Source organism: Notolepis coatsorum, assembly GCF_963971535.1.
Source record: "Notolepis coatsorum genome assembly, chromosome: 6".
NCBI lineage: Eukaryota > Metazoa > Chordata > Actinopteri > Aulopiformes > Paralepididae > Notolepis > Notolepis coatsorum.
Window position 1 is genome coordinate 41,955,141 of NC_140170.1, and position 126,535 is coordinate 42,081,675.

At 45.5% G+C, this 126,535-nt stretch overlaps 1 protein-coding gene across 2 annotated transcripts; it reads right to left on the minus strand.

Annotated features, from left to right (window-relative positions):
- Positions 1-34,401: 34,401 nt before the first annotated feature.
- On the minus strand, positions 34,402-120,064 carry mbtps1 (membrane-bound transcription factor peptidase, site 1). Of its 2 annotated transcripts, none has more exons than XM_084316665.1 (23): positions 119,924-120,064; positions 86,843-87,418; positions 79,403-79,666; positions 72,573-72,788; positions 70,686-70,796; positions 69,838-69,947; positions 69,325-69,441; positions 65,168-65,235; positions 64,624-64,726; positions 64,182-64,333; positions 62,118-62,279; positions 61,789-61,933; positions 61,109-61,297; positions 60,545-60,717; positions 52,647-52,762; positions 51,319-51,475; positions 46,527-46,651; positions 44,240-44,317; positions 43,602-43,742; positions 40,755-40,886; positions 40,311-40,437; positions 37,751-37,881; positions 34,402-35,596 (listed from the first exon to the last, which is right to left on the minus strand). In XM_084316665.1, exons 2-23 carry the CDS (start codon positions 87,063-87,065, stop codon positions 35,391-35,393), a joined length of 3,246 nt encoding a protein of 1,081 aa, XP_084172791.1. In that variant the 5' UTR covers positions 87,066-87,418; positions 119,924-120,064; the 3' UTR covers positions 34,402-35,390. The 2 variants fall into 2 exon arrangements, with proteins under 2 accessions (XP_084172791.1, XP_084172792.1); XM_084316666.1 differs by lacking the exon at positions 119,924-120,064 and adding an exon at positions 88,293-88,401.
- Between the last annotated feature and the right edge of the window lie 6,471 nt (positions 120,065-126,535).

Below are 126,535 nucleotides of genomic sequence, written 5' to 3' on the forward strand. Positions count from 1 at the left end.
AGGCCCGGAGAGGGGGGCTGGAGACGGGGACAGAGGCCCGGAGAGGGGGGCTGGAGACGGGGACAGAGGCCCGGAGAGGGGGGCTGGAGACGGGGACAGAGGCCCGGAGAGGGGGGCTGGAGACGGGGACAGAGGCCCGGAGAGGGGGGCTGGAGACGGGGACAGAGGCCCGGAGAGGGGGGCTGGAGACGGGGACAGAGGACCGGTGAGGGGGGCTGGAGATGGGGACAGAGGCCCGGTAAGGGGGGCTGGAGACGGGGACAGAGGCCCGGTGAGGGGGGCTGGAGACGGGGACAGGGGCCCGGTGAGGGGGCCCGGAACAAAGGGGCGAGGGCGACAACCCCGGAGCAGGACCCCGGACGGGGGCCACTCCAGGTGCAGACCTCGGGACCGAACCAGGGGGCCCGGAGAAGAGGGGCGAAGGCGACGACCCTGGAGTAGGACCCCGGACGGGGGACACTCCAGGTGCAGATCTCGGGACCCTCCCGGCGTAGACCTCATGCAGACCTCGGCGTCGACCACGGCGCAGACCACGGCGTAGACCACGGCGTTGACCACGGCGCAGGGCTGGGCCAGACGAGGAGCCGGGACCAGACGAGGAGCCGGGATCAGATGAAGAGCCGGGGCCAGACGAGGAGCCGGGACCAGACGAGGAGCCGGGACCAGACGAGGAGCCGGGACCAGACAAGGAGGAAGGCCCGGGCGTGGAGGCCGGGACCAGACGAGGGGCCGGGACCAGACGAGGAGGAAGGCCCGGGCGTGGAGGCCGGGACCAGACGAGGGGCCGGGACCAGACGAGGAGGAAGGCCCGGGCGTGGAGGCCGGACCGGACGTAGAGACGAGTCCCGATGTGGGTGCCGGACCAGACGACAAGGAAGGGCCGGGCGCGGAGGCTGGGCCAGACGTTGAGACGGGACCAGGCGAGAAGCCGGAAGCAGGCGACTCCCCGGGGACAGGAGCAGGAGCACGACCCGGACTAGACGTCGGGGTCTCCCCGGGAGCCGGAGGAGGAACAGGGGCCATAGGGAACGAGCTAGCTGACGGGGCAGTCCTAGCTGTGGGAGCCTGGCAAACTGCAGGGGCTAAGCTAGCAGACGGGGCTGTACTAGCTGTTGAGGCCTGATTAGCTGCAGGGGCTAAGCTAGCAGACGGGGCTGGACTAGCTGTTGAGGCCTGATTAGCTGCAGGGGCTAAGCTAGCAGACGGGCGGTACTATCTGTGGAAGCCTGGTTAGCTGCAGGGGCTAAGCTAGCAGACGGGCGGTACTATCTGTGGAAGCCTGGTTAGCTGCAGGGGCTAAGCTAGCAGACGGGCGGTACTAGCTGTGGAAGCCTGGTTAGCTGCAGGGGCTAAGCTAGCAGACGGGGCTGTACTAGCTGTTGAGGCCTGATTAGCTGCAGGGGCTAAGCTAGCAGACGGGCGGTACTATCTGTGGAAGCCTGGTTAGCTGCAGGGGCTAAGCTAGCAGACAGGGCTGTACTAGCTGTTGAGACCATGGGGTTAGCCGACGGGGCGGCTCCAGGTAAACTGACCTTGCTAGCTGAAGGGGCAGTCCTAGCAGTGGGGAAACTGACCTTGCTAGCTAAAGGGGCTACACACACAGTGGGGCTAGCTGTAGGAACCATGGGGTTAGCCGACGGGGAGGCTCCAGGGAAACTGACCTTGCTAGCTGAAGGGGCAGTCCCAGCAGTGGGAGACAAGCTAGCTGAATGAGCTACACACACAGTGGGGCTAGCAAGCAGAGCTGAGGTGTTAGCAGTAGGTGCTCTGGCAGGTGAGGCTATGCTAGCCTTCCTAGACTTACTAGCTCTCAGAGACTTACTAGCAGTACGAGCTACGCTAGCAGATGGGTCTAAGGTGCTAGCAGTAGCTATGCTAACAACTGGGGCCATGCTGGCAGTAGAGGCTTCACCAGCAGAGGAGGCCATGCTAGCTGTGGAAACTATGCTAGCAGTAGGGACTGGACTAGTTACCTGGGTAGTGCTAGCTGCAGGACCTGTGCTAGCTGCAAGGGCTACACTAGCGGGGGCTAGGTTAGCTGCCTGGGCAGTGCTAGCTCCAGGGCCTGTGCTAGCTGCAAGGGCTAAACTAGCATGAGCTAGGCTGGCCGTGGAGACTGGGTTAGCTGCCCGGGCAGTGCTAGCTGCAGGGCCTGTGCTAGCTGTAGAGGGTACACTAGCCGAGAGGGTTCGGGTGCTAGCTGTAGGTGCTACACTAGCGGGGAAAACTGAGGTGCCAGCTGCAGTACCTACACTAGCAGGCAGGGCTACACTAGTAGGTGAAGTCAGGGGGGAAGCTGCAGAAGCTACAGTGGCTGAACCAGCTCTAGGGGCTATGCTAGCAGCAGACGCTAAGCTAGCAGTTGAGTCCTGGTTCGCTGTAGAGGCTAAGCTAGCTGTACGTGCTACGCTAGCAGACGGGGCTCTAGCGGACCGGACTGAGGGACTAGCAGCTGATGCTCTAGTGGACGGGACTGAGGCGGTAGCTACCGAGGCTACACTGGCGGCGGGGGCTAAGCTAGTAGTAGAGGCCTTGCTATCTGCAAAGGGCCTGACAGGGTTAGCAGCTTGGCAGTTGGCTGGGGAGTTGGGGTCCTGGAAGAGCACCCTAAACATGTTCCCAGACAGTAACCGGAGTTCGCATGCTCTTCCTGGACTCCACTTCATCATGGAGAACACCAGGCGATAAGCGCTCTTTCGCTCCTCCAGACTGCAGGCCGGAGAATAATTGCCCATGAATCCTTGTAAAAGGGAATGTGCCCTGAAACCTGTCCCAGAGGTGGGCTACGGGACCAGTAGGGGACGCTATACTAGCAGAGAGGGCTATGGTGCTAGCTGTAGATGCTACACTAGCAGAAAGGGCTAAGGTTCTAGCTGTAGATGCTACACTAGCAGGAAGGGCTAAGGTGCTAGCTGTAGAAGCTACACTAGCAGGAAGGGCTAAGGAGCTGTAGAGGCTACACTAGCGGGAGGGGCTAAGGTGCTAGCAGTAGGAGTTACTCTAGCAGGAGGGGCTAAGGTGCTAGCTGTAGATGCTACACTAGCAGGAAGGGCTAAGGTGCTAGCTGTAGGGGTTACACTAGCAGGAAGGACTCTGCTAGTCTTCTTAGGTTTGCTAGCCTTCTGAGACTTGCTAGCAGTGCGTGCTACGCTAGCAGGCGGGGCTCTAGCGGACTGGACTGAGGCGGTAGCTACCGAGGCTACACTAGTGGCAGGGGCTGTGCTAACCATGGAGGCCATGCCGGCCAAGGGGGCGGTCCCAGCATCTGAGGCTACGTTAGCTATAGGGCCTCTGCACGCGAGGGCAGCTAGGTAGGTAGACTGCAGAGGCTGCTCTATCACCAAAGGTTCTGCCAGTTGCAGAAGCCTCGCTAGCAGTAGCAGGAGGGAGTAAGCCAGTCGTAGAGAACGAGCCTACACTGAGTCTCCTAACAGAAGAAACCATAGTCTTAGCTGTGGGGACAGAGGTTCTGCTAGCTGCACTAGCTACGGGGACTAGGCTAGCGGCTGTGCTAGTAGCCTGGGCTGTGTTAGCAGAGAGGGGGCTAGCTGCACTAGCTACGGGAGCTAGGCTAGCGGCAGTGCTAGTAGCCTGGGCTGTGTTAGCAGAGAGGGAGCTAGCTGCACTAGCTATGGGAGCTAGGCTAGCGGCTGTCCTAGTAGCCTGGGCTGTGTAGCTTTCGGGCCTAAGCTAGCAGGAGGAGCTATGGGGGTAGCTGCCGAAGCTATATTTGCTACAGGGGCTAAACTAGCAGTTGCTGCGGTAGCATTAGGGGCCTTACTTGCGGGGGAGGACATGCTGGGAATGGGGTCATCCCTATGTTCCCCGGGTCCTATGTTCCCCGGGTCCTATGTTCCCCGATTGATTGATTGATTGATTGAAAATGTTATACATTTTTATTATTTTATTAATTATTAATGTCCGCCTTGTTTTGAACTGGTTAAGCTTAGGCCCTCTTTCGATGTTGGTTAAGGTTAGAGTTTGGAATCAGGGCTGGTGGTCTGACTATCTATCGCTACCGGGGAACATAGGACCCGGGGAACATAGACATGCTCCCCTGGTAGCAATGACTTCGCTGAGGGCAGGGGTCCAGAGCGCTCGAAGCAACCCTATGATCACACGGCCATGTGCCTCCAGCTGAAGCGTCTGCTCCGCGCTGCACTCACTCTCACTCACGAAGGTGAGTGTTATGAACCAGAGAGAGGAGGCAGAGTCAACGGCGAAAAGTATAATCGAAGACTTTACTTGAGCAGAAGTAAACAAAGGAACACGTTACATGGTACAACAAAAGCGAACTGTAAAACCGGGAAACAAAACCTCAGCAGTGCTGGAAAACGGTGCTAGGAAGCGGGAACGGACTCAAAGGGAAACAAGAGATAAAGGGCTATTCCGCGAACGGCAGGAATAGCAGGGATACGACAGGATACAGGGAAAACAGATCACAGCACGGAAAGGTACTGGAACAGGAAACAAAACAATGGCGCAACACTGGTAGACAGGGAGCGGCACGAATATATACAGACACTAATTATTGACAAGAAACAGGCTAGGACACAGGAAATCGATACAACACTGGGAATACAGGACTAGACAGGAACATATGAATATGAATACACACAGGGCTAGACTAGGACATATGAACATACTGGGGAGCACACAGAACCGATAACAGATACATAGGGAGTACATTAGAAATGACAGTCAACAGGCTCCAGACAATAGGTAACCACAGGGAGGTTGCCTGTAGTACCGCGAACAGACCGCCGGAGGGCGGCAGAGGATTGTCTGTGTCAAGATTATGACAAATTGTCTAATCGCGATTTCCAGTATTGGTGTCCATCTGGTCCCCGACATAATCCGGCACAACACATGCATCGAGGGGCCATGGACGCGTTCCAATGTGATCGGGTGAACCGCTAGACTTGCCTGGACCAAAATTCTCCGCCTGGACCATATACAATGTAACACACAGTGTGAAATAAGGTTTCAAAGGGTGGGTGATACTGCCACCTAGCAGGATGCGGCCGGTATTGCATTTTTGGGATGATTTCCGATGCTAACACCGAGGTCCGTGAACCTGTAATGAATAAAAAAAAATCGAATAAAAGAAGAAAAAAAAAAGAGAAATCTCGGGTCTGGCAGTTAACCCGAGAAATCTCGGGTCTGGCCGCCAATGTATTAATAATAAAAAAAAAATATATATATAAAATGTATATACTGTATATAAAACTGTTATATAAAACTTAACATGGGCGACAGTGGCTCAGGAGGTAGAGCTGTCATCTGGTAATCGTAAGGTTTCTGGTTCGATTCCTGCTCCTCCCGGGCAGTGTGTCGAAGCAAGACACCTATTTGCTCCCGATGAGCAGGTTGGCACCTTGCATGGTTGCATCCGCCGTCGGTGTGTGAATGTCTTGAGTGAATGGGTGAATGTGAGGAAGGATTTTGGGGGAAAAAAGCGCTATATAAAATTCACCACTTACAATTTGTTTATTTATTTATTTATTTATTTATTTATTTAACCTTTATTTGACCAGGTAGTCACTTGAGATCAATGATCTCTTTTTCGAGTAAGACCTGTCCAAAATGGCAGCAAAACAAAAACAAACATACAAGACACAAACACAGACAAAGACATAAAAGGCAAAGTGGGGCAAGGGGATACATTTGAGCTGCAGCAAACAAGATTGAATGGGATTGGGGGAGATTGTGTGTTGTATGTTTTTATCACTGGGCGAGAAATCAAATTGACCTATATCAAACTCTGTACTCTTTTCTTGATCCTCCAATCACAACTGTTGCTTTCCTCTGACAATAGTGTCATCTCAGTGCTGAATGTCTATGATCATAACGTTGGGGCTGCCATCCTCATCACACTAGTCCCCACTAGACTCTTTCAACCATAGATAGATATAACTAGATGGTGCAAGGCGGAGTCTCCAGCGTAGTTAACCGGCGGCCATCTTGTCACAGGCCCACTCGTAACATGAATCTATGGTGCATGTACTATTGAAATAACCATAGCTTGCAAAACTTTCAACCGATTTACAAACGGTTTGGTTTATTACAAACGTTATTAACGTGGCTATGATTGGACATGTTTTTTTTTTTATCCACTTTTTCTCCCATTTTCTATTTTTCTCCCATCCCAATTTCGTATCATCCAATTCAACCCTCCCCTGTCTCAAACGCTGTTTCTTGCCTCCCACAAGCCGGCTGCAATGTGGACTAAGTCATACATAGCACGAGGTAACAGCAGTCGCATCTTTCCACCTGCGCGGCGCGATCTTTCAGCGTCAGGGGTCTGCGCTTTGGAGGGGTGCCGCCCCCATCGCTTCCTGATTCTACTGCGCAGGCGCACCAACCGACCTGTAGGAGTCGCTGTCCACAACTTCCGATCCCCACCCATCAGTTTCCCACCCCCTAATACTGCCAATGTGTATTAGTACGGACGACCAGCTAAACTGAAAGCAATGTGGAGCGCTGGGCTCGAACAGGCGAACCCAGCGTCTCCAGTATTCGTGGTGAGCGCCTTGCCCACTGGACATGTTGAAATTATTTTCATATAAAAGTCCATTGTAAGTATGCAGTATGATAACTACATCTCTGACGTTTATAACAAACCAAACAGTTTGAAAATCTGTTGAAAATTTTGCAAGCTATGGTTATTTCAATAGTACATGCACCACCATAGACATTCATGTTATGAGTGGGCGTGCTGCCTGTGGCAAGATGGCCGCCATATGGCAACGTCGGTCTCCATAGGGAGGTGTAGTGGTTACGTCATTGCTGTTTCCGGCCGGTCCACCTCGCAAAATTGCAACGTATTTCCCCATTGCCAATTTCTAAATCGTCTCGTTTAAAACAAATAAAGCATGAACATTTGCATGGTGTACCTTTCTGTGCGTATTCATCCACAATCTATAGCTCAACATGAAAATATTCATATATATTATACAATTATCCACAGCCAACAAAATATAATACCTTTAATCAAGCACATTTGACATTATACCCAAAATGTGTCCTCTGCCTTTAAAGTGGTAATCCATAACATCCTCATCTTAGTTTATTTTGGCGACATCTATTGGTGATAAGTGGTCATTGCTGTTGCGTTTTTGCACTGTACTGACTTGCTTTCCATTGTGAAAATGCATTCTAACTACTGAGTTAGTCTTCTATTCTTTACAAACAAAACCGCTGTTGCTGCTGGTGACGTAAAACGTATCACTTCCTGTGTACTGGATGGCTTTCCTGGGAATGTCCTACCAGACACCAGTGTTTAGAACAGGAATGTCCTACCAGACACTAGTGTTTAGAACAGGAATGTCCTACCAGACACCAGTGTTTAGAACAGGAATGTCCTACCAGACACTAGTGTTTAGAACAGGAATGTCCTACCAGACACTAGTGTTTAGAACAGGAATGTCCTACCAGACACTAGTGTTTAGAACAGGAATGTCCTACCAGACACCAGTGTTTAGAACAGGAATGTCCTACCAGACACTAGTGTTTAGAACAGGAATGTCCTACCAGACACTAGTGTTTAGAACAGGAATGTTCTACCAGACACTAGTGTTTAGAACAGGAATGTCCTACCAGACACTAGTGTTTAGAACAGGAATGTCCTACCAGACACTAGTGTTTAGAACAGGAATGTCCTACCAGACACTAGTGTTTAGAACAGGAATGTCCTACCAGACACTAGTGTTTAGAACAGGAATGTCCTACCAGACACTAGTGTTTAGAACAGGAATGTCCTACCAGACACTAGTGTTTAGAACAGGAATGTCCTACCAGACACTAGTGTTTAGAACAGGAATGTCCTACCAGACACTAGTGTTTAGAACAGGAATGTCCTACCAGACACCAGTGTTTAGAACAGGAATGTCCTACCAGACACTAGTGTTTAGAACAGGAATGTCCTACCAGACACCAGTGTTTATAACAGGAATGTCCTACCAGACACTAGTGTTTAGAACAGGAATGTCCTACCAGACACTAGTGTTTAGAACAGGAATGTCCTACTGTTAACAGAATTCGGCTATAGGGCGACAATAATGTGGTCAAGAGGCATGGTTTCTATCTTGAGCCCTAACTGGCGTGGTTTATTTATTCACATGAAGAGTAGCATTTCTACAGGTCTCCTCTCACTGAGAGGCGTGGGAAAAGAGAAAGAGGTGGGAGGAGACATGTCTATTTATACTCGCCACCTGGTAGTACTCCTGAGTGTCTCCGCCTAGAGCGCCCTCTAGTGGAAACAGTTATACATGCAGATAGACAGTTACTAGTGTAAGCAGTTATATATGCAGTTAGACAGTTACTAACAATCCTACACAGAACCTCTGCCTTCACCACTCCCACTTAGGGTTTAGCATACTGGCTAACTTCTTGGAAAAACATTTTACAAAGGAAATAATATACTCCAAAAACATCAAAGAATATGGCAGTCAATATCTACACCCCAAACATGGCCTCTGCAAATCTCTTCAATTTCAATTTGGAAGCAGGCTTCGTCATGGCGTCTGCTACCATGGCGTCCGTTGGACAATACATCAGTGTCATCCTTTCTTCTCTGATGACAGATCTGATGAAATGGTATTTTATATCGACATGTTTACATCTCTGTCGGCACACAGGGTTTCTAGCAATCGCAATGGTTCCCTGGTTGTCCTCATAAACAACAGTCTTCTTATATACATAGGTATCAATCCCTTTGAGCAGTTGTTCCAGGTAAATACACTCCTGTATGGTCATAGCTAGAGCCATATATTCGGCTTCACAAGTTGATAAAGCCACGGTGGGCTGCTTCTTTGTTTTCCACGAAACCAGTGAGCTGTCTGCGTTCAAACTCACACAATATCCGGTGGTACTCCTTCTATCTGTGGTGTCAGCTGCCCAGTCTGCATCACTGTAGGCTTTAAGCCCTAGACCCTCGCTGCTCTTTCTGAAACACAGTTGTCTGTCTGCTGTACCTTTAAGATAACGAAAAACGTGTTTCTGTGATCCAATGCTCCTCTGTGGGGTCAGCGAAATGCTGTGACAGTTTACTCACTACAAAACATAGGTCAGGTACATGTTGTTAAATAAATGGGCTACCCACAGCCTCTCTGTAAATTTTTACATCTGTCAGTTTCTGAGCATCCTCCTGATAGTCTAGTTTTTTATCTACATTCTTGCACGTTTCAGGATCTTTTCCACATATCTCTTCTGGGATATTTTTACACAATTAGCAGACTGTTCAAAATCCATACCTATAAAATGCTTTAACCTCCCAAGGTCTTTCATCTTGAATCTGGTGGAGAGCATCTCTTTCACCTGTGCTAGGCTCCTGGTGTTGTCTGCTGCTATGATCAAATCGTCCACCCAAATGACGATGATCACTTTTCCTAACTCCTTTGACTCCCTCAAGTAAACACAGGGGTCTACTGGGTTCTGTAGGAAGTGATCTTTGATAAGGCATGTATGAAGCATCTCGTTCCAATTTCGCCCAGACTGTTTCAGGCCGTAAATGGATTTTTCCAGCGTACACACTAGCTCCTCTCCTTCCTTTTCGTAACCCTCAGGTTGTTCCATGTATATCTCCCTATCTATGGGGGCGTGCAGATAGGCTGTTTTCACATCCATCTGATGTAAAATTAGGTTGTCCTTAGCTGCTTTCTGCACCACTACCCTTATACTGGTCAGATTGGCTGTGGGGGAGAATGTTTCACTGTAGTCTATCCCCTCCCTCTGACTGTAACCCTTAGCTACAAACCTAGCTTTGTACTTATCGTGGCTTTCAATTCCCTCCTTGATTGAATAGACCCATTTTCCTCCCACTGTCTGTCTGCCATCTGGTAACTTGGTTAGAGTGAAGGTGTGGTTGTCCTCTAGTGACCTCATCTCCTTGTCCATCGCTCTCTCCCATTTACTTGATTCAGGGGACACTATGGCCTCTTTAAAGGTCTGAGGTACCCCACTAACTACCCTGTAGCAGTAATCAACGGTGATGGGTGTACTGTCCTCCTCGTCACTCCCTTTCCGAGCATAGTCTGTCAGATACTTTGGGGGTCTGTGTTCCCTCGAGGGATACCTCCCACTGCTAGTTGGGGCACTTGACGTCACCCTCGGGTGCTCCTCGTCACCGCCCTCTGGGGGTGGCTGACTGTCTGCCTGCATGACCGTGCTAAGTACACTGGGCTGATGTGTCTCTGTTTCTACACACCTTACTCTGGAGTCCAGCTCTGGCTCCTCTGTCTGTGTCTCGCCCTCACATGTTGTCTTTGTGACAAACTTGACTAGCCTGTGTTTCTGCACTACCCCTTTACCGGGATAATAAACCAGGAAAGCGGGGCTTCCCTTGTTGTGCCCTACAAAGAGTCCTTTTACACATCTGGACTCGAGCTTTCCTCTGTCCTGCAGGTACGCATAACACACTGATCCAAATCGGTGCATTCTGGCTAGATTACACTTCTTTCCTGTCAGTGCTGTATACGGGGTGGTGCCCGTGTGCTTATTGAAGCACCTGTTTCTGGTGTAAGCGGCTTCTTCCACCGCATAGTGCCATAGGCTCTTAGGTAAGTTACTACCTACTAGCTTACACCTAGCCATCTCGAAAAGGGTGCGCCATTCTCTCTCTGCCACTCCGTTCTGGTGTGGGGAATATGGACATGACGTCTCGTGTCTTATCCTGTTCTTCCTCAACAGTGATTGAAACTCTCTGTTTGTGAATTCGGTCCCGCTGTCAGACCTCAAGCATCCTACGTTACCATAAGGGGCTACGTCTGCCAGGAATTTTTCCGTGGCCTGGAGTGCGTCACTCTTTGCTTTAAGAAAGTAAACAAACACTGCCCCTGTGCACACGTCTGTAAAAGACTGTACATATCTAAAGCCTCCTATGGACTCGTTCCTTACTGGACCGGCAAGATCTGTGTTAACCAACGCAAGTGGTACTTTTACTTTTTCTGTGGGATTTCTGTTTCTCGATTGAGCAAACTTCCCCTTTATGCACACGACACATTCTTTATCAGGTCTACGCTTTTCGCCTTCAATGTGCATGCCCTCTGTCACTGCTTGTAGTTTCAGTAAATCCTCGTAATTACAATGACCCATAATCTCATGCCATGTCTGAATATCGTGGCTGACGGTTACTTTACACATATCATTGTCATTACACTCTGTTTTCAGGTAATACATTCTCTGATACACCTCTATGTCAAATCGCATACCGTTGGGCTCTACAAGAAAATGTTTACCTTCCATGAAGAACACTCTGGCACCGTTCGCAGTAGCAGCTATTACAGAGAATAGTCCTTGTGGGAACGATGGCACATAGAGAGGGTTCTTTAACGTCACTGTACGCCGGCGCCCCCCGCTGTCCGTGAGGCATACCTGTGCGGCCCCTCTCTCTTTCGCCAACCCGTAGGTGCGCTTTCCGTCTGCCAGCTCCATGCTGTGTCTCTCCGGGCGGAAAGTTCTGTCAAAGTTCTTGAACTGACTCCTGTCGTTGATGATGTGGGACGACGCACCTGTGTCCACGATCAGTCCCTTCCTTTGGGCCTGTTGCAGCTGCGTTGGCCTGGTGACGTACGCCGTCTGCGCCCTGGGGATGAAGCCCTCTCGTTCCGCCACTCTCCAGTCGTCGCCTCGATCCGTCTCACGCCGACCATCGCCGCCATCTTGTCCATGCGCGTGTCGCGCGCCCTGGTCGCGTTTCTTCATGCACGCTCTGCCTGCGTGCCGCGTGGATCTGCAGGGGCCACACCAGACGGTCCTCGTGCAGTTACTTCTCCGATGGCCTTTCTCTCCGCATCGCCAACACGCCAGTTCCGTCGTGGTCCTGGTCCTCTCCCTTGGCGTCGCTCGGGCCTTTAGCACCCTCTCTCCCGCCTCCGCGGCGGCTGGGTGGGTATCTTCTGAGGCCTCGAAGTTCCTTAACTTAGCCTTGAACTGTCCCAGCGTCAAGTCTGTTGAACCGTGTGTTACCAGGAGTGTGCACGGTTTGTACAGCTCCGGTAGTCCTCTCATCATCATCGCCATCATTAGCCCATCGCTTGGTGCTTCTCCGGCACTCCTCAATGGCGTCATGATCTGCTCCGCTCTGTTGACGTATACGGTCACAGTCTCGGTTTGCCCCTTCCTCAGGGTCGTCAGTGCTATGTAGAGGACCATGACTCGGGGTCTTCCTCGCCCTATGTAATGCTCTCTCAATACCTCCAGGCTTTCTCGGCCTCGGTCTTTAGTGTCACGGAATATCAGCCCCAGGCTGGTGTCGTCGAGCAGCGGCGCTAATTCACAGTACGCGTCTGCGTTACGCTGGTCGTCCAGGGTTTGCTCTTCCGCCGTCAGTTCTCCTGTGGGGGCTGCCAGGATCGTCTCCTTCAGTCCCGCACCGTGCATGTAGCATAGCATGCGCTCTTCCCAGAGCTCGTAGTTCTCTGCTTTTCCATTGAATGAGGGCCCTTTGTTCCTCCCTCTGGTCGCCACGCATTCTAAGATGGGGTTCTCCCCCTCGCCTCTGTTGTGTTCAGCTGGCGCCACGCGTTCTAAAGCGGGGTTCTCCCCCTCGCCTCCGTTGTGCTCAGCATGCTCCGTCTCCCCCGGTGCCGCCTCCTCGGGACTCCCGGCTGCTACCTTCTTGACTCTCCTGTGAGGCTTCTTGGCTTTCATGTTCTCCGTTGGTGGTAGGCGTAGCTTTAGCTCTTGTTGGCCTAGCGTCTAGCCGTGCGGTGCTCCCGGCGCTAACCTAGCCTATACTTCAGCTAAGCTTGCTACCCTTATTATTTCACCCCGGCGTTATCTGGGCCCATAACCTGTTAACAGAATTCGGCTATAGGGCGACAATAATGTGGTCAAGAGGCATGGTTTCTATCTTGAGCCTTAACTGGCGTGGTTTATTTATTCACATGAAGAGTAGCATTTCTACAGGTCTCCTCTCACTGAGAGGCTTGGGAAAAGAGAAAGAAGTGGGAGGAGACATGTCTATTTATACTCGCCACCTAGTAGTACTCCTGAGTGTCTCCGCCTAGAGTGCCCTCTAGTGGAAACAGTTATACATGCAGATAGACAGTTACTAGTGTAGGCAGTTATATGCAGTTAGACAGTTACTAACAATCCTACACAGAACCTCTGCCTTCAACACCTACCAGACACTAGTGTTTAGAACAGGAATGTTCTACCAGACACTAGTGTTTAGAACAGGAATGTCCTACCAGACACTAGTGTTTAGAACAGGAATGTCCTACCAGACACTAGTGTTTAGAACAGGAATGTTCTACCAGACACTAGTGTTTAGAACAGGAATGTCCTACCAGACACTAGTGTTTAGAACAGGAATGTCCTACCAGACACTAGTGTTTATAACAGGAATGTCCTACCAGACACTAGTGTTTAGAACAGGAATGTCCTGCCAGACACTAGTGTTTAGAAAAGCCAAGAACAGCTAATGTAAAATAATTCATGAACTGCTATAGGTAGAATCACTACTGTGTTTTATCAGTTGGTGATAGAGAGTGGCAAAATAGACATGTATCTATATGAAAATGTTTAAGATTATTACTTTAACCTATCCCAACTAGTTAGGAGCAGTGGTGTGTGTGTGTGTATGTGAGAGAGAGAGAGAGAGAGAGAGAGAGATAGAGAGATAGAGAGATAGAGAGAGAGAGAGAGAGAGAGAGAGAGAGAGAGAGAGAGAGAGAGATGCCTGAAACTCTGAACAGAAGTGACATCACCAGATTCATCATTGAGTAACAGGAAGGAGGAGGTAACGTAGGGTTGAGATGGGACGAATATGGATCAATCATCTATACAAATTACAACATATAGAAATAGTCTGTGACTATTTTAAGCCTTCACTGTTTTAGTTATTACATCATGGAACTTTTGGCATTTTTGTTGCTGTACAAAATTAACCCTTCATTTGGAAGTGAGCTTTTGTCTGGCAACAGCATCTTATCTATTAGGAAACTCAAGCGACTATTCCGTTTTTTTCAATTTTCCTTTTTAGTGTTCTCTTTCCCTGCCAACTATGAGTATACTCGTTATAGCCCGCCAATCGAATAACGGCAACAACAAGTATACTCGTTATTGGATCGTTATTTATTTTATTCGCTATTTCCATTCATAAATCATCCAGGTATGCTGTGGTACTGTGTGGCAATGTGTCTGAGATCGCAACGGTCCGATACCACCGCCTGGTGGTATGCGGCCGATGTTGCACTCCCTTTGTGTCTCTGTGTATGGGGGTGTGCGTCATTGAAAGTCATCCGGGTGGAGTTTTCTCGATCGCTTGAATTGTCAATCCGACGCCGGATTCATTATGCTGTGGGGGGTTATGGCGTGGGCCAAATGGACATACGATCTAGCAGATGGCAATCAAATAATTGGAATATTCTTTTTGGATTATCATCGGCCACAGGTAAGAGCAATTTAACGTCAATTTCAGCTTGGTTGTCCATTTTTTTCATAGCAATCAATTAATCATAAACAACCCCCCCCCCCACCCCCCCCTTTCATGCATGCATGATGGAACATAATATACCGATCATATGCATTTGCATTTTTTATTGTAGCGTGTATAGGGACGAAATGCTAATGTTTAAGTATAATATGCGTCGCGGGCTATTACTAGCCTCCCAGGAATGACCCCAGACCACTCTAAAACCATACTTATATTCACCACGGTATAAAACGAGAATGTATGGATGGAATAAATATTCCTTTTTCACATCTTGAACGATAGATACTCGATGTCAAATGGGCCATAGTATTGCATATATAGCTATAATATTTAAATAGTTATAGCCCTGCAAACAAGGTGAGCGACTCCCACCGTTTACAGCGATGGTGGTAGCTACTATAGGATGAGGCTAATGCATGGCGTCCAATGAGTTAATGCAATGTTCCCTCTGGGACAATAAATGTCTTATCTTAACCCTTTCACTGCCACACGACAGAAGGTTAACCCTTTACTATCACACAACCGACGGCGATGCTCCATCATTAGCATCATTAGCTCCACATCCGCGGAGCTAATATAGTCTGGAGATACAAGTTTACTCTAGACAGTCTGGATCTAGTCTGGAGATACAAGGTTACTCTAGACAGTCTGGATCTAGTCCGGAGATACAAGGTTACTCTAGACAGTCTGGATCTTGTCTGGAGATACAAGGTTACTCTACAGACCCGGCGCCATGGGCGGGCATTAGGGGGCCGGGCCCGCCCACTGAGTCAGCTGTGCCCACCCTGGTAATTTTTTTTGAATTTTTTGGTCAATCAAAGTCGACTATCCAAATCCTTAGTCGGGGACAGCCCTAGTGGGCACTGATGTCAACAACAACACTACTGAAGCTAGCACGGCACTCTGTGAGAATTCGTTTTCTACCCTCAAGAACGTCTTTACAGAACATCGCCTTAGTATGCTTCATCGATGCAAGGCCAATTTAATTCAGTTGGCATTTGAGAAGGACTTAACAAAAAAGTTCAGGAATGAGTGGAGGGGCAGTGTTTTAAGAAGATTTCACTCTGTCCCCAAACGCCGCTTGCCGCTCTACTAATGATGGTGAGTAGCCTGTGGAGGAATTTTGTTTGCTTTTTTATGCACCTTATTTTTGTCAGTTCAGTTCAGTTTGTCAGTGAATTCAGAAGTGTTGAATAAATGCAGACTTTTCAAAGATATAGAATAGAATAGAAATGTATTATCCTGAGGGAAATTTGACACTGCAAATCACTCTGTAACTGAGGGGTACAATTCCCTGACTGTATTGAATAAGTATGGTATCATTAAACCACTACTGAGTTATGTACATTACTACTGGCCATACAGTACACATGTATATGAGATGAACACCTCCACAATAACACGGCTTCACAACAAATACTGTTTAGAAGAATATTTATTAGCAGCACGAAGATTATCTTACATTACTTTACTTATCAAGATTGAGAGTTGCGCTTGTAAGGCGAAGAATGTGCATGAATAGGTCAAGAGCGTAAGTCCATGAGAATATTACGCAGGAGATAATTAATACCACCTGTATCATAAGAATTATATATGGTACACTAGTAGGGCAGCTGGAGATACTAAGAGGGTCCCTCCGGTTGTAGGCCAGCAGGGGAGAGGATGTCGGTAGCGAAAGTCTGGGTCAACGAGGAATAAGGAGACTCCAGGTACAGGAGACAGTGCAATAATCCCTTGATCCGCAGACGAACAACAGCTATTCTCCGGTATGCAGTGCCGCATGGAGGAAAGCTAGCCAGCCTCAGGGGTCCTAGAGGCGGGCTCGACGATGCTCCTCACAGGGTAAATCCCACACAGTTGTGGGTGTAGACGATTCTCCGCTCCATCAGCTACAGGACCAAAGCAAATATAATCCAGCCGAAAAGGGCTCTGTAGTCGTCGGTGTAGGTTATCCAGTGTACATATCCACACGGTTCTCGTCTAGGGCTCCTCGGATGACGGCACCAGGTTAGGCCGCCCAGCCTGGATAAGCACACTAGCTCGGTACGAGGAAGCGTTGGTAATGCTGGTCACTGTAGAACGGTAGCCGCACGATACACTATACATAATAGACTATTACTTAATAATAGAATAGGTCGAACTCGACGATACAGCGTTAAACTCTGACACTTCAGCTATCAATTCGCACGCGGTCTCAAGGCTCTATTTTGGGGCAAAACGGGCCCACTTCACAGCACGTTGTATCGTGGTGTGAGGCTTCAACTTATTGGGGTAACATACTGCTGTATTCACCTGCGCCGTATTTATACGTTAGGTGAACAAACTAGTACCAGCCTTATTTCTGTCTCATATTCTTGCGCAGAGCCGGTCATGTCCAGGCATGTCTTGGCGGTGACTTTGAACTAGACATTGGGGGTATGGCCGTGGCGCCTAGGGGATCGCTGTCCAATAGGAGAACGAAATATTATGGTCTGTACTAGGTAAAGGGATATTCCGTGTATATGTACAAAGAATATACAAGGGATATCAGACGATATACAAATACTATACAATATATCTCAAGTAATAAATATATATATTCGGTTTAATCTGACCCTTTGTAACAGCCGCCTCCTAATTAGTCTGCACCTAATTAGATAAGCAGAGACAGATTAACCGCACTGTCCACTACTCAATGTCCGTTGTGAGGGTAGGGCAGTTCACAAAGTCAGGGGGTCATGGTCGTCATCAAGAGAGTCGGGGAGCCTTGGCAACTCTATCAGCCTCGCCACGGGTCGGGTGTATGTCCGCCCTTGGGCGAGCACTTCTGCCGCTCTGACCTTTCCGTCGGCACCAGTGATAACTTTGCTTACGCGGCCGGCCGGCCACATAGCTCGGGGTAGTGACTGGTCGATAATCATGACGACTGTACCTTCCGTCAAATTGTCTCTTTCTTTTACCCATTTCTGGCGGGTCTGTAGAGACGGTAGATAGTGGAGGAGGAAACTGTTCCAAAACTTGTCAGCCAATACTTGACTGTACCTCCACATTCTTCGGCCGTTCGCTTCTTCAGGTCTGTACACTGTCTGTGGGAGCGCGGGGTCCAGCCGCCCCATCAAGAGAGTGTTGGGGGTGACTGGGTCGACATCTGCTACATCACTTGAGACGTAACCGAGGGGCTTTGAGTTCAATACTCCCTCGATCTCCGTGAGGACTGTCGTGAGGACTTCTTCCGCCACGGTCTGGGCCCCAAGCACGGCGTACAGGGCTGTCTTTATTGAACGTACTTCTCGTTCCCAAGTTCCACCGAAGTGAGGTGCATTCGGGGGGTTAAACTGGAAATCAATCTGGGAGGGAGCGAGGTGGGTCTTAAGTTCGGGGCCCATAGCTTGGAAGCTCTCTCTCAGCTCTCTTTCTCCGCCTTTGAAGTTTGTCCCGTGATCAGACAATAATATAGACGGTTGTCCTTTCCGCGATGTGAATCTCCGGAAGGCCATAAGGAATGAGTCCGTACTCATGGTTGGAAGGAGTTCTATGTGTATCGCTCGGGTGGTCATGCATTTGAATACAATACCCCACCGCTTCTCCGTCCCTCTTCCTTTCTTTACATACAGCGGGCCGAAACAGTCCATACCGGTGGAGTGAAAGGGCTTGTTGCCGAGTCGGAGGCGACAGGGGGGTAGGTCAGCCATCCGGGGTATACTGGGCTGTGCTCGCCACTTGCGACAGTCTAGACAGGTCCGCTGGAAGCGTCGTACCGCTTCTCTTCCGTGCAGTATCCAATAGCGACGTCTTATTTCCGCGAAGACTCTCTCTGCCTCGGCGTGGTGCACGTCCTCGTCGTATTTCTTTATGATGAGCTCTGTGACCTTGTGTCGGCTGTTTAAGACTATCGGGTACTTGACGTCATCCGTTAAGTCTGGGGCTCTCCTCAGACGACCACCCACTCTGATGAGATTATGGGCGTCGCTCTCGGGGGCCAAGTGGAGCAGTCTGCTGTCTGACGGGACTGGCTTTGATCCCTGCAGACAATCTAGCTCGTCGGGGAACGAGTCTCTTTGGGCTCGCTGTAGCAGAAGGAGTTCTGCTTCTTCGTAGTTAGCTGCAGTAATGTCGGTAGTGGACGGAACCTCTGGGTGGTGCCACAGGAATGTCTTTAACTGCGCACTCTCAAGGGTGGGGCAGTTGTCTATGTTGGGATCTGTGGGGACGAGTGTGTGTGTCAACCCACAGAACATAGATTTCTTCTTCTCTGCCTCCTCTTCACTCGCCTCCCGTGGGGTGGGTGTAGGCCACTCTTCTTCCGGGAGCTTGAGGAACTCGGGACCGTCACTATAGAGATTGTGACGGGTGAGGTCATCCAGGGACATTCCCCGTGTGATGACGTCGGCTGGGTTCTGCTTTGTGTCCACATACCTCCAGCATGCTGCTTCTGTTAAATCTTGGATCTCTGTGATTCTGACTCCCACGAAGACCTTGTATCTACACGAATCGGACTGGATCCATGTGAGTACGGTCATGGAGTCTGACCACAGGATTGTTCTTTGCACCGGGATGGTGAGTTCACGTTGGATTAACGTGGCGAGTTGCGCTCCTGCTAGGGCTGCGCAGAGCTCTAGACGCGGGATAGATTGTTGCTTGCGGGGGGCTATTCTTGAGCGAGCCAGGATGAAGGCAGTATGTATTTCTCCTCCCTCCTCTCGGGCCCGCAAGTAGGCCACCGAACCGTAGGCTACTTCGGAGGCGTCGCTGAAGACGTGCAGGTCCATCTGACACGTCTCCGGCCTCACTGTGGGTGGGAAGTAGCTGCGGCGTATGTTGACACCTGGGAGCGAGCTGAGTTCTGTCTCCCACTCTCTCCATGTGGAGGCAAGGTGTTCGGGTATGGGATCGTCCCAGCCCTGGTCCTTGTCCCATAGCGCTCGCACAATCATCTTTGCCCTGGTGGTGTAAGGTAGAATACATCCCAACGGGTCATATTGTCTGGCGAGTGTTCTGTATACACTTCGTCTTGTGGTCGGTAGTGAAGTCGACCTTCCCTGCTCCTTGGTCAGGGGTGTGTGTCTATAATGGAGCGAGTCTGTTTTGAAGCGCCAGACTAGTCCTAATGTCATTTCTTGGGCTTCTCCTGGGATGGTCGCCATCCAGGTCTTGCTGCTTGCTGCCTTGTCCTCTGGGGAGAGGCTGCGCAATACTTGAGGGTCGCTGCTGGCCCACTGCCGGAGATCAAAGCCGCCTTTGATCAGGGAGGCGCGGAGCTTGAGTAGGAGGGCCTCGGCTTCTTCTGGCGTCGAGACGCTTTGCAGACAGTTGTCCACGTAGAAACTATTTCCTACACTTTGTCGGACCTCTTCATCAGCTGCTGGGTCTTCTGCGACGTGTTTTTGCAGTGCGAACGTAGCACAGCATGGGCTGCATGTGGTTCCGAAAGGGAGGACTTCCCATTGATAGATGGATGGTTGCTCATCCCCGATCCTCTCTCTCCATAAGAACCGCAGCAGGGGCTTGTCCTCTTCCACTAGTCGCACCTGCAGGAACATCCCTTTGATGTCGCCGCTGATGGCCACCTTGTTCTGGCGGAAACGTAGCAACACGCCTAGTAGAGAGGGGCCGAGTGTTGGGCCGGGCAAGAGCTCTTTATTCAGATTTTGTGATCCGATCTGGTAGCTGCAGTTAAACACAATACGATCCTTGCCGTTGTGGTGGACTTTGTGGTGCGGCACGTACCATGATTCGGTCGTCTGATCGGCCTCTTTAATGTCAATTCTCTTTATGTGTCCCGCTGTGATTAGCTTGTCAATCTCAGCGAGGTACACAGTAGCTTGAGCGGGGTCTCTGGCTAGGCGCCGCTCTGTGTTCGATAGATACCGCTCCGTCGCTTCTTTTGCGGCGTGGAAGGTAGGCATACCCTCTCGCCTCAGGAGTGGAGTTGCGTATCTCATCACTCCGTTGACTTTGACTCTCTTTGTCCCCTGCTCGAGGAGGGCTATGGCATAAATGTCTTCCTTGGAACGAATGTGTTTCTTTTCGTTCTTAAAGGGCATTGTCTCTAGTGTCCATAGCCTCTCGACGTGCTGTAGGAGGGTGGTGTCTTCTTCTGTCACTCTGGAGTGGAGGCAGCGAGTGGCTGCTGTTCGGTTGGGAGACCTGGAGAGGGGGCCTTGTAGTGTCCATCCTAAGCGGGTCTCGACTGCTGCTGGACAGCCTCTGGGCCCAGTGTGGACCCGGTCCATCGGGACGATGAGGTGTGCATGGTCGGATCCTATCAGCAGGGTCGGGGTGGCACCGTCTATGAGCGGTATAGGTAGTTGACGCAGGTGCACGTATTTATCCATCAGCTTGGCGATGGGGTAGGTGTACTGCGACAGGCCTATGTCTTGGCTGGTGAAAGCGTTAGTGATCCTATACCGTCTCTCTGGCTGCCCGCTTGCTGCGATAGTGAAGGAGACGTTCTCACCCTTGATCGTCTTCAGGTCTCTTCTTATAGTCCGAATCGTCATCGTGTCTTCGCTCCCCCGCAGCCCCAGCTGGGCCGCAGCGGACGCGAGGAGAAGGGTCTTCTCTGACCCGTCGTCAAGGACGGCGTAGGTGTCCATGACCTTGTCCTCGTAACTCAATGTTACGCGGACCACCTTCAAGAGCACCCGGGCGCCCCCGCTGCTGGCGGGGTCAATGTACATAACACTTGCCTTTGTGCTGCTTGAGGGTGCAGGCTTTCTTCTGTTACTGTCATGTAAAATGTCCAAGTGGGCTCCGTCACACCGACTACACCTCTTCTTTAAGCGGCACTCGGCTGCCATGTGACTGCGCGCACATCGGTAACAGCGGCGGTTGGACTTTATCCATTGACTCACCTCGTCGGCGGTCATCTTCTTGAACGTGTCACAGTGTGACAGCCAGTGTTCCTTTTCGCAGTACTGGCATACAATCTTCCACTTCTCTTTCATCGAGGGGGTACTGTGGTTCTTGTTGCGCGGTACTGACTCGGCTTGGTGCATGACGGCCATCGTTTGATCTCCTAGGTCCCTCTCTGGAGCTTGGTGCGCTCCGCACGAACGTATCCAATCGTAGGCTGCTGACTTCTCTTGCCAGGAAGTCGGCCAGGTCTAGGAGGGATGGCTCGGGACCGTTAGGATCACGGTGGTCCTTTTGCCGCCTGAAGCGCTCTTGTCGGGCGGGCGGAAGCTTCTCTAATATTCTCTCAACATTAGAGTTCGCGTACAGTTCGTGCATACCCTTTTCCTTTTGTGCCCCCAGCATCCCTACCAGGGATTGTACCTTGATAGAGAGGTCATCTAGTGAGCGATTGTCTGTGGCTGGGGGTAGACGGTCAATATTCCTTATCTCTTGTATTACGTAGTCCCATATGCGTCCATAACGTTGGTCGAGGGCTACTAGAGCCGCGTTGTATGGGGTAGTAGAGTTGGAATATGCCAGCGCTATATTGTGCGCTCTGGGCACCTTCAGGTGCTTGAGTAGGATAGCATACTTGTACGTTTCATCTGGTACATCGGACATCATTGTCTCTAAGCACATTCGTAGCTCTGTGTACTGTGCTCTGTTCTCGTGTGTGAAGTCCGGGAACGTCGGTGTGCCAAGGTACGATGCCATGGATGGCTGGCACATCGGTGAGCGTTGGGGGAGAGGCCTCCTAGGCGAGTCTCCTCTTACGTGTCGTGGTGGGCTGGTACCGGTCGGGTACCAAGGCCTGTGTACCCAGGTGCTGTTCCTCGGGGCTGGTCGTGCGTCAAACTCACCCGTGAGTTGAGTCGGGGGTCTGTAGCGCAGAGCCGCGGGGGTAAAGTCTGGGCTGTACTGGACCTCCTGGTCCTGTGGAGTACGATGCTGCTGTTGGGCTTGACTTTCCTCCTCTCCCTCTTCTTCTTCCTCTGCCAGGTCTTCTAGATCCTGTAATCGTCTATTTAGTCTCTCAGCCGCGTAGGCCGGTTCTTCCCTGTTGCTGGGTCTCGCATGGACCGGTCGGGGAGGGGGTTCGGAGAGGTGTATAGGCTCTTTCTGTTGGCCGGGCTCCGGGTCGCTTGATCGGGTAGGGGAGGGTGCCCTAGACCCTTGTCTTGACGAGGCCCTGGAGCTCCGTGCGGAGGGAGGGGGGGTTGCCCTGGCAATCAGTTGCTCCATTATCTGCGCTTGTAATCGGTCGCGCTCGGCTTCGCGCTTGATGTGAGCGAGGTCGCGCTCTGCTTTGCGCTGGGCTTGGGCTGCGTCGCGCTGTGCATTGGCGGCTCTGCGCTGTGCATCGGCGGCGGCGCGCTGGGCTTCGGCGTGGTCTCTTTCCATATTCTCTTCCGTCTGGAGGCGTCTAGTCTCTAGGCGTATGCGGTCGGCGTCACTCCTTTGCTGCGCCTGGAAGCGCTCTCGCTCGATCGCAGAGTGTTCGCGTTCACTAAGGGCTTGCACTTGGAGTTGCGCGTGGAAGCGTTCTCTTTGGTCTGCAGATTGTTCGCGCTCACTTTGGTGTTGCGCGCGGAGGCGCTCTTGTTCCATGGAAGAATGTTCGCGCTCGCTAAGCGTCTGTGCTTGGAGTCGATCGCGTTCAGTGGAGGCTGCCAGGGTGGCGATAAAGGCCTGCGCCAGCATCTTGTCCGCCTCGCTGGGGGAAGACACTGATGGAGGTGATCGGCTTCTGGCAGTGCTCGTTGGAGATCCGTTCTCCTGTCGCGCTCCGAGGAGGTCCATCTCCTGGGTGCGCGTCTCTTCTGGTGGTGGGTCGGGTTCCGTCCCTGGATGGCTTTCTTTATCCTGGAGCTCTCCGGGGACTGTCTCGTCGACGTTGGCAGGGGGTAAAGTCATGTCAAGTCCCTCCTGGTCCCCCCCGTGAGCTTGGTCAGTTACGTTAGAACCCACTAGGGTCTCTACTGGCAGGGTCGCCTGTTCGGTAGGGTTTGACATACTTTTACTATCCGCTTTTTCCGCGTTTAACGTCTGTATAAAGCTAGGTAGTAGACTGGCAGCGTAGTCCAGTCTAGGTAACGAGGTGGCTGCCGTCTGCGCTCTGGGCGATCTAGCTTAGGAGAACCGTTTGTGGAGTGTTCATCATTGGCCATGTCAATATTAATATTATATTAATATTACGCTAATTACCATCCGGCTCGAAGGACCAATTGTAACTGAGGGGTACAATTCCCTGACTGTATTGAATAAGTATGGTATCATTAAACCACTACTGAGTTATGTACATTACTACTGGCCATACAGTACACATGTATATGAGATGAACACCTCCACAATAACACGGCTTCACAACAAATACTGTTTAGAAGAATATTTATTAGCAGCACGAAGATTATCTTACATTACTTTACTTATCAAGATTGAGAGTTGCGCTTGTAAGGCGAAGAATGTGCATGAATAGGTCAAGAGCGTAAGTCCATGAGAATATTACGCAGGAGATAATTAATACCACCTGTATCATAAGAATTATATATGGTACACTAGTAGGGCAGTTGGAGATACTAAGAGGGTCCCTCCGGTTGTAGGCCAGCAGGGGAGAGGATTTGTCGGTAGCGAAAGTCTGGGTCAACGAGGAATAAGGAGACTCCAGGTACAGGAGACAGTGCAATAATCCCTTGATCCGCAGACGAACAACAGCTATTCTCCGGTATGCAGTGCCGCATGGAGGAAAGCTAGCCAGCCTCAGGGGTCCTAGAGGCGGGCTCGACGATGCTCCTCACAGGGTAAATCCCACACAGTTGTGGGTGTAGACGATTCTCCGCTCCATCAGCTACAGGACCAAAGCAAATATAATCCAGCCGAAAAGGGCTCTGTAGTCGTCGGTGTAGGTTATCCAGTGTACATATCCACACGGTTCTCGTCTAGGGCTCCTCGGATGACGGCACCAGGTTAGGCCGCCCAGCCTGGATAAGCACACTAGCTCGGTACGAGGAAGCGTTGGTAATGCTGGTCACTGTAGAACGGTAGCCGCACGATACACTATACATAATAGACTATTACTTAATAATAGAATAGGTCGAACTCGACGATACAGCGTTAAACTCTGACACTTCAGCTATCAATTCACACACGGTCTCAAGGCTCTATTTTGGGGCAAAACGGGCCCACTTCACAACACGTTGTATCGTGGTGTGAGGCTTCAACTTATTGGGGTAACATACTGCTGTATTCACCTGCGCCGTATTTATACGTTAGGTGAACAAACTAGTACCAGCCTTATTTCTGTCTCATATTCTTGCGCAGAGCCGGTCATGTCCAGGCATGTCTTGGCGGTGACTTTGAACTAGACATTGGGGGTATGGCCGTGGCGCCTAGGGGATCGCTGTCCAATAGGAGAACGAAATATTATGGTCTGTACTAGGTAAAGGGATATTCCGTGTATATGTACAAATAATATACAAGGGATATCAGACGATATACAAATACTATACAATATATCTCAAGTAATAAATATATATATTCGGTTTAATCTGACCCTTTGTAACACACTCAACATTAAACATTTAGACAGAAAGTCACGAATAAGAATAACAAAACAAATGGCCTAAGAATAGAATAAAATGAAATAGAAAAAAAGATACAGTAAATAAATACAGTAAAAATATACTGAAGTCTACAGTAGGTGTAATATTGCACAGTGCTGTTTAAAAAGTAAGAGTCCAGGAAGATGGTAACTGTCACTCTGTGCTCAGTGATGCAGTGAGGCACAGTGATGCATTGTATAGTCTGATGGCTGTTGGAATGAAGGACTTCCTGTGCCGTTCAGTGCTGCATTTAGGTAGTGTGAGCCTGGCACTGAACATGCTCCTCCTGTCAGCCAAGTCTGTGTATAGTGGGTGGGAGGGGTTTTCCCTGATGGCCTGGAGCTTAGCAAGGTTCCTCCTCTCCGCCACCCTCGCTAGAGTCCAGCTCCACCCCAGCCACGCTACTGGCCTTCCTGACCATCTTATCCAGCCTGTTTGTGTACCCTGCTCTCAGTCCGCTGCCCCAGAAGGTCTGTTATATATATCCGTTCAGTCTGTTTTTGTATAAGTGAATGTTCTTATCTTGAGAGAGAGAAATTTGATTTTTCAATTGCCTCTCTGCTGTTTAGTTCAGCACCGTGGGTAGCGCCAAGCAAGCCACAGCGCCGCTGTCCCAGCTGAAACGTATAAAAGGGAACCTGTGTTGAAAAACAATTGTGCCCCCCCCGAGAACATTTTATGCCCCCCCACTAATTTGTTTCTGCAGCCTGGTCTGTTACTCTAGTCTGGAGATACAAGGTTACTCTAGTCTAGACCAGGGGTTCCCAAACGTTTTCAGCTCGAGACCCAAAAGATAAATTTGGTGTTTCCCCGGGACCCAAACTTACAAAAATGCATCATGAATTGCATTTATTTATTGCATACATTTATAAACTACTGATAAAGAACACAACAAACCATGAATTTCAAATGTATATGAAATGTATTTATTTAATTATAAAAGCAATAATCAGAGTGTAATGTTAAGTTTCTCACCACCTCATAACATAGTACATACAATTTTGTAACACTTTTAAATGAACAAACATGTTCTAATCTACTCCTTTCTATTTCTCACCCCTTTTCATTTCTTACCCCCTCCCTCCGTCCCTCAACCTTAAACCCCAACATTGAGCAACATTCTGATTAATTTGTACTGACTTATTTAAAAATTCTACTGACCTGACATCATGCTAGAAGGGGTATAATATTTCATCTATGGCACAATGAGAGGTATGTGGCTGGTTGAAGTTTTCAACCAGCAGATCTATTCTGGGCTTGGTTTTTGAAAGTGCTATTCTGAGGTCATGCTGAGCATTTAGTCTGTTTCTGTATTTGTTTTTCAGGTATGCTAGAGTAGAAAACCCAGATTCACATAAGTATGTGGTGCCAAACTGAATCAACACATCTACAGCTCAAAAAAAGAATTATATTTTTTTATATAATTTAATAGTCGTCATACTAACTCAATTGGCAGAGTTAGCGGGTGGAAGTCGATGGGTGGGGATTTGGACGTTGTGGACAGTGACTCCTACAGGTCGGTTGGGGACGCCTGCACAGCAGAGACAGGAAATGGCGGGGGTAGTGTGAGCCTCCCACATGTTACACCTCACCACTGAGAGTCCGTGCTGACAGGGGAAAAGATGTGACAGGCTGCCTCCTCGTGTACCGGAGGGGACGCGTGTATACTTTCGACAACAAATGTTTGTTTCCGCGTTCGAGTTTTGCGCTCTGATTGGCCAGGTCATGTGACATGTGCGCCAATCGTGGGACAGCAACTTCTGCGCCTATTTCCGGGTCTAACAGCCTGCAAACTACCTGGCGTTCTATCGCCATGCTCTAAGACAAACTCTAACCTTAACCAACTTCGAAAGAGCGCCTAAGCTTAACCAGTGTAGAAACTTGTGGTCCCACGATTGGCGCACATGTCACATGACCAGAAACGCGCGTGGCCAATCAGAAACGCTGAAACAAACATTTGTTGTCGAAAGTATTCAGGCGGAGGGGACACGTGATGCAAGGCTTCTATCCTCCCTACAACCGGCCTGTGGGGGGCATATGTGAGCAACGTTCAAGACAGGGGAGGGAAGAATTGGCACAGAGGGTAATTGGGATGGGAGAAAAATAGAAAAAGAGGAGAAAAAAATAATAAGTTACATAAGTTACATACACTCACAGGCCTCCAGGTGTTGCTGTTCATATCTCGGTCGTGGTAAGACCTGGACATACACACAAGGCTTGTTGGAAGCGTTATTTTTTTCCGCAGCCGCAGTTTGCGGAGACACTCTCCGATTGGCCACTGACGTTTCTGGTCATGTGACATGTGCGCCCAATCGTTCGACGCCTGTTTCTTTCACAGGTTACATTTACATTTAGTCATTTAGCTGACGCTTTTATCCAAAGCGACTTACAAGTTCTGTACGACAAGCCATCAGGAAGGGCACAACTCTATCAGCTGAGCAACAATGTTCATCAAAGTGTTGAGTGCTACAGTGTAGGTTAGTTTATTAGGACAAGTGCATGACAGTACGGTTAGTTAGGGTTAGATATTATTATTATTTATTTAAAAAAAATTCAGATAATGGTTGAAGAAGTGCGTCTTTAGTCGACGGCGAAAGATTGGACGTGTTTCGGCTGTCCTAACTGGGGTGGGTAGTTCATTCTTAGAGCAGGGCGATAGAAGACCTGCCCTGATTCCAAACTCTAACCTTAACCAATTTCGAAAGAGTCGCCTAAGCTTAACCAGTGATAAACTAGGCGTTAGGTAGTTTGCAGGCTGTTCGAGGCGGAAATGGGCAAAGACACAGCTCGTCACGCGATTGGGCGCACATGTCACATGACCAGAAACGTCAGTGGCCAATCAGAGAGCGTCTCCGCAAACTGCGGCTACGAAAAAAAATAACGCTTGTTGGAAACTGCCAAAATTAAGTTCTCCTCCATTATTGTTTGGTTTGTTTTGCTGTCGGTTTCTCTTCCGATACCTCCCCTCGGTTGATTTGATTGGTCTGTGGACAAGAAGGTGATATTGACGTTGGTGAGGTGAAGAGAGGGGGAGAGGTACAGGCTGGTGGGGGAGAGGTACAGGCTGGTGGGGGTGAGGGGGAGAGGTACAGGCTGGTGGGGGGGGGAGGTACAGGCTGGTGGGGGGAGAGGTACAGGCTGGTGGGGGAGAGGTACAGGCTGGTGGGGGAGAGGTACAGGCTGGTGGGGGTGAGGGGGAGAGGTACAGGCTGGTGGGGGAGAGGTACAGGCTGGTGGGGGAGAGGTACAGGCTGGTGGGGGTGAGGGGGAGAGGTACAGGCTGGTGGGGGAGAGGTACAGGCTGGTGGGGGAGAGGTACAGGCTGGTGGGGGGAGAGGTACAGGCTGGTGGGGGGAGAGGTACAGGCTGGTGGGGGGAGAGGTACAGGCTGGTGGGGGGAGAGGTACAGGCTGGTGGGGGGAGAGGTACAGGCTGGTGGGGGGGTGAGGGGGAGAGGTACAGGCTGGTGGGGGGAGAGGTACAGGCTGGTGGGGGGAGAGGTACAGGCTGGTGGGGGGAGAGGTACAGGCTGGAGGGGGTGAGGGGGAGAGGTACAGGCTGGTGGGGGGAGAGGTACAGGCTGGTGGGGGGAGAGGTACAGGCTGGTGGGGGGAGAGGTACAGGCTGGTGGGGGAGAGGTACAGGCTGGTGGGGGGAGAGGTACAGGCTGGTGGGGGGAGAGGTACAGGCTGGTGGGGGGAGAGGTACAGGCTGGTGGGGGGGTGAGGGGGAGAGGTACAGGCTGGTGGGGGGAGAGGTACAGGCTGGTGGGGGGAGAGGTACAGGCTGGTGGGGGGAGAGGTACAGGCTGGAGGGGGTGAGGGGGAGAGGTACAGGCTGGTGGGGGGAGAGGTACAGGCTGGTGGGGGGAGAGGTACAGGCTGTTGGGGGGAGAGGTACAGGCTGGTGGGGGGAGAGGTACAGGCTGGTGGGGGAGAGGTACAGGCTGGTGGGGGGAGAGGTACAGGCTGGTGGGGGGAGAGGTACAGGCTGGTGGGGGGAGAGGTACAGGCTGGTGGGGGGAGAGGTACAGGCTGGTGGGGGGAGAGGTACAGGCTGGTGGGGGGAGAGGTACAGGCTGGAGGGGGTGAGGTACAGGCTGGTGGGGGGAGAGGTACAGGCTGGTGGGGGGAGAGGTACAGGCTGGTGGGGGGAGAGGTACAGGCTGGTGGGGGGAGAGGTACAGGCTGGTGGGGGGAGAGGTACAGGCTGGTGGCGGAGAGGTACAGGCTGGTGGGGGGAGAGGTACAGGCTGGTGGGGGGAGAGGTACAGGCTGGTGGGGGGAGAGGTACAGGCTGGTGGGGGGAGAGGTACAGGCTGGTGGGGGGAGAGGTACAGGCTGGTGGCGGAGAGGTACAGGCTGGTGGGGGGAGAGGTACAGGCTGGTGGGGGGAGAGGTACAGGCTGGAGGGGGTGAGGGGGAGAGGTACAGGCTGGAGGGGGTGAGGTACAGGCTGGTGGGGGGAGAGGTACAGGCTGGTGGGGGGAGAGGTACAGGCTGGTGGGGGGAGAGGTACAGGCTGGTGGGGGAGAGGTACAGGCTGGTGGGGGGAGAGGTACAGGCTGGTGAGGGGGAGAGGTACAGGCTGGTGGGGGGAGAGGTACAGGCTGGTGGGGGGAGAGGTACAGGCTGGTGGGGGGGTGAGGGGGAGAGGTACAGGCTGGTGGGGGGAGAGGTACAGGCTGGTGGGGGGAGAGGTACAGGCTGGTGGGGGGAGAGGTACAGGCTGGTGGGGGGAGAGGTACAGGCTGGTGGGGGGAGAGGTACAGGCTGGTGGGGGGAGAGGTACAGGCTGGTGGGGGGAGAGGTACAGGCTGGTGGGGGGAGAGGTACAGGCTGGTGGGGGGAGAGGTACAGGCTGGTGGGGGGAGAGGTACAGGCTGGTGGGGGAGAGGTACAGGCTGGTGGGGGAGAGGTACAGGCTGGTGGGGGGAGAGGTACAGGCTGGTGGGGGGAGAGGTACAGGCTGTTGGGGGGAGAGGTACAGGCTGGTGGGGGGAGAGGTACAGGCTGGTGGGGGGAGAGGTACAGGCTGGTGGGGGAGAGGTACATGCTGGTGGGGGGAGAGGTACAGGCTGGTGGGGGGAGAGGTACAGGCTGGTGGGGGAGAGGTACAGGCTGGTGGGGGAGACAAGAAGGAGGGGAATGAGGGGAGATTTGGAGCCGACGGCTGAAGTGTCATATTCAGACACGTCAGGGGATGACAGCGAGGTATGAGGTGAGGCAGGGGGTTAGAGACGGGCGAGGTACAAAGGTGGTGTCGGGTGGGTGTGTGAGGGGGATTGGAGGTGGGTGTCGGAGTCGCCAGCATGTCTCCCTCGGGCCGAGTGTCGTATCCAGGATGCGAGCAGGCGACATGATCCGCCTGGCTGGGTGTCCTGGCATCTGGGAACCTGGGGAGGGAACGAGGGCATGTGACCTCCGCTCACTGCCGGCTTTCCCCTAAATCCCGTTAGCGCGGCTAGCTGGCTCCGGGGTCATTTCCCTCAGTTTCCCAAGGTTCCGAGGGGCGATTAGTTCTCCGGCGGGGCCGTCATCCGAGAGGACGGGTGACAGATTCACAGGCCGATCTGGCCCATTAGGCCTGGATAGAAATCCCAGGCTTAGGCCCCAGTGCCGACGCCCATCACCTCCAATGGAATCAGCCCGCATCAATGCACTTACTCTGCCGGAACGGAATTAAGTCCCCGTAATCGATAATAAACCCTCGAAAAGGAATGGATATCAGCAAATGTTATCAATAACCAACGTGTCGGTGGAATGAGCTGGAAGAAATCCAGATTGGTGACATGTATAAGGGAATAGAAATAGTTCACAATAATAGCCTGTTGTTGACATTGAATCAGTCCGAAAAACACTTACATTTAATTTCAATTTGTAGTCAATTTGAAATAGAATGAAGACATTTTGCAAGAAGAAAAACAACACAGTTTTATGCCTATGACTCCCGTCAGCTTTACATCTGCATCATTCCCACTGCCTCTTTCACAGCACAGGTCAGGTGATCAGGTGAGAGGGAAGGACACGAGGAGGTCACCTGTGCCTCCAAGCTGAGGCACATAGACAAAGCCTAGAGGGGACAAGAGGAGCCACGGAGGCGACGTTAAAGGTATACTCTGTAACGCTGTCAAACAGCCACCTCGAGGCAAAAGAGCCTTGCGCTTCGTTTACTTTGTTTTTGTTTTGGTCCCGACATGTGGGTTGGAGTTTAGTAACTTATTATACTATGAATTTCTCCAGAGGTCTCTTGGCCAGCAACAGCAACCCCCTCCCCTATACCCCCTGGAATCCAATCCACACATCAGACAAAAACTGTAAATAAAGTGCAGTACCATGTTGTCGTCATCTTTTGCCTAGAGGTCGCCGTTTGACAACAATTGTGTCAAGATTCTACCTTTAAGGCTTTTAATACAGGGATGGAATAGGTTAAAAGGATATTTTGAATTTTTGGACGTCGTCAAGTATGAAATACTTGCCGGTAGTGTCCGAAAGTCAATGTAAAGTCTGTGTACAGGTACAGTCAGGTACCATGTCTGCTCCTGGAGGGGAACGCCGTGGCCTGCTCTGCCTCCCACCCTGCCCTGCTCTGCTGAGTGTATCTGGCCTGTACACAGTGTCCTGCTCTGCTGAGTGTATCTGGCCTGTACACAGTGCCCTGCTCTGCTGAGTGTATCTGGCCTGTACACAGTGTCCTGCTCTGCTGAGTGTATCTGGCCTGTACACAGTGTCCTGCTCTGCTGAGTGTATCTGGCCTGTACACAGTGTCCTGCTCTGCTGAGTGTATCTGGCCTGTACACAGTGTCCTGCTCTGCTGAGTGTATCTGGCCTGTACACAGTGTCCTGCTCTGCTGAGTGTATCTGGCCTGTACACAGTGTCCTGCTCTGCTGAGTGTATCTGGCCTGTACACAGTGTCCTGCTCTGCTGAGTGTATCTGGCCTGTACACAGTGCCCTGCTCTGCTGAGTGTATCTGGCCTGTACACAGTGTCCTGCTCTGCTGAGTGTATCTGGCCTGTACACAGTGTCCTGCTCTGCTGAGTGTATCTGGCCTGTACACAGTGTCCTGCTCTGCTGAGTGTATCTGGCCTGTACAGTGCCCTGCTCTGCTGAGTGTATCTGGCCTGTACACAGTGTCCTGCTCTGCTGAGTGTATCTGGCCTGTACACAGTGTCCTGCTCTGCTGAGTGTATCTGGCCTGTACACAGTGTCCTGCTCTGCTGAGTGTATCTGGCCTGTACACAGTGTCCTGCTCTGCTGAGTGTATCTGGCCTGTACAGTGCCCTGCTCTGCTGAGTGTATCTGGCCTGTACACAGTGTCCTGCTCTGCTGAGTGTATCTGGCCTGTACACAGTGTCCTGCTCTGCTGAGTGTATCTGGCCTGTACACAGTGTCCTGCTCTGCTGAGTGTATCTGGCCTGTACACAGTGTCCTGCTCTGCCTCCCCCCCGGCCGTCTCTACTCTAAGTGTCTGACCTGTGCTGCTCGGTCTCATGAGCCGCGTGTTCATGGTGTTTCCTCGGATCACCCTGAATGGCAACCCGTCTGGACATTAATGACACCATCAACTATGGACATCGTCTATGCCCGTCCTTTACCGTCTCAAAGGCGTGCGTTTGTCGTGATGCCCAGTGATTGCCATGGGTGGTAACGCGTTGATGCCATCTCTATGGATGTTGTTATGCCCCGTTGTCTCCACTTAACTGCCTTTTTATGATTTTCCTATGATCGTTTATTATCACTATTATTTGTATGTTATTATTATTATTATTGTCGTTGTCGTAAAACGACATGGCGTAGGACTATAGAGAAGGAGCTCCAGCAACACCACCAGAGCTGGGGGACCATAGAGAAGATGGCCAAAGACAGATGCAAGTGGAGAAACTTTGTTGCTGCCCTATGCGCCAGCCGGCGTAATGAGGATAAGAAAGTAAGTAAATTATCATTGCATTTCGTCACCAGATTCAACAATATTTATTGCACGTTTGTCCATCTAAGGTTTCTTCCTTTTTTTCTGTGGGAGTTTTTCCTTGTCTTCTTTTGGGGGTTAAGCCAGGGGTGTTGTACCATTGTGGGCCTGAGTGTGAAGCCCATTGAAAGATGGAATGTGATTTTGGGCTACAAATAAATCTGACTTAAAGCTATTAGCTTACTTACAGAGTCCCGTGGTCCGAGTTCTGGCCCGGTTCCGAGCGAACCATGAAGCTTTAGGCGGGCAGCAGCAAACAGTGATTCTGGGGTCATACAATCAAAAAGAAAAAGTTTGAATCCACGCCACAACATGCAGGCAAAGTGTTCCCCGTTTCCAACACTAACCCACGGTATTTTGAAACGGCCGATGGGCCGCGTTACCCACAAAGCGGCTCCAGCCAGTAGAAACACACGGCCGTTTCTTCGGAAATGCTGGACCACCGTGGTTTTGTGTTGGAAACGGGGAACCCTTTGCCTGCATGTCGGTGTGGATTAATTAATCCCTTTTGGTTTCGTGCCAATTTGCGTTCCAGTTCACTCAAAATAAAAACACTTATTTTAACAAATAAATACCAAACCCTAGATATTATTACATAAACACATATTTGCTTAAAACTATTTTTTTTTTCAGACCATTTTAGCATTTTTTCTCTCCCGGTTGGATAAATTGGAGAATGGGATATTTTCCGTTGACTGCAGAGCGGAGGGAGATCCGGGTTACTGACCAACACATCAGTGATGGCTGTCAGAATGTAGAGCTATTATTTGAACATGTAGTCGACCACTTATTTGAACAAAAACACACCACTTACAGCACCATTAACATTGAAAGAAACAAACTATCCCTTTAACATGATTAACTCTAGGTGTGGGGTCTAGAGAGAAAAAGCAGGAGAGGATATCGCTGACGATCACAGGAAGCCAGAACTGCTCAGTGACATGTTTTACTTTTAGCCACATTGTCCAGGAGGTTTTAGGTTCTCTCTGTTCATGTGCTACCCCCAGTTGGGCATCTAGGGTTGGGCAATAATCGTGTATCGCAATCAAATGTTATCATTGTACACAATTATGTAATCTAACTGAACAATAACGACCATAATATTAACTCCAATTTCTCTCAAAATGAGATTTTCAATATTTGAGGGGATGTTACTTGAAAAGAAGTCATGGTTTGATACCACTTAACATTTTCATGCAACGCGATGAACAGCAATTGGATTATGTAAATTGTAAAACGCTTTGGATAAAAGCGCCATATAAATGCAGCCATTTACCATTTATATATATATAGATCCAAGGCACTCCCAACAGCCAACCAGTCGTGCTAATGTCTCAGCATTATTCAAACTTTAAAATAGTGCAAACAATGGGCACCATTTGAAACGTTCCATTACAATGAGCCATTCATCTTTTGAATGATAATCGATGCCGTTCCAAATTACACTCGACGGAAACTCGCTGATGCAACAAATAGTGACAAATTGCTTGAGCGATTAAGGACAACCGAACAACCAGGGTGCTGTGAAGAAGCTTTTTTTAATTGATGAGATAATATTTGTCAATGCTACCTTGTTGATCTCACGAATGCTACCTTATTGATCGTGAGATCAACATGTAGGATTTCAACTGAAAAGCCTGACCAGAATTCATTCAATATATATATAAAATATAAAAACAAAAAAAAAGAGACAATAAATGTAACATTACATCGTGGGGCAGGATGAGAGACGAAACATGATGTCGATGAAGAGGAGGGTCTGTAGAGGGTAAGAACTGGTCAAGTAGGGGCACTTGATCAGACAATGAATTTACACTGTGTGCGCGTGAGGTGTATTTGTTTGCAAGTGTGCGTTAGTATTTAAATTGTATGTGTGTGTGTGTGTGTGTGTGTGCGCGCGCGCACGCACGCACGCACAGGTGTGTGAGGGTATGTGTTTGTGTGTGCGCGCGAGAGTATGAACAAATTCAATAAATACAAAAGTCAACAGACACATTTCAGTCATAAAGAAACTCCATTTGGTCAGAGGAATGAAAGAAGCTCTTTAGAAGAGAAAATTAGGAGAAGATAAGAGAATAGGCAACTTCCTGGTGTGGAACGGGCTTTTAGGGCTGTGTGTGTGTGTGTGTTTTATATTAACAGTTCCTTAGTCCCTTAGTAGACACACACACACACACACACATGCACGCACACACACCACTAGCCTTCGACTAGAGGCACAGAAACCATTAGAACAGCCCAGTGAAAACTGGAGCTGTAGAGAACTCAGGTCTGGCAGGCTTCAGTTAAGATTCCAGAGTTCATAAAAGTCCTGGAACAAACGCCATTTTCCAAGTCCAACAAGGAGGCTTGCGACGTTCCAACAAGTCAGTTCATTCCATTTGTTCCGTAATTCCATGCCTGGTGTCCTAGAATTGATCTAGAACGGCTTCTCAGCCAGTCCCACGCCGCTTTGGGGGTAAACCTAGTGCCCAAACACCACCACCACCGCGGTCCGGTTCAGTCCAGTCAAACGGTTGGGTTTTTCCCCGCTGTCGTTGGCTGCTGCTGCTGGAGGTAGGTGGGCCGCTTGACGCGGGGCTTCCTGCGCTTCGGCTTGCTCTTGGCCTTGGTGAGCTGCACCACGAAGAAGGACAAGACGACCATGGCTCCCAGGAAGGCGAACACCGGGATGGTCTGGCCCACTTCCTGGTTGTACCGGCCCGGCATTATCCCTGAGGTGACGAGAGGGCAAAGTTCACAGAATGTCCAGTGTGTCTCATCATGACAGGGGAGACACTGGCAATGTTAATATACGGATTCTTCCTATCAAATCAAGCTCTGTGTTAATACCGGTATACAGATTCTTCAAATCAAGCTCTGTGTTAATATACAGATTCTTCATCTCAAGCTCTGTGTTAACACATCCAGCGCCGGAAACGGCTTACGACGTGTTTCAAGTTCATGCTAATTCTGCCATTCCACGGCGTACAACGTTATTGAGATCATATTTCATTTTTTCGCCATGTTATTCATAATTCCCTCACAGAGCCTGGTTTGATGCAGTGGGAGCTTGCACAACTCTGCAACGCTTCAATACTGCCGCCTGGTGGATGATCGGCGAGTTACCAAACCGGAAATGGACGAGTCGATCTCGGTGCGTCTGGGAAATGCGTCCGGCACTCACAGTGTCGCGGGACTCAAGCCACATTGTATATGGATCGCTGCCATAACTCAATAATCGACATGATTTGGGCTGTTATTATTATTATACAAACCGGAAATGGATCGACTCGATTGCCGTCAAATAAGTGGGATCTTTTTGCTCCAGTCTCATCTGCCAACGGTAAGAGGACGCTGACGTCATTTTCAAGGCGATTGTACATTTCTTTGTTTACAAACCAACTGATCAATAAATCAACCCATACTACATAAAGCATTTACTGATGATCACGGACTTATAAACCCCCCCCCCCCCCCCCCCCGTTCATCCGCGCATGATAAGGATCGTATTCAGTTGGATTTTTTTATATAGCGTGTATCACGAATAAACTGCAATCGATAATCTATATTATGCGTTTAGGCCTATAACTAGCGTTCTAGGAATTACTGCAGAAAACGATAAAAACATATTTATATTCTAGACGGTATTTTCGTATGAATCTATGAATGAAAAAGTATAACGTCCCCACATCCTGAACGATAGATAATCGATGTTGAATGGGCCATAGCAATGTCAATTTAGCAATACAATTTAAAAAGTTATAGCCCTGCAAAGAAGGTGAACATCTCCATAGACTTAGACTGGCGGCAGAGAGTGGTATAAGATGCTCAAATTGCGTGGCAGGGAATGTGTTAATATACTGATTCTTCATATCAAGCTCTGTGTTAATATACTGATTATTCATATCAAACTGTGTTAATATACGGATTCTTCATATCAAGCTCTGTGTTAATATACGGATTATTCATATCAAGCTCTGTGTTAATATACTGATTATTCATATCAAACTGTGTTAATATACGGATTCTTCATATCAAACTGTGTTAATATACGGATTCTTCATATCAAACTGTGTTAATATACGGATTCTTCATATCAAACTGTGTTAATATATGGATTCTTCATATCAAACTGTGTTAATATACTGATTCTTCATATCAAGCTCTAGCCGTTTGTCATCACATATTTAAAATCGGAAGAACTAAAAGAGAAATAAAATCACACCATTTCACAACCTTACAATACCGTCAGATTTACAAAAGCCCCCCTTTCGCCCGAAATTACCCTGAACCTTTACATTTCATGGCACTATATTGTTCCTTCAGTTGAGTAGTCGACCATTCAGAATGCTCAGTGCTACAAGCACCCCCCCCCCCCCCCCCCCAAGTTCCTGCACTTTGGAAGTGTCATACCCCCAGAGCAGGGACGTGTTGGGGGGTAAAATGGGACACAATAATGTCCCAGAACTTGCACAGACCCTGGTCCCCATGGCGGAGTGAGTCCCTCAAAATGTCCCTAGTCCCTGGGGAAAGTTATTGTGGTCAAAAAGGGGCTAATATGATTATAACTGGTGACAATATCAAAAAAATTATTAGAAACAATTTTATGTTTATAAACTAAATTACTGTTAGAGAAAGGGTTCAAAGACTTTTTTCCAAATCAAATTCCATGACTATTCCACAACATATAGTGTCATTTCTATGAACCAAAATGTGTTCATGTTCAAATGTTACATTTAGTCGGGCACGTTCTTGGAATGTCTCTTGTGTTATCTAGGTTGTTATATTTTGGTTATAATGTCAACACGTTTTTCAAATTACATGACTATTCCACATTTTTCACAAGCAAAATAACCCTGTAGAGAAGTGAGTGCAGGGCGTCTTACCACCAGGGATGTCCCAGGCTCCGCTCTCCCCAGGAGACAGCGGTCTGACCTGGGGACGGTAGGCCCTGACGTTGGGCAGAGGCACCTTGTCCAGGTCCACTGATAACAGCTTCTGGTGCTTCCACAGGTTACTGGAAGGACAGCATGCCCAGAGAGAGAAATAAGAGAGAAAGAGAAGGGGAAAGAAAGACAAGATGATTACTATTGGTATAAAAAAGGACATATAGGTCAAAGAAGGTCCTATATCCAGTCCTGTTTGAGAAGCAGCGATCGCCTGTCTTCATAAATGTACTCCCTCCCTAGTTAGAACATCTCTCCCAGAGGACAGGCTGGGGGGGGGGGGGGGGGGGGGGGGGTTCTTCCTAGTTAGAACATAATAGGTATAGAATAAGGCTAACCCTCTCTGCCTATTGGGACATCATAATTGGGCTACAAACTTGAAGACGTGGTATTATTTGGATTATCGAAGCTTTTGGACTGCAATAAGAAGATTTTGGATCTGTTTACCGCGCACAGGATCTACCAAAATGAACTGATAAGACACTTGGACTAATAATGCATTCAGTCATTTGGACGGAGTTGTTAAAACTCACTCCACTCAAATCAATAGAGTTATATTCCACTCTATTCAAATCAAATTTAAAGGGACGTGGCTGGGATAAATTGTGCCAGTCAGTCAGCCAAAACAAATTCTTGGACCAAGGTCGAACCGAGAGCTCTGGAGTCGAAGGCTCTCTGGGAGATAAGAGTGGCGAGCGGCGTCCCACAACCCCAATCCCTAGTCCCCCCCCCCCCCCCCCCCCCCCTTCCTCTGCATTGGCGCTGCACTGTCGGCTGCCTCGTGTGAGGGAGACCTCCCCCACCCAGGACTTGGCTTGTGCACTCCCCCCCACCCCCCCTTCCTCTGCATTGGCGCTGCACTGTCGGCTGCCTCGTGTGAGGGATCACTCCCCCCCCCCCCCCCCTACAGCCCTGTAACAACCCCAACCCACTCCCCCCTCCTTCCGTAAATGGCGCTGCCTATGACGGCTGCCAGTCTGTTTGCGGTGGTGAATATGCATATGTTTGTCTCAAGGCTCTGTACCATTATTACTATCTAAAATGTAATAATTGTGGAATATTACTGTAATGAGCTGTATGTGTATGATCCAAGCGTCCTATGATCCTCATAGGAGCATAACAGAAAAAAGCATTCCATGTGAAGGTATTCTGTATCTTTGCATGTCAACTAATAAAGAAACTTGAACTTGAAACTTGAGTACATTAACCTGTGTGTACTGGTATATGTCTGAGCAAGAGTACATTAACCTGTGTGTACTGGTATATGTCTGAGCAAGAGTACACGTTTTAACCTGCGTGTACTGGTATATGTCTGAACAAGAGTACATTAACCTGTGTGTATTGGTATATGTCTGAGCAAGAGTACATGTTTTAACCTGTGTGTACTGGTATATGTCTGAGCAAGAGTACATTAACCTGTGTGTACTGGTATATGTCTGAGCAAGAGTACACATTTTAACCTGCGTGTACTGGTATATGTCTGAGGAAGCATACATGTATTACAGCTATCGCTTTCTCAGTGAGTTTTGAAGGAAATAATTACCTGGAAAAACGTGTTCAAATGTATTCCAAACACCTGCACTTCACAAAGTCCGGCATCGACTGAAGTGTCATTTGCTTGATTCAGCGTCGCTGATGGGCTGCACACAGAGCAGCACCTGCTGCCTCAGCTCGTATAATGATATGATAATCCACCGTTTCGTCAGAGTATCACCATGTTGCCAACAACTCCAGAAAGTCATTTCGACAAAATATACTGCCCTAAATGCGGGGAGCAAGCTGCTTTCGCTTAATGCAGAGCTTTGAGTTTAAGTGAACGCAAATAAATGAACGCATTCCTCCCAAGTAATGTGCTCTCACTTACCAAAACTGCGTTGCGTACACGTGTACAAAAAGAAAGAAATTATTTGATAAAATAATAATAAACTAACGGGGAATGCCTGATGAAAAATAAGAGATGAAAGTGGGTCCGGGTGTGCGTCGATTGGCTGCTTGGCCAGATGTGAATCAGAAGTCAACACAGGTGTCAAGACCAGGCCATTCTTATAAGAGGACCTCATTTGTCTGCGCAATTTTTTTAAATGTTTTATTATTATATAAAACTCCATAATTTTGTCATTTATAATAGAGTACCTCAGACAAAGAAGAAAGAACCATTCCGTTTTTAAGTTTTCAGAGGAACAATGTCTTTAAACGTTATTATCTAAAGATGGCGTGTTGTGTCCACACGTAGACAGTCGAGGTTGAGAAGTTTCTAATATATATGACGTTCACAATTCAGGTGATTTATATTATCTTCACAAATGCAAATACATGGGCTGTCCAAAGAATTTCCAAACAGACTTATATGGTTCTTCAGTGCAAGGGTTAATTTCTTTATTTGTTGTCACTCTTACCGTTTGCTTTATAATGTGTAAAGAACTATGTAAAAAAATAAATAAAATCATATGGAGTTATTAAGTAATATACAATGAAGTTTATTATTGTTTGTAATAATCACCTGGGAGCGGTCTCATTGAGCGGCTGTGGCTTGGCCCACGACAGGTGAGGGCAAGCAGGTAGGGGGCGGGGCTTAGGGTCTCCCAGGTGCGGCTCCAGCACCTTGGAGTAACGGTACAGATGGTTGCCTGGAAAGAAACAGAAGAAATGAGATCAGGAGAGGATAACTGTTGTAACCACATGCGTGTGTGTGGCTCAGAGGGGATCGTCAGTCCCAGGTGGGGGTTTGGCTTGTCTTTGTTTGTGTGTGTGTATGTTTTTGTGTCTCTGTGTGTGTGTGTGTGGTTCAGCGGGGAATATCGGTAAAAGATAGGGGCTTGCATGTGGGTCTGCGTGTCTGTGTGTGTGTGTGTGTGTGTGTGTGTGAGAGAGGAGAGACCTTATGCAAAGTAAATGTGTGTGTGTGTGTGTGCATGAGTCTGTGCATACAGTGTTCCCTACTTACCCTCAAGCCTCTGTGGCAGTGGGCGATCAGTGCCTGTAGGTGGCGCTACTCTGCTGTGGGAGTGGCTGAGACTAGGAGGGGTCATACTATAGGAGGTATACTGCAGCAAAGCATCCAATAACCAGAAACAGTCTGCAAGAAGAATCATTAAAACACCATATTAAAATACATTATGACTAGTTACTGCTGTGGTAAATACTGCCAAGAGGTGTAAGGTTGCTTTCACATATAGTTTTGGTGGACTCGGTGCGGTTCTGGTGGTGAAGTTGCAACATTGTTGCATTCTTCATTTGGTTCGTCTGCATTCACACAGCAATTTGTCAGGCGCACCAAAAATGTCTGAACAATGTCACGCGGTCGAAAATGACGCTCGTCTATTGGACAATAGAGTGGAAATGCGTGTGTGTGGCTGCGAGCCCGTGTGTGCGTGCGCGCGCGTGTGTGTGTCTGTGTGTGTGGACTGCGAGCCCCATAGATATGGCGAGCCCTGTCTGACTCCAGATCAGCGGAGGCGGAGTTTTTTTATTTTGACATGGCATTGATCCATTGTTCTATTGAAGCCCATTACCACCATCCTCTCGCTAAACAACTTGTACACGCGTTGTGCCCACAAGTAGCTGTTTTATTTGGTCTTCTGCCCATATGTGTACAGTGTGCTTGTTTTGCAGTGAATGCCGCGCGCCTCGGTAATAATAATAATAATAATAATAATAATAAGCTGCGTTTTTTTCTTCCTTCTACCCAAGATGCACAGTTAGATATATAGATATATAGATAGATAGATAGATAGATAGATAGATAGATAGATAGATAGATAGATAGATAGATAGATAGATAGATAGATAGATGCAGTGTGCTTGTTTTGCAGTGAATGCCGCGCGCAGTGGTAATAATAATAAGCACTTCCTATATTTGGTCCGCGTTTGGTCCGATGAAGCAAACCGAGACCTATGTTTTCAGGCGGACCAGAGTTCGCGTGTTTGGTCCGCGGACCGAGTTCGACGGGCATTCATACAAACCCGAAAAACCGGACTATCGAATTCTGGTCCGATAGTCCGGACCAAACAGCCCCTGTGTGAAAGCGACCTAAGACAATAGAGCACTGAACAATCAAATCATTACAAACTGTATTCAACATCATTGCCTCAGTAACCTTGACGTAGGCTGAAAAGTGGCCGTTTTATAAAGTAAAGAATAAAATAAGAATTATATTGAAAGCTGGGAGAACATAATAAATACACTGACTTTTGGTCCATTTAGCGATACCTAGACTTAGCCTGGTCCTAACTATACCGTGTCAAATAAGAGACTGGAAAATGCTATTCTGATGTGGCCTACATGCAGTGAATCCACCACGAGGAGGATGATCTTGTTACGAGCGGAGAAACCGCCTCTGGATTTCAAGCCATTTCCTAATTTCCAACCAATTAGTCACATTGTTGCAGTGCTGGAGTGAATGATAGTGAAGGAAAGTATAGATGCATTGCTCTCTTTGTTAAGAATTCTGAAATCCCTCGTAAGTAGGGTTGGGCACCGAGAACCGGTTCTAATAGGAACCGGAAGTAACATATTTGCATTTCGATTGTTAATTTCGATTCTTAAAAAAAATAATATATATATATATATATTTTTTTTTTACTTTGTTAACACTTTGGCTGCCATGGGTTAAATTCATGATATACCATAGATTGCCAGCTCTATTTGTCTATGGAGAAAGTCCCCTTCTTTGCAGGGCTATAACTTTTTAAATTCTATTGCTAAATTGACATTATTATGGCCCATTCAAAGTCCTATATGTATTGTTCATTGTGTAGCAACGTTAAACTTTTTCATTCACATATTCATAGTAAAGTATGGTCTAATGTATAAGTATGTTTTCATCTCTTTCTGCAGCTTTCTCCAGAACGTGATCTATAGCCCCAAATGCATTATATTGATGATGAAATACAGTTTGATGGCAATCAGCGCGATATAAAAAATTCCAACTAGACGTACTTCTAGAAGTTACTACACGTCATCTGATGTTGACCGGATGGGCGAGGGGGCGTTTATAATTCCGTGGGCAGCGTTATACCAATCATCTAATGTGGGTCAAATGTTGATAATAGCAGTTAGTATCGAAGACGGTAACGTTACACGCTAAAACTCACCCCAGTCTCTGCGCGCCGTTGGGCGATCATCGTAGAGTAGACATTTTATCATTATGGGATGGCGATTTACCCGGTCCATCTCCAGCTTGTATAATGGTATATACGTCCAAATCATGTTGTTTATCAAGTTATTGGCAATCGATCGCCATGTAGTGTGACGAGCCAGAGTCCCGGGACATGTACCGAGTGCCCGGAAGTAATAGGGCCGTCCAGCAAAACCTCTACTGCGCTTCCTGTTAAGCGATTGCGCCGATCGGCCACCAGATGGCGCTCCTGAACCGCCAGAGAGCTCAGTGGGTCCTCCTGGTGGATCTCAGGCCAGCGGAGGGGAAATATTAATCCGATTCGAGATTTTTGAAATATTGATATTAAAGACGCTGTAAAGCGTCCTCGGCAACTTGAGCATGGCCGGGAATGACGCTTTAACACGGCTCCTGGCAGCCAAAGTGTTAATTAATACCCTAGTTACAGTACAGCAACCAAATTAAACTGTATCAAGTCAACTGACAATGTGAATAGTATGAAAAAAATTAAAGATAAAAAAAGAAAAAGAAAAATCTCCTGCGAAATAAGCTGTGACCTGTTTTGACCTGCACCTCAAAGAATCCAAACGATGCCCAACCCTACTCATAAGGGAAGATCAGAAATAACATTCAAAACCCAGATGAAGAGAATAAACCGATAACGAGGGTCCTACCTTTCTGTCTGTGGCTGTCGTCGATACAGTTGGAGTCTCCGTACAGGACGATGCGGCCACCCCCGTCGGAGGGCGTTTGGTACAGTCCAAGGATGGGAACCCCCTCCACCACCGCCGTCTCCTGCTTTAACACTTCCAGACCTGCACCGAGGACACAAGGGGGGGGGGGGGGGTTAGGTGTTGCTGCAGAGGGAGAATCAGGAGTGACTCAACTGACACAGCAGTAGGGGTGCAGAGACAGAGAGACAGAGAGAGAGAGAGAGAGAGAGAGAGAGAGAGAGAGAGAGAGAGAGGGGGAGAGAGGGAGAGGGAGCATGGGCATTGGGCATTATAGACAGCCAGCTGGTCATTTGTGTTTACATTTTGTACGTTAAGGTCGAGTTAAACCAGTGGATGCTGTCGGTCAGCAATATAGCAGTAGGCCAGAGGCCTGCATCACACCACAAAGTTAAATGATGCACAGCACAGAAGCATCTCCTATATTGGAGATACCGGAGATAAGCTGTGGTTTTCAGACGGGTTCTCGTATGACAAGAGCAAAGAGCCTGAGCCCATGGGGCTGTGAGATGAGGAGAAACCCCTGCCGGTCAATTGAAATCAGAGTTTACACACTTCAATGCACTCAGAGGAACAGATACCTTGGTCTTTTAAAGTCTTGGCGATCACTATTCCATCTTCTGGGAAGCGAGCGATGCTGCAGCCTGAGGCGTAGTACACTGTAGACAGAGACAGGGAGGTTAGTGGATCACAGAACACTGTAGAACACTGTAGACAGAGACAGGGAGGTTAGTGGATCACAGAACACAGAACACTGTAGACAGAGACAGGGAGGTTAGTGGATCACAGAACACTGTAGAACACTGTAGACAGAGACAGGGAGGTTAGTGGATCACAGAACACAGAACACTGTAGACAGAGACAGGGAGGTTAGTGGATCACAGAACACAGAACACTGTAGACAGAGACAGGGAGGTTAGTGGAGCACAGAACACTGTAGAACACTGTAGACAGAGACAGGGAGGTTAGTGGATCACAGAACACTGTAGACAGAGACAGGGAGGTTAGTGGATCACAGAACACTGTAGACAGAGACAGGGAGGTTAGTGGATCACAGAACACTGTAGACAGAGACAGGGAGGTTAGTGGATCACAGAACACTGTAGACAGGGAGGTTAGTGGATCACAGAACACTGTAGACAGGGAGGTTAGTGGAGCACAGAACACTGTAGACAGGGAGGTTAGTGGATCACAGAACACTGTAGACAGGGAGGTTAGTGGAGCACAGAACACTGTAGACAGGGAGGTTAGTGGATCACAGAACACTGTAGACAGGGAGGTTAGTGGATCACAGAACACTGTAGACAGGGAGGTTAGTGGATCACAGAACACTGTAGACAGGGAGGTTAGTGGATCACAGAACACTGTAGACAGAGACAGGGAGGTTAGTGGATCACAGAACACTGTAGACAGAGACAGGGAGGTTAGTGGATCACAGAGCACTGTAGACAGAGACAGGGAGGTTAGTGGAGCACAGAACACTGTAGACAGGGAGGTTAGTGGATCACAGAGCACTGTAGACAGAGACAGGGAGGTTAGTGGATCACAGAGCACTGTAGACAGAGACAGGGAGGTTAGTGGATCACAGAACACTGTAGACAGAGACAGGGAGGTTAGTGGAGCACAGAGCACTGTAGATAGGGAGGTTAGTGGATCACAGAACACTGTAGACAGAGACAGGGAGGTTAGTGGAGCACAGAGCACTGAGGGTCTCTGGACAATGTATTGAATTTATAGACACTGGGAGACGAAAAACACAATATCTTTATCACAGAGGCTGCATCGTGGCCGTTTCTTTAAAAATTTGTTTTTATATTACTAATCAATGAGTAGGAACGAGGCAGATGACAGTGGAAGGTAACGCTAGGGCTATTGAAGATGTTTCAAACCAAAACCAAAAGGTAATTCATTCCTTCTTTATTTAATCTTGACGGATCGTTATTTACAATGACCTTTCATCTTTGGCAATCAAAGATCTAACCTGGCCTTAAAACAAGTCATTATAGCAATAGACCTATCTCAAACCCTGCCCCTTTTCTTGATCCTCCAATCACAACTGTCGCTTACCTCGGACAAACCAAGTTTGTCCGAGGTAAGCGACAGTTGTGATTGGAGGATCAAGAAAAGGGGCAGGGTTTGAGACAGGTCCATTGCGTCACAACAACCAGGACACAGCGGTCAGCTCAGCGGCGTGTGCTGCAGACGTCTTGCTTTTAATGTTGCCACAGAGTCAACAAAAAAAACAAGCATGAAAAATTATAGAAGCAGCTGCATACTCGTGGCTCTCCCATGCAATGAGTAAAAAGCTGCCTTCATCAGGACTGAGGTAAGGTGGAGCCCATCCTCTCACATGAGACGGAAGGCACCCGAGCTCCAGTGCAAAGCTGCCTTTTATTGCGTCTCAGGAACTGACGGAAAGCACCCTTCCCATGTTATCCCCAAGACACAATGCTGCCTTCAGTACAGAGTGGAAGAAAGCACAGTAATGAAAAAGCATATTGTCCATGTTGTGTGCAGCCCTAGAAACATTTATTAATACAAATAAATGGATGATTCACAATATAATACTATATAATAAAACTCCTTTAAACAGACAGTGGGAATGAAAGGTCGGAGTGCAAACACAATCTCGAGAGAGAGAGATAGAGATAGAGATAGAGATAGAGATAGAGATAGAGAGATAGAGAGAGAGAGATAGAGAGAGAGAGAGAGAGAGAGAGAGAGAGAGAGAGAGAGAGAGAGAGCATATGTGCTGACTTGTACTTCTATCCGAGTGGGGACCAAACGTAGAAAGATGAGGAATATCCTCAGAAAGTGGGTCAAAATGGAGGCCAAGTAAAGTAAGCCCAACGTGTTTGTGTGACTTACTGTCATGGTCAGCCATGGTGAAGTCTCCCTCGTAGAGACCGTCACTGAAGGCCATGCCCCACACAGAGATCAGGTCATTCAGAGCAGGGACGTTGGCGCCCCCTGTGTCCGGCATCCACCACTGCCTGCGGGTTACATCCAGGAAGTATTAAAAAAAAATTGATTTTAAGACAAGCTGGTCTTATCAGCGCTTCTAATAGAGAATACTGGCCGAGAACCGAAGCGCAAAAAAGGCTGGAGATAAGGTCATGGTGAACGAGGGCGCGAGGAGACCGTGTATTAGAAAATAATATAAACTGCGTGTCTGACATAATGCAGCCAAAGCACATCCCTGATTTACAACAGGGATAACATTATGAGCTCCGAGCCTACCAAATCCTCTTATCACCACCCCCACACACACACTTGTTATCAAAGAAGTTGTCTTTAAAATTGATTAACTAAAAATAAGGGATTTGATATTTGATAAGGGATCTGGATTTGATAATCCAATTGATTCGCACCCCGATGCCGGGCTTAATCCATGTCTGTGAAACCAGCCGTGAGTCAACAGAAATACACCACGGCCTGAAGATCACAGCCACATAATTACAGGATGTCTGCAGGTTTCATAACTTTTAAGCCCTTTCTAGTGGAAGAATAAAGGTGAGGACCAGTTTCACCAAGGTGAAAGACCATAGGTCATCCTAACAGATACAGTAGGTCAGGATTAGGGCTGGATATTGAAATTTGATACTTTTGTGGTATCGATCGAATTGCTTCAGTGCTATAAAAAAAATAAAAATAGAGTAGCAAAATATTTCATTCACTGTGTCATTCAATACCAAATGTTGATACCTAAGTTAATCAATGTCTTTGTTCCAAGATATTACATTTCTTATGTTCAACCACAATCCAAAAATCATACAAAATGTAACAAAACCTCTGTTTGGCTCACAGAGAACACGCATAACAAAAAAAAAAGTTAAAAAAAAAGTATTGTTTTGGTATCGGCATCAAATCCCAGGTTATAGGTATTGGCACCGGTATCAACAGTTTTCAATCGATACCCAGCCCGTCAGGTTGTCAGTACAATAGTTGATTTCTTGCTAGAAAATCTGTGCAGTGATGGAACATTTTTAATTCAGTACAACTAATATGAACTGATGTTGGGTAATTATTTAATCAATTGTGCAACACACAACATTTAGAAACACTACAATTGAATAGTATTTAAAAGGTTTCCAAGAGCGAGCCGCCTACGCCCTGTGACAGCTTGAAGAGGGAATTAATGGTGCAGCAAGGAGTCGAAATTAGCCTACTGCATGAGAAATTAAGTTGTGAATGTGAAACGCAGTGATATATTACATCTACTTCAGGACAAGGAGCCTTGAATAGAGTCGAACACTGTGCAGGAGGCAGCGTTGTAGCACTCAAGTCCTGCACTGATTTTCAGGACTCCTGACTCGACTTGGACAGTTGGGCATTGACTGCATTCGGACTCGGGAGGTGCAGACGAGGACTCTTGACTTGTTAATTGATAAATACCGTACTTTTCGGACTATAAGCCGCGGCTTTTTCCCCCATTTTTCGACCCTGCGGCTTATATAACGGTGCGGCTTATATGTGACTCGACGTGACCAAACCCGAAAATGTTAAAATCTAAATATTGCTTTTTTGACTGCATTGAAATGTTATTTATCTGTTCCCTTATTTGCTAAACTTAATACAACTTGTAAATGAGTTAATTCTTGTTATTTGTCCGACAGTATTGTGTCCCAATGCTAATTACATATGGTAATTAAACATTAAAACACCTGCGGCTTATAGTCCAGTGCGGCTTATATATGTACACATCATTCAATTTAGCTGCTGCGGCTTATAGTCAGGTGCGGCTTATAGTGCGAAAAGTACGGTAGTTGTAATAGGCCCTAATCATTTGGCATAAGATATTGATGGCTAGTGCATTTGTTTGGCTATTGTGTCACAAGTAAGTAAACTCCCCTTTGAAATGGTGACCGCTGTGTCATTTATGTTTAATGTAGACCTTTTTTTTTTGTAGGTCAGCTCTTTGACTGGGAGAGTGGAGTGGACTCAACCTTGATGACTTGGACTCAGACTAGGGACTCAACCTCTTCTTTGGTGACTCGGACTTGGACTCGAACACTGGGGACTCGACCTTGAGATTTAGTGACTCGACTACAACACTGGCAGGACTCCTCTCTCATTAGAGGAGGTTACTGAACACAGCCTCTTTGAGAACTATAACATATAACACAACCTACCTACCAATAACCATAGTATAGGGAGGAAAAAGAAATGCAAGTGGAAAACGTCTGTGACTGTGTGTACATGTCCATGTGCGTTTGACATCTTTGGTCATTAGATAGAGGCGCACCCATACCACTCTTCCCACTACCGATACAGAGTCCGAAACGTTTTAGCTTTGTCCGATACCGAGTACCGATCTGATCCATCGCTTTGACTAAACAGTATAGATATAGACCATCGGTTCTCAAACTACGGGTCGCGACATCCTAAATAAAATGGGGTCGTGACTCGTGGTATAAAAAAGTTTGAGAACCCCTGATATAGACCATCGGTTTAGGGAAATTATTGAGAAATATAATCAATTCTCCATCCAACAAGATATCAAACATGCTCCTATGTAAAAGAAAAATGCAGTAAATCAAGTTACTTCGCTTTCATCTCTAGCATGTTACATACTTCTTGGTAACGGATTTTAGTATAAAGGAAATTCTCAGACACAGATATCCTATTTTAGCCTGGTATTGGTGCATCCCTAGTAATAGATCTTGGCGGTTTCTGTCTTGGGCCTAGTCCACACGTCCACATAAGTATCTTTAGTTTGAAATCAAGGTTATTCCTCCTTTGTTTAAAAACAAGTGTTTTATTAAATCTCTCTGTCCAACAACAACAACGCTCACATGAAATGACCTGGATGGGAGGCTGCAGGGAGCTCTCCATGGTCCTGATCGCAGAGAGATTTAAAAAAAATATCCATATCCATGTGTGGGCAGGGCGTTAGTCATGACGTTAGTGTTTTCCAACGAATACAGACAAGACTTTGTTTAAAAAAAATAAACATCCCCTGGCAGGAGTTTTCAAAGAGGACCGGTTTCAGTGACCTAAAACACAGTTTGCGTGTGGATGAGACGCCAAACCGCACAGAAAAAGCTATGGTTTCAAAAGTACCTGTGGCCTTAGGCCTTAGGGTTAGCACCACAAATAAACAAAGACTGACACAGAGCTTACAGAGATCAAAACATGCATCACCCACCACACCCTCGTTAAAGGGTTCAGTTCAGAACTTTACACCTCTTGACCCATTTCCTACTTACCAGTGATGATGTCGATCGGTAAGAGTCCTTTCTCAGCACAATCCATGCTGTTACTTCATACTAGTCACTGTATCTACAGCTCTGGCAAGTTAGCCACAACACCAATGCAAAGTCATTGGGACCACAAGGCATCCACAGTAGGTTGTACAGACTGAAGCGTGGCCCCATTGACTTTGCATTAGTCTTGTGGCTAACTAGCCGGTGCTGCGGGTATCCAGTATGAAGAAAGGAAAGGATTCCGATCAACAACATCAACCTGTGTCTTCAATATCGCAAAGGCAAGGACAAATATGAAGTGGATGCATATCTGTTAAAGGGGTCAAACTATGGAATAACTGTGACAAAGAAGTAAAAATGTGTGGTTCGATATACATTTAAGAAATTATTCAAATATAAGGCGATACATAAATATAAAACCTTATTATTATCCTAATTATATTTGATAAAAACATAACTATTAAAATCGTGACAAAAAATATATTAAAAACAAAAAACAAAATACCGTAATTCCTCTAATAGTAACCGGTATTCAATTAAAAACCGGGTCTCTATTAATGACCGGGTGCGCTGTTGAGCTAAGCAATTATAAGCCGGCCTCCTAATACAAGCCGGGTTTCATGTATATTAGAGGAATTACGGTATTTCCCTCAATGGATTTACCATAGGCAATATATTTTGTTATTGTTGTTATATGCTGGCCTGGCTGTGCAGTAAATACCATATAATGGTATGGTGTTAATGTTTACCAAGAGAGTAAGCCTACCTCAGAATTGTATAAAACGAAGTTATTATTATTATTATTATACCAGTATTGTGATTGCACTATTTTACTTTATTTTACTTTTTTTGACCACCTGTAATTGCACTGTTTACTACCGTATTTCATACAGTACTTGGTTTCAATAAATGAACCGGGTTCAAACTGACACAAAATATTGATTTATTCATTATGATCGGTTTGAAAATTAGAAATATAGGCCTCTCTCTTATACATGCCTCCTCCTAATACAAGCCTGGTATCCGCTACAGTTGAAACAAATACAAGCCGGGGTTACTATTAGAGGAATTACGGTACGTGTTGTATATAAAACTATGAAACTTTTGTCTTTGCCAAATTATGTACTGAATTGTGTTTTTTCGTTTAGTTAATAATGTAATGTAAAAAGGGTAGGCAATTATCGGCTTCAGCCTACACCTTTTCGGTAATTTTTCTTTTATACATTTTCTACTACTGTACATTGCTTTGTAAAAGAAGACAAAAATAAAATCATTCATTCATCATTAGTAAGTAGGAGATAGTATTTTAAATACCCTTTACATTTGAACATGTAAAGAATGTCCAGACCTCTTCCACCCCCCACTCCACCCCGGGCCAACTCTTCCTTCCATCTGAACCCCCCCCCCCCCCCCCCCACCAGTGAGAGATGACAGGTACGTTGTTATATCAGTACCTGGTGTTCTCATCGTAGAACTTGACCTTCCTCATGACGGAGGTGTTGTACCAGTCACTAAAGACGATGAGGGACAGGCCGTTGTCGATGTCTCTCCTCAGCTTGGTGATCTCCTCTGGGAAATACTCCTCCTCGCTATCCACCAGCAGCAACGTGCCTGGAGACGAAGGGTTAACATGCGGTATGACACCACTGCAACTCACTGAATGCTACAGACGGACATCTGTGGCCTAACAGTTAAAGAGGCATTTGTGTTGATTAATGTTAAGTTAATTACAGCTCAATTAAATGATAAGGTAGTAGTCGCTATAAGACAAGGCATTTCTATTTGATCCAACTATATCATTTCATGGAGCTGTAATTGACACAACACAAGGATTCAATGTCAATGAATCACTGGTATTATATTCCAACTAATTTATGCTCAATAACTGTCAAACTAAATAAATGTGTGCAAAAACGGTTTAGAGTTGTTTGATGTGTGTGAGGTTTTGTGCAAAATAACTCAGCATTATTTTCAGGTGAAGTGTCCCTTTAAAAGAAGTGGGCTTGTGACTGGAAGGTCACTGGTTCAAGCCCTGTTCAATCCCTCAACCCCCACCAAACAAGTGCTCTTGAGCAAGTGGAGCTCAGTGGCCAACAGTGTCAGACAGTACTGGGCGGCTCCCAGGTGGGAATGTGTGCAACTGTGGAGCAGGGCATTGCTGAAAATGAGCATAGCTGTTCAGCAAATCTACCCTGGATAAATACATTTAAAAGAATATATATTGTATATAAAAATAAATACAGAGAGAAAACTAGGTGATAAAGCCTCTCTGTAAACAGAATAAACAAACATAAGAACATACATCTGTAGAGGAGAGACAGATTTATTTCATGTACTGTTCCTATGTGAGGTATGAAGGCATGATCGCTCAATCAGCATACTGCAGAGAAGGCATAATTATGCATAATTAATAATATAGAAATAATTGCATTGCAAGGGAAAAGCTTGCCGTATTGGCTGACATCATCATCATCATTCGAAATTAGTCTCGTATTCTCTTACCGTATTGGCTGACATCATCATCAGTAGACATTAGTCTTGTGTTCTCTTACCGTATTGGCTGACATCATCATCATTAGACATTAGTCTTGTGTTCTCTTACCGTATTGGCTGACATCATCATCATTAGTCTTGTGTCCTCTTACCGTATTGGCTGACATCATCGTGTCCTCTTACCGTATTGGCTGGCATCATCATTAGACAGTCTCGTGTCCTCTCACCGTATTGGCTGGCATCATTGTGTCCCCTTACCGTATTGGCTGACATCATTGTGTCCCCTTACCGTATTGGCTGGCATCGAAGCAGGTGATCGGAGCTCCCAGCACCTCGATGAAGTAGCCCATACTGCGCAGGTGTTGGTACATGTCTCTGAAGTTAGTGTGGATGTGGTCCCCGTTCCTGGAACCATACACACAACATCAACCAGGGTTCCCAAGGACATTGCAAAATTAAATTCAAGGACTTTAAAGTACATTCCTAAGCACTATTTTTCACTTTAAAAGGGCATTTAAAAGGATACAATTCACTTTTAAATGCTGTTTTTAATAGATTTTCTTTTTATATTTATGGAATAAAACCAATTTCCGACAATTAGCTACACCAACTCAAGTTCAGACCTATGTTACGCTATTTCATTAGCACTAAAAGAGTTTTCTTTATTGTATCAGAAACAGAATGTAATCTTTCCAAAGAGACCAGGCTCATGCATGTGCTATAAGTATAAAGTCAAGTATTTTGGTTTGCAAAAAAAGTATGCAGTCCTCAAAAACTAAAATGGGCAATTTTGGGGGCGCCTGTTAAGAGGTTAAATAAAAAATATAAAATGTCTTGATTCAGAACAATTTTCTCATGGATGAACAAAACTTTCAATGCGAATGGTTGATTTGAATTTCAAGGGCTTTTTAAGCACCTTCTTAAAAAATTGGCTGTTTTCAAGGAATTCCAGGCCTCAACTTTTTTTGGTAAAAAAATCAAGCACTTTAATCACTTCAAGGACCTTGTGCGAACCCTGATCTCCTACAAAGACACATCGTCTGTCACTCTCGACCGAGGACGCAGAGCCATCGAGAGGTCAGTTGCTTGTCTTTCACTCTCGACCGAGGACGCAGAGCCATCGAGAGGTCAGTCGCTTGCACGTAATCGACCCTCTCTCAAACCCTGCCCTCTTTTCTTGATCCTCCAATTACAACTGTAGCGTCCCTCGGAAGCGACAGCTGTGATTGGAGGATCGGGAAAAGAGGACGGGGATTGAGACAGGGTCAAGTAACAGTTCTCCTTTCCTCCATTGAGTTTCTCCTTTAGTTTGATTAACCTTTCGGCCTTTAGGCAGAGGATTTGCATGTACTGAATAAGTAAGGGATAATGTATAGCTACGAGGTCATTGTCGCAAAATAATTTACCGACAGAGTTTAAAATACCGAGCCGCCTCGGCGAGGTGTTTTAAACGTCAGTGAAGGTCAATTATTTTGCGATGATGACCGAGTATAGCTATACATTATCCCGCTTATTACATGGCTAACTTACTAACAATATACCTAATTCATTTGACAAATCGCAGTTGTTCTGTGGCTCTGTCAGCCCAAATAAAGTGATTATTATTATCGCAGGCAGCCCGGCAGGTGTGTCTGATTGGCTGCACTGAAACAGTGTGTGTCAGTGGGGCTTGATTACTCCAGCTGCGAAAAACAATAATCACCGGTGGTTATCGAAAAATAATTCACCGCTGTGGGGGGCTATTGACCAATCACAAGCAAGCATTTCGGCGAATGTGAAAACGCCATGTAATAAGGATGGTTATTGGAATATTCTAAATGACGTAGGTATTCAGACTAGTGCCGATGGTTCTGTCCGCAGGGGACAGTCCTCTCTCCCTTCCTCTTCACCGTCTACAGTACACCAATGACTTCCACTACTGGTCAGAGTTTGATTTGATTTGATCTTTATTTATCTCAAACAACCATAAACACACAAACTTGAAATAACAAAAAAATAATCAAAAACGAAAGAATTTTCTTTTTTAAACTAATTAAAATACAAATTAAATTAAATAGATCTTCCTAGACATGGAAGCAATTGTCAACATAGCTCAAGACAAATGGTTTTGTTCGAGAAGGGACAGAAAGAAGCAAAGCTTATGTGGTCATGCCCCTTCCTTACAATATCATAATGTATTAAGTTGTCTATCAATATCAAAAAATATACCTATCCACTACAGCAAAAGATAAATAAATATAAATGAATAAATACTAAAAATACTAGAGTCCTGCCACCTTCAGAAGTTTTCTGATGACTCTGCGATAGTGGGATGTATAAAGGACGGTGACGAGAGGAATACCGGGAATTGGTAGTGGACTTCGTCACATGGTGTGATAAAAACCACCTGCAGCTAAATGTGGCGAAGACCAGGGAACTGGTTGTGGAGCTGGGGAGGAGGAGGAATGCACCTGTGACCCCCGTTTACATCAGGGGAGTCGATGTGGACATGGTTGAGGAGTACAAATACCTCGGTGTGCACATCGACAACAAACTGAACAGGTCAAAACACGCAGAGGCACTGTACAAGAAGGGCCAGAGTAGGGCTGGACGGTATGGTCTAACATTTATATCACGGTATAATTTGAAGCATAGACGGTAACGGTATATATCACAGTATATTAACTTATCCTGAGAGTCCAAAACGATCTAATTTTTGCTGCAGATTCTGGAAATCCCGCCATTCTCGTGCTTTTAGACCTTACAGCCGCCTTCGACACTATAGACCACACTGTCCTACTGTCGCGCCTGGAAAAACATGTTGGCATCACAGGCGTCGCCCTAAGCTGGTTCAAGTCCTACCTGACTGACCGGAGCTTCTCAGTCCAGCTTGGAGAATTCTTCTCCTCAGCGGCCCCACTTACCTGTGGGGTGCCCCAGGGGTCGATACTGGGCCCCATCCTCTTTTTATTATATATGTTGCCCTTAGGCTCAATCATTGCAAGGCACAACATGTCCTTCCATTGTTTTGCCGATGATGTGCAGATATATCTACCCTTACAAGCAAAAGGCAAGGTCACATTACAACCACTGCTAGATTGCCTGGCTGATATTAAATTATGGATGAGTTCAAACTTTCTCAACTTAAATGAGCGCAAAACAGAGATAATTTTATTTAGTAATGATTCACCTGACCCTACAGCCATTGCTCTAGGCCCCCTGGGCTCAAATATCCGCTCCTCTGTCAGAAACCTTGGAGTAATCTTCGACAGAAATTTTAAATTTGATAAGCAGGTTAGTTCAGTGGTCCAAACTAGCTTTTTCCACCTCAGACTCCTAGCCAAGACCAAACCATACCTCTCCCAGAAGGATCTGGAGAGGGTGATCCATGCCTTTATCTCGACCCGGCTGGATTACTGCAATGCGTTGTATATCGGCATTGACCAGTTGCTGCTTCGTCGCCTGCAACTGGTACAAAATGCGGCTGCCCGCCTGCTTTCCGGTACCAGGAAACGTGACCACATTACACCAGTTCTGGCTTCTCTCCACTGGCTCCCCGTCCGTTTCCGTATTGATTTTAAACTTTTACTGACTGTTTTTAAAGCACTACATGGGCTGGCTCCACCGTACCTAGCTGAGCTCCTACATCACCCCACCCCATCCAGAGCCTTAAGGTCTGCTGACCAGCTGCTGCTGGAGGTGCCTAGGACCAGGCTAAAAACCAGGGGAGATAGAGCCTTTGCTGCTGCTGCCCCCAGACTCTGGAACAGCCTCCCCCTCCACATAAGATCTGCCCAGAGCCTGGAGGTTTTTAAATCCTTGCTCAAAACACATCTCTTCTCCCTGGCCTTTGACCAGAGCTAGCCCAGCATCTATACATGACGTCAGCTGTCACTCTGCATTTTTATCAAATTTTCTTGTCTCTTTTATTGCACTTTGCACTTTGCACTGTACTGTACTCTACCTCTTTTCTAGTGTATTTTATTGCATTGTATGTGTTTTTTATCATGTTGTGAAGCACTTTGGTTTGGCTGTTAGTCATTTGTAAACGTGCTATACAAATAAAACTGACTTGACTTGACTTGACTTAAAATGTCTATATACATGCTTCTGAAGGGGTAAAACACTGGTATAGCAGCAGAGCCGACTACTTCCTCAGAAGGCTGAGATCCTTCAATGTCTGTACAAGGATGTTGAGGATGTTCTATGAGTCGGTGGTGGCGGGCCCCTTCTTGTACGCTGTAACCTGCTGGGGCAGCGGACTGAGAGCAGGGGACACAACCAGGCTGGATAAGCTGGTCAGGAAGGCCAGTAGCGTGGTTGCGGTGGAGCTGGACTCTCTAGTAAGGCTGGAGGAGAGGAGGAGCCTTGCTAAGCTCCAGACCATCAGGGAAAACCCCTCCAACCCATTATACACAGACTTGGCTGACAGGAGGAGCATGTTCAGTGCTAGGCTCACACTACCTAAATGCAGCACTGAACGGCACAGGAAGTCCTTCATTCCGACAGCCATCACACTATACAATGCATCACTGTGCCTCACTGCATCACTGAGCACAGAGTGACAGTTACCATCTTCATGAACTCTTACTTTTGAAACAACACTGTGCAATATTACACCTACTGTAGACTTCAGTATATTTTTACTGTATATTTTATTCTCTTATTAGGCAATTAGTTTTGTTATTCTTATTCGTGACTTGTTCTGTCTAAATGTTTAATGTGAGCGATTTGCAGTGTCAAATTTCTAGGGCTGACCCCTATTAGTCGATTAGTCGACTAATCGGTCGAAAGGGGCCGTAGTCGACTAACCAACCTCTTAGTCGAATAGTAAAAAAGTAAAAAAAAAAAAAAAAAAAATGTATCCGTCTTTCCAAAAGAAAAGAGGCCTAGAAGCGTGGCTAACGCTATTATGGCATTGGCACGCATACCAAAGGCTAACTGCCTACGAAAACAGGCACAGAGGCACTGAAAGAGGATTTCACCCGTCTAATGAACACACTAGACCAGTGTTTCTCAAAGTGGGGTCCGCGCCCCTCAGGGGGGGCGCAGAGGCATGACAGGGGGGGCCTTGAGATTTATAAAAAAAAAATAAAAAATGTATTACAGAAAATTATCACTAAAGTGCTATCTGTTGCAGCTGCACTGTTCTCCATGAAAATACCATTTCTCAAAATCTGAAAATCATTTAATAAAACACAGAAAAGGATCACCAAGTTACTCTGGATAAAAATAACTTTACAGACAACATTGAGACAAAGCTTCCTGACACATCTCCATCCAAACTCTTGGAAGAACTCTTTGAAATCTCATCCGATACCACCTAGAGAGCTAGTTTCAGAGTGTGGTGCTGAGTACCAAGTATCTCATCTCATGGCCCACCAAGTATCTCATGATGCAGCAGTTAAGGTGTTGATACCATTCAGCACCACATACAGTATCCGTGTGAAGCTGGCTTTTCATCCATGACAGCTCTGAAAACAAAATATAGGGCCAATTTGAAAGGTCACGATATTGGTGTTACCGTATTTCAATAAATTTAAACATGGCCCATTTCATGACTATTTTGTTGGGGCGAGGGGGGGGGGGCCCAAAATATTTTGGTCCGCCAAAGGGGGGCCTGACAGAAAAAGTTTGAGAAGCACTGCACTAGACTAGACCAATATCAAGATGTATCCATCAGTGGACCAATTGCATGCCTTTGCAGAGGACAAGAAGCCTTCAGTCGACTCCTTCAGACATTAAGCACCCCCCACAGCCCAAATGGAATGATACAAAAAAAACAAAAAAAACATTTAAAAAATATTATACTTTTTTTTTTCTTTTTTTTAGTCGACCAATAGTCGAATAACGGCAAATGTTGGCCAATCCTAGTCGACCATCCAAATCCTTAGTCGGGGACAGCCCTACAAATTTCCCTCGGGATAATAAAAGTAATTCTATTCTATTTGTGTCAACCTACTGCTTTTGAGGTTGTTGTTTTACCTTCTATGTTCAATAAATGTAACACATTTGGATTTGGTTTCCTTATTTATTTGACTAATAAATGGAAAATAACTCAATTATGGTCATTTGTTTAGTGAAGGCAAGGATGGCAGAAGCCCATGAGCAATGTTCCCCCTAAGGTGCGCCCGTACATGGCAAAACGCTCCCGCGCACATCTGAAATCTGTCGCGCACAGAAACGTTTGTGTAAAATATGCATGTAGTTAAATTGACTGGCGCGTTGCACCGAATACTACGCCGGTAACCTGTTGCATGTGACGTTACCAAGAGAAGCCTCGCTTTCAGTGCTTTGTGGGCGTCGCTACTGCGCGCTCACACAGACACACACAACAGAGCAGGAAGCGGACAGATCCGACCAGCATCGCTGGCTCCTCACAATGCCAACACGAAAAATGTACATTACAGATTAACTGCAGAGAAAATTCCCAATTTATCGTCCCGGTCGAGACTAATTGGAAGCGGAGTGCAACGCGTGCAAAGCTTGACCATATGTTTCTGTGTCTAATAAAAGTGGTGGCGATCTCAAAGCTCACATGGACACAGAAAAACATTACAAACAAAGCAGTGCGAGGCGAGAGTTTGATGGCAAAGTTGACCGAATTGATTGAAGTATGCAGCTATAAAGAGAGAGAAAGAAAATAATTGAAAACTATTTTGATGCCTCAAAATGATGTTTTGGTTTGATAAGATGGTTTTATGATACAATCATTCTAAGGATTATACAAATTAGTTTGAGATTTGTCAGATAGATTACTTTAGGCATAATACAGCATGTTGAGTAACTTTGGTTATAGAGAGATATTATTTTGTTATATAAAATAATATAAACAATAATTTTATATCCATACAGAGGAGGCATACTTTAAATATATTATAATGATAAGGCATCTTTGAGTAAACTTTGAGTATCATTAAGTATCTTGAGGCTGAAGGCTGTGTCCTATTTAAAAAAAAATCACAATATGGTCACCCTTGAAGTCACATTATAATTCACTTAAAGGAACACTCCAACATTTTGGGAAATTTGCTTATTTGCCATCTACCCTGGAGTTAGACAAGGAGACACATACCTTTTTCTTCTCTGTGCATGCAGTAGGAGTAGGAAGATGTTGGGAACTAGGCTAATGGAGGAACCTACTTCCAGTGACTGACGCTAAGCTAGGCTAACAGTGCGCTTCTTCCTACTCCTACTGCATGCACAGAGAAGAAAAAGGGTATGTGTCTTCTTGTCTAACTCCAGGGTAGATGGCAAATAAGCAAATTTACCAAAATGTTGGTGTTCCTTTAATAAAATAATGACGAGTCAGCCTCAAAAGTTAGTGACACGACTCACGCCGCCGCCGCCAAAGTAAGGACGTTGCTCTGTATCGTCAATCAATGGTCAAATACATATTTGATTAAGGAATATAATATGCCTTTTTGTATTATTTCTCGTATCAGCAAAATGTATATAACCGGTTAATCGGCAGGTGACGTATGTTGGTTGCTCAGTAGTTGCTGATGTCTGCTCAGGAGGTTTGAGTGTTTGCTCAGACCGGAAAAAAATTGAGGGAACATTGCCCATGAGTGCACTGCACATTTATTAATATTAAAAAAAGATTGGTTTGATTAATCGTTTCATAAATTTATTTTGAATCGAATAATCTAATAATGATATGCCTTTAAATGCTCATCCCTAGAGCTGAATTGGCTGAGGCTTGGTGTCATAATTTTTTTTGCTGACCAGTTGAATTCCTCACGAGAGATCTTCGTGACATTTCTATCCTCTTGGATATTGTGTATATGCTCACTGCTCCTTATGCTGCCTTTCTTATGACCAGGACACTAGGGGGTACCTTAGCATAGAGGGCCACATTCACTTCAGTGCACATGGTCACTCCTGATCCCAGATCAGTCCTCCTGAGAACTCCTATGTTCTCAACTAGAAGGGCTTTTTTGGCTGACAAATTTAGATTATTTGTGGAAAGCGCGAATGCACTTAATTTTGCTCGTAGAGGTCAGTTCTAAAGAACCCTCTATCCCTCTTTTGTTGCCCTTAACCGTGTCAATCTTTTACATTTCCTCCTGCTACTTGAAATGATAGGATTCGCAAAGGCCGATTTATTATTGTTCACCAGGTCAGGTCACCCTGGACGAAGCACCATGCAAGGCGACTACATCACAACTGTAAATGTAGAAGAAGGGAGTAGTCCGCTCCACCCACCAGTCCAGAGGGTCGTTCTTCATGCGGAGGTTGTCTCGAGGGAAGTAGCCCGGTGGGTAGCGCAGGTTGTGATACTGGTCCCACAGCACCCTCTTGCTGCGGGGAGGAGTCGGTACAATTTTCACCTTGATGGGCAGCTTCACCGTGGAGGTCATCTCCCCGCCCACCTCAGACTGCACGGGTCAAAGGTCAAGAGCAGGAGAGGAGAGGGGTTATGGTGGAAAGAGTGTGAGAATCGGGCGTTGCCACTTGGACAACTTGTGTCATGGAGAAAACGTAGACGTGAACAAACCAATGAATGAACAAAACAACCAACACAAAGTGCTCCTTATGAAAGTATAATCTCAAAGTAAACACTCCATGAGAGCGTACCATGTCTAAAGCACTATATGGCCTAAAAGCACTATACAATACTGGCTAAACACCATTTAAAGTATCCACTGGCTAAATACTTGAAAATAAATTAATAAATACAATAAACATTAAAAAAAAAAAATCTAATAACAAAATGCAATCCACAAAACAAAACCTCTTACAAAACTCACTATGGCAACGGCTACTCACGTCATTCCCAGCGGGGGACGCCACGGTAACCATCACGTGTCCCTGGGCGATGCCTTCCCATGACGCCGCTTTCTTGGCCACAGAGATGGAGATGGCCAGGTAGCCCGCCCACGGCCACAGCACCGCCGAATAGGAGACCGCCACGTCGATGTGGTCACCGTTCTGAGGCAGGTAGGGCTGCCAGATGGGCTGGACGGGGAGGGAGACAGAACACTGGTTAGAGGGCAGAGAAAGCTGACCAGAGCAAAACTGTCAGGCCACTTCTTCTTGTACTCTTCTAGACAGGCCCTTCACAGAATGTTTAGAATGCCCATTTGTCCGCCATGTTGGAAGAAACAATGACAAAAACAACAGCTCTGATATGAGAAATATATAAACAAAAATGTTATATTTTAAATATGACTGGATATTGTAAACAAGTCACAGTGGAACATGCTTTTCCACTGTTCTACCTACTACACAGAAATGTCAAAAGTGGTTACCAATGGCTACAGGCAGCCATGTTGGAAGAAAAATACATAAACATTCCTTGCAAGGCCTTTTTTTTTTTTTTTTTTAACAACAATAGCTGTGTGCCTGAGGCTTCACAGTTTTCTACGAATGACCAATTATAGCTCAGACATTATAAAATATTATTTTTATTAAAAAGATCTGACCAATGTTGAGGTGTCTGTCTGTACCTTGTCTACGATCCTGCCGGTGACGCCCATGCCGTTCAGTATGGTCACGTTGACAATGGTGGGCATGCCTCCATAGTAGATGGGCTGAGAGCAGTAAGGCCACATGTAGGGACACTCCGTCAGGTCGATGTAGCTGGGAGAGAGACTAGAGCGAGACACACATTGGTCAGTGTCGTTTTTGTGTGTGTGTGTATGTATGCGTGCATTGGTTTGATCTGTTCACACCCTTCTGCTGTGTGCCATGTGTGCATGTCTGCCTATGTGGAACTGCATTCATGTAGTCATGTCTGTGTTCAGGCCCATGTCTGTCAGGGTGTGCGTGGTCCTACCTGGCCTGGGGTCTGTAGCTGTTGAGTATCTGATAGGCTCTGATCAGGTCCAGTTTTCCATGACCCTGTTCAAACATGTTGACTCCAGGGAGCCGGCGGGCCGATGCGATCAGGGCCTGCTTCATAGACGCCGGGTTCACCAACTCACGATTCAGAACCGTGCTGGAGGAGGGAGGAGGGCTGGGTTAGTGTCTCTCTCTCTCTCTCTCTGAAAGCCTGCGTCACACATACTGGCTCCTCAACTCACAATTAAGGGGATAGTTCACCCAATTGAGTTAAGCACCATCATAACTATTTTCTTCTGCCATGAGGAAAAATATGTTGTTGTTCTTAAGCACCATACTGGAAGAGATAAAAGAGCTGGTTTAAAAAGTTGAAAGAAACGGACAGTTCGTTTTCCGCTCCCTAATCTGTGAAGTCATTTAGAGCTCTATAGAGAATTCATTAGAAAAGAAGGAGTACATTGGAGATTACAGTCTTGGTGCTTTTCAGCTGTGAGAGGGAGTTGTTCCTGTTCTTGAATACTGACTGGGACTGTTACTACACCATTAGAACAGACGTTCAACCATAAATTATATATGCGATGATGTTAATATTTGTTAAATTCTATAATTGGGTAAACCTAGTAACAGTAACATAACGCAACAACATGACATAACTTCCTCCAAAGCACCATACAGTGCCATGAGTGAACTGAGCCCCTGACTAGGGTCCGCTTTTTCACTGCCGATACCAACGCCGAGTACTAACCCTTCAGTATCGTCCGATAAGTAGTGAGCCGATCCATCTACTGAACAGTGTAGACTTGAGACCAAAAACGACACCCAACATGCTTCTATGTGTTACAAATGCAGGAAATAGTCACTTTGCTTTGATTTCTAGCACGTTACATGTTTCTTGGGATCAGATTTTATTATTGGGGACGTTTCTTGCATTGGACCGATATATCGGTAACAGCGTTTCCCTACGCTTAATCCTGGCAGCGTCAGTAAATGGCTGCTTTTTTATATATAGCGCTTTTATCCAAAGCGCTTTACAATTTGTTACTTACATATTACCCACTCACACACCGACGGCGGAGGAGACCATGCAAGGTGCCAACCTGCTCATCGGGAGCAATTAGGGGTTAAGTGTCTTGCTCAAGGACACATCGACACGCTGCCCAGGAGGAGCGGGAATCGAACCGGGAACCTCCGGATTGCCAGACGACTGCTCTACCTCCTGAGCCACTGTCGGTGCCACCCACACTCTACCCACTGAGCTACAGGACTGAAAGAGGGACGAGGACTGGGTTTGTGTGTACGTGTTTGAGTATGTGTCCGGAGGGGGGAAAGTGGGTGGTGGCTGTGCGGTCAGGAAGGGTGGCAGGGTGTTAAACCCAGTAGCAACATCACCAGCCTCATCAGTCAAACATCCGCTGCACTACAACAATATTACCAGAGAGCTGAACAGGAGAGGAAGATAGTGGTCAACCGAGAAAGAAAGGAGGCGAGACTATAGGACCCCTGATGTCACACTAAGGATAATAGAGCTGCTTAGCAACCAAGTGTGCATCGGACATTCACATAATGTTTTTTCTGGACTTTCAGACTGGTCTAGGTGGTAACAGTGCTATTTGGATGGGTTTCACACGGAGATGGAGGTATGAATATCGTTACACATGCAGCTCGAGATGTGGGTATTTGGAACCCAGTCGCAATGCCCTATGCAAGGAAAAGAGCATCGGAACTCATTCAGGACAAGGACATTTCTAAGATAAGCTGACATGGGCATTCGAGTGTAATGCACATGCTCAGGGACTATGCTGTTCTATTGTAACTACAATGCCCCTGTTTTTCACAATAATACATTACGATATATATATAACTGGAAATATATGTTTGTGAGCCGTTTCAGGATCGTGTGGTTTCCTGGTTCAGAGCTCCTAAGGACAGAGCGAGTAGGAAGTAGAGTAGAAGAAATGCATCGTGGGTTTTGATCTTTTTGTAGGCTGAAATGTTTGTATGTTAAAAAAAAATTGTATCCCTTTAAAACCGAAAAGATGTTATAAAACGGCGCCCTCACCTGGCCAGCAGTGTGACCGCGCCGGCGACCACAGGTGAAGCCACGCTGGTGCCGGACAAAGACCTGCATCCTTCCTTCATCCCCGACCCCCTGACCCCCGAGCCGTAGGTCACGATGTCTGGCTTCACCCTGCCATAGCCCCCTGGAAGCTCCTAGAGGGGGGGGGGGGGGGGGGGGGGGGGGGAGGGAGAGAGAGAGAGAGAGAGAGAGAGAGAGAGAGAATGAGAGAGAGAGAGAGAGAGAAGACCAGAAGATTGTGAGCGGAGTTGAGAATAAAAAAACAATGAGATCAAAAGAAAGTCAAATGTAGATTGAGAGCATCCGAGAGAGAAGGGATGAGAAGAGAAAGAAGAAGTGGGATTGCACGGCCATTCATGTGGTCCTACTACATGATTAAAGTGCGAGTGTGTGTGTCTGTGTGTGCATCCCGTATCCAACATACCCAGGTGGTCATGCCTCTGGAAGAGAACCTGGCGATGTTGTCCTCAAAGTCGATCCCTCCCACCCCGATCACGTCCATCTGGTCGGCTGGGTTGTTCAGGGTCCTGAGACACACGCTTGTATTACTACGAGGACATTCCATTGACCTTGCATTCATTTCCTAAGGCCTTAACCAAAAAACCTTTACGTTAACCTTAAAATAATGTAATCCCAAACCTTTACTTGAACCCTTTCACTGCCACACGACAGCCGGTTAACCCTTTTTCACTGTGACAATACAGAAGGTTAGCCCTTTACTATCACACAACCGACGGTGATGCTCCATCATTAGCATCATTAGCTCAGCGGTTAACCTTCTGTCGTGTGGCAGTGAAAGGGCGACCAAGGACCAAGAAAAACACTGGAAATGTTCCCCCCCAAATGTTCTATCCTTGTAAAGGGATAGACATGGATAGAACTACAAGAACACACATATACACAGATTTCAACCTAAACATTTTAAATAACGTGATTGGTTTGAAACACAAGCTGAGAAATTAGCTCACCCATATAGAGGCCCATCATTCCCAATTGCTGACACCATGATCACTTTGTTAGCAGTAAGCTCCCAGACCTGTTACACACACACACACAAATAGAAACAAACATTTATTTAGATGGAAAAAGTACACTAGCAACATCAAGTGAGTAACCTACATGCCATTACTGCTTTTTCGACTCATTATAGCTACTTTATTATCTTGAAATAATATAACACCAAACACCTGCCCGCTACTATGACATTGTTTATCATTACATACAATGTATCCATGCCTGTAGCTAAATGCTGAAAAACAGGGAACACAATTAACATTTTAGCTTTAGATTTAAAAAAAACTACCAGCCAGAGAGATTTTTTACGGGCCAAAAATTATAAATAGCTTTTTAGTATATCTCCATGAATTATTATATGTATTGTGTGTTATCTCCCGACTCCACGCTATGGTAGTGCTTGTGCCAGCACACAACTATATATATATATTAAGGCCGGGCTGTTAACGCCGTTACCGGGCTAAGTTAAGGGCGGACTCTTATCGCTCGCTAAAAATGTTTACCGCCGTTAATCTATTCTCAAAGTTGGACCCAACGTGTTGTTGTGATGCCGTATTCCAAACGCAGCTACAGTCACATAACGCTCCGGCTGCAGGGAGGGGCTGAGCAGTACCCACACTTTAGTTTAAGAAGCAGCTCTTCAGCCCTGCCTTCTACAGCCTGTGATAATAACTGACTCCTCTTGGGAGTCGCGCTGTTCTATGTAAACTTCGCGAGCAACGCGTCCAATAAATGCGTCTTTAACATGCTTTATATCCTTGCCATTACTATATGCCCGTCGCGGTTAAAAACCTTTTTAACCAACGTTAGCTGCTAACTAAGTTAAGCTATATACGTTACAAGCTGTGGAGAGGTACAAGGTAGCGCCAAGTGCCAGCTTGGATCAGTGTCCACTGAAGTGGTGGTCAGACCACACTGCTGTCTATGGTAAGCTGGCCCACATTGCCCTGAAGTACTTGGGGACCCCTGCCTCCACTGTCCCATGCGAGAGACTGTTCTCTTTATCAGGCCATATTGTGCAGAAGAAGAGAGCTAGTTTGTCACCAGCCAATGTGAACAAGCTGGTCTGCCTGAGTGACTGGTGGAAGAAGGAGAGATTGGACTGATTGAGTCAAGCCATGTCACATAGCTACTGAGTGACTGTACTGGTAACATTATTTGTATTCTGAATAAAACAATTTATTAAACACAAGTACATCTTATTGAACATTATTTTGATATTTCATTACCAATTATCATAGCAAAACAGCTTTTTCAAACAGTCTGTAATGCATTTTGGAAACGGGTGATGGGCTCGTGGTGTAATGGGCCACCTGGCCTGAGAAACGTAAGGAGGAAAGAAAAAGTAAGGACTTACTTCTGGTCATTATTTGGGTAGAACACACATATTTTGAATGCCTTCGGCAGACTTCAAATGAGCCATTTTAATCTAGATTAACTCCAGGATTGCAGATATATTAATCTAGATAAAAAAAAAAAAATCTATGCCCACCTCTAATATATATATATATATAGGCTATATACATATTTAAATCAATATCTTCCTTTTGAATAAAATAGGCTCAGGAATCAGGATTGTTAAAGCTAATTAGCCCAATCCATGTCAAAAAGAGTAGCCTATAGTAAATGTATACACACACACAGACGCACAAGAGAGAGGGAGAATAGCTTATAGCAGACTTAATGATTTTTGCTAATGAAGTGAAATATTTATTATCATCAACCACCCAGTTCGTTTTTATAGTGTAACTTTTGGCTACTTCATTGATCATCATCATTGAATGTACAGAGAGAAAGGGAGGGAGAGAGACAGACGGGCTCAGGTGGGGGGTATCGGGCTCAGCCCCTCATTTCCAGCTGGAGTTGATGTGAAACACGGAAGTGATCAAATGCGAGCGAAACGTGCACCGTCGAGTCCTGGCTCTAGGCAGAATCACGAATAGTGGTTTAAGAGAAGTTATTTACCGTAATTTTCTGACTATAAAGGCGCACCTGAATATAAGCCGCAGCAGCTAAATTGAATGATGTGTACATATATATATATAAGCCGCACTGGACTATAAGCCGCAGGTGTTTTAATGTTTAATTACCATATGTAAGGGTTCGTGCACAGAGGGGATTGTCGGGAAAGAGATGGCTGTTTGAGGAAGCTCCCATTTTATTAACATTTGACACTCCTCCACGCTGTCGGGATCCACTCGCAAACTTGAGCGAAAGTTGCTTTTCGCATGCGACCAGTTTTGGTGAATGATTTATCACCGCCAGTCATCCACACCTCCCACTGAACGCGTAGTGCCACTTTGAACGCACGATTGACACTGATGTCGAGTGGCTGCAGATGCTTCGTGGTGCCCCCAGGAATCACAGCTGGCATTGAGTTTGTGCTCTTGATGGCTGCTTTCACAGACTCTGTTATATGGGCCCTCATCCAAAACAAGCAACGCCTTTTTTTTTTTTGGTGAAAGAATCCTCCAGGGCGCTTGACGTAGCACTTGTTCAGCCATTGCATCGAGACAGTTCTTCCCGCTGGCGTCTCCAACGTCTCACCATTGACTCATTGATGCCAAGGGTACGTGCAGCAGCTCCATTTCCTTCTTTTACTGCCAGATTGACTGCCTTTAACTTAAAAGCTGCACCACATGCATTTCTACGTTTGTTTTCCATAATGAGTGTTTGTGCATGAAAACTTCCTTTGCACAAACTGTCTCGCTCTCGTAATGTCTGTCTGACCGGCCATAGAGCCCATAGAGTTAAAGGTGGTGGACTGTAACCTGTAAAATCCATAGATTTAGGAGGTCCCCTAGTGGCCGTTAGCTGTAAAAATCCATAGATTAGCCGCACCGTTATATAAGCCGCAGGGTCGAAAAATGGGGGGGAAAGGCGCGGCTTATAGTCCGAAAATTACGGTATATTTTGAATGTGATTCATTCATTGCGCACTAGTTAGATTACACTTTGCGCATTTTTTTTTTTTGTATTTTATTTTTTTTATTATTTTTTAAACAAACACATAAACATGACAACACAAGATAAGATATACAAGCATTAATTAACAGTGCACATCCAATGAAATCACCATTTAGTTAAATGTCTTATACAGGATATACCCCTAATACCTGCTATCTAATACCCTACACACATATGCTCTAGCTCGTACCCCCCCCTCCCGGACCCCCCATTGGATAATCCATCCATTATCACTCGCTCCTAACCAGACACTACCATTATATGCTAGCTTTTATTCTCTCCACCACTTCTAACCACATTGTCATTTTGGATTCATTGAGACCCAAAATTCTTGCTGTAGATATTTCTTGATAAATCACATCGAGATATGTAAGAATTCAGACCATCCGGCACGTTTTTTCCGGTTGAAACTATCGTGATGCTATCAGCTTTTTAGCCACTGTGATACCAGATAAAACCAATCTCTTTAGCTGTGGAGGTACTGCACACTCAAAAACATCATTCAGCAGTAATACAGAGGGGTGTACAGGTATATTCAGAGTTAAGAGATTTGATAATTGCTGGGTCACTTCTTTCCAGAATATCTTAACTGGTGGGCAGTCCCAGTACATGTGCATAAATGTCCCCTCGTCCCCATTTATACATAAGGAGCATTTGGAGTCTTGTTTAAGACCCATTCTGTTCAGTCTTATAGGAGTCAAGTATGTCCTGTGAATATAGTTAAGATTGATTTGTTGATGGTCCGGGTTCCTTGATGTAAGTCGAACATTTGCCCAGGCTTCTTGCCAATCAAAATCTATTTCCAGGTCTGGTATATCCCTCCTCCAGACTGAGTCTAGGTGGAGGGTTTCATACGAGGACGCATGTTATGACTTTGAGCGTCTGCCATTTCCACCGCAAAATGCACATACAATTAACAATACGATGCGTCGATCATGAATAAGCAAATCGACGAAATGTCATGGTTGACGTCGTCGACATGGTCAAACACTGGCAACATCAATCACCACCACACACAATCAAACACTAGCAACATCACGATCACAGCCGTACACAATCAGTGCTTTGTTCGGGGGTATGTTTATTAATAACTCCTTTTTTTAATGTCCCAATTGCTTAATGATGAAAACCAGGAAGTGTGTCACCTTGTCAACAAAGGGGTGGTCCATAAAGTCCGGCCCCCCGATGCTGAGGTTGAGAACGTCGATCTTCTTCAGGATGGCGTAGTTGAAGGCGTCCAGGAACCACGAGGTGTACGACACCTGAGCAGGACCAGCAGAGGAGAGAACTGAGGAATCACCTGACCTGGCAGCCATACATCAGACCAGGCAATCGTACTGAATTCTTATCGCCATGTCTCTATTTTGGTCGCGCCACACCTCTTTTGGGGGAAAACAACTCGGGAATGAACAGGAATTAGATGGCGTTTGTTCATAAACTACAACTTTAGGACAAGACACACTGATATAAATCATGCTGAAGACCTGATCATTGCCCATAAATATTACCCCTTGGTTTTAGGTCACTTGGAGATTCATAAGTGTAATATTAAATGCCCAGGTAGGGCATATAATTATTATTAGTGTCAATAAAATACACAAGACAGTATGGTCCATGTATTATGGGAAACACTGGAATACGTATGTATTTGTATGTACCTGGTTGTTGGTAAAGACCCTGAAGATGTGCAGCTCAGAGTCAGGGGCGAACCCCTGACACTCCCTCATACTGGCTATCACTCCTGCTACAAAGGTGCCGTGACCCAGGCCTGGAGAGAGACAGGACAGGAGATGGGTCATCAAATACATGAACGCATGCATGCACACACACACACACTAGGGAGATTGGAAAAAAATAGCAATAGAGATAGCAATAGGCCTTTTATTTTTATCTAAAGGTGTAATTAACACAACACAAGGATTCAGTGTCTTCCTACACTCTGCATCTTCTGGCCGCCTCAGACCTACTCCTATCCAAGCCCCGGGAGGGTCATCAAAGAGATGCCGCCTATTCTCAGTCCTTGCCCCACAATGGTGGAATGAACTACCAACCCCAGTTAGGACAGCCGAAACCCGTCCAATCTTCCGCCGTCGACTTAAGACGCACTTCTTCAACCATTATCTGAAATAATAATATATTAAAAAAAATAAAAATAAAAAACTCTAACTAACCTTACTGTCATGCACTTGTCCTAATAAACTAACCTACACTGTAACACGCAACACTTTGATGAACATTGTTACTCAGCTGATAAGAGTTGTACCCTTCTTGCTGTCTTGTCGTACAGAACTTGTAAGTCGCTTTGGATAAAAGCGTTCAGCTAAATGACTAAATGTAAATGTAAATGACGACATCACTGGAGGACATATTTACCTAAACAAATGAACTCTCAGTAACTGTCAAACTAAATGAATGTGTGCAAAACTGTATGGGGCTTTGGGATATGTGTGAAATGATGTCCAAAATAAATAATTTGGCCATAGCCAATCATAGCCATCATCCTCACCATCATCCAGTGTCTTCTCATTGGTCCAGTTGGTCCTCTCCTTCACGTTCTTAAAATGAGGGTGTTTCTCACTGAGACCAGTGTCGAACACTGCCACCTTCACCCCTGCACCTGAACACACACACACACAATGAAGGGGTTTGATCAGAGGTGGGCAACAATGTTTTCGATCTACCAGTCAATCTAGCCTCTGAGGCGATCACTGGACGAGCGGGAAAACCCAGACAAAGACATCTATCATTTTGTCAGTCATCCAATCACACTCAGACTAGCCGCTTTACACTTGAATCTCAGCGAATCCCTGTCCTCCTTTGTGGCTCTTTGACCCGCCTTCTTTTTTCACAGGCTTTCACTGGGTCCCCGGTTTTGCATTTGCATGCTTTACAATTCATCATGAATAGCCCTGGGACTCGAATGTATCAGCCAGGTGTGTACCCTCTTATATCTAATCTGACAATGCAGGGGAAAACACACACTTTTCCCCTTTTTTGAATGGGGTGTAGTTGTTTCTTTTGAATGGGGGGTAGTTGCTTATTTTGAATTGGGGCAGTTGCATGTGGGGGCATTTTGAAAACAGTCTCTACAAGTCATGAGGAATATCCGTGGCTTCACAGTAGGGCTGACCCCTATTAGTCGAATAGTCGACTAATCGGTCGAAAGGAGCCGTAGTCGACTGCCAACCTCTTAGTCAAAAACATTTATTTTTATTTTTTAATCATTCTTTCCAAAAGAAAAGAGGCCTAGAAGTGTGGCTAACGCTAATGGCATGCATACCAGAGGCTAACTGCCTAAGAAAACAGGCATAGAGGCACTGAAAGAGGATTTCACCCATCTAATGAACACACTAGACTAGACAAATATCAAGATGTATCCATCAGTGGACCAATTGCATGCTTTTGCAGAGGACAAGAAGCCTTCAGTCGACTCCTACAGAGATTAAGCACCCCCACAGCCCAAATGAAAAAAAATATTATACTTTTTTTTTGTTGACTAATAGTCGACTATCGGCACATTTTGTCCAATCATAGTTGAATTGCAAAGTGTGTAACAATAAAAGACACAACTCTGTTGTGGAGAAAGTCATGCTAGCACTCGCCCCCCTATCAGGCATCACCTGGATCCGACACGTCATGAGACAGAAGAATGTGCGTATGTCAGGTTTGCTCTTAGGCCCTGCTATTATTTTGACATTATTACTCAGATGTTCACTGGCTGAGCAGAGGGAACATTTTGGATAGATTCAAATGCTTGGACACATTTCTGCTTCTGAAATAAGATAAGATTTGGTGCAACATTTTCAATATTTTGTGTTGTACAATGCACGGCAACGTGTCAAATAAACATCTTGATCTCTGAAAATGCATTTGTATCGTTTCATAACATCTATGTGCATACGCTCGTCTCCCCAGATAGTATGAATTCACACATTATTATTAATATAAAAATATGGTCCAATTATGTGTTTGCATTATCACAATTAGCCATAACCATAATTAGACTTAAAAGTGGCGGTGATTTTCACCCTGTGTGCTTGGCTGGCGGTGGTAGATCTATCCAGCCTGGGAAAAGGGCAAAGATCTCGTATCCAAAAAGGTTTGATCAATTAAATTACCGGTAAATGTGTTGCCATTTCTGCCATTCTATTAATGTACTAAGTGTATGTGTTCTTCTTCTCCATCTATAGGAAAATGACACAGAAAGTGCCAAGTGAATTCTGGGAGACACCAGCTATTGTGGCCAGTGGATAAAAAGGTCTTCCTGTCCTACCCTCCAGGTACAAAAATGCAATTAAGAGGGACATGAGTTCAGAATGGGGCTTAAGGGTCCAGGCCAGAATTAAGAAGTAGGCCAAGGGGCGTAGAGGTCAAAGGCCAGGGTCTCTCTCACCAGTATGCCCCATCTGCCACAGGACGTCGGCCTGCAGGATCTGGGCTACGTGGCGGGGGATGGCTCGGAGCAGACGGCGGCTGGAGTGACGACCAGTAGCGTGCCAGAACCCTGAGCTCAGGGATAGGCTGGTTCGGCGAAGGGGGCGGGACGACTGCCATGATTGCCACTTCTGCGTCCAACGGGTGGCGTTGCAGGGTGGTGTGGGCTCGGGTGCTATGGAGGCAGGAAAACAACATCATCATCATTTAACAATGGCGTTCGAACGCAATGCAGATTGAGAGGTGGAAGATCTTTAACAATACTGTGTGTGTGTGTTTCTTTGTTGTGTGTGTGTCCCAGACAGGAAAACAACTGCCCACTATAGTAATGCAATTGTGATCATACTCGTTGAAAGAAAGAGAAACAGAAGGAAAGAAAAGACTAAAGGAAATAATTTATTTCAACACCACTCTCCAAACCTCATCCATCCTGATCTCTCTTTCTCGTTTCCTCTCCCTCGCTCAGCTCCATCCTGATTCCTCTCCCTCTCTCTCCTCCATCCTGATTCCGCTCCCTCTCTCTCTCAGCTCCATCCTGATTCCGCTCCCTCTCTCTCTCAGCTCCATCCTGATTCCTCTCCCTCACTCAGCTCCATCCTGATTCCTCTCCCTCTCACTCTCCTCCATCCTGATTCCCCTCCCTCTCTCACCTCCATCCTGATTCCGCTCCCTCTCTCTCTCTCTCTCTTCCATCCTGATTCCGCTCCCTCTCTCTCTTCCATCCTGATTCCGCTCCCTCCCTCTCTTCCATCCTGATACCGCTCCCTCCCTCTCTTCCATCCTGATTCCCCTCCCTCTCTCTCCTCCATCCTGATTCCCCTCCCTCTCTCTCCTCCATCCTGATTCCCCTCCCTCTCTCTCCTCCATCCTGATTTGCTCCCTCTCTCTCTCTCCTCCATCCTGGTTCCTCTCTCTCTCTCACCTCCATCCTGATTGCTCTCCCCTCTTTCTCCCTCTCCTCCATCCTGATTGCCCCACCCCCCATTGGCAAGTCAAGCTGTGACATGATGAGGCACATAATAAAAGGCTAATTTGCACCAATCTAGTGCCATCAAACCGACTAACAGAAGATAACCATTATCAGGTCATTAGCAAACAGCAGCACAGACCAACAGGCTAATCAACTGACTCGTGCCTTCCAATGCGTCTGGAGTAATTTATATAAAAGATCCCCATTGACATGCGTTTTTAACACATTCAAAATTTTGTATATTGAATAATAAATGAGTTTGGTATGGTTTTCCCACCAAAATGAATAAACTACTGAAAATGCATCCCTACACCTTTGCCCTCATTGAGAATGAAAGGATCTATGAAGCCCTGCCCCCTCACGTGTTCCCCCCCAAGCCGGTTAAGTTTATCTTTTTCCGCCAGAATTTTTTTTCACCTAAACACAACACTTCTTACGCAATCTTGTTATAACCAAGACATTTGCTGGGGGGAAAAATTACGTTTTCATGCATAGATCACTAGATGTATCAACTTATAATTTGAGTTTCATGCAAAGATATGGATTACCAGAGGTTGGTCAGCAAGGTTTCCATAAGAGTTGAGTGCCAGTGGCTTATGACTCACTATAATAAAGTGGCCACATCATCCAACCTGGCCAAACTCTGGTCATAAATGGCTCTTCTTCCCCCAGGCCATCAGAACACTGATCTCTCCACATACTCACACATGAACACACACACTCTTGCAGGGACGTGCAGAGGACTTTAGAGGGGCAGGTGCTCAAAGGCTGAAAAGGGCACTATACCTGTGTGTGTTTTAACCGAGCGCGCATAGCGCCCAAGCCCGATTTTTAAGGGCCCTTTTCGGGCGGGGGGGCCCCCTTAATGCTTTTTGGGGGGTTTTGGTGATCAAATATTGAATATTGAACTATAATAATCAGTGCAGGAGCTCACTTATCCTTGAAAGACACTTTTATCACTGACCTAAAAGGCCCATACATCTCCATAAATGTTCAGGGGGGAGGGAATAAGTGCTTACCCTACAGACCCCAAGAAGTGCTGTATATTCTGTATTGTTTAATATAAATGCATTTTTTTTATTCCAATCCCGATTTGTATTTGAGATTCCCAAATCCCATCGGACTTGACTTCTTCGTGTCGCTCAATGAGTGTAATACCAGCATTCAACTGTATGCGCCACAGCGGTTTCTATCATCATCATCATCATCATCAGGCACGGAGAGGCACGCTGAGGAGGCTGTGCAAACTGCAATGGAATATGGGGCATCTCTCTCTCTTTACCTAATATTTTGATTCTATCCTGACATTTTTCAGTTGGAAGGGCAGTCTATATGCGTAACGGTAAAAAAATAAAATATATATATATATTAAATAGTTTTCTTCCAAAAAGGGCACTTTTTTTATTAGGCTCAAAAGGGCAGGTGCTCAAGCACCCCCTGGGCTCTATGTGTGCACGTGCCTGCACTCTTGCACTCTCTCACACACAAACACACTACAGGTCACTTTAAAAAACATCAAGGCGGGCATGGTCACCTTCATTTCACTACATGTCTCATGTATGTATGTGACAAATAAATCTCTTGAATCTTGAATAATGAATCTTGGTGTCTGGTTTCACATTAGCGGTTAGCATTTCCTGGGCCAGCTGGGTAATAGTGATGATGACCATGATATGTTTGCAGGATTAGTTGCGTCACACAGGCGGCTCCGAGAGAGTCCCCCCCCCTGCCCAAGTGGAAGACCCCGCCCCCCTCCAGTGGAAGCATGTGAAAAGGATGCTCTGGTGACAAGTTCTGCAGAAATAATATTATTCAAAATTCCAAATGTCAAACATTCTGAACTTCCTCTTTAACTAGGTGTGTGTGTGGGGGGGGGGCACACAGAGGCCTTTCATCAATTGCCAGGTACTGTGGGGTGCCCTACTCCCCACCCAAGCCAACCACAACACACACACACTTCCAAAGCTGGTAAACACAGGGCTCTGTGTCCTCCACTACCATCCCCCTACACACACACACACTTTCCTGTAACAGCATAAACAGTACACCCACAGGCAAGTCCCCACCTGGGGTTGAGATACACAATCCTTCTAAATCACAAAGAGAGAGAGAGAGAGAGAGAGAGAGAGAGAGAGAGAGAGAGAGAGAGAGAGAGAGAGAGAGAGAGAGAATTACAAATAGAGAGAGGCTGAAGTTACACGAGGGGAAAAAAACAACAACGTTGCATTTTCAAATGATTTCGTTTGCACGTCCAAGTCGAATGGCAATGGCGTTTTAGCTGGCATTTTCGTTTCCCCAGCAGCAATGCTCAAAAGGTGTTTTCGTTGTCAAAGGTCCCTTGGAATGGTACTGTCATCTACCCTTGCACGATCCGTTGTCGTTGCCGTAGTCGGGCTAAACGGTGTATTCAAATAGCCTAACAAATAAAAGGTAATATGTCTCGGAACGCTTGCAGTTGCATTATTGCAAACTAAAGAAATGTCAATTCAAGAAGTTAAAACGAAGTTTAGCCTATTCAATTAGAAGCCTATAGCCAATGTTCCGAGGCATATTGCCTTTTACGCACTGTTTAGCCTATTAAATAGGCTAATTGTTTTTTCAGCCCGTTATTCGTTTTAACTTCTTTCATTCACATTTCTTTAGTTTGTAATAATAATTCAATCAGCTAATTGTTTTTTCAACCCGTTATTCATTTTAACGTTCAGCCTGTTAATAAATATGTCGTTATGGAAATCGTAATTTAATTCTCTGCTTATTTAATGCTTCAATTCATTCAGAAACGTTGCAGCAAACAATCCATATGTGCATTTGTTTACATAACGATAACGTACATAAATAACACAATATTATTAAAGGGAGAAAAAAAAGGAAACTGAAGCCTAATGTTTCACCCTGTTAGTCAAGTTGAACAAGTTGAAACACAGACTCCCAGTCGACATTTGAGGCTATATTGTTCGTGTTGTACTCCAATGTAACTTCGAGCAGCAGTATCACCTCATCGTCGGTCCAAGTAAATTGATCTTTTGTACTTTTTTTCCATAGCTACTTATCTTGTTGTCCTGTACAGTGACTAGCGGACACGCGTGCCTTGTGTTTTATAGCCCCTTGTGCCCACGCTCTGTGCTCGTGACGAGTCCCTGCCCACGCAACGTTGTGTTTTCCCCTACGTGTACCTTCAGCCAGAGACTCACTCAGAGAAAGAGAGAAATGGAGAGAGAAAAACAGAGAAGGAGAGATATGGCACCGCACCAGTTATTAAAACTAGAGTGTACTATAGGTTTGAAATGGGACTAAAGCCGGCCTAGTGATCCACAGACGGTGCGTTGCCATTAAGCCATTTGCCCGCGCGCATTAAATAAATGGAAGCCAGCGTGAATGTTAATCCTGAAAGCCAAGAGTGAGAATATGCCCACAGCCATTCATTCCTGCTCCAGCGTTTGGCATCAAGATCAGAAAAGTTGGCTTCAATTTCACTTGGCGGCCACTACTGCTTGTTTGGACGCTGACGTCACAAGCCAGTTAATCACTGTGCCTTGGACTCAAACAAAACGGAACACTCTTCTTTGATCTTTTAAGAGACTAAAGGCTGGTGCAGTTTAACAGTGGTAGGTAGATGCAGGTCTAATAGGAGGCAAGACCTCATGGTTTTCCAATTAGCTGGACAAAAGGAGAGACTTTCCTGGACGCAGATCAAGCCTGCTGAAGGATTAGGAGGCACTAAAAACACAACCAGGCCATATCTGGTACTGGATTCTGAATTGCATCAGTCGAGTGGCTGGTTGAATTAGCAGATTTACCACCACAGAAAAAAGTTATAACTGTGACAAATGACAACTAATTAAAAATGTGTAGTTCGATTCATACATTTAAGAAAATGTTCAAATATAAGGGGATACATAAATATAAAACTTTATTATAATCCTAATTATATTTTATTATAATATAACTATTACAACTGTGACAAAAATAAAAGTGTATATGTTTTGTATATTACTGTACACTATAACTATGAAATTTCTGTAAACTTTAGTTTTTTTGCAAAATGATGTACTGAATCATTCATTATAATCCTTAAGCTTTCAAATTTGGCTGGTAGGTACGGAAGTGCATTGCTGCCACACCAGAAACGGAAAAAAAGATTGTTATAACGTGAAATGGATATTTTCTTTCCGTTTCTGGTGTGGCAGCAATACGCTTCCGTAGGTAGGCACTATATTAATTACTTAAAGGTGTTATAGATAACATTTGTATGTAGAGTCTTCAAAAGAATAAGAATACATTTACAGAGCTTTTAGAAAAAAATATTGATGAATGAATTTATCAAAATGTTGCCGGGTCCAAAATAAATGTTGTCAAGTCAAGTCAAGTCAATTTAATTTATATAGCAAATTTCCAGGCAGCGGCAGCTGGCACCAAAGTGCTTCACAGGCAGGTTGATAAAAACAAAATAATGTGATGCAAGATATAAGATTAAAAACATAGTAAAGCCGAGCGGTTAGGTGGCGTAGCGGAGATTGCGTTCGTCACCAACCCCGGAGCTGTGAGCTGGATTCGCCTGTTCGAATCCAGCTCACAGCTCCGGGGTTGTCACCAGCTTGGCTGGCCGTTCACACTAATACAATTGGCTGTATTAGAGGGTGGGAGAAGCTGGCGGGGTGGGTCCGGGTCGTTGCAAACAGCGACTCCTACAGTTCGGTCGGGGCGCCTGCTAAGCGCGGATAGGACCTGAGTGGGATAGTGTGATCCTTCCACACGCTACGCCCTCTCAGGGAGGATCCGCGCTGCCAGGTGAAAAGAAGCGGTTGATTGGCTGGACGTGTGTCGGAGGAAGCACGTGATAGCCTCCACTCTCCCAGATGATCTGACTGTGGGGGGTAAGTGCGCAGCGACCAGGAAGGGGATTGGGAATTGGCATACGACTAACATTGGGATGAGAGAAAAATCGGAGGAAAATGGAGGGGGAAAAAGATTAAAAAAAAAAAAAAAAAAAACATAGTAAAGCAATGAAAGTAATAAAAACAAAATAATATGCAATATATAAGATTAAAAACATAGTAAAGCAATAAAAGTAATAAAAACAGGTAGGACACAGTAAAACAAAGAGGATAGAAGGGCCAGGGGTCTAGTGGTGATTAAGTGGGGGGGAAGGCCAAGGAGAACAGGTAGGTTTTTAAAAGTGATTTAAAAGCCTGCACGGTCTGGGCGGTCCGTACGCTGAGGGGGAGGCTGTTCCACAGTCTAGGCGCTGCGGTGGAGAAAGCTCTGTCTCCCCTAGTCTTGAGCCAAGGGGGAGAGAGATCTAAGGGCAGAGACTTTGCTGATGAAGAAGTGTTGGAAGCCTTCACATAGAGCTAATGAAGGTACGACAGAGGGAGTGGCACAGGGGTTGATGAGGGAGTTTAAGACTTTGAACAAGGCCTGGGGTTTATTTGAATTTGTTGTGACTAGGTTAGAAATGTAAGTTGTTTTTGCAATTTTGACAGTGGTTCACATGTTGCATGCATGCATCCCCTCCCTACTTCCCATTTCCCCAGGTGGAATACACCAGATTGTACAAATGACATGCTGGTGCAACATCTAGTGGCTGAATGTTATCTATACTATAGCACCTTTAATTGATCACTACATTTTTGGATAGTCTGTTATGATACTCATTTTAATAGTTTTGCATGAATGTATTTTTTACTTATTTTGTTTTTAACCATTGCACAAGTAGTAACACAATGTTATTAGGCGACGCCGAGATACTGTGCATCTCTTAATTAGACAGGAAAGTAGATGGGAGACATCATCCCAGGCAGCATCACCACAACACTTACAGGGGGTGTATTTGAGTGTGCGGAACACTTTGCGTTGCGGCGTCACCCTCTTGATGTACGGGTGGTCCTCTATGGTCAGCAGGTTGCTAGGCGACGCTTGGCGGATGTGGACCAGCTCGAAGTCGCTGGGGAAGTCAGAAGCCGGATTCTCCCTGGGGACGATGTGCCACTCCAGCGGTGCGCTGTCCGCGTTACGCAGGGCGCTGCTGATGTACAGTCTGCGGGCTTTGGCCGAGAAATAGCCTGTAAACGCTACGATGTACTCTGAGAAAAGACACAGGGAGAGAGAAGAGGACAGAGAAGAGGACAGTCTGAGAACAAGGACAAGTGTAGCAAAGTGCCATGCCTGTGAGCCGCCACTAGGGGCGAGGAGGCTAACTGTGAGCGAATGACTGTGTGAGCTAGTGACATTGCGACCCCCCCCCCCCCCAAAATAAACATTTACCAACCAATCAGTTGTAAAGCTCAAAGCTCTCTTTGAACAGAATGAAAGCAGGTAAAATTATTAATCTAACTCCTCCTTGTTAGACCTCACCACACGGGCTGCCCATCAATGCTACAATGTCATCTAACCAGAAGGGCTTAAGGAAATAAAGACATAATGGGATTGGACATGACGAATATTCTATAGTCAAATTAATAATCGAATTGTAAAAATAAACATACATTCAATAGTAAAAATTAAAAACGTAGGCCTATTCCTTGAGCTGAAGAATGTGCCAATAATTCCAACAACTGCATGGCATGATGGCAGAGAGTGAGTTGTACCCAGAGCTCAATCTAAAAAGCCCCATTGGGAAATACTTCCGATTTTGGTCACTAGAAGGCAAATTTAGAGAACCCCGAGACAGCTGGCCTTCCATTCGTTTTTGTTGAGATATATGTTCTCATATGTTGAAAATGGGATCATATGTTATGGTTGTTATTAGGGATGTCCGATATTATCGGCCGACCGATATTATCGGCCGATATCGGCAGTAAAATGTGATATCGGAAAATATCTGTATCGGTTTAAAAAAAATAAAAACAATAACAATATTTGTTATATATATATCCAGTGAAATGATTAGTTACCTGAAATTATTCAGTTTTTTGGGGGGGGGAAACCCTGCATATATCGGTATCGGTTGATATCGGTTGATATCGGTATCGGAAATTAAGAGTTGGACAATATCGGAATATCGGTATCTGTAAAAAAGCCAATATCGAGCATCCCTAGTTGTTATGTTTTGTGTTAAAGTGAGTAGCCTAGACGTTCATATACATGTGTTGTATTGGAAATGTGATGCAACTCTATTCTAAGTCTTGTGTTTTGTTCTTGTACTTGCAGTACGTAAAGACATGATGGTATGACGCAGTGGCGGGAAGCCGAGCACGTATACCTAGCCGTCAGCTGTCATCAGTCAGCGGTCAGTGCGCACAGGGGTGAAAATGGTGTGTCACAGCTGGGAGTGTTTGTGGTGTTTGTAATGTAGGAGAAGTTTGGTTCACTTATTGTAAATAAACTATTCACATAAAAGAAACAAAACGGATCAGGCGTTCTTTGTGTGGATAAATACATATGATAAGGTATGAGTCATGATGACAAAGAAACAGAACCCTCTACATTGAACAACACTGATGATGAAGAAACAGAACCCTCTACATTGAACATGGAGAGCGAAGGAACAGGAAACTCTACAGTTTTTATGCTAATGCTAGCATTTTTTGGAGTTCTAGTGTCAAGAATAAGTACCTTTCCCTTTTTTGAATAGCACTTTATTGTAAATCATCCCTCAGGGTAAAAGTTCTAGATATTGAATAATGAATAGAGACAGATCCCCAATGGTTTGATTACAATTTTCTGTTTCACGTCAAGGAAAATATATTGTTCCATGTTTATCATGCCGTGTATGAATGTCCGTTCTAATATGCAGCAAACTTTCCTTCAATAGATCTTTCTCCGAGTCAGAGACTGCCCTTTCTCAATCTAGCCTAATGCCCGTTCTCAATCTAGCCTAATGCCCTTTCTCAATCTAGCCTAATGCCCGTTCTCAATCTAGCCTAATGCCCGTTCTCAATCTAGCATAATGCCCGTTCTCAATCTAGCATAATGCCCGTTCTCAATCTAGCATAATGCCAGTTCTCAATCTAGCATAATGCCCCTTCTCAATCTAGCATAATGCCCGTTCTCAATCTAGCATAATGCCCGTTCTCAATCTAGCATAATGCCCGTTCTCAATCTAGCATAATGCCCGTTCTCAATAGTCATGATGATACGATAACATCATGATACTACAGTCACGATAAGATATCGGCGACAGTGACTCAGGAGGTAGAGCAGTTGTCTGGCAATCCGGAGGTTCCCGGTTCGATTCCCGCTCCTCCCGGGCAGTGTGTCGATGTGTCCTTGAGCAAGACACTTAACCCCTAATTGCTCCCGATGAGCAGGTTGGCACCTTGCATGGTTGCCTCCGCCGTCGGTGTGTGAGTGAATGTGTGAGTGAATGAATGGGTAAAAATGTGAGTAACAAATTGTAAAGCGCTTTGGATAAAAGCGCTATATAAAAAAGCAGCCATTTACCATTATCATATCGTGACTAGTATCATGATGTTATCGTATCGTGACTCTAGTATCATGTTATCGTATCGTGACTAGTATCAGGAGGTTATCGTATCGTGACTAGTATCATGAGGTTATCGTATTGTGACTCTAGTATCATGATGTTATCGTATCATGACTCTAGTATCATGATGTTATCGTATCGTGACTCTAGTATGTTATCGTATCATGACTCTAGTATCATGATGTTATCATATCGTGACTCTAGTATGTTATCGTATCGTGACTCTAGTATCATGATGTTATCGTATTGTGACTCTAGTATCATGATGTTATCGTATTGTGACTCTAGTATCATGATGTTATCGTATTGTGACTCTAGTATCATGATGTTATCGTATTGTGACTCTAGTATGTTATCGTATCGTGACTCTAGTATCATGATGTTATCGTATCATGACTCTAGTATCATGATGTTATCGTATCGTGACTCTAGTATCATGATGTTATCGTATCATGACTCTAGTATCATGACTCTAGTATCATGACTCTAGTATCATGATGTTATCGTATCATGACTCTAGTATCATGATGTTATCGTATCGTGACTCTAGTATCATGATGTTATCGTATCGTGACTCTAGTATCATGATGTTATCGTATCGTGACTCTAGTATCATGATGTTATCGTATTGTGACTCTAGTATCATGATGTTATCGTATTGTGACTCTAGTATCATGATGTTATCATATCGTGACTAGTATCATGATGTTATCATATCATGACTAGTATCATGACTCTAGTATTATCGTATCATGATGTTATCATATCATGACTCTAGTATCATGATGTTATCGTATCATGACTCTAGTATCATGATGTTATCGTATCATGACTCTAGTATCATGATGTTATCGTATCATGACTCTAGTATCATGACTCTAGTATCATGACTCTAGTATCATGATGTTATCGTATCATGACTCTAGTATCATGATGTTATCGTATCGTGACTCTAGTATCATGATGTTATCGTATCATGATGTTATCGTATCGTGACTCTAGTACCATGATGTTATCGTATCGTGACTCTAGTATCATGATGTTATCGTATCATGATGTTATCGTATCGTGACTCTAGTATCATGTTATCGTATCGTGACTCTAGTATCATGATGTTATCGTATCGTGACTCTAGTATCATGATGTTATCGTATCGTGACTCTAGTATCATGATGTTATCGTATCGTGACTCTAGTATCATGATGTTATCGTATCGTGACTCTAGTATCATGATGTTATCGTATCGTGACTCTAGTATCATGATGTTATCGTATCGTGACTCTAGTATCATGATGTTATCGTATCGTGACTCTAGTATCATGATGTTATCGTATTGTGACTCTAGTATCATGATATTATCGTATCATGATGTTATCGTATCGTGACTCTAGTATCATGATGTTATCGTATCGTGACTCTAGTATCATGATGTTATCGTATCATGATGTTATCGTATCGTGACTCTAGTATCATGATGTTATCGTATCGTGACTCTAGTATCATGATGTTATCGTATCGTGACTCTAGTATCATGATGTTATCGTATCGTGACTCTAGTATCATGATGTTATCGTATCGTGACTCTAGTATCATGATGTTATCGTAATCATGACTCTAGTATCATGATGTTATCGTAATCATGACTCTAGTATCATGACTCTAGTATCATGACTCTAGTATCATGACTCTAGTATCATGATGTTATCGTAATCATGATGTTATCGTAATCATGACTCTAGTATCATGATGTTATCGTATCATAGATGTTATCGTATCATGACTCTAGTATCATGATGTTATCGTATCATAGATGTTATCGTATCATAGATGTTATCGTATCATAGATGTTATCGTATCATGACTAGTATCATGATATTGTAGGGCGGGACCTCTGGTGAGCCCTACTAGACAACAGTATGTGGTCATGTGGTTAATCCCCCATTTGGGACTAATAAAACTGTACGCCCTTTAACATTTCACACAACTGTGTACAGAGGCGGTGAAATATGAATATCTTTTGTCATATTTAATCTTCCCTGTGGTGACATGAGGACAGGCCTGTATAGCGAGTTCTGTAAACCAGTCGGACCGGGTTGAGTGGCACCGGCACCCCGACACAATGCTGACATTATGACACCGAGGACACCGAGGTGTGCCTGAGGGAACGCTGCAGTGTTCAGACGTCCGCTGTACTGGATTCTGGCCCGGCAGTGGACGCCAGTGTTGTAGTACTCGAGTCAGAGTCCTGGACTGATTTTCAGGACCTGTGACTCGACTTGGACTTGAGCACTGATGACTCGGACTTGGACTCAAGCATTGACTGAAATTTGTTATAGGCCCTAATCATTTGGCATAAGATATTGATGGCTTTTTATTAGTGCTGTCAGGCGATTAAAAAAATTATCTAATTAATTACAGGATTTGTAATTAATGAATCGCATTTTAATCGCATAACCATTTTATGCCTGATATTCTATAATTAATCATATTTCAAATTGCATGTGTCCGGATGGCAGAATTCAGTACTGTATCTACAAAACCTTCTGTTTAATCATCTTCCATCTATTAATTTGCTTAGATTTTTCAGGTCTGGTCAATTTGAGCATAGTGTTATTCACAGTCAAAGATAAAAAAACATTTTTTATCGATATTCTCATTTGGTTCATTACAATTTACTCAAGCCTAGTAACAGACACAGTATTTCTGACACTGGGAATACATTCCCTGAGATCCATAGATGTCCCTTAGAATCAGATACCAAGAACATGCAAATGGACAATATAAAAAAAAATTCTGTAAATGTGTATTCTACGTTCTTATGGAATGAATGAGATTAAAAAAAAAATTATAAAATATTTTTCATTTTTTTTAGTATTGTTATTAATTTTGAGTTACTTTTCATAACGCGATAATTTGCTGTGTAATTCATTAATCTAATTAACGCAATAAACTGACAGCCCTACTTTTTATTTATACGTCAGCTCTTGACTGGCAGAGTGGAGTGGACTCAACCTTGATGACTCGGACTCGGGTAATGGGAACGCGACTCGGACTCGACTCTTCCCTGGTGACTCACTGGGGACTCGGACTCGAGATGTAGTGACTCGACCACAACACCGGTGGAAGCCATGTGCGACGCTGAGACGAGCGAAGAATGAGAGATGCGCGGCGGTTTCCATTATTTAAAAGCTGCTAGCACAAACCCGCCCTCTTTTCTCGATCCTCCAATCACAACCGTCGCTTCCCTTCAGACGGACGAGGAAAGCAACCATCGTGATTGGAGGATCGAGAAAGGTGGGCGGGGCTTCGGATAGACCCAACCGCTAAGTGACGCATTCTATGAAATTGTGAGTGTGGTCGAGTCTACTCTACACGGCCCTCACTTGGTTAGTGCACCTTTAACATTAATAATATAACAACAACATGGCTTTTTGTGTGTACATTTCTTTCACATTTCTTCAGCTTCTCACCCCCCCCCCCCCAATCAGTACGCCCGTCAACCCTAATACACAGAACATGCCTGATCTCCTCCAACCTCAGAATATCACCAGTGTCACTGTATGCCCTGGTATGTATGTGATGAATAAAACTCTTGAAACTCTTGTGTCTCGCAGATGCATCACAGCTCCAAAAGGTCAACGATTAATGACGATTAATTTTCACATCGACACTCGCACTCCGCACTAGGGATGGGTACCGTTCACATTTGAACCGATATGGTACCGGTACCTGTGAATCGATACCGGTACCCAACGGTACCTTTTTTCGGTACTTTAGTCTCTAAAAATGTAATCTAATCAGTTGTAAAAAAATATATATAATAATCCAAACTTCAAATAACCACAATTTCGACAGTTTTTGGCTTGCCATTGCCCCGACTGCTTTGTTGTTGAATCAAGTCAAATCCTAGGTAAGCGTATATTGTGCGTGTGAACGTTGACATGAAAAGAAAAAAAATAAAAAAAAAGAAGCGTCAATTATTTATATATTTTTTACCGGTATCTCACGTGAATCGATACTCGGTAGTACCGATGTGTTTCGGTAAGTACCTTTAAAAGTACCGAATTCGGTGCCCATCCCTAGTCCGCACGCAGTCCGCACGTATGCCATTTTACAATGCAGTATCAATGACGTGGCTCGGTCCGGAAACAATTTTAGAAGCAAAGCAGCGATATGAATTGCAATGGTCACTAACCCCTAGTGGTGGCTTAACAGGTACTGCAGGCTGTGTGAGAGCAGTTAGCATGGCATCTATGACGCGGTGTGTCCTTGTCTACAGCCGAGAGGGCTCTGGTGGACACAGACGTTATGTAAAGAAAAGACATATCCTCACTAGGGCTGTCTTAAATACTTCAAAGCTTCGTTCGATGGGCATGGGATTCGAATATGAAAAAAAGATTTGATTATAAAAAATATATATATATACGATATTCTTTTTAACTCTGCCTCTCTTTGTTAACTACAACAAGCAATGCCGTTTGTTATTTAAGATGAGTGCTGTTTGTTATTTAAGACGAGGTCGGACTCGGCACTGACAGATGTGTTCATTGTGCTGCTTTTATAAAGCCTCAAAGGACGGCTTACAATATTTCATGAAAGCAAAGTGTTTTGTTTGTCTAAGATTTAAAAAGGTTTCAACTTTACAGCACTGACAAAGTTGAACAAAGTGATGTACAAGTCCCACAACATTTAAAAAAAAAAAAAAAAAAAAAAAAAGTAATTATAATTTTTTTCCCTTTTCTTTTTAATCTCGAAGCTTCGAATTAAAATAGAATCTCGGCCCCGAAGCTTCGAATTCCAAAGAAAAAAATCGAAGGTCAGCCCTAATCCTCACCATGCGCTACCACCCTGGTGGAGAACTCCAGCTTGACAGTAAGATCGGAGCAGTTGGAGCCAGAAGAGGGAGAATCGGGGTTGGGGGCGTGGCTGGAGGACGGTTTAGCCCCTCCCCCTGGTTCTGTCCCCGTCGCCGGCAGGAAGCCAACCAGTAGGCCGAGCAGCATGGACACGCACACAGGAGTCAGATGCATTCTGTGTTCCTTAGCAGCACACAGCATTAAGACGCGGAGACACCTCCGGAACAACAGGGGGCGCTGCCGTTCTCGATGAATGAACGACTTAAAACAGGGGAGGGATACAGGTCAGAGGTCGGGACAGAGCAGTTCAGGTCCAGAGCCCGTAAAAGAGGAGAGTGGCCAGGGGCAGCTTGATTCATTTCTTTCTTCGTTTCCTCTCCATGTTTGTAGTCCAGGGTGGCGGTCAGTGGTGCAGCCGAACTACAAACTTGGTTGCCATGCCTGAGAACCTGAGATGGCAACCAGCGGAGGTGGAGAGCAGGAAGACGATAATGGCGCTGGCGATGATGTCATCAGTCTAGAGGCTTTGGCTGCAGACCCTTACATTCGTATGCCTATAGTGAGAAAATAAAGTAGAAAACAAGGTTAGTTAAATTACCCACAATATTGGGATATTGCACTAAGCCCTATTGCGACTTCGATAAATGTTTTGATAAATTGTTCAGCCCTAAGATGAACAATTTACAGCTAACCTCCACCTAAACAAATCCCTACACAGCAGTCAAAAGGTTTTATCGACTTCTCAAATAGCTGATTCAAATGTCTGAGAAAATTGCCTTCCCCACACGTTTGTCCCTCAACGCAATCACACGTTTACATTTTGTCATTTATCTGATGCTTTTATCCAAAGTGACTTACAAGTTCTGTACAACAGGTCAGCGGGAAGGGTACAACTCTTTCAACTGAGTAACAATGTTCATCAAACAGTGCTGAAACTTGGGTGTTACGGTCTTGTGCATAGTAGTAAAGACATATTAGCATAGTAGGTACTAGGTAGTAATATAGGCACGAAAGATTATTTAGTGGAAAAGTATGATAGTAAAAGACAGTAAGAAGGTTAGTATGTTTTTTTCTTTTTTTCTTCATTTCAGATATTGATTGAAGAAGTGTGTTTTAGTCGACAGCGGAAAATTGGTCGGGTTTGGCTGTTCTGACTGTGGTGGGAAGTTAATTCCACCGGTGCCCTTTAAAGTCCAAAGCATGCGTGTGATTGTGAATACTGTTGCAACGCCAGATAAGTGCTTCTTTTCTGATGAATGCAAAAAAACATGTTTTTGAAATAAAGATCAACTAAGACCCTTACAACTGAATAATCAACTCATGATATGTTGTGCATGTATATGCACCACCTGCACTCAATTGTGTCAAGTCTAAAATCATAATCACATTACTGATTGATTTGAGAACATCATATGACAATGACCTTACCTTTCTTCTCGACCAAAGGCTGCCTTTCTGTCATCTTCTACAAGTTACCAAAGATGTTTTAAAATAACTGGAGAAACGCGTCGTGTTTCCTTCTCCCTCTCAACACGAGACAAAATTGCAATTGAAATTTGATGAATCGCCCCGGCCCTAATAATACCAAGTCTTTAATATGTTTAGGAAAGCCAAGTATGACCCATCTCTAGTCTCCACCCCCATCTCCTCATGTTGTGTAACTTCATTTAAATCACTTCCTCCTCACTCAGAGAGGGGATTGAGGGCAGGCATGGGTAGAAAGTGGTTCAGGAATGCCGTATCAACCACTCCCTCGTCATTCAGTCAGAAAGGCCACTGCTGCCCTGAGGGTGTGATGCGTACCAGGCGGGGCAGATAGAGCGAGGTAGTGGGGCGATGTTTTCATCATGTCACCTGCCAGGCACAGAGAGTAGCTAAAGACTGAGCTGGATGGCACAGAGAGCAGCTAAAGACGAGGCTGGATGGCACAGAGAGTAGCTAAAGACTGAGCTGGATGGCACAGAGAGTAGCTAAAGACTGAGCTGGATGGCACAGAGAGCAGCTAAAGACTGAGCTGGATGGCACAGAGAGTAGCTAAAGACGAGGCTGGATGGCACAGAGAGCAGCTAAAGACTGAGCTGGATGGCACAGAGAGTAGCTAAAGACTAAGCTGGATGGCACAGAGAGTAGCTAAAGACGAGGCTGGATGGCATAGAGAGCAGCTAAAGACTGAGCTGGATGGCACAGAGAGTAGCTAAAGACTGAGCTGGATGGCACAGAGAGCAGCTAAAGACTGAGCTGGATGGCACAGAGAGCAGCTAAAGACTGAGCTGGATGGCACAGAGAGTAGCTAAAGACGAGGCTGGATGGCACAGAGAGTAGCTAAAGACTGAGCTGGATGGCACAGAGAGTAGCTAAAGACTGAGCTGGATGGCACAGAGAGTAGCTAAAGACGAGGCTGGATGGCACAGAGAGCAGCTAAAGACTGAGCTGGATGGCACAGAGAGTAGCTAAAGACGAGGCTGGATGGCACAGAGAGTAGCTAAAGACGAGGCTGGATGGCATAGAGAGCAGCTAAAGACTGAGCTGGATGGCACAGAGAGTAGCTAAAGACTGAGCTGGATGGCACAGAGAGCAGCTAAAGACGAGGCTGGATGGCACAGAGACTAGAGCAGCTAAAGACTGAGCTGGATGGCACAGAGAGTAGCTAAAGACTGAGCTGGATGGCACAGAGAGTAGCTAAAGACTGAGCTGGATGGCACAGAGAGCAGCTAAAGACGAGGCTGGATGGCACAGAGAGTAGCTAAAGACTGAGCTGGATGGCACAGAGAGCAGCTAAAGACGAGGCTGGATGGCACAGAGAGCAGCTAAAGACTGAGCTGGATGGCACAGAGAGCAGCTAAAGACGAGGCTGGATGGCACAGAGAGTAGCTAAAGACTGAGCTGGATGGCACAGAGAGCAGCTAAAGACTGAGCTGGATGGCACAGAGAGCAGCTAAAGACAAGGCTGGATGGCACAGAGAGTAGCTAAAGACTGAGCTGGATGGCACAGAGAGCAGCTAAAGACTGAGCTGGATGGCACAGAGAGCAGCTAAAGACTGAGCTGGATGGCACAGAGAGTAGCTAAAGACGAGGCTGGATGGCACAGAGAGTAGCTAAAGACTGAGCTGGATGGCACAGAGAGCAGCTAAAGACTGAGCTGGATGGCACAGAGAGTAGCTAAAGACGAGGCTGGATGGCACAGAGAGCAGCTAAAGACTGAGCTGGATGGCACAGAGAGCAGCTAAAGACGAGGCTGGATGGCACAGAGAGTAGCTAAAGACGAGGCTGGATGGCATAGAGAGCAGCTAAAGACTGAGCTGGATGGCACAGAGAGTAGCTAAAGACTGAGCTGGATGGCACAGAGAGTAGCTAAAGACTAAGCTGGATGGCACAGAGAGTAGCTAAAGACTAAGCTGGATGGCACAGAGAGTAGCTAAAGACGAGGCTGGATGGCACAGAGAGCAGCTAAAGACTGAGCTGGATGGCACAGAGAGCAGCTAAAGACTGAGCTGGATGGCACAGAGAGCAGCTAAAGACTGAGCTGGATGGCACAGAGAGTAGCTAAAGACGAGGCTGGATGGCACAGAGAGCAGCTAAAGACTGAGCTGGATGGCACAGAGAGTAGCTAAAGACTGAGCTGGATGGCACAGAGAGTAGCTAAAGACTGAGCTGGATGGCACAGAGAGCAGCTAAAGACTGAGCTGGATGGCACAGAGAGTAGCTAAAGACTGAGCTGGATGGCACAGAGAGCAGCTAAAGACTGAGCTGGATGGCACAGAGAGTAGCTAAAGACTGAGCTGGATGGCACAGAGAGTATCTAAAGACGAGGCTGTATGGCACAGAGAGTAGCTAAAGACTGAGCTGGATGGCACAGAGAGTAGCTAAAGACGAGGCTGGATGGCACAGAGAGTAGCTAAAGACGAGGCTGGATGGCACAGAGAGCAGCTAAAGACTGAGCTGGATGGCACAGAGAGCAGCTAAAGACTGAGCTGGATGGCACAGAGAGCAGCTAAAGACTGAGCTGGATGGCACAGAGAGCAGCTAAAGACGAGGCTGGATGGCACAGAGAGCAGCTAAAGACTGAGCTGGATGGCACAGAGAGCAGCTAAAGACGAGGCTGGATGGCACAGAGAGCAGCTAAAGACTGAGCTGGATGGCACAGAGAGTAGCTAAAGACGAGGCTGGATGGCACAGAGAGCAGCTAAAGACTGAGCTGGATGGCACAGAGAGCAGCTAAAGACTGAGCTGGATGGCACAGAGAGTAGCTAAAGACGAGGCTGGATGGCACAGAGAGCAGCTAAAGACTGAGCTGGATGGCACAGAGAGTAGCTAAAGACGAGGCTGGATGGCACAGAGAGCAGCTAAAGACTGAGCTGGATGGCACAGAGAGTAGCTAAAGACTGAGCTGGATGGCACAGAGAGCAGCTAAAGACTGAGCTGGATGGCACAGAGAGCAGCTAAAGACGAGGCTGGATGGCACAGAGAGCAGCTAAAGACTGAGCTGGATGGCACAGAGAGCAGCTAAAGACGAGGCTGGATGGCACAGAGAGTAGCTAAAGACGAGGCTGGATGGCACAGAGAGTAGCTAAAGACTGAGCTGGATGGCACAGAGAGTAGCTAAAGACGAGGCTGGATGGCACAGAGAGTAGCTAAAGACTGAGCTGGATGGCACAGAGAGTAGCTAAAGACTGAGCTGGATGGCACAGAGAGTAGCTAAAGACGAGGCTGGATGGCACAGAGAGCAGCTAAAGACTGAGCTGGATGGCACAGAGAGCAGCTAAAGACGAGGCTGGATGGCACAGAGAGCAGCTAAAGACTGAGCTGGATGGCACAGAGAGCAGCTAAAGACTGAGCTGGATGGCACAGAGAGCAGCTAAAGACGAGGCTGGATGGCACAGAGAGCAGCTAAAGACTGAGCTGGATGGCACAGAGAGCAGCTAAAGACTGAGCTGGATGGCACAGAGAGCAGCTAAAGACGAGGCTGGATGGCACAGAGAGCAGCTAAAGACTGAGCTGGATGGCACAGAGAGCAGCTAAAGACTGAGCTGGATGGCACAGAGAGCAGCTAAAGACTGAGCTGGATGGCACAGAGAGTAGCTAAAGACGAGGCTGGATGGCACAGAGAGTAGCTAAAGACTGAGCTGGATGGCACAGAGAGCAGCTAAAGACTGAGCTGGATGGCACAGAGAGTAGCTAAAGACGAGGCTGGATGGCACAGAGAGCAGCTAAAGACTGAGCTGGATGGCACAGAGAGTAGCTAAAGACGAGGCTGGATGGCATAGAGAGCAGCTAAAGACTGAGCTGGATGGCACAGAGAGTAGCTAAAGACTGAGCTGGATGGCACAGAGAGTAGCTAAAGACTAAGCTGGATGGCACAGAGAGTAGCTAAAGACTAAGCTGGATGGCACAGAGAGTAGCTAAAGACGAGGCTGGATGGCACAGAGAGCAGCTAAAGACTGAGCTGGATGGCACAGAGAGCAGCTAAAGACTGAGCTGGATGGCACAGAGAGCAGCTAAAGACTGAGCTGGATGGCACAGAGAGTAGCTAAAGACGAGGCTGGATGGCACAGAGAGCAGCTAAAGACTGAGCTGGATGGCACAGAGAGTAGCTAAAGACTGAGCTGGATGGCACAGAGAGTAGCTAAAGACTGAGCTGGATGGCACAGAGAGCAGCTAAAGACTGAGCTGGATGGCACAGAGAGTAGCTAAAGACTGAGCTGGATGGCACAGAGAGCAGCTAAAGACTGAGCTGGATGGCACAGAGAGTAGCTAAAGACTGAGCTGGATGGCACAGAGAGTATCTAAAGACGAGGCTGGATGGCACAGAGAGTAGCTAAAGACTGAGCTGGATGGCACAGAGAGTAGCTAAAGACGAGGCTGGATGGCACAGAGAGTAGCTAAAGACGAGGCTGGATGGCACAGAGAGCAGCTAAAGACTGAGCTGGATGGCACAGAGAGCAGCTAAAGACTGAGCTGGATGGCACAGAGAGCAGCTAAAGACTGAGCTGGATGGCACAGAGAGCAGCTAAAGACGAGGCTGGATGGCACAGAGAGCAGCTAAAGACTGAGCTGGATGGCACAGAGAGCAGCTAAAGACGAGGCTGGATGGCACAGAGAGCAGCTAAAGACTGAGCTGGATGGCACAGAGAGTAGCTAAAGACGAGGCTGGATGGCACAGAGAGCAGCTAAAGACTGAGCTGGATGGCACAGAGAGCAGCTAAAGACTGAGCTGGATGGCACAGAGAGTAGCTAAAGACGAGGCTGGATGGCACAGAGAGCAGCTAAAGACTGAGCTGGATGGCACAGAGAGTAGCTAAAGACTGAGCTGGATGGCACAGAGAGCAGCTAAAGACGAGGCTGGATGGCACAGAGAGCAGCTAAAGACTGAGCTGGATGGCACAGAGAGTAGCTAAAGACTGAGCTGGATGGCACAGAGAGCAGCTAAAGACTGAGCTGGATGGCACAGAGAGCAGCTAAAGACGAGGCTGGATGGCACAGAGAGCAGCTAAAGACTGAGCTGGATGGCACAGAGAGCAGCTAAAGACGAGGCTGGATGGCACAGAGAGTAGCTAAAGACGAGGCTGGATGGCACAGAGAGTAGCTAAAGACTGAGCTGGATGGCACAGAGAGTAGCTAAAGACGAGGCTGGATGGCACAGAGAGTAGCTAAAGACTGAGCTGGATGGCACAGAGAGTAGCTAAAGACTGAGCTGGATGGCACAGAGAGTAGCTAAAGACGAGGCTGGATGGCACAGAGAGCAGCTAAAGACTGAGCTGGATGGCACAGAGAGCAGCTAAAGACGAGGCTGGATGGCACAGAGAGCAGCTAAAGACTGAGCTGGATGGCACAGAGAGCAGCTAAAGACTGAGCTGGATGGCACAGAGAGCAGCTAAAGACGAGGCTGGATGGCACAGAGAGCAGCTAAAGACTGAGCTGGATGGCACAGAGAGCAGCTAAAGACTGAGCTGGATGGCACAGAGAGCAGCTAAAGACGAGGCTGGATGGCACAGAGAGCAGCTAAAGACTGAGCTGGATGGCACAGAGAGTAGCTAAAGACTGAGCTGGATGGCACAGAGAGCAGCTAAAGACTGAGCTGGATGGCACAGAGAGCAGCTAAAGACTGAGCTGGATGGCACAGAGAGTAGCTAAAGACTGAGCTGGATGGCACAGAGAGCAGCTAAAGACTGAGCTGGATGGCACAGAGAGCAGCTAAAGACGAGGCTGGATGGCACAGAGAGTAGCTAAAGACGAGGCTGGATGGCACAGAGAGCAGCTAAAGACTGAGCTGGATGGCACAGAGAGTAGCTAAAGACGAGGCAGGATGGCACAGAGAGCAGCTAAAGACGAGGCTGGATGGCACAGAGAGTAGCTAAAGACTGAGCTGGATGGCACAGAGAGCAGCTAAGGACGAGGCTGGATGGCACAGAGAGTAGCTAAAGACTGAGCTGGATGGCACAGAGAGTAGCTAAAGACTGAGCTGGATGGCACAGAGAGTAGCTAAAGACTGAGCTGGATGGCACAGAGAGTAGCTAAAGACTGAGCTGGATGGCACAGAGAGCAGCTAAAGACTGAGCTGGATGGCACAGAGAGTAGCTAAAGACGAGAATGGATGGCACAGAGAGCAGCTAAAGACGAGGCTGGATGGCACAGAGAGCAGCTAAAGACTGAGCTGGATGGCACAGAGAGCAGCTAAAGACTGAGCTGGATGGCACAGAGAGCAGCTAAAGACTGAGCTGGATGGCACAGAGAGTAGCTAAAGACTGAGCTGGATGGCACAGAGAGTAGCTAAAGACGAGGCTGGATGGCACAGAGAGTAGCTAAAGACTGAGCTGGATGGCACAGAGAGCAGCTAAAGACTGAGCTGGATGGCACAGAGAGTAGCTAAAGACTGAGCTGGATGGCACAGAGAGTAGCTAAAGACTGAGCTGGATGGCACAGAGAGTAGCTAAAGACTGAGCTGGATGGCACAGAGAGTAGCTAAAGACGAGGCTGGATGGCACAGAGAGCAGCTAAAGACTGAGCTGGATGGCACAGAGAGTAGCTAAAGACGAGGCTGGATGGCACAGAGAGTAGCTAAAGACTGAGCTGGATGGCACAGAGAGTAGCTAAAGACTGAGCTGGATGGCACAGAGAGTAGCTAAAGACGAGGCTGGATGGCATAGAGAGTAGCTAAAGACTGAGCTGGATGGCACAGAGAGCAGCTAAAGACTGAGCTGGATGGCACAGAGAGTAGCTAAAGACTGAGCTGGATGGCACAGAGAGCAGCTAAAGACTGAGCTGGATGGCACAGAGACTAGAGCAGCTAAAGACTGAGCTGGATGGCACAAAGAGCAGCTAAAGACTGAGCTGGATGGCACAGAGAGCAGCTAAAGACTGAGCTGGATGGCACAGAGACTAGAGCAGCTAAAGACTGAGCTGGATGGCACAGAGAGCAGCTAAAGACTGAGCTGGATGGCACAGAGAGCAGCTAAAGACTGAGCTGGATGGCACAGAGAGCAGCTAAAGACGAGGCTGGATGGCACAGAGAGCAGCTAAAGACTGAGCTGGATGGCACAGAGAGTAGCTAAAGACTGAGCTGGATGGCACAGAGAGCAGCTAAAGACTGAGCTGGATGGCACAGAGAGCAGCTAAAGACGAGGCTGGATGGCACAGAGAGTAGCTAAAGACTGAGCTGGATGGCACAGAGAGTAGCTAAAGACTGAGCTGGATGGCACAGAGAGTAGCTAAAGACGAGGCTGGATGGCACAGAGAGCAGCTAAAGACTGAGCTGGATGGCACAGAGAGTAGACAAGGCTGGATGGCACAGAGAGCAGCTAAAGACTGAGCTGGATGGCACAGAGAGTAGCTAAAGACTGAGCTGGATGGCACAGAGAGTAGCTAAAGACTGAGCTGGATGGCACAGAGAGTAGCTAAAGACTGAGCTGGATGGCACAGAGAGCAGCTAAAGACTGAGCTGGATGGCACAGAGAGCAGCTAAAGACGAGGCTGGATGGCACAGAGAGTAGCTAAAGACTGAGCTGGATGGCACAGAGAGTAGCTAAAGACTGAGCTGGATGGCACAGAGAGCAGCTAAAGACAAGGCTGGATGGCACAGAGAGTAGCTAAAGACTGAGCTGGATGGCACAGAGAGCAGCTAAAGACGAGGCTGGATGGCACAGAGAGTAGCTAAAGACGAGGCTGGATGGCACAGAGAGCAGCTAAAGACTGAGCTGGATGGCACAGAGAGTAGCTAAAGACGAGGCTGGATGGCACAGAGAGTAGCTAAAGACGAGGCTGGATGGCACAGAGAGTAGCTAAAGACTGAGCTGGATGGCACAGAGAGTATCTAAAGACGAGGCTGGATGGCACAGAGAGTAGCTAAAGACTGAGCTGGATGGCACAGAGAGCAGCTAAAGACGAGGCTGGATGGCACAGAGAGCAGCTAAAGACTGAGCTGGATGGCACAGAGAGCAGCTAAAGACTGAGCTGGATGGCACAGAGAGTAGCTAAAGACTGAGCTGGATGGCACAGAGAGCAGCTAAAGACGAGGCTGGATGGCACAGAGAGTAGCTAAAGACGAGGCTGGATGGCACAGAGAGTAGCTAAAGACGAGGCTGGATGGCACAGAGAGCAGCTAAAGACGAGGCTGGATGGCACAGAGAGCAGCTAAAGACTGAGCTGGATGGCACAGAGAGCAGCTAAAGACGAGGCTGGATGGCACAGAGAGCAGCTAAAGACTGAGCTGGATGGCACAGAGAGTAGCTAAAGACTGAGCTGGATGGCACAGAGAGTAGCTAAAGACTGAGCTGGATGGCACAGAGAGTAGCTAAAGACTGAGCTGGATGGCACAGAGAGTAGCTAAAGACTGAGCTGGATGGCACAGAGAGCAGCTAAAGACTGAGCTGGATGGCACAGAGAGCAGCTAAAGACTGAGCTGGATGGCACAGAGAGCAGCTAAAGACTGAGCTGGATGGCACAGAGAGTAGCTAAAGACTGAGCTGGGTGGCACAGAGAGCAGCTAAAGACTGAGCTGGATGGCACAGAGAGCAGCTAAAGACAAGGCTGGATGGCACAGAGAGCAGCTAAAGACTGAGCTGGATGGCACAGAGAGCAGCTAAAGACGAGGCTGGATGGCACAGAGAGCAGCTAAAGACTGAGCTGGATGGCACAGAGAGCAGCTAAAGACTGAGCTGGATGGCACAGAGAGTAGCTAAAGACGAGGCTGGATGGCACAGAGAGCAGCTAAAGACTGAGCTGGATGGCACAGAGAGTAGCTAAAGACTGAGCTGGATGGCACAGAGAGCAGCTAAAGACTGAGCTGGATGGCACAGAGAGTAGCTAAAGACGAGGCTGGATGGCACAGAGAGCAGCTAAAGACTGAGCTGGATGGCACAGAGAGTAGCTAAAGACTGAGCTGGATGGCACAGAGAGCAGCTAAAGACTGAGCTGTATGGCACAGAGAGTATCTAAAGACGAGGCTGGATGGCACAGAGAGTAGCTAAAGACTGAGCTGGATGGCACAGAGAGCAGCTAAAGACTGAGCTGGATGGCACAGAGAGTATCTAAAGACGAGGCTGGATGGCACAGAGAGCAGCTAAAGACTGAGCTGGATGGCACAGAGAGCAGCTAAAGACTGAGCTGGATGGCACAGAGAGTATCTAAAGACGAGGCTGGATGGCACAGAGAGTAGCTAAAGACTGAGCTGGATGGCACAGAGAGTATCTAAAGACGAGGCTGGATGGCACAGAGAGCAGCTAAAGACTGAGCTGGATGGCACAGAGAGTATCTAAAGACGAGGCTGGATGGCACAGAGAGCAGCTAAAGACTGAGCTGGATGGCACAGAGAGTAGCTAAAGACTGAGCTGGATGGCACAGAGAGTAGCTAAAGACTGAGCTGGATGGCACAGAGAGTAGCTAAAGACTGAGCTGGATGGCACAGAGAGTAGCTAAAGACGAGGCTGGATGGCACAGAGAGCAGCTAAAGACTGAGCTGGATGGCACAGAGAGTAGCTAAAGACGAGGCTGGATGGCACAGAGAGCAGCTAAAGACTGAGCTGGATGGCACAGAGAGCAGCTAAAGACGAGGCTGGATGGCACAGAGAGCAGCTAAAGACTGAGCTGGATGGCACAGAGAGCAGCTAAAGACGAGGCTGGATGGCACAGAGAACAGCTAAAGACGAGGCTGGATGGCACAGAGAGTAGCTAAAGACTGAGCTGGATGGCACAGAGAGTAGCTAAAGACTGAGCTGGATGGCACAGAGAGCAGCTAAAGACGAGGCTGGATGGCACAGAGAGCAGCTAAAGACGAGGCTGGATGGCACAGAGAGCAGCTAAAGACTGAGCTGGATGGCACAGAGAGTAGCTAAAGACTGAGCTGGATGGCACAGAGAGCAGCTAAAGACTGAGCTGGATGGCACAGAGAGCAGCTAAAGACTGAGCTGGATGGCACAGAGAGTAGCTAAAGACGAGGCTGGATGGCACAGAGAGTAGCTAAAGACTGAGCTGGATGGCACAGAGAGTAGCTAAAGACGAGGCTGGATGGCACAGAGAGCAGCTAAAGACTGAGCTGGATGGCACAGAGAGCAGCTAAAGACGAGGCTGGATGGCACAGAGAGCAGCTAAAGACTGAGCTGGATGGCACAGAGAGTAGCTAAAGACGAGGCTGGATGGCACAGAGAGCAGCTAAAGACGAGGCTGGATGGCACAGAGAGTAGCTAAAGACTGAGCTGGATGGCACAGAGAGTAGCTAAAGACTGAGCTGGATGGCACAGAGAGTAGCTAAAGACTGAGCTGGATGGCACAGAGAGCAGCTAAAGACGAGGCTGGATGGCACAGAGAGCAGCTAAAGACGAGGCTGGATGGCACAGAGAGCAGCTAAAGACTGAGCTGGATGGCACAGAGAGTAGCTAAAGACTGAGCTGGATGGCACAGAGAGCAGCTAAAGACTGAGCTGGATGGCACAGAGAGCAGCTAAAGACTGAGCTGGATGGCACAGAGAGTAGCTAAAGACGAGGCTGGATGGCACAGAGAGTAGCTAAAGACTGAGCTGGATGGCACAGAGAGTAGCTAAAGACTGAGCTGGATGGCGTTGACTCGACAAAGTCTCATTTCCCAACTGGGAAGAAGAGGACTTATGCCGCGTTCACGTTACGTGGGAAGAAGCGCAAGAACCAGAGGACATCTCGTTGCTACAACTAGGAAGCCTTCACGCATTGACTCGATGAAACGCCCACATCCATACTTCCGCAATTCGTGACGTGAAGTGGGAGATATCGGGGTCTATAAAAAAATCCCATATGTCCTAGTAGGAATTACCACTAGGAGGCTGACGTGAATGGTTTTTCCCAGTAGGAAGCTGGTTCTTCCGCTTCTTCCCACGTAACGTGAACGCGGCATAAGTATCATACAAAACTTCCATCAATCTAACAATCTTATCTATATAACAATACTCGTTGAGTCGTTGGTAAACATAGTAACTGTTTGACCGCGTATAGAGAGCATATAATGCATAGTAAAATGCACACTAGAGTCTAGAGCCATATGAAATCCGCGTTCACGGAATTGCGGACGGAATTACGGAATTGACCAATAAAAATGGAATAAATTGTAAAACGTGGAATATTGCAGAATTTGCCCTAATCTGGACGGAAATTCCGTGTTCGGGAGAATATGGAACGTTTGGTGCAACGCGAACATGATCAGGGACGCTACAGCGTGTTACACACAACACGGAGAAATATCCAAGCGTCTGGCTGCTTCGGTGCGTCGTTAACGTCAGAAGAAATTCCGCACTAAGCCCTAAATTCAGAGCAGAGCAGCATCCTAATGACTTTTATGCTTCAGTCGATAAGGTGTTTTGCAAATTCTGTCAACATACCGTGGGGACTGGACCCGCAAAAACACGTGCGAAGATCACTTCAAAAGCCATGTCAGGAACAAGGACTCTGCTTCCCAAAACACACCCAACTCTCTAACGATGATCTCTGGTGATCACAATAGATGCAGCTAGAGGGCGAGGCTAATCACTGACACTATTGTGATTTAAATAGCTACCGTAATTCCTCTAATAGTAACCCCGGCTTGTATTTGTTTCAACTGTAGCGGGTACCAGGCTTGTATTAGGAGGAGGCCTGTATAAGAGGGAGGCCTATATTTCAAATTTTCAAACGGATCATAATGAATAAATCAACATTTTGTGTCAGTTTGAACCCAGTAAAATGTACTGGGTTCATTTATTGAAACCAAGTACTGTATGAAATAGTAAACAGTGCAATTACAGGTGGTCACTGGTCATTTCAACGTTTTCAAAGTGAAATCAAGTAACTAGCTCAGTATGCAGCTCAGTATAGAGCTGCCGCGGTATTGATTATTTCCTTACCGCACAAATTTGCAAAATATTTCCTACCGCCGCGGTTTTTACCGCACGCACACAAAATTAAAAAAAAAAGTTTGAATGCATTTTTTTTTTTCTTTTTTAGTAGTAGTCTACTCTTTATAGCATATAGCCTGCCTCTAGTCTAAATGTCTATCTTTAGAGGATGACTTTGCAGCATGAATATTGTTTGGGATTCGGCAAGCACGCATTAGTTATTGAAAGTGAAACACGGATGCGCAGTTCACTCGGTGTCGCGAGCAGGGGTGGTAGCGGCGCGCCCGCCGGTTACCCCCCCGACCCTTTCTTCTTCTTATTATTATAACGTTACTACTTATGATTACAAAGGCATTCGATTTGTGGCATTAACGTTAGTATAGTTACACGTTCGTATTTACCGGACCATAGCAAGGCAAGCGTTACTCAATTAATATCTAAGTTCCTTTCTTTGCTCAGAGCGTGCCGAGTTGTACCCATTCTGCGTTCTGTTAATAAAGTTTTCAATCAGACAAGTGTATAGAACGAAGGGCTTTTATTATAACATTTCGTTGCAGTAAAATCATTATGCCTCGTTCCCTGAGGAGCGACGGCGTCGGTAATCCACTCCGGTCTCCGGTGGGAGCTAACGTACTATTAGCCGTGTTGTGACTAGGGGTGGGACGATACATCGATCCAGATCGATACATTGATGTAATTATCAACGATCGAATCGGATCGATGCAATGTAATAAGATCGATTCATATCGATACTCTTATTTTGAAAATCCTGTGGCGAGTCTCATATCCGCCCAAGAACAACAGCAGTAGCTCCAGCTCCGTGTGTGTAGACGTTACAGCATAGCATTCTCCCTTTCTGTGTGTGTGTGTGCGCGCGTCTTTGGAAAGACCAGATGAGGTCAGAGGAGTTTGATGTTTAAATGTTATTTAAACATAAACAATATAATACATAATAAATGTAGGCCTATACATGATCATGCAACATCAACAAATTGTTGTAGGAACGGTTTGGGAGAGGGAGGTGGGGAGGGGTTTTAGGTTGTGAGTTTTGAGTTCCAAAAAATGGAGCTTAAAGTTTAAAGCTCAATATATCAAAACGTGGCACTTTACAGTGAACAGGAGGTCTATTTGTATTAAAAACAATAGATTGATTTTCCTTTAAATGTCTGGAAGAGCTCAAAAATACAAATGTCAAATGATATTTTCGTTACCGTTTTTTAGTTGATCTAAATGTTACCGATTGTGTTAAATGGGCATATGATATCATCTCATATCGATTGCAGGCACCTGAATCTAATCTAATCGTATTGTATCGTGAGAGACTTTGTGATATCGGCAAATATCGTATCGTTGTCCAAAGAATCGATATCGTATCGTATCATGATGAAACTGGTGATTCCCACCCCTAGTTGTGACTGAGCTCTGATCAATGGCTCATGGCTGAGATTCAGGAAGTAAAAGCACTGCAAAATGCTTCAGCATGTGACGCGTATCTCTTCTGACCAATCAGTGGTCTGCAGTGTTTCATGTGACTTTTCTGGTACCCAATAGGGTCGCTTGGAATCTCGACAGAGATGTAGGGTATATCTGCAGAGCCGCAAGACCAACGAGAGCGTAATAATAATAATATAATAAAAAACAGCGGTGATGCCGGTATTCAGCCCAACGCTGCGGTGGGCATGATGTAACAGCGATACCGCGGTAATACCGATACCGCGGCAGCTCTAGCTCAGTATATTAGTAACCCGGCTTGTATTAGGAGGCCGGCTTATAATTGCTTAGCTCAAGAGCGCACCCGGCCATTAATAGAGACCCGGCTTGTATTTGAGACCCGGTTACTATTAGAGGAATTACGGTATGTAACGTTACAGTACATAGGACTATAGATGGAAATTATAGCTTCTTGCTAAATCTGGTGCACCCAACTATTTGCAAATGATTGTCAGTAGGCCTACACACTGTCCTTTATAAATGAAATAGGGCTGTCAGTTTATCGCGTTAATTAGATTAATTAATTACACAGCAAATTATCGCGTTATGAAAATTAACTCAAAATTAATTACAAAAAAAAATAAAAAATACATTTTTCTTTATTTTTTTATCTCATTCATTCCATAAGAACGTAGAATACACATTTACAGACATTTTTTTATATGGTCCATTTGCATGTTCTTGGTATCTGATTCTAGGGACATCTATAATGGATCTCAGGGAATGTATTCCCAGTGTCAGAAATACTGTGTCCGTTATTCATGCTTTTATCTCAAGCCGGCTTGACTATTGTAATGCACTGTTCACTGGTCTTCCCAAAGCAACCATTGGGAAGCTTCAGCTTATCCAAAACTCTGCAGCTCGATTACTAACTCGTACAAAGAGAAGAGAACATATCACTCCAGTCCTAGCCACTCTGCACTGGCTGCCAATAACTCATAGAATTGATTTCAAGGTCCTTTTCCTGACATATAAAGCTCTTAATGAGCAAGGCCCAAAATACATAGCAAATTCCAGTTATCTGCCCTCAAGAACGCTAAGGTCATCCACTACAGGTTTATTAGACACACCCAGAAACCAAAAGAGGATCGGAAGTACGGCATTTTAGATACAGTACTGAATTCTGCCATCCGGACACATGCTATTTGAAATATGATTATAGAATATAGAATATCAGGCATAAAATGGTTATGCGATTAAAATGTGATTAATTAGATTAATTCATTACAAATCCTGTAATTAATTAGATTACTTTTTTAATCGCCTGACAGCACTAAAATGAAATAAACTAAAGGTGCATAAATTATGCATTACTATATTCCATCACAATAGAATATATATAGCTAGGCTACTGACATTGTGATAAAAGTAGCTAGCTGTATCTTGTTTACACTTGAAATGTGTATTTTTATTTTGTCACAATATTATTGGAAAAATATTGTGTAAAATTGAACTGTATTTCTGAGTTGCAGCACTTAAAAACATTAAATGGACTGTTATATCTTATTAAATTGTGGACATTTATTCATTCCCACTTATTAGACACTATTTCTGATGGTAAAATGGGCGTAAAAAGGCAAAATACAGAATTCTGAAATATTAAAATGGAAAAAAAGGAATTTGGGAAAAGATTTTATGGAATTTGGAAAATAATCAAATGGATTTCATATGGCTCTGCTAGAGTCCCTAGAAGATACATCATATTGTAGCCAAGTGGAGCGGCCGTTGCGGTGACAGCTGGTCTGGCCGGACCAGTAATCCAGTGCGTGGACAGTTGATTGTAATAAGAAGCACCTGTTGTTGATCCGCAAGGGCTATTCTGGGCTTTGTCTCCTCCGTGCAGCGTGGTGATCACAGTCCGGCTGTATGCTGGTCCACACCATCGTCCACTTAGTGACAGGAACAGCAGGCTGAGGAGAGTTGCCTGGCTGACGGACCATGCACGTTCTTGCTTTTTTTGGGGGTCTGATAATGTTGAGGCATCCATGTCAGGCTTTACGGAAAGTAATAAATAAACGTCTTGATGCAGCAGTGTGTGTGCTGATGAACCGCCGACAAGATATGTACAAAGCTCCATAGTACACATACTCATAGTACAGCAGTACCTAGAGCCTAATCTGGACAATATAGAAGGATATCACATGACTAGAGCTGCAGGTACTAGAGGTACCTTCAGAGGTGCTTCCAAATAAATGCACTTATTTGGAAGCACCTCTGATAGACCCACATACACACACAACTGGTGAAAAGAGGAGACTGGCCAGAGAGAGCCTACACAATGTTGTGACCCTCAACGCTCATGAGACCACTTGATTATCTGAAGAGGTAGGCTAGTCTGAAAAGCCCACCTGTTTCATACATGCATTTGCACTGAAATTCTTGTTACAACAATCTGTATCGGACGATATCGGTGGGAGGATTGGATATTGGTATTTAGCTAATAAAATAAAATAATAACCATGAATAATATATATATATATATATATATATAAGGGATGTCCGATATTATCGGCCTACCGATCTTATCGGCCGATATCGGCATTAAAATGTGATATCGGAAAATATCTGTATCCGTTTTCAAAAAATAAAAAAAATGTATTGTCAAAAGTATGCATAATGTTGTGTTAATTCCACAACAAGAGATATGTAATGTTAATTACCTGCATATATCGGTATCGGTTGATATCGGTATCGGAAATTAAGAGTTGGACAATATCGGTATAGGTAAAAAAGCCAATATCGAGCATCCCTAATATATATATATATATATATATATATATATATATATATATATATATATATATATATAAGGTGATGGTGTATCCCTAGTAGGGGTGGTGGAACAGTTCGCATTCGAACCGTGCACCGTTCGATACGACCTCCCCGGTTCGGCGCATGTGTGTATTGTTCGGTTATAACGTTAGCCGCAAGCTAGGCTAACATTACGTTAGCCACAAGCTAACAAACGTTAGCCGCAAGCTAATCGGGGAAATGCTCACAGCGAAGTGACTCCACGACACAAGATCCATTAGTGGGGAAGGGGGGGTATATTGACATGGCTTGACAACAGAGGTTTAAAGATAACTTCACGTTTATTAGCTGTTCGTTTATATTATATCATCAGGGCTTCTCCAGGTTCCAATGCTGTGTGTTACTGTTGACTATTTACTTCCTGGTGTGATGTCACTTCAAATACGGCTAGCAAGACTCTCAAATAGCAAAAGCGAGTCAGGTTGATTAGGTACCATGCAGTGAAAAACGGCATAAGAGAATACTTCATAATGTTTCATGCAATTAAAAATATATTTAGTACACATGATTTATTTATTTTAAATAACAGTCTTTTCCTTTTTGATAAGAAAGTCTAGTGCTTGTTGAGCATATGCATACTCTGTGCATCCTCTGACCATCCCCTTAACAATTGTGTATTGAGCTGTACTGTATTGTACCCATTCTGCAATCTGTTAATACAATTTTCAATCAATCAATACTTTATGCTGATGGCCTTTGTCTATAATGTGGCCACAATTTTTTTTATTATTTTGTTTGTTTGCACTAAGTTAATACTTTTGACAAATGTTGCCTATATTTTCAGTTCGGTCAGTTCGGTCTTTGTGTGCCAGTTCGGTCTTTGTATTTAAGGCAAACCGCTGTAAACCTTATTTTTTACCAAATAAATTAGAAGCATGTTTAAATCAGCAATGCCCCTCTTGCTGTACCAACATCTCTCCTAGCTCTAACCGGTCACTGTCAAAATAATGTGCCTGATGTCAAACTGCCTCATTCTTTCAGTTTTTGCATGACTACGTCCTTGAGAATAACTGAAAAATTGGATTATGTTTAGGCTATATATCTTATGCTGATGTATGGTATTTTTGGAGTGTTACATATAAAAAAAAAAAAAAAAAAAACGTATATCGAACCGAACCGAAAACCGTTAAACCAAAACTGTGATACGAACCGAACCGTGAATTTTGTGAACCGTTCCACCCCTAATCCCTAGACAAGCAGTTGCATTACATGAGACTACAACACTGAACATGTTACACACACAAGTACTACACACAACACACAAGACAAAGAGTTGCCAACTTGCCAGTTGCCACAGGAAATAAACGTGGGCCCAATTAGAATGTTTACGTTGCCAAGTTAGAAAAGGTCTACAGACGAGCAGGCTGCCGACAGGAGGCGGCTACAGGAAGAACGAGAGGGAGCGGTAATATAGATCTGAAGGGAAATCTAAAAGAAAACCAACATTGTTGAATTGTGATCATCCACTGCCAAGGCCTGCTGGAGAGACACTAATGACACCGCCTCCTTCCCAGAGCGCTCGTCCCCCGCCAGCCCGGGGCGCGGACTGCCCCACTGTAAACACACACCAGGGGGTTCTCCTGCTTCAAAGTTAGGCGGAGGACCGGAGGTGGGACCTCGTAGTCTTAAGACTCTTAACACTAGTTCTGTGAGCTCACCTTCTTCTGGCCCGCGCTCAACCTGGTTGTTGCAGTCGGTCAAATGTTAACTTGATAAAATACAAATAAAAAAGGTATTCAGAAATATCTTCAATCCAATAAATTGTCACATCTGTATACAAATATCCATGAAAACTAAATATTAGTAAATGGCCTAAATAAAATAAAATAAAATGTAACCTATGATGATCAGATGATATGTCGTTTTTAGCTTCCATTCCAGTCACACTTGCATAGAACTCTTTGGTATTAATGGTCCACAGTAGCATGGGGCGACAGTGGCTCGGGAGGTAGAGTAGAGCAGTCGACTGGTAATCCGGAGGTTCTCAGTTCGATTCCCACTCCTCACGGCCAGCGCGTCGAAGTGTCCCAAGACACTTAACCCCTAATTGCCCATGAAAGCAGACCATCATTTGTAGGCAATATGAGTGACTCAAGTGCGAGTGATTTGAGGTAGGGGATTTATTACTGAGGTAGGGGATTTAATACTGCGGTAGGGGATTTAATACTAAGGTAGGGCGACAGTGGCTCCGGAGGTAGAGCGGTTGTCTGGTAATCGCAAAGGTTCCTGGTTCGATCCCGCTCCTCCCGGGCAGCGTGTCGAAGTGTCCTTGAGCAAGACACTTAACCCCTGGCCGCTCTGCTCCCGATGAGCAGGTTGGCACCTTGCATGGTTGCCTCCACCGTGAGGATTTAATACTGAGGTAGAGGATTTAATACTGAGGTAGAGGATTTAATACTGAGGTAGAGGATTTAATACTGAGGTAGAAGATTTAATACTGAGGTAGAAGATTTAATACTGAGGTAGAAGATTTAATACTGAGGCAGGGGATTAAATACTCAGGAAGAGGCTTTAATACTGAGGTAAATTAGGGGATTAAATACTGAGGTAGGCGATTTTATTTCATGGGTGCATCTGCTCCATGGCACAGTTTGGCACAGTGCTGGACTGGTTAGTGCTTTGTGAGCTAGCTTGTCATTGACTGCCAAGCTATATGGCTGAACAGAGCATGTGTGTAACGTCTCCCAGTACGGAGTGTGCAAATATTAAGTGATCAGCAAGCATGTGTAGCCAATGTGTGTGTGCGGGAAGGGAGAGCAATTAAGAAGAGAGATCACATACCTGCCTGGATAACATACATGATATATACAGATAGACAAAATGATGGTAGGTTTGGGACTCAAAGACAATACAATCAAAACTAAAGTATATATGTTGTGGCCCTGGCTAGGGTACAGCCAGCAGCTCGGCCCCCTACTAATAGTGACTACCGGTAGTCTGTAATAGCCACTAATGTTTCCCCTGAAAATAATTTCAACAGCGGAGTGGTGCTGTGCTGCACGCGCGCTGCCGGAATCCATATTTTTGTGTGCGCAATACGGAATCCATATTAGCGCACGGTCGGAGAAATTACTTAAAACTACCTTAGAATTGTTTGAGATTCATGTTCATGGAGTCGTGTGCGTGTGAATTTGCGAGGATGTTTTTGGTGTGTCCGCTGACACTAGAAGTGCTCTGGAGGCCCAGGTAGCTGCATATTTGTACCCTGCAAAAAATATCTTGTATTAGGTACAATAAGTCCAATATTGATTATTATTATTATTATTATTATTATTATTATTATTATTATTATTATTATCTTGAATTATCTTATTCAACTGGCAGATAATTTTGCTTATTTCAAGTTTTTTTTCTTGATTTTGGTCAATTTAATCTTGTTTTAAGAAAATGTTAAAGGGGTGATATTTTGCTTTATCTTTCACTATTTGGGCAATTTTACACAATTCCTGTGAGTCTATGGAACACATTTTTTATTTTAATAAAATTCATTGTTATGTATTTTTAATCAAGTACTTTGGTGCACCACTTCTTGCCCTTGCAAAGTCCAAGCTGTTTTTGGCTGGGCTCCGCCCATACTCGCAATGCGCTTTGAGTGACAAGTCACCCACCTGCACTGGCAGATACCTTTGGTGGAGAGAGAGAGAGGGAGAGACAGATAGAGAGAGAAGTGGCTCTCACACGCGAGGCGTCAGCAGCCTGGCCAATTTGTGTGTCTCTGTTTTCATGTGTGTCTGTGTGCTGACTAGGGGTGGGACAATACATCGATCCAGATCGATACATCGATGTAATTATCAACAATCGAATCGGATCGATGCGATGTAATAAGATCGATTCATATCGATACTCTTATTTTGAAAATCCTGTGGCGAGTCTCATATCCGCCCAAGAACAACAGCAGTAGCACCGTGTGTGTAGACGTTACAGCATAGCATTCTCCCTTTCTGTGTGTGTGTGTGCGCGCGTCTTTGGAAAGACCAGATGAGGTAAGAGGAGTTTGATGTTTAAATGTTATTTAAACATAAACAATATAATACATAATAAATGTAGGCATACATGATCATGCAACATCAACAAATTGTTGTAGGAACGGTTTGGGAGAGGGAGGTTGTGAGTTTTGAGTTCCAAAAAATGTAGCTTAAAGTTTAAAGCTCAATATATAAAAACGTGGCACTTTACAGTGAACAGGAGGTCTATTTGTATTAAAAACAATAGATTGATTTTCCTTTAAATGTCTGGAAGAGCTCAAAAATACAAATGTCAAATGATATTTTCATTACCTTTTTTTTGTTGATCTAAATGTTACTGATTGTGTTAAATGGGCATATGATATCATCTCATATCGATCGCAGGCACCTGAATCTAATCGTATTGTATCGTGAGAGACTTTGTGATATCGGCAAATATCGTATCGTTGTCCAAAGAATCGATATCGTATCGTATCATGATGAAACTGGTGATTCCCACCCCTAGTGCTGACGCATGTTTCTGTGAGACTAATTGATTTCGCCGCGGGGGGCATAATCCCACTGGACTATGCATTGGTAACTTGTTCCGCATGACAAGATATAGCCCCGTGAATATTATTGCACGGATCGGAATACGGGCGCGCGCGTGGGAGCGTGCGCTATGATATTTTGCAACAGGTTGACATAGGGCTGGGCGATATGGCCAAAAACTTTATCGCGATAAAATTATAAAATTATTTTCATATAACTCGATATCGATAATTATCGTCGATATGTCTGTCAAGTTTAATTAACTTCTTATGCCCGGCGCCGATAGACGGGCTATTAATAGACTTGTTTTGCTGCTGCGAATGTCTCGAGTTGATGTCGTCATCAGTCCGCGCACATTAGCAGTTAGCCGACAAGCGGTGTATCCCATGACAATGTACTAAATATGACCCTAAAATACTCTGTTCCGCCCCAATACATTGCAACGACGTCCACCGTATACCCCACACTACTATAACCGTGGCCTCAGAATTCACGCCACACACCCACTCGGCACGTAAACTATAAAATAGCGCCGTGCAAGCTAATTATCCTAGCCAGCCTTGTTTACAAAGTACTAAATATGACCCTAAAATACTCTGTTCCGCCCCAATACATTGCAACGACGTCCACCGTATACCCCACACTACTATAACCGTGGCCTCAGAATTCACGCCACACACCCACTCGGCACGTAAACTATAAAATAGCGCTGTGCAAGCTAATTATCCTAGCCAGCCTTGTTCACTACTTGAATCCTACCTCTCTACCCAGAGGTGCAGCGCGGGTCTCCTTCCGCTCTCGGCCATCTCCTTCACTGATTGGTTGTTAGTGCGTGTGCTCATATCCAAGCTTGGAAAATCGATATATCGAAACTTTGCGACCACGTTTCATGTTTATTTCGAGGAAATAATTTATCACGATAGTTATCGTTATCTTTTTATCGCCCAGCCCTAGGTTGACAGTGATATAGCGAGTGCTCTCTTGACAGAGAGACATAAGCCCCCTCTCACTCAATGCAGTGCACTCCGAGACTCGCACCATACAAGCCTCCCTCTCTCTCTCTCTCTTTTGAGGAAGTGCTGACTGACAGGGAAACGCTTCTGCATTATTTCCACTCGCTCCGTTTTGATCATAATTTCAATGTATCACAGTTGATTGTGGGCGGGCGGTGGCAGATCAGCGCCTACTTACGTCAGTGAGCAAGTCCATTCAGAATGGCTTGGTTCAGTGGGGGAGGTGCTTGTCTGAGCTGAACTGAAGAAACGGGAGTAGCTAGTATGGATGGGAATTGATACGATTTTATCGATACGATTCCATTATCGATTCTGCTTATCGATCAGATTCTTTATCGATTCCCTTATAGATCCCTGATAAATTTATAATTTAAATAAATAAATTGGAAATGCAACAGAAGTAAGCTGGTTAGAATAACAACATGCAACTTGACATTTCTGATTGTCATTTATTGTTGAGCCGCCATGTCAGAAAAATACAAAAACTGTAAAAAAAAAAGAAGAAATTAACCCTTTTCTCACCAATGACGTGTTAAGACGTCATTCCTCGCCATGCGTAATCTGCCAATGACATTTTACAGCGTCTTTGAGATCAATATTTCAAATTTCTGTCATGGTATTCATATTTCACCCACGGATCCTTGACTGGTGCTGTAGGACTCCGCTCAACTCTCCAACGCTTCAATACCGCCACCTGGTGGCCAATCGGCGAGTTGCAACCGGATGTTGATAATTGTGACGCCGGTGTGTCTCCCTATTCCCTCCGGCCTCCGAACTCCATCTTGACACACTGGATAATCGATCCGTTGCCATAACTCAATAAACAACATTATTTGGACGTATATAGTATTATACAACCTGGAAATGGATCGCATAGATCAACATCCCATAATAGCGATCTTTTTGCTCCACGCTCATCACCCAACGCTACGAGGAGACTGGGGTGAGTTTCAGCCTGTTTGTTTACCATTTTCGATACAAACTGCTCTGATCTATATATCACCCATACTACATGAATGATTTAACGTCGGCCACAGACTTATAAACGACCCCCCCCCCCCCTCCAGTCAACCACACATGATGAGTCATAACGTCTGGGACCTTGTACAGTTGACATTTTTAATCTGGCGTCAATCGGTATCAAACTACATTTGATGATCTAATATATGCATTTATGGCTATAACTCACGTTCTATGAAATACTGCAGAAAACGATAAAAACATTTATACTCTAGACCGTATTTTTGTATGAATGTGTGAATGAAAAAGTAAAACGTTCCTACATCCTGAACGATAGCTAATCGATGTTGAATGGGCCATAGTAATGTCAATTTAGCAATACAATTTTAAAAGTTATAGCCCTGCAAAGTAGGTGAACATCTCCATAGACAAATAGAGCTGGCAGACTGGCTACAAGGATGGATATAAGCGTGGCAGAGAAAGGGTTAACTATACACTTAAATAAAAGAATGTATTTGAGATTCTCTTAAACTAATTTAATCTATTGAACCGTAGTTGCATTCAACAGGTCGTTATTCCTCTGACTTCTCTGTCTCTGGTCTTTCAGAAGACCAGCGTGCACGTGCACACACACAGCTCCCCTCCCCGGTCCCCCCCACCTTTTTTCTACCTGAGCTCTCTCCGTCTCTGTGTGTTAGCTAGTGTTAGCTAGCGTTAGCTCCGCGGCTAACTTTAGGTTACACCGAATTAAATGAATGACTAGGTTCTAAAGCATTAGAGTAGTCAAACAGTGGGAGCATTTCGGGAGCATATGACCAAAAACCAGGCAATTTCGAGCGCTCTATGGCTGCATGCTGGCGCTAACGTTATTGTTTTAGAATGCACAACTGTAGGAAAAACCTGGCAGCGATAAGAGGAATCGATAGTCACGGAGGCATGCGATTCCAGCAATCGGACAATTGGGAACCGGTTTTCAATTCCCATCCCTACTGGCTAGAGATTTCACATCTAGTCAGTGTTGGACCCCACATTGCTAGAAAACAATGCAAACCACTGGAAAAGCCCATTTATAAGATAGGGGACATTTAATCTTGTTTTCTTAAAAGCCAAAATAAGCGTCAGATTATTTGTAACATAATGTGTTAATGTAATAACATAATGGAGATGGACTGGTTGGGGCTAAATGCACTTAAATTGTCCTTTAAGCTAAGTTACAATCATAAAACACAAGATTGTTACAAATCGTAATTTCAACTTCGGGTGGAATCTCCTTTGGGGTGGAATTCCGCTTTAAACCTTTAAACCTTCCGCCTGATGCTACCGAGATATACACGTTTCTAAAGATATTAAGCTGTCTGCATATAATTTTCTCACCACCAGCAAAGTAGCCTACTTGATCCATTGTCTCTAAATGGATTTGGTAGCCGTTATGTCGGCACGTCTGTCCCTGAGACCCGAGAGTGAAAGGTACTCACCCCCTCCCCTACGACCAGGCTTGACATTAACACCCGCCACATGCGGGTAGAATTCGGCAGTGGTGTGTAACTCAGTCACTCTTACCAGCCACTTTGGCGGGTAGACCGTGCAGCGTCACCGTTTTAGAGTCGTAGTGAAGAGTCTCTCTCTCGGAACGCAGTGTGTGCTTACTTGCGTCGCGTGTAATGAGTCTCTCTCTCTCTCTCTGTGTCTCAGAGCACCGGCGCTCATGATTTAGCATGATGAATGAATATAAAGGGAAACACCGGTGTAGCTGTCCATTGGTTTGTTTTTAAAATGGAATTGTGCGTTTGAAGTAGGGATGGATCGGTTATCAGTTTTACTATAAACCGTGGTAAAATTCCCAACGAATCAGTAAGACTGTTTAATATTTGAACGATCAACTAAACTAAAATCACTAGAACCGTGTTTGATCACCGCTTTTTGAAAAAGTCACAGAAAGAGTCCAGCATCGACGTTAGCCAACAGTGCGCGCCACGGTACGCAAAGTGTGTTTGCTTTGTTTCAATATACAACCATGGCGAAAGGCAGTGACAAGACTTCTAAGAGGACTAGGTCTAGAAGTATGGTCGTATTTAGGGAAGTTAATTGAAGGTGACCACCCTGTCCACAGAACACAACGAGAGAGGGCAACATCTCAAATCCTGTTCACAACCAACACTACTTTAGAGCAAGTTCAACCGACGCATGATGCAAATGGCACGGTTTGTCCGTCTCACTCCATAATAGCTTGTCAATAATGTAAACTAAAGCTTTCAGTGTCACCTACTCTTGTAAACACACTTACAGGTCTGTTGTTCTACTGCTGTATGCACCGTGTGTCTGCAGACTGCTCGCCCATTGCACATGACATATTTAAAGGGGTTATGCACTGCTATTCCTAGCACTATTTGGGCAACTTTACACACTTCCTGTGAGTCTATGTAACACATCTGTAATTTTTATTCCAAAAATAATCATTGTTTTATATTTCTAATCTTGTACTCAAAACCAGCATTTTTCAGCCTCATGAAAGCAGGCTATTATTGGCTTGGCTCCACCCATACTAGCAGAATGCTTTGAGTGACAGCCACCCACCAAATAGCTCCGCCCATCTCCCCGTCAGAGATTAGGTTTCAGGTTACATACAAATATGGTATGTCATAAATATAGAGATGTAGCAGTACTGTCTATCTATATATATATAATATGTTACCATGAATTGAAATTGGGGGACCCTGATGTAAACAAGACGAAAGTCTTTCTCTGGTCTCCATCATAGCAGTACTGAGCAGTACTGTAGCAATACAAATATGGTATGTCATAAATATAGAGATGTAGCAGTACTGTCTATCTATATATATGTTACCACTATTTGTAAAAGCCACAACCACGTTACCATATTTGTAATAATGTAAATCATTGTGTCGTTGTACATATTGTGTATACACCGTTAGAAGCTAACATAGCTTAGCTTGGTAGCTATTGTGCTAACAACATATCCCGACGTCCGGCTCGCTGGCCGGCATGCACGCCCGACACAAAATGGTTCTCTCCTCTCTGTACACCCCCGTCCCCACGGGTACCCTGCCGGGGAGCCCATGGACGCGACAACGGCGGCAGCCGTAGGGTGCTCGAGCCCGCCGTAACGCTAGTGGTACACAATAGCTATGAGCTAACTAACGCTACGGCCGCCGCTGTTGTCGCGTCCACAAGCTCCCCGGCAGGACACCCGCGAGAACGGGGGCACACAAGGAGGAGAGAACCACCCCAAATCGAGCACTCATGCCGGCCGACAAGCCGGACACAGCGGTTGTTGTTAGCACAATAGTAGCCCACTGTGATGCACCGAGTGGGCCACCATTGATCAACATGCAGCGATGTGTAGCTTGCATGATGCGTGTGCAGTGCTTTGCCACACAGGTCTGAGAAGAGGACCTGCACATGATAGCAACCGGGAGCGTCGCGGAGCATTCAGCCTGCTGGCTACCTAGATCCACTTCAACCAGCCGAGCGTCGGGAGCTCCAGCAGCTTGTCGATGTGCTAATAGCCTGGAGCCAGCTACCGTTAGCTTGCAGAGGCTCCAGCACACCGACAAGCTGTGTAGCCAGCTACCGTTAGCTTGCACAGGCTCCAGCACACCGACAAGCTGTTTAGCCAGCTACCGTTAGCTTGCAGAGGCTATTAGCACACCGACAAGCTGTGTAGCCAGCAGGCTGAATGCTCCGCGACGCTGGTTGAAGTGGATCTAGGTAGCCAGCAGGCTGAATGCTCAACGACGCTCCCGGTTGCTAACGCCGGCCCCGGCTGGTGCTAAGTAGCTAGCGATCGCTCCCGAGTCCCGAGAGCTAACGCCGGTCTGTCTGTCGAAGACCGAGGGAACCGCATCAGGCTTCAGCTGATTAGTGATCTTCTGGACAAGCCTTCCACCCTGCAGGTAGCAAGAATGGAGGCGGGCATTACTAAAACCACAGAGCCAATCACATCACCGTGCGCTATAAACAGCGCCCTGTGACGTGCACCAGGTCGTCAAATCAACATGACCTGATTTACTAGAGGCAAAGAGGGGATGGGCTGTAGCTGAGGAATTCGCCAATATAGTATTTAGGCCCAAAAACACATTGATACGAACTCCTATTACTATAATACAATGCTAGAGACTGAAAAATGACATTTATAATGCATAGCACCTTTAAATCACCCAGACAGTGAACGCTAGCGGACCAGGTTAGCGAATGTCCGAGAACAAAAGCATTCATTCTGAAAGTTACATCACTGATGCTTGAAATGTGTGAGCTTAGTGAAACAACATTGCAAACGTGCAAAACATTTCCGGTCACTCTTTCATCTTTCTTTTCTGTTCTCCCAGCTGTTAACAGACCGGAGGACAAAAGAAGCCACCCGACTCCTCCCGCAATCAACAGTACTGGGCTGCACGATTCTTGCTAAAATGTGAATCACGATTTTTCTCCCTAAGAATTGAGATCACAGTTCTCTCACACAATTCTTATTTTTTCAATAAAAACATTTATTGCACTCTTAAATTTGAAATATATGAAAGTGCTTGACTTAAACTTAAACATAACATGAAAGTGGTTGACTAAAACTTAAAAGTATCTGTAATATACTAAATAACTTGAGTCTCTTTCGCTCGTGCATGGGACGTTGCGGCACTTTGCTCTCGTCAGTCAGCTCAGGGCGTCATTTGACAAGCGCTCCGTCAAATTACCACTTTCGGTTCTGAACTTTGTCCCGACTCTAGCGTCAGAATGTTATGAAGTGGACGGCCATTTTGGATAATCACGCTGTTTTTACCGGTACACACATTACAAAATTCAATCATGACAGTCATGTCTTGTCTCGACTATTGCAATGCACTGCTAGCTGGTTTACCGGCTTGCACCACCGACCAAGGCGTGTCAACAAGGGGAATGGCTCCCTGCTGCGTCTCTACAATTCGTAGCCGCATTTCTGCAGACCCCTCTCCGATTGGTTGAGCTCCATTTCTGCAGACCCCTCTCTGATTGGTTGAGCGAAGCCCCTCTCTGATTGCTTTAGCTCGTCACACCGTAGGCAGATGTAATGTTATCATATCAAGAAGATAAGCAGAAATGTACTACCAGATTTGCGTATAACGTTATTTATTTCGCGTGACGTTATATTGTTTACACTGTCTTTCTTCTATTATAACCCTCCCAAATCATATTCAGAAAGTATCACAGAGACAAATGACAAACCAATTACATAATCCTATCCAACATATGTGTAAAGGCACACACAACATATTCCAGTTAACGGTATATTTTTTTAATGATTCGTTATGGCGTAAAAGTTTTGGGGCTATTCATCAGAAAACTCGGATCCGGGATTCGGCTCCCATCCGTCGGGAAACAACTGTGGGTTTTCAGCCTCTCTCTCTGGAGCTTAACGGAGTTTCGACTCCTGGCTAGAGGAGCTTGTCGCGGCTCATGCACATGCGCGTGCTCGGCCAATCAGAGAGGGGTCTGCAGAAATGGCCTCAACCAATCAGAGAGGGGTCTGCAGAAATGCGGCTACGAATTGTAGAGACGCCTCCCTGCTACCTCTGGTCAATGGCCGCTAACTACACACACTCAAGACCCCTACGCTCTGAATTTTTTGGCTGCCTGAGACCCACCCCTATTCGGGCTCCTGGGGGGTCATTGAAACAAAGCAGGCTATTCTCTGTCCTCCTCACTCCAGTGATGGAACAAACTTCCCACCAGTCAGGACAGCTGAAACCCACCCAATCTTCTGCTGTTGACTTGCTACTATGCACTCAAGTTTGACAGGTCTAGCCTGTAAAATCTGATTATTCAAATAAAAAAACCTTGTTCAAAAAAAAGTTTGACACGTCTAGAATGAACAATACCACATACCCTTAGCCACCAGAGGTGTACCCTTCCTGCTGACTTGTTGTACACAATTTGTAAGTCACTTTGGATAAAAGCGTCAGCTAAATGTAAATGTATCCATCAGCAGCTAAAAGAAATGTCATCCTGTCTGGACTTTCAGTCATCAGCCTGGTCCAACAAATGGACACTCCACACACTCTCGGACTGCTAACTTTACACATTCACTATGTTCATTGTTCAGTCTAATCCTATGAAATACATTTCCACATACACCCAGCATACATTTCCATACACACAGCATAAATGTCCACATACACACATTTCCATATACGCACAGCATACATTTGCATCTATGCATCTTATTTTCCCACAGGCGGTCGGTCGCCTACTTTAAGTGAGACTTGTTGAGATTTTATATGCTTGCATGGAGCCGTCATATACTGTAAAACAATATGGAACAGTTTGTGCTCCATGTGCTGATTGTTGACTGCCAAATTAACTACAGGGTTGAACAGAGCATGTGTGCAATGTGATCCAGGATACAGCATGACATGACTCACTAACTAACTAATATACAGATTGAGCAGAATGTTGTGTGCACCTGCATGTGTGTGCACGTGTATCATGTGTTTGATCAAATACCTGAGCCTGGCTTGAATGATAAAGGCTACAGCAGAGCAGATAGGACTAAAGAGGTGATAAGACTAGGCCTATATCCTGTGTCTATTGGTGACAGTGGCTGTGGCCTAGCCAGGATCAGTGGGGGGCTCAAATCACTAGTTCCGGCTCTGGGCAGGATCCCTGGCGGTGAGATGACAATACAGTAATGACTACTGGTTTAAGACCCAGGCCAGTACTGTGAAATATAGACCTACTGGTTAAGGCTGTAAGAGACAGGCCAGGACCACTTGTGTCAACATAACACTGAGCTGGCAAGATGACACTGCACCTTGAGGGTGGGGGGGGGGCAGACACAGTAACACAAACTAGAGAGACCCACTATTTAGACTGGAACAAAGACAAGTCACTATGCCCCATTAAACGTTTAAATTACATAGGCTATGTGCACGCAGTGAGGTTTATCCAAACTAGCCTTACTGCCAGACCACCTTATTAGAGAAGGAACAAAGATTTAGAACACTCTTTCAACTGTTAAGTACGTAGTCTCCACAATTATAACATTACTCTAGATAAAACGGTGGAGCCTTAACTATCAAATGAAGTAACAAAAGGAGAAACTGAGAAGGGTTTCTCAAACGTAGACAGTGTTTCATGACAAACACGTGTTAGCCAGCTAGCAAACAAGTCTTAGTTATAAGCTAAAAGAAAAAGTAGGTCCCAAGAATCTTTTTAGTTTTAATGTAAAAAATCCCTTGGCAAGAAAGCAATTTTCCAGTCTGCGAGAGTTTGCAAAAAAACATTGATCGTTGACTGAAAGCACATGTGCTTTCTGGTGTCGTGTGGGTGGATCCCAAGTTGGTGCCTTTGTTTTATAGAAATGGACTCATATCCCTGTGTGTCATTGTTATATTCCCTGCATCCTACTTTATAAAACATGACAAGACAATAAAGGCCTACATATATAGCAAATATTGGTAACTTCCCGTTTATTTGTATTGGAACTATGAACATGGACTGATGCACTTTTTGTATCACAAACAGTACTGTATTTGCAAATCTGGTATGTCATAAATGTATAGATGTAGCAGTACAGTCTATCTGCATGTTGTGTATGTCATATATTATGATGACTTGAAAATGGGGGACCCTGATGTAAACAAGACGAAAGACTTTCTCTGGTCTGCATCCCCTTAACAATAGTGTGTATTGAGCTGTGCTGTACCCATTCTGCAATCTGTTAATACAGTTTTCAATCAATCAATCACACTACAGTGAAATCAATTTCACAAAGTAATTGTAGGGAACTATGGTAGAGGCCAAATAACGATAACTAAACGACCACTATCTGTAGGGCAGCCTGTATTGAAAGAAAACGAACGAGTAAGCCCGACATAATATAATAACACTACAGATACATCTTGACAAACACATGTCAGCCAGCTAGCTAACAAGTCTAGCAAAACCAAAATGTGGGGGAGACGTTAACGTTAATATAATGACAACAAGACAGCAGCAACATCACATCCCTGGCATGATGATAACTAATAACGAACACAATCGAAGACGCTTAATAACTGTTTAACATGATCATGGCAGCAACAACAGTAATAATACATGATTATGGTAGTTAGGGCTTTGTCTATTTGCTGGAGACTAAGCTAAGCTAATGCACATTCTAAATGAACAACCTCTTCCGATCTTGTAAAATTATAAATCATTAAAGCGCTAATCCACACTTCCACATTATGCAAAGCTACTACTGTAGCACATTATTCATGAATCCTGCAAAAACACGAGAATGTTCCGTTTCCAGACACAACAGACCAAGATGATCAGCTAGCCCCTTTCGTGACAGTGATGCACCGAGTGAATCCACAGTCACTTGCTCCTCAATAGGAAACCAACCTAGATTTACCCTGAAGGACTGGTTCTGGCCGAACCGTTCGTTATACAAGTATCACAGAGACATGTCAAAGGTACTCCCAGTTGCACGAGGGTTTCGGACAGAGATACGGGATGGTTTGAAAGCTCGGCGTTGCTAATAAACATTTTGAATATCTTTTATAAACGGCTCAAAACGGAATTATTTCCGGCGTTGGGTGCATGATGCGCATGCGCTGTGATCACACCAGGCAGCCAACGCCGGAAATAATGCAGTGTTGACCAGTTTATAAAAACTATTTAAAATGTTTATTAGCAACGCCGAGCTTTCAAACCATCCCGCATCTCTGTCCGAAACCCTCGTGCAACTGTGAGTACCTTTGACATTTCTCTGTGATACTTGTATAACGAACGGTTCGGCCAGAACCAGTCTTTCATGGTCAACATACGTTGGTTTCCTATTGAGGAGCAAGTGACTGTGGATTCACTCGGTGCAGCAGTCACGAAAGGGGCTAGCTGATCACATGCGTAGCGTTAGCTCTCTCGCTACTAGCCAGTATTGTTGTGATGATGATGATGATGATGACCAATGTGCATCTTACTCACCCAGCTAGACAAGCTAACGTTGTGTTGTTATACCAAAGTCTAATGAAGTCCGTTTGTCGTCTGTTATCCTCCGTGCTGCTGCACACAATCCGATGTTATTATTATCACATCCCTTGGAACAAAAGCTAGCAGAGGCTAAACTCTCCAATAGGGGATATCTGTAGAGCCGCAAGCCCAACAGTCAAACCTAGTCCAAGCCACGAAGCCCCGCCCAGACGTTGGGCTTGCGGCTCTGCAGATATACCCTACTCAAACTCACAGCCGCAGACCACTGACGTCCGTCTGAGTAGGGTATATCTGCAGAGCCACAGCGCCCAATATCAATAGTATGCAGCTGCAGAACGTCAGACCGCAGCGCTTACGAGCCCCGCGCTTACAAGCCCCGCACATAGCAACCCCTCGCTTCCATTGACTGATTTGGGTCACGTTGCACTGCGGGATTGATTGATTGATTGAAAACTTTATTAACAGATTGCCGTATGATTTGGGTCACGTTGCACTGCGGGATTGATTGATTGATTGATTGATTGATTGATTGATTGATTGAAAACTTTATTAACAGATTGCCGAATGGGTACACGTGACCACCACAGGCCCTGATTGATTGATTGAAAACTTTATTAACAGATTGTAGAATGGGTACACGTGACCTGACCGATTGATTGATTGATTGATTGATTGAAAACTTTATTAACAGATTGCAGAATGGGTACAGTGACCGATTGATTGATTGATTGATTGATTGATTGATTGAAAACTTTATTAACAGATTGTATAATGGGTACAGTGACCGATTGATTGATTGATTGATTGATTGATTGATTGATTGATTGATTGATTGATTGATTGATTGATTGAAAACTTTATTAACAGATTGCAGTGTTATATGTGTTTCATGTATGTATATATTGTACTACGGTCTGTGGGAGCTCCCCTGAAATTTCACTCACGGTCATATAAGAGTTTTAATGTAGAAGGTTTTATTAATGAAATGTTGGGTATAAACTGGGAGGAGGTATGTTGTGAGGATGACCCAGAGGTTGCACTGGACTTATTTATGTCAGAAACAAATCAGCCCCATGGATAGATAGTAGCTTTTAATGAATTTTAATGAATGAGAGAGACATACTGTAGCCAAAAAAGCATCAGTGTGTTCCAGTTCTGCAGATGACAGACAAAAGTACCGTTCCTTACGTAATCAAGTCACAAAGTTAAATAAGGTGAGAAAAAGGGAATATTTTAAACCATGGTTATATGATGTGAGAAATGATGGTAAAAATCTATGGAATGTTTTAAATCAAATTATGGGTAGAAAATCCAATGTCTGTACACCTTTTGTTGAGTCATATGGAATTGTCCTAACCAAACCATGTGATATTGCCAACCATTTTAATGATTTTTATGCAAGTAAGATATCTCAGCTCAGGCAGGGAATGCACATCTCAAACAATACAAAATCAAATGACATAATTAAGAATATCATAATGAAAGATAAAGGGTGTACATTTGATTTTCAACAGGTTGAGGTTAGTGATATTGAAAGGTTACTCCAGGCTCTACCTGACAGCAAGTTAGCTGGCACAGACAACTTGGATAGTAAATTATTGAGAATTACTGCTACGATCATAGCAAGTCCAGTGTCATATTATTAATAGATGTATACAAGTGGGACTATGTCCAAAGAGATGGAAGGAGGCTAAGGTTACTCCTTTACCCAAAGACTGTGTTGAAAGATGCGCCCATTTTGTTTATAAACTTTATATCTGTTAGTGTTCTTCTTCACTTAGTTTCACGTAATGTTTTGGTTGCACAAATCACGTGACCCAAATCAGCCAATGGAAGCGAGCGGCCGGAGGACCTCAGCCATTGGGTCCCCAAATCACGTGACCCAAATCAGCCAATGGAAGCGAGGGGTATCTAAGCGCGGGGGACCTCAGCCATTGGGTGGGACCCAAATCACGTGACCAAAATCAGCCAATGGAAGCGAGGGGTCGCTATGTGCGGGGCTTGTAAGCGCGGGGCTTGTAAGCGCTGCGGTCTGACGTGCTGCAGCTGGAAGCATCTCCCCAATATTGCAACGTCTGGGCGGGGCTTCGTGGCTTGGACTAGGTTTGAGGCGGGTCTTCGTGGCGTGGACTAGGTTTGACTGTGCGTGGGCGGGGCGTCGTGGCGTGTACCTGGTTTTGTTGAGCGGGGCTTCATAGTGCGCATGCGTGTGGACTGGAGCACGTGAGAGTATAAGAGCAAACTATCAACACGGACCGACTTGCTTTAGCGCAGCACTTTCCTCTCATTTCATTAGACACAGACCAGTGCGGACCTTCAATGACGAGCAATTGTCATTTCATTAGACACAGACCAGCTGTGCAATCGAATTGACATGCAATCGAATTTAATTAGCTAACTGGCTCTCTCTCTTTCTCTCTCTCTCTCTCTTTCTCCCTCTTTCTCTCTCTCTTTCTCTCGCTCTCTTTCTCTCTCTTTCTCTCTCTCTCTCTTTCTCGTTCTCTCTAAACACGTTTCGCAATTATGCCACATCAATGTGGAACGCCCTACCCAAAGCTGTAAAGGAATGTGGATCACTACCCACTTTCAAAACCACTCTCAAGGGACACCTACGGGAGACTGCAATTCAAAACTGGCCCCTGTAAATGTCCTAACCCAACCCCCTCCAATGTACAGTCATTTACCTAGTATGGTTTTGTCAATAGTCCAATGTACAATTTTGCTTGTTTGTACAGTGTCTCCCCCCCCCCCCCCCTCAATGTACAGTTTTGCTTGTTTATACAGTGTCCCCCCCCCCCAACCACCTCCAATGTAAATTACCCAGTATGGTTGTCAATATCCCAATGTACCCAACCCCCCCCCACCCAACCTCCTCCAATGTACAGTTTCTACGTCAAATGTATATACTCCCTTTTCTTGACTCCTTCTGTATCACAAACAGTACTGTATTTGCAAATCTGGTATGTCATAAATGTATAGATGTTGCAGTACTGTCTATCTGTATGTCATGTATGTCATATTATGTCCTGATGAATTGAAAATGGGGGACCCTGATGTAAACAAGATGAAAGTCTTTCTCTGGTCTGCATCCCCTTAACAATTGTGTGTATTGAGCTGTACTGTATTGTACCCATTCTGCAATCTGTTAATAAAGTTTTCAATCAATCAATCAATCACTCCCTATTTCTCTCTCTCTTTCTCTTTCTTTCTCTCTCTTTCTCTCTCTCTCAGCTTCCATGTCCTTTTGCCAGACAATGGAAAATGTATTATGTGTATATTTAATTTAGTTTATATCCCATATAATTTTTTTCAACCTATTATTTACTGATTCTGATGTAACTCTAACCAGTTAATTAACAGTCTCTCCATCAATGTAACTCTAACCATATTTGCATATCTTGTATCCCTCCAATGCACAGTCCCCCCCACCCAACCCCCTCCAATGTACAGTTTTCCCCACCTACCCAACCTCTTCCAATGTAGCCTACAGTTTCTTCCCCATGTACTCTCTTTATTTTTGTTTTGTTTTTGTGAACAAATGTTTTTTTATTTTTATTTTTATTTGTTTTGACATGACATACAAACATTTACAGTAGAAATCCACTATAAAACACATAAATGCTCTTACTCGTTATCCCCCCCCGCCCCCCCCCCCCCCCCCCCACCGGACCCCCCTTGAATACATCCATTATTCCGTTTGATACCAAGGATTAATAGTTCATATAATGCTTTATCCTCTCCACCACTTCTGACCAGATTGCTATGCTGGCTTCATTAACACCTAGAATTTGTGCGGTAGATATCTCTAGGTAAATCACATCAAGATAGGTAAGAATCCATATCCTCCGGCACATTTTATCAGGTTGAATCCAGCGTGATGCTATTAGCTTTTTGGCAGCCGTAAGACCGGACATGATTAGCCTCTTTTTATATGTACAGAGTGTGATAACTGAGAGACATCATTCAGCAACAATACAGAAGGCATTACAGGTATTGTCAAAGACAAAAATCCTGATAATAGTGTGGTTATTTCTTCCCAAAATATCTTAACAGGCGGACATTCCCAATACATATGTATAAATGTACCACTATCACCGTTTGTACATAAGGAACATCGAGAGTCTTGTTTAAGCCCCATACGGTTCAATCGAATAGGAGTTAGGTAAGTCCTATGAATAAAATTAAGATTAATCTGTTGATGATCCGGGTTACGTGACGATAGCCGAACGTTTGCCCAGACCTCAGCCCAATCAAAATCTACTTCCAGGTCTGGTATATCCTTCCTCCAAACTGAGTCTAGGGAAAGGGCTTCATACGAAGATGTAAGTAAGTGACGGTAAAAGTCTGTGACAAATCCTCTCGATGTCTCCCTTTCATATAAGAACTTGTGATATCTGTGGTGCTCAAGTGGTGCCTTTAATGGGACTCCATGAGCCTTCAAGCATGCTAATAACTGTCTGTAGAAATAATATGTGGAACTGGTGAGGTTAAATTTGTTATGTATATCTTGATAGCTACAGAAACCCCGTTCGTTGAAGATATCTCCCAATGTATGTATGCCATTCTTTTCCCATTTGGGAAATCTGATAGGTTGTTGTGCAATAAGGAGTGTATTGTTATTAAATATGGGAGAGTGTCTATGCCATTTATGTTGGTTAGTACATTTCTTTTGTGTTTCACGCCATATCCGGATCACATGTGTAATAAGAGGGCCAAATTTCAAGTTGCATTGCTTAATTGATAGGTTGGTGTATACTACATCCTGCAGTCTATGTGGTGTCACAATGTTTTCTTCTAATGTTCTCCAGGATACAGATGCTTGAGAATCAAACCAGGTGATCAGTGGTCTTAAAGAGTACGCTTTAAAATAGTGGTAGAAGTCTGGAAATGCTAAACCTCCGTCGGCTTTGTTTCTCTGTGCGGTGGATCTTTTAATTCGTGGAGGTTTGTTGTTTCAAATAAATGTATATGCGGCGGAGTTTTTCCAGTAACCAGCAGGGGGGGGGGTGTAACGGTAGCATTGAGCTGAAGAAGTTGATTCTGGGTAAAACATCCATTTTAACTATTGATACTCGGGCCTGTACTGAGTTTTTATGTTTTGACCACCTGTCAAAGTCATTTGTGATCCTTTCTTGGATTCCTGTATAATTATACTTCACTGTTTGGCATATAGTGGGGAATATTTCAACTCCAAGACATCTAAAGTGTTCTACCATTTGTATATTTCCTGGAAGGAAGGTAGCCTTCACAGTGACATTAAGTGGAGGGAAGGCCAGTTTATCCTAAATCCCGATAGATTGCCAAAATCCTCTATCAGCTTGAGAAGATGAGGCAGTGAGGTGGTAGGGTTTTGCATGAACAATATTACATCGTCCGCATATAAACTAATATGATGCTGTGTGCCCCTAATTGATATCGGCTCTATGGATTGGGATTGTCTTATATACTGTGCTAAAGGTTCTAAGGATAGAGCAAATAGTCCGGGACTACGAGGACAACCCTGTCTAGACGAACGCGAAACATGAAAGAGAGGGGAGGTGAATTTACCTGTTATAACCATGGCCGATGGCTCTGTGTATAGTACTTTTATCATATTAATGAATCCTACTCCTAACCCCATCCTTCCGAGTACTGCCCATAAATAAGACCATTCCAACCTATCAAAGGCCTTCATCGCTTTTAGACTATTTTTGTATCACAAACAGTGCTGTATATTTGTAGATCTGGTATGTCATAAATGTATAGATGTAGCAGTACTGTCTATCTGTATGTCTATGTCATGTCCTGATGAATTGAAAATGGGGGACCCTGATGTAAACAAGACGAAAGTCTTCCTCTGGTCTGCATCCCCTTAACAATTGTGTGTATTGAGCTGTACTGTATTGTACCCATTCTGCAATCTGTTAATAAAGTTTTCAATCAATCAATCACAAATGTAACACAAGACGATGTTGTGTATGTCGTAAACAAGGAGAGAGAGAGAGAGAGAGAGCCCCCCCCCCCTCATCCGCATGCGCAGTAGTGCAAAACAAGGTACACGCCACGACGAAGCCCCGCCCACGCACAGTCAAACCTAGTCCACGCCACGAAGCCCGCCTCAAACCTAGTCCAAGCCACGAAGCCCCGCCCAGACGTTGGGCTCTGTGGCTCTGCAGATATATGCTATTGGGCACGGTAGGCAGGGTTTGCACAAGGTCCTTGAAGTGCTTAAAGTGCTTGATTTTCTTTTTTTTTAAAGTCAAGGCATGGAATTCCTTGAAAACAGCAAATTTTTTAACAAGGTGCTTAAAAAGTAATTGAAATTCAAATCAACCATTCACATTGAACGATGTTTTTCAAGAAATCAATTTTCTTTTATTTAAAGTCTAACTAATTGTCGGAAATTGGTTTTAAGCCATAAATATTGGATCCGATTTATTTTTGCTATAAAAAACAGCATTTAAAAGTTTATTGAATTGAATTTTTTAAAAGCTATCCGGCTTCAAGCTAGCCTAGCTTAGCACAAATTAATAGAAGCAGATACTGACCATTAGCCTAGCATAAAACTCAGTGAGAGGTGTTTTGGCCAACAGCTGGGCTAGTTGGTCCATATCCGCTTCCATTCAT

Excerpts from the sequence above, each read along its gene's own strand:
- mbtps1 (XM_084316665.1), bottom strand. The coding sequence starts at position 87,065 with ATGCTGTGTGCTGCTAAGGAACACAGAATGCATCTGACTCCTGTGTGC. Across the intron at positions 72,789-79,402 it reads CACACTCAAATACACCCCCT|CACCCGAGCCCACACCACCC; the intron begins GTAAGTGTTGTG and ends CTGCCTCCATAG. Across the intron at positions 51,476-52,646 it reads CTTCGATGCCAGCCAATACG|GCACGTTGCTGCTGGTGGAT; the intron begins GTAAGGGGACAC and ends CTTCGTCTCCAG.